The sequence below is a fragment of the Rhea americana genome, unplaced genomic scaffold (genome assembly GCF_003343005.1).
Source record: "Rhea americana isolate MKP2758 unplaced genomic scaffold, rheAme1 scaffold_2, whole genome shotgun sequence".
In the NCBI taxonomy this organism is placed as follows: Eukaryota; Metazoa; Chordata; class Aves; order Rheiformes; family Rheidae; genus Rhea; species Rhea americana.
In genome coordinates, this window is record NW_028186149.1 from 2602363 (window position 1) to 2746541 (window position 144179).

Sequence of the window (144179 nt, forward strand, 5' to 3'; positions counted from 1 at the left end):
ACTAAGCAGTAAAGAGCATTCCTGAGAAGCTGTTACGTGCTGTACACATCACTGCAGTGGTAAAGCAATTTCTGTCTTGCAGCATACCATCGAGTTTATCAAGTTATCTTTTAGAGACCTCATATCTAGGTTAATCTATGCCAGTAGTCAGCCARTGTTTTCCTTCAGAAACTTAACTTTCTGTTTCTCCATTTGCTAATAAATGTTTCTTTTGTTTAATCTGGATGGGATTGGACTCTGGCTGGGGTTCTTGTAGGAAAAACAATTATGACCTCAGTGGTGACACAGTGAAGTGATAATTACAATCTTGAATAGTCAAAGCTGGAAGAAGAAAAAGTTATTTCTTCAAGATAGTGCTACATACAGATCTGTCGGGGTCAGGGTGTGCAGTAGGGATGGTAAGTGGGTTCAGGATAGGCTGTTGTATTTACACTACCACTTCTTGATTCAGTGAAATATTTTATGATCTTCTCTACTTTCTTACAGGCCAATGATACTCCAGAGCTTCAAATCAGAAGTAAAATCAGCTGAGTAGTTGCCTGCTGCTTAAACAAATAGGTAAAAATATTAGAAGCAGGAACAGGGGCCTACCTACCTTATACTTGTGTACAGCTATAGACAGCCCCACCCCAAAATTGGCACCTGTCATTTAGTTGATTTAATGTGCTGAGCGTAAGTGCGTGGCTCACAAGGAAAACAAGAGTTAAGTGTATCCAACAAAAGAAACCAACTGAAATTATTAAGAAGCTAACAGTGTGCCCATTGCCTGTGGCAACATAGTGCTGGTGGCTGATGTAGTGTTACTTATTAAATGAATCTTTATTTGTCCTCCTTAAAGTTTGGATGCTAAATAGGTCCCTAAAACCATCTATATCATTGCCATGCTAAACTGCTGCAGTAGTTTATCTGTCCGTGGAGCAGCTCTATTTTGGGCTTAGTTCTTTGCTTTCATGTTTCCCAGCACTTCATTCTATAATAACAAATGGTCTGACACTCTGTGAGAGTATCATGGAAGATCCCCATAGTAGTAACCTTGGTAAGGACAGTGAACTAAACAACGTAAGTGTTATTTAGATGATTTTTTGGCTGCTGTATATTGTCATTTGCCTGCTGAATTCTTTGTACTTTCTTTAGGGAGAAAGCAGCATTACTGGTGTGGATGCCTGCTGTGTTTACTTCACCAGAATGAGATAGGGCATGCAGCAAGTAGAAGCTACCATGGTGAGTTGTATTCTATCCCTGCTTCTGCAGTTTCTCTATGATGCTAAAGGTATTGCTTAAACCCAACTTCATGAAAACATTTCTCCTTCTCCAGAAGTGTTTTATGCAAAGCATTTTCTTGGTAGCAGTACTGGCTTGAAGTTCTTCCCTACTACTTCTTCCTCCCCTGCCTTACTGGGTCAATAGAACTATTTGAGGAGTAACTTGAGGTGATGTTGAAAATTAAGCTTATGAGAACTATCGATGATTCATTTCTGAAGTGCTAAATATCTTAGAAAACGGTAATAATGCCCAGGAACTAGAACTTTGATGTTTTTAAACCTAATCCCTCTCTTTCAGCTCCACCTGTAAAATGGTATAGTAGTTGCATGCGTTRCAGAAATGTTCTCAGCTAAGCTCATAGATGTTTTGAGGCATGCATATACAGAACTGATGAGCACTGAAGCACATAATAAAGATACTCTTGTCTTCTAGGTGGTTCAAAAGATTACTATAAGTCAAATTCCTGACGCCACACTCACATGACCATATTCAAAAGAACCTTTCAATAACTGCTAATTAAGTGAGCCCTCTCCATTCTGTAAAATCTTTAAAAAGTCCCCTGCATTTAAACTTTCATCTTTACTGAGAATACCATGTTGAGGATGTAATTAAAGACTGTGTTGTAATGCATAAACACAAGAGCTTCTAGCTCGTACTATCTTCAAAGTTTAATTGTCTATATATTTTTTTTAATTAATGCTAACAAGACTCATATCAATAAAATATTTTTTCTGTGTATATTTGTGACTTTTGAGGCTCTAAATTTGGTCCACAGCACCATAACATGGAAAATAACTGCCTTGGTGTCTTCAATTAATAAATTTAATTTGTTTCTAATTTTTAAGATTAACATTAGGATTGAAATTCAATGTAAACAACTTGCTCCAAAGGAAATTGAACTTATGAACCCTATAGTTTGCTCTAAGTCATTGCCTTTTTCTGCAGTCATGACAATAATTCTGTCTCCCCCAGGGCTTCTGTTCTTCTTTATCTTCGTTTTTTAAGGTTTTCCTAGACTCTCACCTCTACGCTATCCCAGTTTTCTCTCTTGTCTTTTAACTATCTTCTAAGCATGATATTTTTGTGCACCAGTTGAGCTTCTGGACAGAGGTTTACTGCATATTACACACAGAGATAGATCTGAACACTTTTGCATATACAGATTTTAGAGACAGTCTGAGTTCATTCAGAATTCATCTAAGCAAAAGCAAATACTACTATAACATCTTTTATTATTGTCGTAGAATCTAGGAATGATCCCTGAAAATATAAGGGGAAGACTACTTGACCTTTGTTGGTGTGAAATTTATCGTTATCATGACAAACTTCCAGCTTTCTCTGTAGTAGACTGTAACACTTTGTAAGATGATTTTGTCTTGGAGACTTGCTAAGTGTATTGAAGGTATTCCAAAACTAAACCTCCCTATTTGCAAGCTATGTAAGCTTCACAAGAATTATTCCGATAAGCAATGGTTTGACTATATTTTGAACTAAGCATTCTGTGAGCTAGAGAAATGGGACAAGCTTGTGTAATGTTAAGCTTGTGTAGTGTTAAGGTAGACTCAAACATGCATACTGCAGTAGATAAGCACTAAAATCACAGGAAAGTTGCGAAATACGTGAAGTCATTTAGAACCAGTCGGAATTCGGCCTGGAGTGTAAGAAGGAAAAATCATTTTTAACCATATCTAAATGGTTTTTATTTGTAAACTAGTTATTCGATGAGCGTCTACAAGGATGCTGCTATAGGAATGTTAAGCTATTTTCCAAACAATGAAGCATATTGACTGCCTCTGACACGCCATTAAGGAGAAGAACAAAGCTGCCAAAGCTACTAAAAGATCTGTGATTCAATTTTTGTTGAAATCTGCAGCATATTAGGAAGCCAATATTACCAAACCACTCAGAGGAATAATATTTGTGACTGGTATCTTTAATGGTCAGCTGGTCATTAAGCAGTCTGCAGAGCCTCTTCCAGTAGTGATGTTGATTTATGATGGTCTGTCTGACTGTGATCAAGGTGTGGCTGGGAGTTAATGCCCTTCACAAGGACATCTTTGCCTGAATATTATATTTGCCTTGTTATTGTAAAGAGTACAAGTTAGACAAGTTAGGATTAATTTACATTGAAAAACACTATCAACTGTATTTTGATTGAACAGATGGAATTACTCAATGGAACAACCTATTTGGCTTAAGACATGAATAGCAACAGGCATAAAAAAACACTTACGCATTTGAACAAACTAAAAATGAGAAGGGACAGAGAAATGTGATTTAAATTCCTCTGAAAAGCTATAATTTTGTTAATGGAAAGTGCAAATAAAAAGAGGAATGTCTTAGCTGGTTTCATGCTGGGAGTAGAGTTCTGAAGATGAGCCAAAACTTCTAGCTCTTTTTGTTGTCTTTTTTATGAAGACTCTTTCTCAGCTTAATGTAGATAAACTTTAATTTCTTTTAGGTGTCTTAATTCAGTGTAGCATATCAAGAGTTTTAAAAAACTAATTAAAATGGTTATTATCCGCATAATAAAACATATTCAAAATAACTATTATTTCTGCATCAGTATTGAAACTTCAGCCCTGCAGATATCAAGGAATTTGGCAATTTCCCTGGTTAATTTCATAGCCTCTGTTTTCTCAATTTGCTTTACAGAAGGACCTGCTAATGGTGTGATTCAGGTGAGATTCATACCTATTCTATCTAGTAAATCTTTCTATTAGATTATTTGTGTGTTTATTTTTTATTATTCAAGATTATATGAATATATGATGAGATAAGTTCCCCATGAAGAATGAATGCAGGGAGAGGAGGCTAAGCTTAAAAATATCAAACAGTGCTTCCAGCAAAACTTAGAGGATATTAACAGTGTGTTTATGCTATTCCAAGTATAAGGGAATCAGAACAGAGATGTGGGAGTGAAGTGAAAAAACCTCCAAACTAAACATCTTGACTCTGATTTAATCTTCCGTTCTGTAAAAAACCTTTTTTTAAATAGTTTTGATGTTTCCCAGTCTGTTCTCACTGAAGGTAATTGGTGTAGAGAAGACAATGTGTAGTCTTTATCAGCCATAGAGTTTAAGGTGGACTATTGGTTGGCAAGTTTTGCTGTCTTTTAAGCTGTCTTTGAAATGGTGTGTTGTTCTAGTAAGCTGCTTCTCTGTTTAAGTTGGAGATTGTGGTTTTAAAGCCTGAGCTTAAGAACAAGCTTAACCTTGTTCTGATACTAGCTTTGTCATCTTCAGCATAAAGATTGTCAGGGATAGTGCTCTGAACTTTAGAATTCTAATGATGATATTGACCAATCTAAAACCAGATTTAAAAATAAATTGATTAGAAAAATGTTGGTATCCTTCCTCTAGTGAGAAATTACCAAAATTCAGGAAAAACAGTGGCAAAGATGGGTTTTGCTTTGATTCAAAAACAACAAAAAAAACAGACTATCAACTCCAGTCAGTAAAAAAACATGGAATGAGTCTGCATAATTCTGTGCTAATTTATTTATCAAATTATGCTATTTCAATTTTGAGAGAAATTCTCCTATAGAATTCAGTTAAGCATGTGTGAAGTCATTAAATGTAACACTATATTTCTTAATTTGCCTGTTTTGGTCATCTCAATTTTCAGCAGACTTGGGAATAACTTGACTTTGAATCAATCTTTTAATTGGATTAAATATCTTCTGCATTTTATTTTCATGGTTTACTTTCTCCAACACTGATTTCAGGTAATATCGGTTAGCACTGTGTAAGCCATTAGCTGTTGTGTCTAATCAAAATTTATTATACATGATGCATCTACTCTATGCATCTAAAGTATCTAATTCTGTAATATACATTTATTAGCTTTTGCTTTCATGAGGACTAGGAGATACGGAAATTAGAATAGACCAGGGAACTTGCAGATCTGAAAAACAAGGAAGAAATGACGAATTACTCCATTTTACATAGTCCAAAAATCTTTTGGCCTCTAAGCAGTTGGCCATTTGCTGCAAAAATGGATCCTTCTTGGGTAACTCTTTTACTGACGTATTACAGACCTCATTTTTCTCTGTGTTTCCTGATGCAAGGATGGGGAGGGAAGCCTCACTTACGTGGCTATAGCTTACGTTATAAGTGCTGTTGTGTTGCTTTCTTAAACTATCCTAACCACGTAGCTGTAGCCTGTGCTGTGTGAGCCCTTCACTGCCTACAAGGCAGAGACATGAATGTCTACTTTGACGGGGGGGGGGAAGCAGGGGGGTGTCTGCGTGGTAAATTAGCCTAAGTCTCTCGCACACATCCCCCTCCAACAAAATGCCTGCTCTGAGCTCAACCTCTGCAAAGTACTGAAAACTTTGATCAAACTTCTAGTTTGTTTTGCTGTTTTCAGGTGTCTACCGTTCCCAAGGGGCTGATGATGGTGTCACCAAAAGCTTGACAAAATATCACTTCTAAGTTTTTAGAAAATTGCAGTCATTGGGGATTAAGAAATGTTCCAGAACTTTATAGCAATATGAAAGTGGCTGTCAAAACCCCCCAAATCTAATTTTTAACTTTCTGCTCTGATACAGTTAGAATAAATTGTAGTCAGAGTGATAAGGCAGAAATGTTATTCTGCTGCATTTAAGTGTTGTCTTGCCTATTGAGGTAATAGTATTTTTAGAGAAGTATTTTGGATTATAACAGAGCAGTGACAGTTGATTTGGCAAATAATCAAGCACATCACCTATCATTACGTGCAACTGTCTTAATTTTATGATTTAGCACTTACTACTAATTTAAGACTAGGCACCATTTGATTGTAGTCTATTTGAGTTTCAACACTGAATTTATCTTAGGAGTCCTCATTAAGATACAATTAATAAAGTCTAAGTGGTATACAAGGATACTCAGGCAGCTCTGTGTAGTGTGGGTGGAAGTAGAGGAGTGCTTTAATTACAGGCTATGTACTGTCATTTTGAGATTTAATTGTTAGTTGGATTGGTTATTTTAACAAGGGATCTACTCTGGGGTGTTTTGTTAGAAAATAACAATGTTGTTATTGTGTATTTTGTATAGGGTACATACCATCAGTGAGCATAAACATGTAGCTTTGCTTTTCCAAATGTAGTAAACAAACGTTCTAGTTAATGCCCTTTGCCTCTGGCATGTGCCCTAACAAGCTGCATTCCTTATTTCATCATTGTGAACTAGACTCCTATTCTTATTTGTCATGAAATAAAAGACTTTTGGTAATTACTAAAAGTAGAGTAAAATACTTCAAAGCCTTATTCCATACTGAGAAATGTGATGCATCTTCTTTTGTACAAACTGCTGTATAGGGTCATGTTTTCCATCACTGAAAGAAGCCATCTCTAAGACAGTAACATCACGTGGCTCTTCAGGCCTCTGTGTCCAGTGAAAATTCAGAGAGATATTAGATTGTTTGAAGTTACCCATATTGGTGTTTAACTAGACCAGCTTGTAGGTCTAGTTACATACCTACCACTTGTAGGTATGTAAAAGATTCTATGAACTTACCTGTCATGGCTGTATCATTTGTAGGTCTTGATTAGTTGAATGCTTTGCTTAATGAGGAATATTTCTTTCAGAAACCTCATCATTGCTAAGGCATCCTTTAGAGATATGCAGTGTGGTTACCAGCTTCAAGTGCTTGCATACTTCCCTTTACAGTTAATTTGCTGGTTGTGTTTTTTGGTGGCTTAGCAGTAAAAATTTACAGTTTTATACTCTCACTGCTTGAAAACAATCAAGCAATTAAAACAGTTAACTAGCAGTCTTCAAAGATTTGCTTTGTGATATAATTTCTCTGTCTTCTTTCTGAGAATCTTTTGGTTTGGAAGCTCATTTCTGTAATATTTAGAGGCTTCAACCTGAACAGAAGAACTGAAGGCCTAATGGAAAGGAGAGCATTTTACTTACTTTGAGTTTAATGTTTCAAAATGGTGGAGAAAGTATGACAAATTAATAGCTTTCCCCCCCCCAAAGACTTTAATAGAAACTCTAATGCATTTGTGGGTCCACATGAACATCCCTCTCCCTTTAGGTTTCAGTGTGGTGAAACAGTAAGACCTAGTTTGCTGTTGAAATGTCTTGTCTAAGCACACTAAGATTGCAGTCATGATAGTCACTCATGGTTCATTGAAAGGAGATGAAAAATTGTTTTTCATGTTCTCCTGTCCTGTCATTGCTATAGAAATTGGGTTTCCACAAAAGTCAGAAGAGCATGGAGGAGGAGAAAGCACAAATAAGATCTGGATAGTGATACTATGAATATGTTAATTCTGACACTAAAGCTCATTATAGTAAGAGGAAGAAGTTTCAAATCTAATAAAATTTTCCTAGCTGCAAAATTATTATTTATATAAAAAATTATTTATAAGTTGTTCTTGTGATAAATAATAAGTTCATCTTTATTGTAGGATTTCTTTTTTTTTTTTTTTTTTTATTTAGAGTTCTGCTGGACTTCATTGTGGGCCTTCAGAACTTCTGCTTTTGACTCTTGTCATTGAAGGCTGGAACACAGATAGACTGTAAGAAATTGTAAAGCATTTAAGAAAGTGTATGTGCCCTTGTGGCCAAGAAAGCCAATGGTCTCCTGGGGTGCACTAGGAAGACTGTTGCCAGCAGGTCGAGCGAGGTGATCCTGCCCCTCTGTTCAGCCCTGGTGAGGCCTCATCTCGAGTCCTGTGTCCAGTTCTGGGCTCCCCAGTACAAGAGAGACATGGAGCTACTGGAGGGAGTCCAGCATAGGGCTGCAAGGATGATCAGAGGGCTGGAGCACCTGCCCYGTGAGGAACGGCTGCGAGAGCTGGGCCCCTTCAGCCTGGGGAAGGAAGAGAAGACTGAGGGGGGATCTTATCAATGTGTGTAAGTACCTGAAGGGAGGGTGCCAAGGAAACAGGGACAAACTCTTTTCAGTGGYGCCATGTGACAGGACAAGAGGCAATRGGCAGAAACTGAAGCACAGGAAGTTTTGTCTGAATGTGAGGGGGAATTTCTTCCCTGTGAGAGTGACGGAGCACTGGCACAGGTTGCCCAGAGAGGTTGTGGAGTCTCCTTCTCTGGAGATCTTCAAGGCCTGCCTGGATGCAACCCTGTCTACCATGCTGTAGGTGACCCTGCTGAGCAGGGAGGTTGGACTAGATGATCTGCAGAGGTCCCTTCCAACCTTACTGATGCTATGACTTTTGGAGGCAGTACTTTTCTGAGATTTGAATCAACCTGTCCCAGAAGACTAACAAAGAAATGGATTACAGATTAAACTTTGATAGCATTAGAGGTAGACTAATTTTGAATTAGCAGCACATAGGTCAGAGTTCTTATTCGTTTCTAGTTGATTCTGTCCAAGGTTGGTTCTCATGAAATTCCAGGAAATGAYAGTTTATCTTGAAAAGGCCTTCTTCTCGGGAAAGCTATGGCTTTTTTTTTTTAAGCTGGATAACTATAAACACACATGAAAAGAATGAGACATGTAGCTTTTTATTATTAATACATGGTGTTCGCCCTTTAAAGATCTGGACAGTCCAGGAACCAGGATATATTTTTAAGAAAATGTCATTGACTTTACATGTGTCAATTTAGAAAAGGGGCCATCATTCGAAATAAATTCATCTTTATCTATGAAAGCCTTAAAATATTGTAACGTGAATTTAATCGAGATATGACGGTAGAAGGGACATACTTTAAACATTTCTCACAGTTTAAAAACTTTTGTTATATTTAAACATTCTATATATAGTTATTTAGTTTGAGGATTTCAATTCTATTTTCTGTTGTTGCGGTTCCTAATAAGATGTGCATGTTAGCATAGGCTCTACAGACTAACCCATATAGTATACCACAGCTTGTGTCTAAATGGATGTGACCAATTAAGGGATAAGGGAAAGGAGGAAACATGCAAGCACTGATGAGTGTAAACATTACATTTATTATTTTTATTTGTTTTATAACATGTGGGATAAAATGAGCGAAACAAGGAAGGAGAGAAAGAAAGAGGTGTTCAGGAGAAAGGGTAAGGGGTACATGTTGCAGAGAAGGCATGTATGATGTTGAGTGAGTCCCATGATACAGCTAAGCTGATCTAACAGCAAGTTTGATCCCCTCAAGCCACTTCCTCTGTACTTGCACATCTCTCAGCTCTTAACAAGCTAGTGTTGCAGAATAAACCCACGGAAGGTTTTCTTCAAGTTTAGTATCCTGAATTGGCTTAACCTTGGATCAGATGATTACTAGTGGCAGTACAAGGGAGGATAGGAGAACAGGCTGTGGGGATGATAGGAACATGGCCTCTTCAGCAGGAATGGCCTTGGAGTCGGTGTGGAACTGCACTCCAGATGGGGAGAAGTGAAGGAAGCAGGAGAAGCAGCTGAAATAAAACTATCAGATAACAAATGTAATAGTGGTATAATGTGAGAAAATAGTCAGACTATGATCTTGGTCTCTCTTGAAGCACTAAAGTTTTAAATGAGGCAGCCAGAAACTTTCTAATTTATTAAAGCGTTAAAATGAAGATAGTTCAAAACACAAACGTGTTCTGTTCTAGGTATTGCAAAGTTTCTCTAACAAATACTTAACATTGCAAAGCCAAACTTTAACCCAAGCTATATCCCAGTTCATTGAGATTCACAAAGTTATGAGTAAATTAATGTAGTCTTGAATTGTCTTGGGTGGGGAAAAAAGAATTTCAGTGTAATCAGGTGAGAATTATCCATACTTGGTCTCTCAATTGTATTAAAGTATGTAGGGGCAAAAGAGCATATGGTCTGAGAAGCTAGTGTTGTTTATATAGCTTGAAGAAGAAGCAGCTAATATTGATAGAACACAGGAAGTAACTTCTTTCTCAAGTAAAACATCTTTCATGTTTCTTCCTGAATTACCTCTATAGATTTCAAGCATGAAAGGCTTGACACTGTTGGTTTCACATGAATGTTAGAAATTTTTGTAAACTATATCCAAAGAGAATAAAATCTTTTTGAGTAACTAAAAAAGGCTACAGTGCAAACTAGGCCAGTAAGATGCTTAAAAAAAAAAAAAAAAAAAAACACTTCTGGAGCAATTAGTTCTTTATGGACTAGAGAATCTTTAACATTCTTATAAGATGAAAAGGCATTTGGCAAGTAATAGATATCAAGACCAAAAGGGGTCAAACATACACTGTAGTTAAGTTCTCAACTTCTAATTCCTGGTCTTGTTCAGCTAAACTTGGAACTGAATCAACATTCTTTGCAAAATGTGTATTGCACATAGTAATGTTCCATATATTTCACTGGAAGCTAGGAGATGTGATTGTTTCCATTGTGTTCTCCTGTTATTTCATGTTGCTGCTTGATAAAAATGAATTGTGCACTGATGGTGTAATAAACTAACAAACAGGCTCTCAAATATCTGGGTTGTAAAACAATAAGTAATAATTGAATTAATTTTTATTGGTAAGGCTTTTTTGTTCTATTAAAGAATGATCATTTGCTTTATGCAGAAATTAGAAAAGTTTGTTTTCAGTGATTGTACTTAGCAGAATTTAATATATTATAAAGAAATATATACAATATATATAAAGAAAGTGTTGAGTTAGCTGACTTAGTGAATGAAGTCTTCCCTTTGTGTTTGCAGCTATGTCATTGTTATACAAATGTTTTTCTTCTTGTGACAAACCCCCTGCAGGCTTCTGGAGCGCAAGCTTGCTGCGCTGTTTGCAGCATTCCAGAAAGCCTTCCCTCTTGCTTCTGACAACCAGAAGAAACTTGTGTCTTTTCTGACATCTGTGGTGCAAGCTTTATACCAATACATATGTCCAAATATAGCATATAGCACAATCAGTAATTGTTTTTGAAGTCCAAGCAGAATCAGCTTCTACTCTTATTTTCAGCATATTTGACTTAAATAAGTCTTTAGATATTCAGAAAAAGAGTAGGCATATATGAAAGAGTTAAGATTTGAGCACTTCCTCTCATATGTTATAGACCTTCTTGTTTAAAAACTAATACAAAGTGGGAAGGAAATCATTGACTTCTTCACATGACAGCTCACTAGTGCATGAGAGATCACGGAACTTTTAAACTCTCCAGAGTAGGCAAACAATAATTTTATTCTTTAGCTGCAGGCCTTCAAAAGGGTTCTTAGTTTAGACAGCATAACTGGAATTGCAGTTTTAGTGCACTCCTRTTCAGAATACAACTCTGGTACTATTACCTCGATCATGAAGATCTTTCACAGCTCTGCTTTGTTGCTGTGGCTTGTTCTCCTTAAGCATTCATTTTTAAACGAGGCTGCATGTGAGTTCCCTGTAACCTGAAGCATAATTTACCATTGGCAGTGTGCCACTGGCTACCTAGCCTGGACACCAACCTGTGTCTAAAGTTTTCTGTCATATCTTAACGAAGGAGAATGGCTCATAAAGTTAAACACTTTGATTACAGACTCCAAATATATCATAAATAGGCAAACAGCTTGAGATACTTAATCAGACACAATAGAACAGACATTAAAGGATATACTTGATTTGCGGCTGTTTCTAGAACAGAAATATTACTGAAAAGAATGTTTGCACATTCCTCTTTGTCCTTTCTTTCTCAGCCAAAAAAAGGTGGAAGGAGATTTTGATCCTTACTTGAGATCACTGATGCTTGAGCATACTGGAAAAGCTATCTCCCAACAAGATTATTATCCTCTATGTTCTTGTCCAGAGGGATCATTCAATGACAAGATACTGGGAGCTGGAAAAGACACCCAGTCTTACGTGTTCCAGAACCACACAAAGCACCTAGAAACTGTAAGTGCTGTAAGTTCACTTTCCTTCTTGGGAGGCACTTGGCAGAAGGATCTTTTCAGCCACCTACCCACCTGACTTACCACAGTCAGTAAAGCCATGCTATCAGGCCGCAATCGCAGTTATTTCATTGATTCCCAAAGCATCTGCTGAATTGCTTGATGATTAGATGGAACATGATTATTTGTTTTTAAAAAAAAAGAAAAAAGAAAAAAACAAACAGAAAACCCCTCCTGATTCTAGGAGGATAAAAGTAACACCTAGGAAGGCTGTTTGAAGTTGCTTGAGAAGTGCTCTTACAGCTAAATCTTTTTAGGATAAAAACTATTTGTGATGGAGTTTTTCTTCTGTTCAGTTGAAGCCTCTTGTTTTTACAGATCGTAACCATAGTATACTATACATCGTAACCATAGTATACTATACATTAATGTTATACTCAAACTACACAGCAACTAATGTTTTCTTGAGTTAATTACATGATGTAACCAGATTCATCTCTATTTATTTAAAACACAATCAGTAGTGGTTCCAGGTTAGTTCTGATCCAATTTTAAGCATTTGACTAGTTGATGTCATTCTGATTTCCTTGATACCACCGCTTTTCCTCGGATGCTAACAAATCCAAATTACTATCAGCTAGATGTAGTTCAACTTGTACCTTTTTTCTTTCTGACATCTCATAAAATTCCTCAAAGATGGTTTACTTTTCTACCTGTAGTGAGCATAGTTCTGAAATTAACTTGTTCTGTCTGTCATAAAATCAGAGAGTACTGCTGATTGTTAGATTTGTTTAGCAGAGAGAAAAACAAGAGACTTTTCCAAAATTTTTGTAAATAAGAGAAGAGCTGATTCCAATGAGCAAATACTGCACAAGTTCACTATCTGTCAGATTGGCTGATATAGTGGCAAGATGAGTCTGATATAGACAGTAAAAACATGTTATTTCTTAAATTTCTGCAAAACTGAGCAGGGATATGAGAGTTATCCTGGACAGAATTTCCTTGCTTCTTGCACTTTGGTCTACCATGATTTTAATCAGTGCAATTAGTTGCCTTTTTTGCAGATGATGGAAGAACATGTTTTCAAGCAAAATCTGAAAAGACTTTCCTGCCCCACCCTTTATGTGATCTAAAGTCATCCATGTTTGCCAAGCACCTGTCTTAACAGGTCGCTGCTGCCCTGTTGTCTTAAGACCACTCCATACATCAAATAATAATGGGTTCTCTCTCTCTCTCTTTTTTTCTTCTCAGCTGTTTATATCTCATATAACACCTTATTAAAATCATAGCATTCCTATCCACCTTCACATCTTTCTATTTGAAAAAATGAGAAGTAACAGGATCCTTCTCTTTTTCTTTGCCTCTCTGGCTAATAATTAAAGTTGCTTGTCAGGAATAACAATTCTGTGCTATGCTGATTTGAAAAATTTCTAATAATTTAACAGTATGTAGAGTCCAGAGCAATGATAGATGATTTCCAGAAAATAATCAGGACCAACTTCCAAACAGCTAAGCAGATGTGTCTTTATTTAAAAAAAAAAAAAAAAAAAAAAAAAGGAAGGAATTTTTATTTTATGAACAATCTATTGCAAACTATATGCTTTCCAGGATTCTTTTATTTTTTAAAACAGACAAAAATACAGGTTAGAGACTTATGTTATTCAGAGCAATGTTGCCATCAGACTTGACCAAGGCTCAAGGAGAATACAAGTTCTTTCATATTTTTCTCTCCTTTTTCATCTGCAATAGTCAACAATGGGTAGTTTGTATTACGAAATAGATTGTTCTTCTTTCAAGTTTATGGGCTCTATTTTCATGGGTGAATTTAGTACATACCTTTAAACCTGCACTATTATTATTTTCTTTAACAGCTGCCTATAGACATTTATCTTCAGTGTGATGGAGGTTTTTGGTCTCCCTCATCCTCACTTGTCTTCTGTAATCAATAGCAATTTCCATTTTGTTTCCAGCTTTATGAATTTCCTATTTCACATACTGGTATTTAACTCCAACTGTGTCCTGCTTTTCATAGAATGTAATAATAGATTATTACAATAGTGGCAATTACAACTAATAGTCTACTTTTAGAGACTGACTATCCACTGTTCCTCCTGAAGTTGATAAGAAATGTTCCACATCTCTCAAAAATTAGGCTGCAGTATTTTAATATCAATTGTTGAATGTTAGTTGCTGATACTTTTTTTTCTAGCATACARTTCTTCTGCATATTCCCTTATAATAGCTTCCTTCAACCATCAACTTCCAGTTCTCCTTGTTGACCTTGAATCAGTATCTCCTGTTAATTATCTTGTTTTATTTTTTATGTTTTCTGAATTACAGCAAATATTGTAGCAGAAAAAGATTCTCAGGTTTTAGGATTTTATTGGTAGCTACAACTTATTTGTAGTGAGAGAAAATTTACAGAATGTTACCAAATTGGTTTGACTAAATGAAAGAGATTTTTATGGCTGCTTAGGGCATTTTATATTTACTTTAAGTTTTAATGAAGAGCCGTTCTCAAAACTAGATAACTTCACTTGCAATTGTCTATCACAAAGAAATCCCTCCTCCTCTTTAAGAAACATTTTATGCATATATATCAATCAGTAGAAATCTTTTATGTAGGCTAGACCTGAGACCTTCACCCTAATGTGTTTCTTTGACATTGCTCTTCACTTGGCCCAGATAACTGCTTTTTCTTTCCCTAGGAGTGAAAACAGATCTTTTCAACTGCAATAGGACCTCTCTTGGCAATTTCTTCAGGACTTAACTCAGAGTTGGTAGATATTTGCTTAAATGGTTGGACAAAGTTTGCTGCGATTTTTCCCTTTCCACCCTGTTCAGTTAGCAATGACAACTCYCTTGTGCCTTCCTATTTGCACCACTTTGGCAGAGAGCTTAAGAATTAACCCATTATTGAAACATATTGTGCAGCTAAATCACCAGATTAATCTGGTTTCGTTGAACATATATTGAATTAATCGTACTTAGGTCTTACTGTCATGTTTTTTTCCATAACCCTGACACTAACCTGCAAATTTTTAGCATAAGCAAAAGATTCCAATGATTGGACATATGTTTAAAGGAACTGTACTTTAATCCTGCTGCTGTGTCTGTGAGAATGACTATCTTGGAACACTTAAACAGATTAGCATCAGTTATCTTTGTTTATAGCTATATCTCAGTTCTTTCTCAGTATCAGATAGAATCCATGACTTTCACTGCACTGCTTTTCTGGTACCCTGAGCTGTGAAGTAGTAGAATATTCATGCTCTGACCTCCTACATGGCGGGCTGTGACTGCTCAGGCAGCAGCATAGCTACTGAGCTGTTCAATGACCTTTAATACTGCCTCTGTGATAGATTGTTGTGTACAGTTGAAACAGGGGGAAAGGTGCTTTCCCAGTGGATTTGTCTAACACATGGTTTTCAGTTTTCCTAATGGATTCTTCACAGGCTGTCAATTACTTATGTGATTTAAGTAAAACACAGAGAGGAGTTGCTATACTTAAGCATTTTCAAAATGTTGTGAAACTAATCACTCCAGATCCTTGTCTCATATCATTACTTTTTCTTCTGTATCTCTACCTGGTCTGAAAATGCTGCAGATGACATTAAAGCATAGTTTTAAGCAGGAAACATAATTAAGCCGTCTACTGTCCTTAACTTACCCTTTCAACCGAAATGCAATAACGGAAGAACGTAAGATTTCACAGAAACAAGGGTGAGAGTCCTGGGGTTGGGGGAAGTTACCACTTCCGTTTTGCTGCATAATGTGTCTGTGTGAGCCTTTTCCTGCTGTAGCTTGTTTAGCTCTTGTATACAGTAAGCTGATATGCTTACCATTGAATTCAAGCAATATTATGTGAATGCCTGATGCTTAGCATTCTTTCTACATTATACACATCTAAGGACTGCCAAGGTTACTCTTTGTATAAGGTGTGAATATCAGAAGTTCATTTCTCTCCTTTGACTTTGGGGGGAACTTAGAGGGATGTGCAATTTCCCTCTCTTATCTGTCACTGAACCTATGGGATGAACCAAATCAGTGGAATCAGTGTTTTTAAGGGAAACCTGCAAAAAATCACCATTATTTGTTTTTCCTTGATATAAGGAACAAAACAAAGTGCAGAGCAACGGATAATCAAACTCCTGTTGAAAATAGCAGCTGAATAGTATACTTCAAGGCCTGAATATGCTGAAGATTCTGCTTTGAAGGACTGTATTGAAAGTCTTCAAGGGTAGACTATGCACTTCACATAAATTAAGCATTTGAGCCTCCCTCAAGTCTGTGTACAAGAAGATAATGTATGCTTGGAAAATTGTACCAATAAGACTATTCATACAAAGCTCATAATGGTAACACTTTTTATGCAGTTTGAGCTTCTGCCTCTGTATCCCTGTCAGTTCAATCCATTGCACACATTTTCTGAGAATACCACCAGCAACATAAACCAAGGAAGGGAAAGATGTATTCCAGTTCTCACATGGAAAAATGCTAGTCAGAGTAATGAATAAACTCTGATCTTTTTGTTTTGGTTTGGTTTTGGTTTTTGCTACTGGGATTTAACACCATGTGTTTAACATGTAGCTTCAGGTTAGAGGAGGAATCTTATTCTGCATCAGTAGCTTGTGATCGACTATAGAGACTTAGGGAAATGGGTGAAGTTGAAGATGTTTCTCATGCATTGATTGCAAAGAAATTTCAAGAGATGAAGGTCCAGTACCTTTTGTTAGAAAAGAAAAACTGTTTGTACTACCACTGTAGACTCTTCAAGAACTGATCATTGAAAGATTAGATAGTCAAAGAACTACTTTGCTCTGGGGAATAACATAGCTGTCAAAAGTGTTTACATCAATATGAAACATTAACTGAAGTTGCAGATTTTTTGTAGGTAAACTGCAGACAGATGCTGTGTTTCCAATCTTCTACCCATTGCCCCTACCACAGTTTGCAACACAGTCCTCTGCAAAACATGGCTAAGACTCTTTCTGTAACAACTAGAATAATCAGTTTGGTGCTTGTAATTTCTCTTTAAGAGGACCTAAATACTGATGGTCAACTTCAGTACAAAAAGCTTTTCCTTCAGATGATCCTATCAGTTCACACTTCAGACATATTCCTACTTCCTCATTATTAGTCTCTTATTCAGATGCTGCTTAAATGATGGAAAGCTAAATTAAATCTTTGCAAAGAACCAGTAAGCAATGCAATGCTTGGTGAACCTTGTTCTGAATGTAGGACTTGCACTGATGAAGCCTAATCTTAACAGAAACTAAACACAAAGGTGTTACTGTTATATGTTATCATAAAAGATAATACTTTTATGTTGTCTTAATTACTGTGAATTGCATGCCTGAAACAAAAGTAATGAAAGTGACTGGTGGTTTGAGATTTGCAGAGAAATGTTCATCCAGGTTCAAAAAATGACTCGTAGAGAAGGGTTTCAACACTGTGCTAAGCTACTGAAGAGATTGTGGAAAGAGTGTTCAGTCCGGGGTTGGAAACAGAAAAGGGGGGTCCCTTCCTTTTGAGCTTAGGGCAAGAGTGAGGTGAGAGTCTCAGAATTAGGGCACTCCTAAAAACTGGGTCAAATCTTTAGCTCTTAGGCTGTGGTTACTGTGGTATCAGTCAAAAATAGGAAAAACGTGGTAAAGTATTGTGAATGTTCATTCCTACTGAAGAAATTTTCTGACCTCAGTTGATTGTGCTAAAGGCTTTCTTTTTCTCAAAAGGCCTGTTTAAGATGAAGTTCTGTATATTTCATTTCAAATACTTGTCTATTCTTGTTTTAAAAGCAATATTGGAAARAATATTTTCCATGGTGAAAAGTCTTGGCCAGGTATCTGCTAAATAATGATCTTGATAYGGCTGGACTCAGTTGCAAGTGTATGAATTTCATGAACGAATTAAAGAATAGAGACAGTAAAACTCATCTTAAATGCCTTGTAAAATAACAAGATAAAGCTCATAGTAATTGGATTATGTACTTGCAAGCAATGGTAATTATACTTGAGAAATAGCATTTACCTTTGTATATAATCTTATTTCTATTTCTTAAAAAAGTGTTGTCCTTGTAATAGTGTTTCTTTTGTTTCTTCAAGTAGTTGTCCCTTTTTTCCATGCAGAAAATAACTGTACTAGTTAAGATAAGTCTTCTCCTCAATAACTCTTTGCTGGTTTATTACTTTAGATCTTGATAGCTTATGAAAAGAGAAACCTATAAATTTGCATTTTATGAACCTTAAAGAAAGAAAACTGTTTGAGGAATTTTTAACTGTGAATTACTATTTTCACCTAGGATAGGAAGGTGTTTTTTTGCATTCAGAATTTTTTTCTTCTTAATTGTCTTAGATGTGTTCAAGTAATCCTTTTAATGAAAAATATTGTATGTATTTATCTGCATCAAAAGTATTGCATTCAGTAAGTTGCTGAGGACAAGGATGAAGTTGGTTTTTAGCAATTATCATTATTATTATTCAAATAATGCAGAATAAGTATGATTAATATCCTGTCTTCTTTTCCAGATTTCTCAGGGGACACAATTCTGCTTATTCATACCTTCTACTGTGGCAGAAATGGATTATTTTCCTCACCAAAAAACAGCAGTATAATGCCCATCTGACGCATGCCTCAAGGAATCGTCTGTTGAAAGTAAGCAAAATGAAAAACTTGCTTAAAGGTAGTTTTAATCAGCCATGCAGCTATTTATGGCTCAGAAGTAAGCAGTCTTAAGTGAACTAATCTTAGCAGTCTGTTTTTTTCAGTATCAACTATTTGTTCATAAATGAAAGTATTGAGGGAAATAATTTGCTGTAAAGCAGATGTTGAGGTTGAGCTGCTTCCTGACCACTGCATGCCAACGTGTTATACCTGTCTGTGTGCAGTTCCTCTCTCCTGTTAAAAATTTGCTTCAATCAATGGAAAATAAGATCAGAGGTTATGCATGAGAAGCATTATCTAAAAGATTATCTGCATTGTAAATGAAGACTTATATTCCTGTTGCTATGACAATTAATTTTAGAATTGGCAATGTGGAAGTAGGGTGCTAAATAACTCAAAATACAAGAAACAGCAAGTGACTAAACCATTTTTTGTTGTTTTGATTGCTGAGCTACATTTGTTTCTTAGTGCCCATCAGCCTAAATGTTACATTTTTAATACAATACAAACTTAAATTAATGAAACTGCATATTATATATCCAGTAATGTTTTTTCAGACCTCTTGTTTTTTGCATACTGAAGTAAATGGTATGCATGCATATTTGCAGAATACGCAGTATGTGTATGTGAGAGAAAACTGTGGAAGATTAGACTACCTTCTTTATCTGAAAGAAGGACGACATATTTGGAGGAATGTATTCAATATTTACAAGCAACTTTTTTTTTCTTGCAGCATCTGGAAAAACTTGTAAATGAGGGAAAAAATTAGGAAACACTTCTAAACGAGGGAAAAAGCATGTTCATATTACTTACTTTCTGTTCCATASGGATATTTTCAAACGTAAAAGATATGTGTAAGTGTTACTTAATGAAATTATGCATTTAATACTAAGCCTCAGATTAACATTTGAAAGCCTAATTATTGTATTTTCAGTACAGTACAATAATACACTATTTCCTTATCGTTCCCCCAAGTAAAAGTGTATTTGAATTAGATTTAAAATGGATGCTCTTCTGTTTTGGGGAAATTTCATTTTCATAAGTGGCTTTACATTTACTTCTTGCATTGCTGCTTTCTGCCAGAATACAATTAGCATAGTATGAGAGCTTTTGTGAATAAAATAAGGGAAAGGCTGTCTTATGGTCAGGCTCCTTATCTGTTGTCCAGGATGAAAGCAAAAGCATGATATCAATAATCTTTTTTTATCCTGAAAAAATACTGACTGAAGGATATAGAGGATCCCTACTTGGAAAGGCTGTCTCCTGTTTGTTGAGTTATTTCAGATCTGGCCTCCCATTCCCATGGACTTGTCATTTATCTATGACATTTTTTTTCCCCTCTGAGAACATAGTCATTCTTGAGTAAGAGTCTGTTTTAGAAAATCTCTCTGAAGCTCCATGAAAAGACAGTTGTGAAAGCATTCCCACAGAACAGTGGTGCAGAAGCGCCATCTGAATAGCTGAATTCACCCCCCTGCATGTGCATCCGGCACAGCACTGCTGCTGTGCTTTAGGCTGCAATTGGTGGTGGAGTACAGATAGAGAACCTTTCAGAGCCTTTGATATCAGTGTTTGCAGGTGGTTTCTGAACATCTTCAGAAGACTTCAGGTGTTCTAAGGTATTCAGTGCCTTCAGCTTTCCATGTTTCTTCATTAGGAGTGTGCTCTAGCTCTTAAATACAGCATGATCTTTTCAGTCTTTTTTTCTACTTTATCTTAGTCATTAGCAGCTGATTTGGGATTATAACCTGTAATTCTCAAATTTACTCTCAAAAGATGATTCAGCGGAGTCCTTTATCAATAGTTTTAGCTTCAAGGAATTCAAGTAAGTGAGAAAATAGTAAGAGCATTAAATAAACAGTGTTTCAGGAAACAGGAGTGTAGCTGTGTACTCCCCAACTGATCTCTGAACTTAGATGATATTATTTCTAAAACTGAATTTAAAATAATTGAACATAGCCATTCTCTTCTTTTGGATAATAGTACTTCTTTGCTGGTTCCAGGGAGGTTTTAATGTGTTGACTAAAGATTCTTCAGCATAGCTTTCCTCATTCTCTAATTTTTCCACTTCTATGTCTAATGTATCAGTTCAAGGCTTGTCTATACAGGATACTGGAGAAAATTAATGCAACTTAACTAAAGGTAGGAATTTAAAGAGGGCAGCTTAAATCCCAGCAGGTCCCTGTGTGCACTCTCCCATTCATAATTGAAGTGGCCTCCAGTGAATTCAGTTTAATTCACTTTGAAAGCAAAATGAGCTGAACCAAATTAGGTTTAGCTAATAAGGCTGCATTTTATTCCCAAATGAAGGTGTCTGCAAAGGAACTTGAAGACTTGGACAGATCCGATTAAATTAATTTCAATTAATTTTATTGAGCATGTAGCCATTCTGTAGACAATTGTTACCTTTGTAGCAGTACCTGACTGGAATCGTTCTTTTTTCTTGTTCTTCTCATTTTGTTCCTATGACATTGATATTTTACATTGGGGGACTCTTCAGAGGAAAGATGGCCCATAAATGTCCCAATCACTAAATACTATCTTGTGGTTTTCTCATGTTTTGATAGTCAAAATTTTGAGATTCATATATAAATAGCTCACTTTAACATGCACTAGATGGATGGCACTTTTTGTTCAGAGACCCCATACTCTTTTGGAACAGTAGCTGGAGGCCCAGAAGATACTGTGTGACATCTAAAGTAGCACTACCTATCTTCATGTGCCTGAATTGATTTTTACATGTTTTATTAGACTGCACTGCTATGTTCTTCTGCCACCTGCACCCGTTTGACATAGCTTTTGTCCAGATTTCCATGTTTGTTTTCCTCCTTCCAATTACTGAATGTTCATAACTACAAAAATAACTGAGTTACAAATCTGTACACTTTTCTTCTTATGGCTAGAGATGCTGTTGAGTTATTTTTCAGATAATTTCCTCATTTAAATTTTGGGAGTTGCACTATGTTGTATACAGTTGTCATCAGTCAGGCTGAATTTTATAAGGCTTCACATTATGTGACTTCTGCTTTAGAATTTCTGTAAAGACAGGTTCTTCCAGTAAAGTTGGTTATTGCTGAAATTTTCCCATTAAAAAATCAGAATTGCATTTTTCAGTTTTGACTTAATGTAATCGCTATAGAAGATCTCTCCAAAGATATGTTTTATCAAAGTAATACATAAATAACAATTATTGATTTAGTGTAATTATTCTAGCAAGGTATTGGTTGGGTAATCTACTCATCTGCTAATGACACAGGGCTAGTGACAGCCTGAATGCTGAATGCTTGTTGATGAACAAAAAAACCTTTTGAAATCCCAGATAACAGCAAATCTCTGTTAAGTTTAGTTATCCATTGTTGGCCCAAATAAACTCAAGTGGCCAAGAAAAGTAAGGTATTCTTTCTGCAAGCATTAGAAGTAATTAATTATAAGCGTATAAATATATAAATACATTGAGAAGAGAAGAGGTAAGGAATACAGATTGAGAGTTAAGAAGGGTCATCATACAGAGTTTTTCATCCATTGCTTTTTAAACAACCAGAGCTCTTAAATAGCCTTCAAGATTAAAGAAACAGGCAAAGAACAACGAAGCAATTATCAAATGTGAGACTAATTCAGAATAATTAGCACTTTTATAAACATTTGGAGGGTTTCATGTAAATTAGAATTAATATTTCAGTAAAGAGATGTTTCAAGTAGCTTTTGTTTAACTCATGAAAAAAGTGTCATGACCAGAATTACTTCCTTTTTGTAAGTAAAGTACTTTAAAGTACTTCTGTTGCAAGCAGAGCTTCATTCTGAGATGCCAAGAACTAAATATATATTCAGGGACAGATACCAACATTAACATCTAGGTAGCTATGTAAAATCACACCTGTATTGTCAGTGATAGAAGGCCATCTTGATGCTGTAGCAGGAGAAATAGTCAGTCATACTGAAACATGACAGATGGTTTATGAAGTTTAAAGATATCCACAACAGATAACTTCAGAGTGTTAAGACTGTGTTGACTTCAATAATTCTGGGTCTCATATGGCCAGTGCATGATACCAAATGGCATTTTCTGGCTGATGGGAATGAGCAGTTACAAGTGAAATGTGGAAGGCCAGGAGCATGTACATCATTTTGAAAGTTTTTCAAGCCAAAATCTGTTCTAATGTTCTGAAAGACAAGAACAGCTCTGGTTATCTATAACAATATGAACAGAAATATGCTAGATGTTACCAGCAGAATATGATCCTAATGCAAAATAAAGATAAATAAGAAGACAGACAGTAGTGTGCTGGAACAAGTCTGTTCAGTTTCTTGAAGTGCTAATTTAACCCTATGGATTGATTAATTATTTTTGCTAATATAAAGTCCAACTCACTGTTTAATCACAGCTCAGAAGAACAAGAGCTTTGATATTACTAATAGGCTTGCTTTCTGCCACCTTAACTAATAGAAATAAAATATCCTTCTTAGCTTCAAATCTCATTCTCCGAGCAGAGCATAAGAGAAAAAGGACTTGATTTAGGCTATTCCTTGTGGGTCTGAGAGACCTGAATTTTTTCAGACCAGCGAGTAAATCTTACAGTTCGTGGGAAAAAAATGCTTTGCCTCCAGTTTCTCAAAAGACCATTCTGTAGTCTGTCAGCAGAATACTTTGGCTGACTCCAGGTGCCACCCTATCAGGTAAGAGAAATTCTGGTATCTTTAGGAATCAGAATCATGGAAAAAGATCCAAGGCAAAAGAGGATGCTAGATATCAAAAGCCAAAGGAAACAGATGACAATGTCACAAGCAGTATTGCACCTCCAGTTCAAAGGATACAACTCTCTTTAAAAAGATGGTGTTAAAGCTTGACCATTGCAAGCAAACCAACTGCAAAGAGCAGTTAAGTTGGACACTGGTTGTAGATTCCAAACAGAGGTTTGGACTGACAGGCCGTTGTGCAGGCTGAGGCAGAATGAGTAGAATTTCTTTATTAGAGGGGAATAAAAACAAAACGTAAAACCTTCAACTCTCTGATTGAAAACTTAGGAGTTGTAAAACTATTGATTTAATATTAATGCAGCTGATTTGAATCAATAGCAATTGATCCATCAACACTGCCTGGCAATATGAAGGCAGCACAGAGTTTGTTTACCTCTGATTTTGGTAGGATTTCAGCATGTGCTTAAAGCTTGCATTCCTGTTTAACTAGCCTTGTCAGTATTTCCAGCTTTCCTTCTGTTAACATTTTTTCTGCACTAACCTTTAGAAATGTTTCTCTTGCCTAGTGGTATTCCAGATGTGGTGGTTCTACCTCTCTAAAATTCATTTGAATGCTACATGAATAATCAAGCATACTCCATAACACCTCAATCTGTAAGTGTGACTGTCTGCTCAGCAGTACTAGATCACCACCTCCAGGCTTATGCCAATTTAGTTACTAGATGGTGTGCGCTGCAACACATACCACTAAAATGATCCAGGATAAACATAACTCTCCAAAATGGAAATAGATTGTTTGTTTTGTTTTATAATCCTTTGTATGTGGCTTCTCGTATGCAAAAGGTCACTGAAGAACTGAGCAGTTGAGATTGAAAAGGATCTCTAATGATTCTSTAGTCTAAACACCCTGTTGAGAGCAAAGTCAGCTAGAGCAGGTTGCTCAGGACCATGTTCAGGCAGGTTTTGAACATCTGTGCAGATGGAGACTTCAGAACCTCTCTGGGGAATCTGTTCCAATATTTGATCACTGTTTTTCACCAAAGGCTGGGGGGGGGGGGGGGGGAGTCCTATGTTTAAATGGAATTTCCTGTATTTCAATTTGTGTCTGTTTTTTCTTTTCCTGTCTGGCTGTCGTCTTTGTTTCCTCTCATTGACAACTTAAACACATTGATCAGATCTCCCTGCTCTGAGCCATTTCTTCTCCAGGCTGAACAGTCCCAGCCTATAAGGATAGGCTGATGCTCTAATAAGGCTATGTCAGATGCTCTAATCCCTTCATCATTTCTGTAGTCCTTTTCTGGACTCACTGCAGCAGGTCCATGTCTGTCTTGTACTCGGCTGCTCAGAAATGGATGCAGCATTTAAGATGTGGCCTCCCCAGTGCTGAATAGAGGGGAACAATCACCTCCCTTTACCTATTGGCAATGTTATTCCTAATACAGCCCGCATATAATGGTATAGTGGTATAAATGTTGTAGAAATGTAAGTGAAATAAATGTGTAAGTGGTGTAAAAGGTAGTATGATGATAACAGCGTAAGTGCCAGCAAACTGTGAAGTAGATACCAGAATGAAAGACTAGGGTTAGCAAGTTTAATCTGCTTTGCTACTGAATAACATGGGTCTGTGTAACCATATCCTAGATGCTTTAGATTTGGATAATAAATATAGATTGGAATAGATTTGGAATAAATTGGATTTTGCAGCTCTCATCTTTGAGGAGAGGAAGGACAAGCTTTAACCTTCTGCAACAGGAAATGATCTTTGTACGCTACATGGATACATACTTGCAGAAATAAGCAATTTCTAAGAAAGTAAAGACATTCAATTTTTAAGGTTAAATGCAATCAGCTAATTGCCAGTGGTTTGAGTTAACTCATGTGAAATCTTTCTCATGTGAATGAATTAACAACCATCAGCTGGGACAGTGGCTAATGTGCTGGCTATCAGCCTGATCGAAGTGAGGAACAAAATGGCCTAAACTAAGTCACGTTTTACCCTTCAGTTTTTAAGGTTATTTGGGTTAAGATCCTAATGGCAATGGCAACTATATTCGCCCCATCGCAAGAAGCCTATTTTACCAGCGTGATTTACTTTAAACAAATCCTTATACTTGCTGTTTCAGTGCAATATCATTGAGAACAAACATTAGAAGAGGTTGCTCTTTACATATGTGCGTATTAGGGCGCATATAAATGTGCTTTTGTACAACAGAGTCCATTTCTGCCTGTAAGTGATGAAAGCATAGGTCAGCAAGTGGGAAGTCATTCAGGGATGGCTCATGCTGTTTCATGTTACGGCACTGGATGGGGCAACAGCGTGGGAAGAGAAATGCAGAGTTTGTGTATTTTCTCTTGTATGTATGAAGAGTAAGAAACAGAGTCAGAAAAGACTGAATTTCTTTTGAGGGATAGTGTTTCCAGCTTCTTCCACAGTTCATTTCTCTGTAGCTGTGGTACAAGCGATAGCCAACCGATATCATCTGCTTCTAGTGTAGGAAATTTCCGTGTTATCTCATGTTATTCCATTGCCTTTGGCATGTGGTAAAGTCACAACTATTCCTCAAGGAGGAAATAACAGGAATGATGAAATTCATGTTTAAAGGCAAACTTCGACCAATAATGAAAAACAGACATGAAAGCAAAGGTAGAGGTCTTATTTACACTGTATATCATTTATCTTGACTCTGTTTTCTTTACTTTCTGCTACTTTCACAGCAGTACAGACAGTGTAGAAGAATGGAGATACTTTTAACCTAACTGTGTTTTGAATGCCTTAATATCTTAAAACACCTGCTTTAATATATTATTTATTATTTGGAGAGAAGATTATCCAGAAAGATGGATTTCACTTATTCAGAGAGGGGAAAAAAAGGTACAAAATAGAGTAGGATATATGGTTGTCAGCCATGGATTTTGCAAGAGAAACTCCCCTAACAGCAGCGTGTTATGTATCGCTTGAGGCTAGACTTTCTTTACTTGCTAATGGATCCCAAGATGGTTGTGCCATAAGCAAGTTCACTGGTAAGATTGCTTCTTCAGACTGTTGAAAAAACATAGGAGAAAATTGTATTGTAATGGTCATCGATAAATACAAAACACTTGTACATTACAATAGTAATCAGCTCTCTGTTCCTCCTCTTCCTCCTAAAAGCAACTTTGTAATCTCATGTAAAGTAGGACTGTGATTCACAGGGGCTGCCATAGTTGTGATATATGATTCACTTTATTTCCAAATTATTTTATTCGACAAAATAAAAGAGAAATTTTCAGTGATAGAAAATTGAAAAGCCTTCTCTTTTTGTCCCCTGAGTTTGTTTTTAGTACATGCACAAATGTGCTTTCTGGAATATTTTTGAAACTACAATTAAAATATTCTAATGCAGACTTAATTGCACACTTGCTTATGTTAAAAAAAACCCCAACATTATCGATACAAAAACAAGAACACATTTGTGTTTCCTCAGCTATGACTGTGATTCTATTAGCTGCTACATGCTGATTCTTAAGCCGTGAGTCATTGTCACATATTGGTGTGATTGTTGCTTTTCTCAGCTACTGGATGGTACAAACAGCCTACAGGAAGCTGCTGAAGACACAGACGCATCATTGCCTTGGATCTAGCAAACCATTCTCTAAAGGAAACCTGACATCTTCCACTTACGGAAAAAAAGTTTGCGTTTGTCTCTTGTAATTAATCTGATATTAAATAATAACTAGTTTAGAAAGTCAGGATAGATGGCTGAATCCTTTTTCTTCGGAGTGGGAGGAGGGATTAGATAAAGGTCTTTATTGTTTTTACTAAGCACTTACTGGTACCTTTACTGTATTAACATGAGCTCTAATTCCATCTCTTAGAAAGAGAATACAAGTGAAGTCCTACCAAGCCCTTCCTTTCTGCCTCTTCCAGCTGACGAAGTGTTTATATTGGGTATCTGTTGCAAGTGTTTCTTAGCTTGTGGCAGTGATTTCACCAGTGAAAATTCAACAGCAGAAATACTGCAATAGAGAAAGCTAGGAATATACCAGATACACAGCTGTAGTAATCATTATACTCTGTGGAGTTGTTGTTTGCCTGAAAATTATTTAATTGTTTTTCTTATTATGCAAGTTGGGACTTCCTTTACTAGATAAAATCCATTTAATTGTGGCTGGCTCTGTGTATGAAAGTCAGGTACTTCATACTGTGTGCCTTTGTATTGTGCGTTCTATTTAAACTTTTCTTTCTGATATGTGTAGCGTATTTCAAGACAATATATATCAGTCTTGTTGAAATTGAGCAATGGGGAGATTAAGGATTATACTGACAAGGTAGTGAAGGCTGCTGGTTTGCATGGGGTCTGTGTTAGCATGGTACGTATTTGATTGTGATGCTTCAGAAGTTTTGCAACAATGAGATACGCTGTCATTGCGGATCACATAGCTACAGCCCATCTTTGGCTCAAAGGCCTCTGCTGAGATGCCCTGAGACTGGAGTCCTACCAATTTCGGGCAAAATGATGAGCAGGAGTGTAGCCTTTGGGCTGGGAGTGGCTCTTGGTGCCATGCCTCTTGGTGTGATTGTTATCATTATTATTATAAGGAAAATGGATGTGCTGATGCAGTTTCTCAGGGAGATTTTTGATCACTTCTGTGAAGCAAAAGTTGATACTGAAGCTGAAGAACATTTGCTGCCCTCATGTGAGGAATGTACTGTCCTTTCAGAAGGGAGGGGAGAAAATGTGGATTCCCCATCCAAAAATCCCTTAAGGTAGGGAAGGTAGTGTTGACAAGGGAAACAGAAAAACAACTGCATTGTGCTGTATACGCATGTGGTAGTGTTAGCAAGCAAGGGCAGAAGAGCTGTGGTCTAGCTAAACGCTTACCTGCTTAACTTAAGTTCGTGAGCAGCCCTACCCATGCAGACAATGATAGATTTTTATGCTTTGAATGAGCAGGAACCTTTCAGCTGCAGAAGTATAGACAAGTTACTTGGAAGATAAATCAATAAAAATGTGAAATGTTAAGTAAAACAAAGCTCTCCTGAAAGCCCGAGTGATCAACAGCTTCCAGGCTAAGGCAGAGGTGGATCACAAATGGTGTTTATTTAAACATTTTAACTCAGATGTTTTAGGATTTTAATTAGTCTCATTTAGGGGAAGAACAGAAACATTTGGTTTCTATCGCTTTGGAGCATTTTCTAAAATCCTATTTTTTGTTTTTTATTTTTTCTCCTTGGCAGATGGATGCCTTCTAGCCAACCAGCAAGTCCTGCTGCTGCTGCATGCCTGGCAGCAGACCTGCATGATCACATGACTCTTGATATGGATGCAGTCCTGTCAGACTTTGTTCGGTCCACAGGGGCAGAACCAGGTCTGGCAAGAGACTTACTGGAAGGTAAGCCTTCAAGACACAAATATTTCCCATGTTCAGTGCTTTCTTAAAGCAAGAACCAGTAATAAAAAGAAAACTGTGTTTTCTGTTTAGTCTGTGGAAAGAAGCATTTCTTAGTATTTCTGCTAGTAAGCCAACTCTTCTAATAAGCTGATCTCGGATTATACCAAGTAGGTGTTTTCAGCAAAAGCCTTAGAAATAATTTCTGAGAGCTAAATACATGCATACCTTTTTTTTTTCCTGATTTAAAAAAAAAATCCTAATATGCTTTAAGAGGTAGTCGTAGAAGTATACTTGGATGTATATATTTCCCCCTTTCTGCAGCAGCAGTTTGACTTTACAGTATATATGCGGAACATTTTTTATTTTACTGTAAATTCTCTTTTATTCCTGGTTTTTAAGTAATAAGAGATGATATACTATTAAGTCAGAGAAGCACACAGTTCTGCACTGTTTCCTGAGACATCTATGTTACATAATGCAAAACCTTAGAGTAGCTATGAATGTTGTTATTAGCTTGCTATATTTAACAAAAACCTCTGTTTTGTCTGACTGATTTGATATACCTGTCATTCTAGACTGGAGTCTGTCTTGGACTGTTGATCTTTTTTGAAAAAAGAATATAATAATTTTTTTTTCAAAGCAGTATCAGAATAGATTGTCAGTTAGTGTGCAGGTAGAGCATTGCTAAAGTTTGAAAAAAGGGTTCCTGCATGTCAGAAGTGTTTCAGAAGTGTCATTTATCTTGTTTTACTTGCTAGAAAGGATAATACTTCCAAATAAGTGTGGAACAGTAATTTTGTGTTCGTACCGTATGTATTAACAAAGATATGGGCAATAAATAATTTTATTATTCTGTATGTATGCAGGGAGGGGGGTTAGAATTCTTGAATCTTGCAAATCTGCAGGCAATGAAGGAAAATACTTTGTTTCCTCATACAATTATTTTAATGTTAATTGTTTTGCTTTGGTTATCCTGTGGTTGTCAAAACAGTATTGTGTGCAGTATGTAGCATGTTCCCTGGCAACAAGTGAGCAAGTTAAATACATGTTACGAGTTTGTTGTACAAATAGCTCAAAAATCTGTATTTTAATCTATAATTTAAATTGCATATAGATTTTTGTAAACTACCAGAAGCGGTCCTTCTAAATATTGGTTCTATTGATGTTTCTATACTGCACACCACCAGCTCTGCCTGTCCTGCTAATAAAAACCCTGCAGGCTTTTCTTCTGCTGAGCAAAATTACTTGCCTGACCAAAACATTCCTTTTGTTGTGCTTGAGGCACATATCTTCCAGAAAGTGTCCAGTCTGGATTTTAAATGATTATATGAAAAGATGAAGAATACATCGTTTCATATGATGGTTTAGTTGTTTGTTTTTTAAAAAAAATCATGATTTAGTTCTAATTTACATATGTCTGGCTTTTTTGCCAGGTATTGGTATCATGAAAAAAATAATACTATAATTCAGTTGCCTTTCTATCTAATGTTGATAAGATAAACGTATGGAGCTCCAAACCTCATTTCTACTGCTGCTTATATATCCTCAAAATTTTCTGTATTCCTCAAATGAATGTATATAGAAATGTGTTGGTTATTTTGGTATACATCCTTCTAGTGTTATGGAGTGCAGATTGCCTTTTTTGCTATTGCTCATGTATGTTGCTGTTTTTCCAGCCAGACACTTTTGTCTAATTTTATTTCAGTATTGCACARGGAGCTTAATGGTCAATTCTGTGCCCACTTCCCCTTAGTGTTACCAGTTCTAGCCTTCTGTGCAGATGCTTAACTGTTTTGGAGATCAGACTTCACAGACTTTTCAAATCTTAAAAGAGATTAGGTCAATCATATGTGAAGTTTGCCATGTGCATTTGAAATTTGCTATGAATGCTAATTTTTGAAACAGCATCAAAATTAAAAATGGATTTGTTTTGCTTAGTTTTGTCTAAGAAAATTTATTTTCATGCCATCACTGTGCCTTTTAAGTATATTTATAAAAGCCTTCTAACTGTCTAATGAGCTATTCATTAGCGGAAAAAATACATTAAAATTGCTTAGTTTCATTAAAATTGCCTTTATCCAAAGCATGATTTGTATTTTGTTCCTACTTTTCATATACTACTTACTGAATCTGAAAGGTCAGTTGYAGGCTACTTACTGTTTGGTACTCTTGTGATAGAGCTACAAGTGCAGACTTGGAGAAAGCACAAGGGAAGATGTGTGGAGGCAGAAGGGGCCTAGTGCTTACAGCACATGGAGGTACACTAATAGGTCAGCTGTCTTACTGGTTGAGTTTTTCCTTTCTCTTGAGTATTGTGAAGAGTTTTTCTTCTGCTAGTGTTTATTCTGATAAATTGGTATTTGTAAACAGCCCACCTTTKCTATTAAAAAAAGCTTTTCAGATTAGAAAATACAATCTGATAGGTAATAAAGCTGTGTTGTTATGATTGATTTGGTGACTTTCATTAAACTGTATATAACTATTGAAGAAATAAGGCTTTTCTCCAACTGTTCAGTGTAACAGTGGTAAGCTCTATGGCTGGTTAGGATTTGTGAATACTGCARCCTAAATTCTCCTGTAAAATACAGAACTTGGAATGCATTTGACTACTCCAAAAGGCTTTGCCACACAGGAGAGCTAAGAAGGCACTGATGTAAAAATCACAGCTGTGATAGGTTTCCTATTTCTACCTCCTGTAAGTAGTTCTATGGGAACTTGTGGAAACCATTCAGTGGTAAAAACACTATACCTTATTCTTTCATATCTTCACAAAGTAATCTGTGCTTTTTGGCTTTCGTGGTGTCAGGTTTGCATCTCTACATTCATTTCAAAATGCAACAAGCAGGAATTTTGTCGGCTGAAATCTATGAATGAATAGATGGATCTTCCTTATTCTGATTGCCATCCAGGACCCAAAGGCATATTTGAAAATGCAGCTTGTTTTGTGTAGTCCAATGTCTGTGTTYCTATACATTTCATCAGGCTTGCAGCTTTTTCGCATACATTTATTCAATTTCTAAGAGTAAGCTTCATTATGAGTGATAATAATTTTGTGTTAGTGCCATCATACCATTATTTGGATGTCCCTATCAGATTTCATCACACTATTGAAGGTATACTGTAAAACTTCACTTAAATGTGCCCTCCAAGAAACAGCAATATATAGGCAAAGTTTCTGATCCTGTAGGAGAATTTCCTCCCAAGGGCAGCAACTTAAATGATTTTACACCTGCAAGAAGAACCTAATTATTTTCTATCTTGTCTTTAGATGGAAGATAAGATCATTCCATCCTTGCTATATATCTTTACTAAAAAGGCTATCTACCAGTTTGCACCTTATCTGTCCTCCTATTTTTATATGTGTATCACTGAACTTCAATAATATGATAATTTAGAACACTAATTAAATCAGTAGTTATCATTAGCAATTATGTCATTGAAATGCTAGTGAAAAGAGCTAGTGAAATTTTATTTTGAATTTGTTTTCAGCAACTTTGCAGTCAAATGCATATTTACAGTTTGCTTTTACAATTACCACCCTGACTGACTCTGTGAAATTAAATAAGTATGTAATTTTAAGACCAGGTTCTAACTTGAGCCATTTGTGTTTAATAATTAAGCATAGCAAAGAATGTTAGATTTATATTCATGCAAAATTATATAACTGGAATGCTGTAAAGGACAGTGTTTTCAAGCAGAGGTTTTGACAGCACAGAATCCTTTAACATTTTTACTCATATGCATCTCTTAAAGATACACAGGCATTTGAGAAATCAAAGTTTATCCCGCTCTCTGGTGTGCTATGGATACTTAGTAATTCAGTTTTATAACAGCATAGAGTGACTTTAAAGATATAAACTGAAAAATCTTCTCTCTCTTCCCACCCATCTTTCTTGCTTTTGAACATCCCAATAATTTGCTTACTACATGCTTACTTCTAAGATGAGAGCCTAGAAGCAGGTGGTATCATGAGAAAAACTGGGTTATGGGCTTTTTGTGCAAATAGCCCAAACAGCACCTTCTCTCTGTTGATTAAAGAGGCCCCATCCTCCCTGCTCTGTAACAGCATATTTTTTTTTCCCCATGTCCTCAGTGTGCCTGCATGCCTGAGCAATAGCTGAGTGAGCTATTTCTGGGTTGAACTCTCCAGATGATCTGCCTTCACGTTGGAATCTGTCTTCCATCAGAAACCRCACTTCTCTGTCTGTTCTATTAGCTGCTGGCAGTGCTTTGTGCATAAAACACTTCATGCTTGTTTTTATTTTGATTGCTTGTTCCGCTTGCTACCTTTCTATATTTTTACACTGAGGTTTTTATACTGCTTGCATTCTTTGCCTGACTACTGCCCTGGACCACCTTGATTCCTTTCATTATTCTTTTCAGTTGAAAGAACTGCTTTCTACTAGTCCTGCCAAAATGCCTTGCTAGAGTTATGGCTATATTATTAAAAGCAGAAGCATATTTTTGTCAGCCTGGTTATGATTACAAGACTTTGCACAGCATTCCTTCATATTGTTTAGGACTCCAAGGAGAACACTTGATCAATAGCTATTTACACCTTTACCTATAATCTTGCCAAGACTTTGAAGTAAACACCCAACAGGAGTTCACTTCAAGACTACGAACGTCTGCAGATTAAGTATCCTCAAATTTATGGCCTCTCTGAGAAATTCCTGATGCTTTTATGTTAGTAAATAAGAGGCAAAATGGCCAAAGGATAACAAACATGTCCCTATGGAAATATGAGGACACCAAAGGCTATTTGCGGACTGTGCCAGATAAAACCACACTGGGGAGAATGTATGAACACCATATACGCCAGCAAATTATAGGGTGGGCAAAGCGAATGTGACAGTTGCTTGGCTCCCCCAAGTAGCATTTGACTCCAGGGACATGGAAACTGGATCTGGCGTTACTCATTATGATGGTCTGGGAATCAGATATGCTGGAAGCAGACCACTTCATAGCAACAGAAAGATTTCTAACATCTGCTACAGAAGTGCAGACCTGAGACCTTGTGAATACTGTGCACTTCCATTCAGGGGGAAATGAGACTGGAGGAGTTTGACTGTCTTTTTGAAAAGACCAATTTATTCAACCAACCTGCTTCAACACAAGAGCTTTCCCATCACTGTGAATCTTGTGTGTGACCTTTCAGGTAATCCCATGAGACAAAGGCTTCCTTGGACTAGCAGCATCCAAGAGCACAGTATGAACCTCTACACCTTTTCTAAGTTTACAAGTACTTTTTAAAAATCACATTCAAATCTCTCAATGAATATTGTACTCCAAGGCCTCATTACCATTTTCTTCTATAAATATTCTTCCAAAATATGTCCCTCTTCTCAGTGCTATTTTTATACATATTGGTATTAGTATTCTGTCTTGCATGAGGAACTTAGTAACCATAGGAAACTTGAAGACATTCAAATACTACTACTTTTTTTTTTTTTTGAAAAAAGTAAAGCATAATTTATTCTGTATTTTTGTACCGGAGCTTTTTTCATTAAATGGAAATATTAAATACTTCTATGTTGTCTTTGAGGTAAGCTTCATGTTTGAAAATCAGAACTCCAGAAGAGCAGTCCACTATGAAGTCCACTTGTATCTTTAAGGTCATAGCAAACTCCACATCAGAATGAAGATGTTTATTTCACTCAATAATCTTTTACTTCTTGGGTGAGCCTCTTACGCTGTTTTGACTGTGTAAGTCTTCAATACATTTGTTTCAGGTCTGTCTACTTTTGGTACTCATTTTCCTTTCTCTTTATTTTATTTTTCAGCAATTAATTGTTTAACATTTCATTGCTGAAAGTATACACGGAGCCTTCAATCACATTCCAAGATATGTTCCTCATAGGCTGAAATACATCAATTTAAATGTTTCTGCTCTTAAGGAAAAGCACTGGTGGTTACATTCTTTGAAAATAATTATGTTCCATATTGATTTTAATAGCCAACATCTTTTCTTAATGCATCTAGTGCAACATAGGGATAGTCCATGGGGCAATTTACCATGGATTTTTTTTTTAAAAAAGGAAAAATAAAACATGAAATAAAGATTTAGTCAAGCCACAGAGATGTGAAGAAAACATTGAGGGAATACCTGTAATGAGTATATAGGAATGTGAAAAATGTTATCATACTTTCCATTTTTTCTCTAATTGCAGTTTAGAACTGTAGAAGTCAGTGATACGAAATAGCCTTTTAGTTCCAGATAAGGCAAAGCATATGCTCTTGCCTTGTGCTACTTATGACAAAACAAAACAAGCAAAAAAAGTTTTCTTAGCTTTCATTTAGTATTGACCTTCTGTATTTATTCAGATGTTTACAACTATTTTAAATTAATGATAGATAAMTATTCATGAATCTCAAGAAATGTCAGCTAGTGTGTATCATTATCTCTACCAGTGATAAATCAGTGGATTGTACACATTTCCTGAACTATTTGTTTCTTAGAAATGTTATTTTCCAATTCCAGTTTCTTTGTTGGATGATTAACTCTGCATCATTTCCTGCCTCTTTCATCTCTGTTTCATTTCAAATCTCTGTTCAAAAAATAGTTCACAACTTGGAGGTTTTTATATTCTTCGTAAGCTCCCAAGAACTGAAAGCATACTCAGTATGTGGGATTATGCATAGTAGTTCCATTTTGTGATATTTCAGTGTCTTTCCATTTTCAGATTTTGCATTGTTCTTATGCTTTATGTATTTGCCGACTGACTTTTCAGATTCTGGTTGATCTTTTAAATGTTGACTAATACAAGTTCTTTTAACTTTTTATTTTTACTTATTTATTTATTTATTTTTACTGTTACTGATAAGCTGATTATGGATGGAAAAGATYGGTGTCCATGTGTCTCCACTCCTGTTAGTTTATTGGTGTTTTTCTTTAAATAGGTTGTGATTTGATCTATTATAAACTATCAGAACCCAAAAGAAGCTCAAAAAAAACAGTAATATATTATTCCACCAATAATATTTTATTCTACCTTTCCATCCATATAGTTTAGTGCAAGGGAGGTAGGTAACTATTGGTTTGGCCATATTTGCAACTTTCTGAGAGCTCATTTGCTAGGAGAGTTGTTCTTACAGTACTCTTGTGGAAATAAATATAATGTGAATCCCTGTGCTTCTGCTGAAATTGTTATTTCATTTGCTCTTCATGAGCTCTTGAGTGCTACATGTGCTACTTAAGTGGTTTTTGTAAGTTCTGTTTTATGCTTTACATTCTGTAAATGTTTTTTAGATGCATCTGGAATTTTTCCTGAGATTGGGTCTGATTTTTCTGGGAATCATTTGTCATTATTCTTTCCTTTGGTGATAGCGCTTCAATTTTCAGAAAGATGAGCAGGGCATACACTTCCAAATTTAAAGCAATGAAGGGAAGTGAATCTAAAATGACCCTGTTTCCAATCATTTTTAGAGAATGTAATTACACTTTTTAAAGGCTATCCTTTCAACTACTGTGCAAAAAACCTAGAACATTATAATATGATCAATATTATCATAAACTATGTATAACCCAACTTTATTATGTATAACCCAACAACCTCTTTAATAGAAACAGTGGAAATGCTTCAATCTTGAGAACTAGGCCTTTACTAAGCATAGCAGATAGGAAGAGCTGAAGGAAGAGCTGCTTTTTGCCTGCCTTCCTTAGCACATAAATATGTGTTAAGTTAAGGTCAGCTAGGTCCAGCAGTATTTCAAGAATAGCTTAAGACATGATACCACTCTTGGGAGTCATTAATTACCAAGAGATTTGGATTTCAGACCTCAGTTTCGGGGATAAAAGGGGGAAAAAAAACAAAGCAAACCAAAAATCCCCACTACTTTTGCTTAAAGTCAGACTAAAATGAAAATCCACACTGCTAGATCTGCTAGACTGTTTATACATGAAGTATTTCACCATTATATAAAAAATAATTGCTATTTCTAGCTTTGTATAGAGCTTAATTATGGTGTATGTAGTTGAACATTAATAGAAACCAGGAGACTGACTTTTCAGTCATGAAATGTGTGCAGTAGAGGAGACTGGCCCTATGGAAGAAGACAGAGTTGAAGTAGGTGGATGTTTCCCCCAAAGAATAGTGTACATTTTTGTTCAAAGAGAAGCATGTAATTAATAGAAAGGGGGAAAGAAACTAACAATATTATTATGCGACTGAGTGTACAAAACTACCCCCCACCCAATACTCTCTTATTCTCTCCCCCCTCATACAGTTCCTTTTATACTTCTCTGATGTAAAGCTTAGCAAAGAGAATAAACACCAGTTACTAATGTCTTGTTGGACAGAGATCAAAATTGCCAGTTCAGCTTTACATTCTAGTCAAAAATGAAGTTAAATGTTAAAATTTCCTTCTATGTTGTTTTGCATTGGGAAAATGTGCAAAAACAAAATCTTATTTTAAAACCTATTCTCTAATTTTAATGGTTTTGCACAGAAGTGTCTCAGAAGGCATAAAGCTGGCCTAGAAATTCCTAAAGCTGATCTAGAATTCCTCTTGTTGTTTTATGCCTGTTAATATGCATGTAAATCTACATATGTCAGATAGAAAGTGACTGCATTTAATTTGAAATTGTGGATTGCCTTATCACCAGTTGGTTTCTAAGAACAGATCTCTTTGCATGTGAAAGAAGCTGGTGGTAGATTTTATCTTTTAAGAGATTGTAAATTTAGGGGCCTTTTTTTTTTTAAATTGGTGTACTGGCCCAGTGGAAAAAAATAAAAACCACTTTATGTTGATGAAAACTAAAAACATATCAACAGACTTGAAATGCGGAAGTTGCTTATCATTTGTCTGAATGCCTTTCCAGCATAGTAACCTTTTCCCCCCCTTTTTACACATGGTTTGAATAAACAGCTCTTATCCATTAAAATAATTTCTGGAATTAACCAATGGTAGCAATAACTGAAGAGGTAAAAAGAGCTTTTGCTGTTGAAAGGGGTATTCCTTAGGATTATTTCTCTTTCTCCTGGAATTACTTGGGTGTTTGTTTTGTTTTGTTTTGTGTTTTGTTTTTTTTAATCTCTCTGCCATGTACCTGTAACCATAATTTTAAATATTTGGAGATAATATTACATTTACAAAGCCCAGCAAAATTGTGACGGTAAAATACCACAACTCTTCTACTTGTTACTTGTAACTTCCTTGACACATAAATCTATAAACATAAGACACATTTAAAAAATAGAAGTGTAAGAGTTAATCATCATTCAGCCAAGATATTTAAATAAGGCCTAGATTTATTTCCTGAGAAGATTTGGACAAGATACTGGACTGATTATTACCTTTACATAACAAGACACATTATCCAATGTTCTCTTCTGTTACTAGGTAAGAATTGAGATCTCATATAAGTTATTGGCAATTATGAATCCTCTCAACCAACAGCATCTCACAGGACACAATCCTCATAGACATATAAGAGAGAGTTCCTATATGAGAAATATAGGGCATCAGGACCATAGAAGTTAACACTAAACCCAGGCAGAACAAAGTCGAGGTGAATAGGAGAGGGAAGAGCTTCAAAAGATTTCCTCTCCTTAAGGAGAATTAAATCAGTTTGCAATCTTCTGGCCTTTTCAAGTTCTCCCTTGCTGTTAGATACCCAAGTAAGCCCAGAAGCAAAAATTATCCTCTTGCTGCTGTTTGCCCTAAATTGGCCTGTCCTGCGCAACATCTTTGTGTAGGAAGAGCTCTTAATTCACAGCTTTCAGGGACCTGATTATTTCAAATGATTTTATCAAATGTAAAATCACATACAAGCATAAATTCAAGTAAATTAGGAAGAGATCATCATAAATGCTTCAGCCTGGACTGCCACTTTCTGTGTTGACTTCAAATTGAATTTTACAGATGCATTTCATAGATTTTGTCTTTAATATCCAGGGCCCTTCTCAGGCTGATTATTCTTTTCTGCCTTAGCTGGAAGGTTAGGAAAAATTCTTTCCTGTGAGACTGACAGAGCACTGGAACAGGTTGCCCAGATGGGCTGTAGAGTCTCCTCTGGAGATATTCAAAACCTACCTGGATGCAATCCTATCTAACACGCTCTAGGTGACTCTGCTTGAGCAGAGGGCTTGAGGATCTCCAGAGGTCCCTTCCAACACCAACCATTCTGTGATTCTGTGGTTAGCTTATTGCCCTGTTTAGTTTTGTTGTACTGTAAAGGCTTATATTCCACTGGGGTTGAATTGCTGGTTTGCGAGTGCAAATGACAACACTTCATTACTAAATTTGTGTTATGAAGCATTCTGAGGACTTGCCTTATTTCAGCCTTACTGTAAAACTGTGGGTCTTTGTCATTTCTTCTCTCAGCCTATAGTCAGCAACTTCAACTAAGAACTCTCTCCTGTTTTCCTGGAAAGAAAAAGTAATGGGGTAGAGATTCATATTGTTTTGCTACTTAACATGGATAACTGTTCAAAATCTAAGCTGAGAGGTAGCACAGAAGAATGTAGATGGAATAAGAGCTCTGGATTTTGTTTTTAGAAGTGTGCTATATCGCCTGCCAAATACTGGATGATTTGTAAACATCCTTAAGGATTGTATCTCCTTACAGGTTGCTTTTCACCCGTATATGAATCAAACATTTCTGCTGAAAGTTGCTGTGCCTATTTAATTGATTTGTTGCAGAGTCATAGCAGAAACTCTGGTAAAATGCTGATTCAGTGYGATGGGCCGTAAGAGGAGATAATGTGCCTGCCACCAAACAGCAGGCGTGTTGTATTTGCTTGTGGGATAGCTGCTGTTCCAACGCCTTTGTACACAGTGGCACACAGTAGTTGAGTCACAGAGGCAGGTTCTCTACAGTAGTCTTGGAAGGAGTTAAAATAATTGGGATGATACTGGAAACATACTAAGTTTTGTCTTACACCAATACTTTCTCTGTTTCGTAGGCAGGAAGGCTCTGTTAGGTGTGTTTTGGTTTGTTTGTTTTTAACAGTGACGTTTTTTGTGTGGCAGCTTTGAATTAGGATAAAAACACTGGAATTGTAACATATTCCAATTCACAAGCAAAAATATGGATAATGATAGTAAAATATTTAAAAATAATGCCAAAAGCCACRAAATTGATGTTAGTCTCTTTTTTATTTTTTTCTCTAATATTTTTTCAAATGGTATTGTATTAAGTATGTGTTTCATTAACAAAGAAAGATGACATTAAATATAAAATGTCCTTCTGTAGAGCTCACTTTTATTTTCTTAAACATTTCATTCTGAAATCTTTTCCAAGTTGTTTTCTCTGAGCTGCATAACATTTTGACTTCTTTTTCTCATTGTTTTATGAAAGCTTCACATTCATTCTTTCTGGATATTTTTATGTCTGCTGGTTTTTATATTTTTAGGTATTTACACTAGCAGTTCATGAACTGTCAACACAGGCTGCATCATRATTTATTTAATTCTCTCTAACCTCTCCCTTGTCTTCCCTCACCCTTTTGTTATGTGTTTTTGGTCCTGTTTAGCTTTATGCAGCATTAATGTTAGTTTAGCTTTTTCTTGCCCTTTTAAAAATTTCCTTTGCTGAGGTTCTGCACCTGTAGTGGTGTTACAAATTGACCCTCACTATCGTCTCTACTGCTTAAATCTTTCTTACTTCCCCTCTCAGATTACATCCTCTCTAGCACATTGTTTGTCACCAAATCAAGAATTGTTGGTGACCTTTCAAATGTTCTTTTTAACATATTGGAGTAGGTGGATTTTTGAAACCTGTGGGTGGGACTTTGTAGTTGCACGCTTGCTGTTCCCGCTAATTAACAGTAAGTGTCCTCTAGTTTTATGATATCCGTTTTAAGAATTAAAAGAAAATGGATTTATTAACTGTTGCAACCCTACTAAGCTATGCTGCTTAAGCAAAATTGGAAAAAAGCAAAAAGCCTAAATAATAGCATGTAACTTATGCCTTACTACTTGAATGTTATCTGCTTATTAACCGAAAAACATAAAATCTAGTATCAGTAGAGCATTGGCTGCTAAACATGTACCTCATTTTTGTTATTAAAGAATACGTGTTATGACCTGATAAAGCATGTGATTAACTTTGAACAAGCAAGGATTACTCATGCACTGCATGGTATTAAGAGCATTCTCTCTCCTCACGACATAACCAAATTGAATACTCAACTAGGGAAAGACTAGGTTAAAAGAAAAGAAAAAGATGGACTCCTACTCTCTAATCCTGATTTGGGGGGTAAGTTTTTGTTGCAGAAAAATGGGTGAATGCAGATGTCTAAGCACTGTGAAGATGGTTGTAGAACATGAGTGGTGTTAGCCCTACTACCCTTATGAAGGAAGATGCTTCTACCCTCTAAAAATTAGGACACGTGATAGACTTAAAGCAAACTTTTTAATATGAAAGTAAAAGGTTTCTAATGCTTTTCTGCTTTCAGATTTCAGCTTTCAAGCTAATCAGCTCGTTAAAATGCAGAGTGAGTTGGAAATGCTTTTTTAAGAGAAAGAAATCAAAACTTTGTCATAAGGTCACTCTGGAACTTATCTTGGAGAGCTTCCAAATTTATCAACTAAAAATAAAAGCATTATTTAGTTGGATTATTTTTTCAATAATCTGCACAAAAGAATATTTTAATTAAAATCCAAAAAAGTGGTTATATTTGAAAATAATACTTGAGCAAACCATTGGCTGATAGTGTAGGATTTCTGGTTCAGYTTAGGAATAAATTACATAAATCTATTTTGCTATGTATCATGTACATAGTGCACAGATCCATTGTGATAGATACTGTAGTCCACATGCGCCTTGGCCAGGATGCGATCTGTGAAGACATGGCTGCAGGTGCTTTTCTTGTTCTGATAAATTTCCTTTTGTTTGGCTTGACCTTTTCATTATCATGTACCCATTTTAACTCCATTCTCCTTGCTGCAGAATATGGGAGAAATCACAGTGTTTTATTCCAAATTTCTGACTAACCTACTGGCTTGATAGTTTGTCCATCTGATTCCAATCTCATCCCTGGTTTGGTTTTCTTGTTAGTGTACCTCAAGAAGAAGACAGAAGTAGTGAAGGCTGATATCAAAATTTTGGTCTTGGACTTCATTTATTGAATGTTTTATAGGGAAAAGTGTCCAGAGGGAGAGGAGTCTTCTAGGAAGGTGTCCACGGGTAGACATGGAGAAGAAGGGGAGTTGAGAGGGCTGGAAAAGGTGAGGGAATGAGGTGATTTCTGTAATTGCAGTGTAGTCTGTCCTAATGAGGTCACCTTAACCTTTACCTTCCGCCTCCCCCAAAGCTAGATTTGATAAATGAGCAGCTTTCACTAGTTTTCACTAAAGATGTGATGCCAGAAGAGTAGTGTGCCAGGGCAACAATGATCTCTCTGGGGAACCTGCAGGAGTACAGACTTTGTTCACTGCCTCCTTTTCTACTTCCCTTCTGGCCTGGATTTGCACCCTCTGCAGACAGCCCTGGTACTGGAGTGCAGGGTAAGAGACTCACCACTCGCTGCTTTCTTACCCCTTGATATTGCTGGTTCTTCTGTAACGTTGCTCGTTGTAACGTCCCTCCCTAGGGGGAGGTAGGCTTTTTGGATCCCCTTAGAGAAGAGGCCTCGGAAAATTCTAAGCCTCTCAGCTTGGTCCCAGAGGATCAGATCACCAGGAAACACATTTCTAAACACCTCTGACTCCTCATAGTGCCTGAATGGGACAGAGTGAGAGAGAGAGGAAAAAACAACAACAACAACAAAAAAACCCAAAAGCAAAATGAAAGAAAAACCCCAAGCAAGCAAGTCAGTCCTCTTCAGTGGCCAGGAAAATCTGAACCTTATGTAAAGCTTCTGAGGTGAGTTCGTACCTTGCTGTTTATCATCTTATCCGTAGCAATTAAAGCGCACTGTGCACTTGTAACCTTTACCAGTCCAGTTTGAAGGAGTAAGGGAAAAGTGGATAAGGGGCTTTTTAAAACTATACTGCTCTGTGTATGTCTTTGTTTTTCCTTCAGGCTGACATAGCCTCATGTTGTTATTAAAGCAATTATTATGTAGAACAGAAACTTCATACCGTAACTGAGTTTATTTTTGAATTTCCCTTTCATCTAGATGCCTGCTATCTCTGACACTAAAAAATCAGTACTAGCTCTCAGAATGCAGCTTTTGCTCCTTATTCAGTTGCACTCCCCCCCTACACACACACACATTTTTTTTGTTTCTTTCCTCTATACCAGGAACATTTTGGTTTTAAACCAGAGATATTTCAGTCCTGTTGAGTTTTACACTTGCTGACCCACATAGCACATGCAGCTATTCTGGAAATAGTTGTTCAATAAGAGAATTCTTTCTACTGAGTTAGTGAATTAATTTTGTGCCTAAAATTCTATTAAAATTTTATATCATGCAGCAGTATGTGAAATGATTCATAGCATTTGATTTTTAATGTAAATATTAGAATGCTTATTTCTTAAGTCAAAGGCATGCATGAATAAAATATCTTCAATAAACTTTGATAAGATTTGTTCTTATGTGGTAAATTTCAAGTATTTTAGTGCGAGCTGAGATATCCTGTAGTGGAAGAAAAAAACTGTTAAGAAGGAGATTCTAACAGTAAAGCAATACCATGAAGATGTGCTTCTGTGGTTCAGTGTAATATATAACTAACTACTGTGCTACCAAGTATAGCCTTGACAAAGTAGTGTCATCTCACCCATTCATCTTCCCAAGCACTCGTCAAGATTGATGGGGAATTCCAGAAAATCTCAGTGCTGATACCAATCTCAAGAGGCATGGTTACTGGAGAGAGATGATGAGCAACATGGTCATTTCCATACCTCCAAAATCCAAAAATGTCTGATGGTGCCTCTGCTGCTGACTTGCGCAGTAGCAATAGTAAGGCTTGCGCTCATCCTTTTAATATTCTCCTCATTTTCATCTCTTTCCCCTGCAATTCCCTTTTTCACATTACTCCTCAAGGTGCAGCAGGCTGTTACTGCCACAACACCGTCACTGAAGCTGCTTGGGTCTCCTAGACCATCCATCAAATCTAAGGCAATTCTGAAGTGATAGCTAGTGAATCCCAGTTTTCCATCCTACCACATGCTCAGGGAGCTGACAATGATTTCCCCTTGAAAGAATTAAGTCTTTTTAGAGTAGATCAACAGAAAACAAAATTGCTGCCTTTGAAGAAACAACAAAAACAAAAAAGTTATTTCATGCAGGTACTTCAGCCTGTTGAATAGTGAGTATTAGCTGTTAGCTGCTTTGATTTATCATCTGTTCTGGAATGAGGCCACGTATGCTTTACAGCTGCATGCAAGATCCTCTGGTGGGCAAACTAAACTTGAACCTGACCTAAAAACCTACTGGATCATCTGTGTATATGTGGGCAGTTATGTATGCATGATTGCACATGTGACTACCTTATACATTACAGAAATCTTTCTAAATCTAAATTTTCCTAAGGCTTAAATTCTGGCCTTGCAGGGTCAGCAGATAAACTATTCTATGCATCCATTGCTAGAGGTCTTGGGATAGCTGGGACTTTTATTCTGTGTTTTTTGGGGGAAATCTGAGTAAGTCAGGACAGGTAATAAAGGCAGGTTTAATTGGAAGCAATGGCTTCATTTATGGCATACGGTTAAAGAACTGCTTGTACAGCTTGATTGCACCATTAGAACATGGTATGAGGGAATGCTGTGTGTGCCACTGACTAAGGTGAAGAATTCTTTGAGGATCCTAGTGTTAAAATTCTGGAGACTTAAAGCATCACCTCAAATATGCAACTTTTTATTTATTTATTTATTTATTAAGATGGAGACAAACAGGTTTTCTTCTCTGTAGACCTCTGATCACTTTGGGGCATTTGTGGTTCCTGGTAATGCACTTATTTTTAGTTCTGTCAGTTAAAGCTAAAATTAGATGATTTTCAGCTTAGATAAAATGCCTATCTCTGGTGTTAATGACTACAGACAGCTCACCTGTGATTGTCAGAAGCTCGATACATGCTTCTGCATAGAGCATTGCTTGAGCTGACAGTCTTACATCCTGTGCAGCAAAGAATTCCTAAACCTGATGAACCACTATTAAAAGAATTGTGTTAGAATTTTGTTAGGTTTACTGTGAGATAACAAAACAACTTTCACTTTACAGTGGTGGTGTTTTGTCCAGTACAATTGTATTCTTTCAAAATGTCCTTCATTAGTTCCCATAAAAGCTAGTTTTTGATGACTATGCATAATGCAATGTCAGATCACTTTCTTTACATGTGCTACATGAACATAAATATCCTACTACTCCTAGGATACTGGTCCATTTCCAAAGCCATATTAACAGGTCATAGAGCAGGTACCATAAACAATTTTGTAAACTTTCCAAAAACATTGTCTTGAAATATTTTTTTTTCTGTTTTTCAGTAATAGCAGTAATCTTTCTCTCCCAGTTTTGACCAAGTGGTTAGTCAGATTTTACTAATGTGCTCATAAGTCTTCCCATGCAGGCAACAAATTTATCTTGAATTATCTTATTGAGCTATAGTGGACAGTGCATATGATGTGTATTACTAGAGAAGATATGATGCTCTTGTTCCCTGAGCCACCTTTTCTACGTTTTGATTCCAATGTGTTCTACTACCTTTTATTCTAACTGGCTGTCTTTGTTCTCATTCCCACGTTGACTAATTTTTTCTTTCTTATCAAAATAAGAGTGAGGTAAGAGTAAAAAAATGACTGTTGTCTTTTGCATTTGTTGAAATGAGGAGAAAGATATTCAGTCATCAGCTGGTTCTCTCATTCTTCACTTTCCATTATTAGCCTCATCTGATGCTTTCAGACTTCTGATCTGTTACTCTTGCAGCTCCAGCTGTTGCAGGCACATTGATAACTTCTAAAGCTAACTCTTGGCCCTCAAACCCATTCTGCTGTTTCAGTGTCTTGTCCTCTCCTGAGTGTCTCATCAACATTTCTGCAGTGCAGATTCCTACTGTCCAAAAAGGAATTTTCCTCTGTTTAGTCATTTTTATTCTCTGACTATGAGAAACTCAAAGCTTTCATGTAAAACCACTGTATCAGTGCTACTTTGGCAAGATTCAGTTGGTGTAGCTGACATGATGCTGTCAGTGACTTGTCAGCTGATGTGACTGTGTACTGAGATAATATTTTTATGCTCAACTGTGAAATATCTTTTTAAACACAATAGTTTGTCATGAAAAGAAAAAATTTAGCAGTTGGTATACAGTAGGATACATCAAATGAATAGCAGTAAAAAAATTTTTTWAAAGTGGATAGTATAAAAAAGTCTTACGTTCTTTTTTCCTTTGAATTGCAATAAAAGGTCTTTCTTAATTTAGTTGAAACTTTGTAAAATAGAATTACCTGTTGCTTCTCCTTCAGCCTTGTGATGGAGGATATATCAGTATTCCTTCAAAATATTTCTTCAAAAGTTTGTGACTAAGAAGGAGGGAAGGAAGCTGCCTGAATGCTGTGTTCTGGGTCAGGTAGAGCCCTTTGTGGGATGGGAAGAGTCCAGTGCAAGACATGACAAAAAAAGAAAAGATATGATGGAGAAGGGACTTGTAGGAGGAGCAAGGTGTGTGAGATTCCAGAGAAGGACAGGGAACAGGCATGCAAAGTAATCTTAGCAAAAGTCTTATTCTTTCTATTATCTAGGGACCCAGAGGGACTCTGTGCACTTTGCTCCAAACCAGAAGGGTGCTGAAACTTGTTGGACAGGTATCAAGACTGGAAGAAAGGACCTACCCTGTAAGGCGTTGGGGGATAAGTTTGTTTTCATTTATTTATTTATTTATTTTTGTCCTATATGACCCAGCATACTTTGAGATTTTTACTTTTAAAATTTAACCTTGCTTTAGTTTGGAATGTAATAAAATACAACTTCATAAATTCAGAATCTTTTTGGTATGCTAAGTTTAAAGGAAGAGAGATTGGCAGAGTCAGCTGTGTACTCCAGAGTCATAAGCCCCACTGGTTCCTTGAATAACTTACAGCTTTTTCCAGTTTAGCTCGTGAAGTGTTCCCTCTCTCCATGCCACACTGCTAAAAAATCTTGATTGGGTCATTTTTATAACCTTTCTGACTTGTTCTCAGCTTGCCTATTGCTTCTGCAGTCCATTTCTGTGGTCCTAGTCACATCACTTTCTTTGTGTGTGCTTCCTTCCTTGTTTCACAGTGCGTTATATTTTTATATCAGTTCTCATCTCTAACACATAATCTCTGTAGTAAATGCCTCTGATATTTTTGTTTCCTCTCTTCCTTTCTCCTCTCTTTGCGGTCTCCAGTTTCCTCTACTTTCAACTCTGAATTCACTCCCACCATCCTCCCAAGTTGAAGAATTCTCTTCCTCTTTATGAGAAACAGGAAAAACAAAAGACCTGTTGTTGTATTTGCTTGACAAAATAAGAACCAAAAGGAGCGGAAATCCTGGCAAAGGGGACAGGCTTATATATTTCCAGTACAGACTGTGAAGTGGTGGCTGAACATGCTTTTGCTATCCAGTTAGGCTGACTAATATTCTAAAACACTCATGGAGCTGGAAAGGTGCTTGCTATGTTGTCTTACTTGGTTGAATTCTTTTCTTGCATTCTGATGCCAGGAGGCTCCAGGAAATTTGGGGAAAATGAGTCCAATAATCATTTCCTATGTGGGTTCTTTGCAATTACACGCTTTGGTGCTTTTGCTCAGAAGATGAGGCAACTCCAGTGAGATGGAGACTTGAAAAGAAAATCTTTTCTTCTCTGTAAGATATGTTTAGATRTAGCAATTTTACTTTATGTATAGTTTTAAGTTTCTGTTAAAGTTCAGTTGCTGCACTGTGCCATGGAGCGTAACTCAGAGTTGCTGTGCAATTTAGATTTTAAATGTAGCACCCTGTGAGCCTAGTTTCTGAAGGCTGACTGTATTTATTATGATAGAGCTTGTATACAAGATCATTGCCTTTAGCCTAAAACAAAGGACAGGAGGATTTCTGTTACTCTACTGATTTTCTGCTTTCTGTTRCATACATCAAAGCTGTCACACAGCAGTCTCTTAAGGCTCCTGAACTGTGATTTTGTTAGATTTCAAAACTTAAACATGAAAGTATCTTGAACAAGAGACTGTAAGGAATGCCATGGTACGAGAGGAATGCTGTCCGTGTTTCCATTCCCTGCTGTCTGTTACCCTACGGTTGCTGTTGGGAGGGGCATCGTGCTGGATTTGTAGTGTTATACTACAAATATACAAGCTATACATTACTCAGATTATAGTGTTTTCTTTAAACTTTTATCTTCTAGAATTATATTTGTCATGAATGTTACTTTGTTTTAAAGTTTCAATTTACTGCCTTAGTGRTTGAGAAGGAGATTTAAAGAGCATATCATAAGTATATCCTAAAAACAGATGAAAAACAGTCCAATATATGAAAAAATAGTGGTAATAAAAAAGACAAAAACTAGCCCTACTCTAAACACTTGTGATCTTATCAGTTTTAGGAACTTAATTCTTCAATGTGAAGTATAGAAGTAGAACCAGAGCACTGACTGGTTTATAACCATTGAATCTACATGGAATTTTTAGAAAACAAATAACRTTCCTGCTAGTTGCTATTAATTCTCATTTTGCATTTTTTTCAGTACTTCAGAACTTGATGTAGTTCAGTGCAACCCTGTAGATAACAGCTATTTTTGAAAGCATATGTTGAATTTATGCAGTTTCCTCCCTTTTCAGTTAAGATTTTGTTCTTTAAAGAAGTGATTGTAACAATAAAAAGACTTCATCTATATAAAAATACTTTGTATTATTATTAGTTTATTCTTTGTATGAGCAAATGAGTTGTAGTGAACTCAGGTAATGCAGCTTTCCGAAGTACATAAATGATACAACCTTTTATGGTATAATAAATCCTGTATTAATCAATAAAAATTAGATTACTTTTGAATTTCTGGAAAAATGATCAAGGAATGCTGTGAGTGACACATGTAATTAGCGTGTGGCGTTCTTACTATTAAATATTTGTAGTTTGCCTGTTAAAAGCAAATACTTAGAAGATGCTAAGAAATCTGTGCGTTTTAACTTAGCAGGATTGTTTTGAAAATAACATACAAACATCTCAATATTTTGTTATTTTTGAGCTTGATAAGTGCCATTTGTCTAGCTATACTAAGAAGATTTCTTTATCTTCAGATATTAGCCTGTGCTCTGTCATTGCTAGTTATAAGCAGTATGAAGAAGTGGTAGCTTGGAGGTAAATCTTGTTTTGGAGGATTCTGTGTTGGTAGATCTCACAAGCAACTCAGACATGGAACCGCATTGACTGAATCCTCTCAGTGCGTGTTTCGTTACAAAATGCTGTTCTATATTATCTGCCTTCTGAAAGACTTGGAGAATCTCTGTGAGAGTAAGCTCTCTCAGATGAATAAGATAAAGGGACATAAAGTATTTTGCATTTGTATTCTAGCTGCTTTGGGAAAAGAAAGATGAGAAAGTTAAGAAAGTTTCTGAGTCTCTAGTGCTATAACACTAAGGGTCTCTAGCGCTGTAACACTAACATACCTTTCCATTATTGCTGGCATTATTTATTTCTTACACAATTGTACAGATGTGAACTATTACTGCCTCTTSTTATTTTGTGGGATTTAGTGTTTATCTTAAAGTCCCAGTTCTTGGAGTGATTTGTTTGGGATCAAAGCAAGACCAGAGCAARGGAAGTCCTGACTCTGGCTTCTGTCATAAGGTATCTGGATCTGTGGATGAGGCGAGAGCTGTGRATGCTCTTTCCTTCAGCTTTATCGTGATGTTTGATGCTATCTCCCACAATATTCTTATATTCAGGTTAGGACTTTAGGGTCTGAATAGATGGACAACCAGGTGGATAAATAACTATTTGGATGGTTGAGCTCAGAGGGTAATGGTTAATGGATTGCACTCTACCTGGAAGCTGATAACAAGCGGTGTACTTCAGGGGTCTACCCCTCTTTAAAATCCTCATCAGTGAGGCAACAGAGAGCGCCCTCAAGTTTGCAGGTGACACCAAACTGGTGTCAGTAGCCAGTGTGTTCAGRGGCAGGGCTGCCGTTTGAGGGGACCTAGACAGAGCAAGGAGYGGACCAACAAGAACTTGATGAAATTCATAAGGACAAATGCCGAGTCTTGCACCTAGGAAGGAAGAACCCCCTGCAATGATACAGGCTGAGGCTTGAATGCCTAGGGAGCAGCTCTACAGGGAAAGGCTCTGGGAGTCTTGGTAGCCAGGAAGCCGCACAAGAGCCAGCCATATGCCCTGCCAGCAAAGAAATCTAAAAGTACGCTGAGTTGTATCAGTAGGAGCATAGTCCATAGATAGATGGAATTGATTATCACWCTCTACTCAGCACTCTTTAGACCACATCCAGAATACCATGTTGAGTTTTGGTCCCGTCTGTACAAGAAGGACATTGACAAACTAGATTAAGTTCAGCAGAGAGCCACTAAAATAGTTGGAGGCTGGAGTACAGGCCCTGTGAGGAGAGGCTGAGAGAGTGGGACTTGCTCAGCCTGGAGAAGAGAAGGCCTTAGCAGGACCTGACAGCAGCCGCCCAATGCCTGTGAGGAGGTTATCAAGAAGATGGAGTCAGGCTGTTCACAGTGGTGYATGACAGAAGGACAAGGGGCAATGGGCATTAGTTGAAACAAGAAAGATTCAGACTGGATACAAGTCCCATGAGGACACTGGGAACTGCCTGCACAGAGGGGTTATAACATAGGGGTTATTTGGAGTTTTAAAGACTAAACTGAATAAAGCTCTGGGCAACATGGTCTGATCTCGTAGCTGACCCTGCTTCGCGCAGAAGGTTGTACAAGAGCTCTCCTGAGGTCTCTTCCAACCTGTTATCCGATGATTCTAGGATTCTAGTGTCATAGGGTAGACATTAAATACAGCAAATATTCAAGGAGATAGGCTGTCATTGCTGCTGCAGCCACTCTGAATCCATGTGAAGTTGCAGAAGTGTGCAGAAAGGCTGCATGGAGATGTGAGCAGAGCGAGACTTCGGACAAACAAAGGAAGAGAAATAAGAGGGTGATACTTCATGCTCCAAAGTTACTTATTTGGGTTTTTTGGCCTCTATCTATAGAAGGATCTATATTTTCCATTTGTATTTCTAAAGAATTATTTTAGTTGTACTAACTGGATTTCAGACCAGCTCTGTTGTGTCTGCCTGTTCTGTGTCCATACTTCCTGTTGTAGCATATTATACATCTGTTGTGTTTTGGGATGTAAGGTCAGAGGAGTGTTTGTATRGTTAAATTCCGGAAGTACCGTAGAGCTAAGGAGCTATTAACCTTCTTCATCAGATAGCATTTTGGCCCTGATAGAATATCTTAGGAAAGTACACATCTCTGTTAGGGTTTTGTGTAACTGTGTTTACTCATAAAACATAAAACGTGCACAGCATCACTGGTTAGTGTTAATACCCTAATAGCAAATGTCATCAGGTTTGTATGCTGGCTTTTATGTGGGTTAACAGAAATGGCCCAACCCTTTGGCTGCATACARTGAGTTTGTTGTGAGCTGTGTGAAAAGATTAATTTTAGAAGTTTGTATTTTACATGCATATAAAGATGGCTTCTGGATTCCCAGCCTGGTCACGTACAGCCATCAGCAAAACGCCACTCTTGCTGTTTGGCAGGCAAAAACTGGGACCTGACGGCAGCGCTGAGCGACTATGAGCAGCTCCGGCAGGTGCACACCGCCAGCCTGCCGCAGGTGTTCAGCGAGGGCAAGCGCTGCCAGCAGCAGGAAGCCGAGCAGCCCGCCCAGGTGACGAAGGCCGAGCGGCCCTGCCTGCAGAGGCAGGATGACGTTGCTCAAGGTAAGAGCTCTTCCCCGTGGCTTTTGTGGGCAAACCGCTTCCTAGCTAGATTGCCTGTGCTCCCTGGGGAGCTGCAACTTGGTCTCCAGCACCCTGTGGACTGTGCTATTGGGGTGGGCCTCMCAGAGCTGTTGCTAGCCAGGGCCCTACATTTCACATGTTTCACTTGGCATGAGCTTTGCCTCAACTCTGCTTTTTAATGTGTGATAGAAGTGTGAAAATACGTTATCCTGGGGCAGTCCTGTGGTACTCAGAGAAGCAGTTATTTAGAGGGTGTCACAGACCATGTATGTTYGGAGTTTTTTATCCTTTGTAAGACCAAACAACAACACACCCGTATACTAAGTGTTAAGGGTGCATGAAATGTCCAAATGACTCTCATCTTTAAAATTTGATTTTTTTTATGGTTCTGCAGAAGAGCCCCCTCCCCGCCTCATCCCAGTCAAATTTATTTTCCAAGAATTGAAATCTGAAGAGGAAAAATGAATCGGCTACCTCTAGCAGTTGATTTCCAGTAGGTGATGATAAGCATTAGGATTTACTTTTTTCTATTCAGACCAGTGTCTCCCTCAGACTACTGGAATACATTTCTTTTTTATTTTATTTTAGCAAGGAAGTGTAGCTGGCACTAGAACAAATCCACAGGCTTGACAACCTCTCACCTCGAGAGGTAATAGCACTGGCTTGGTGATTTCAGCAGTGTGTTCTGTGCAGTCTTTAGAAGGAGAGGAAAGACTTCCTTCTTCCTGCTGGCTCTCCTCTCCTGCTAAACTGGAAGTGGCATCTTAGATCTTAAGAGTGTCAGTGAAGCTTTTCTTTTAAATTGGTGACTTATATCAGTAGGAAAAGAACTGTGGTGCTTCTCATGACTTGACCTAAAAGCACTCAATTAATAGGGATAAAAGGAGGAAGAGTAGCACAATATAGTTAATAAAACTGTATTCCTTCATCCTCATTATAATATGGCCTAAAAATCCATGTTATTAAACTATGAATAGTAATATTCGATGAATATAAATTTTAAGCAGCTATAATATATTTATTTGGGGTTTAAAAATATAAACAGTAGTACAGGCCAGAAATTAAACCTCCTGTGGGCATCTGAGGAAATGCTGTAGCGGTGGTTTCTGCATCAATGTGAAATGATATCCCCTAATAGCAGTGTGGACCTTGAACAAGTGATGAAGGAAATGTGCTGGCAGAAGGACAGCACACAGGCTCAACGAGCAGACTCTTTTAAGTCACCCGTGAGGACTTCAGAGTAATATAAGAGTCCTTTAATTACACAACTTGATGTTGTACAAAGCACGCAGAAGAGAGAAAAGGCTTGCGTCACACAGTTTATAAACCACTTCTGTTGTTACTTTTACATTACGCTTCATCCGAAAATTAGACTGGTAAAAGCCTGTCTTACAGAAACTTAACAAATTTAATGCAAGCAAAACAACTTTTTTTTCCCCTCTGTGAATTGTCATGAGTTTATGCATATCAGCTAACAAAGCAGACATTCACCGAAGGCATAACTAATAACTCCATGCATAACTAATAGAAGATGTGTTCTTAAAAAGAGTTACTGCTCACTGTTGCTGATTTATGTGATTACAAAATCTTACGCTTTTACTTGATAGGTATGTTGGAAAATATTCTGCATATTCTATGAAGACTAATCTACAGGTTACAGTTAATCATAGAATGTCATAAAATAAGAACTGAATATGAGAATTAGCAATTCAAATCAAAATATGATCTCATCAAGACCAACTTTTCTTTCAGCTATTGCAGATAAACATGTGGGAAATGTTACAATTGGTTTGTGTTAAAGAGAAGTTCTTCCTAAAGTCAAGTGATCAGTATTTGACCAGCTTTCTGAAATGTAATTAATTCGGTGTCCTTAAAAATGGTGTTACATTGTCTGTACATTTTTATTGATATAAACAGAGCTTATCCATTTGACGTAACCAAACCCCTGGTGTCTATGGTATTTTATGAGTTTCATAGTTTACTTATGTTCCAAGTTTAAAAATACCTCTGTCAATTTTAACTGAATAATTTGTGATTAAAGTACTTGGAGAGTACTAATCTACTACGTGAGTTTGTTTTCTGTCATCCATTTGCTGATTCATTTTATTCTGATATTTATTTCATTTCTTTACCCAAGAATTCCAGACTGTTCAGTATCTTTCCTACAGAGGTACACTTCCTGCTAATTTTTCTGTTTATCTATTATTTCTGGACTTATTCTTTTGGAAACCAGAACTGAGGACCTGAAGTAAAAAAGAATGACACGATATTATTAGTAATATTTTCTCCTATTTTTTAACTTTCTAATGCTTATTTTGCTTTAATGACCTACTTGACCATTCAACAGACATCTTTTTTTTTTTTTTTTTTTTWCTGTGGTGTGTAAATCAATGTCCAGATCTGTTCTAACACTTAAAGTATTCATAAATAATTCATATTATAGCCTTTAGTATGATTTTCATGAGAGTTTCAATACAGACATCTTGGAGTATAATACATTAGCTCCACAGTTTATTTTTTGCAAAATAGTAGATTCCCTTAAAGCAGACTTGTTAATGTCACTATTCTTCTTGAACTGGGTATTGTTCTTTGGATTAGGATTTTTAAAATGCATGTGCACAAAAAATGAGTCTGTCTGAAATTAAATTAACATTAAGGTTGCTTTTAGGGAAAATTGTTCTGAGGTTAAAGTAGTGTGGCATGTTTGGTGTGAAGGAATTGTAAAATGCTGAATTTTTGAATAATAATTTTGAATAATAAGTCAATGAAATTTTAGTGTTTGAAGCAGTTGTTATCATCTCTCTGCCAGTAAGAGTTTCTTCCAATGCATTTTTGGAAACATAAGATAGCTTTATAAATACAATTTTATAGAAATACTTTTCTTTCACATGTCTTTAATTGTTTATCTGTTTTGCTAGAAGCAGAGTGAAGTTCCTCTAAATTGCCATAGGAATCCATGGTAAAAACTAAACAATCATTTACCTTAGGAAAGTACCCACAAAAAAGGTAATAAACAAAGAGAGGAATAAATTCTTAAGTGACAGGAATGGGGATTCACCAGGCTGGAGGTATGGGGTGGTGGAATAACACTAAATAATAATATAATACAATAGCAAGTAATATATGTAATTAATAATATATCCATGGTATGTAAATATATTTTACATATAATGTGTATTATATTGTATATAATATACAAGTTATATAATGTATAGTATGTAATATATGATGCGTAATATCTATAACTGCCTATAATATATTGTATAAAAAAAATATAAAAAAAAAAAAAAAAAAAAAAAAAAAAAAAAAAAAAGGAAAGAAAAGAAAAAGGAGTGACAAAGTTTGGTGTCAGGTATGAGCAATACTCTTCTCAGGTTCTTTTCAGATGCACCACTTGTCTCCATTTCCCTGTTACTAAGTGGAAGAACTCTTTGACTTCAAGTGTTGACTGGCCTTTGACTGGCCTTTGATGTAGTCTATTATAGTCTGTGTCTCTGATTTTTCTACAGAAAAACGACTTTCCAGAGGTATCTCTCATGCCAGCTCTGCCATAGTTTCTCTTGCTCGATCACATGTAGCAAATGAATGCAGCAATGAACAGTTTCCTTTGGAGATGCCAGTCTACACATTCCAGCTACCTGATCTTAGTGTGTACAGTGAAGATTTCAGAAGCTTCATTGAACGTGACTTAATTGAGCAGGCAACAATGGTTGCTTTGGAGCAAGCAGGTGAGTAAATACTTCAGATGTCAGCAGCTGGGCAGTGTGACATTTGATTTGACATTTTTAATCACGCTTCACTTCTGGAGTTTGTGCACTGTGCATGGGAAAATAAATGCCAGAGGGTAAAAGCGAATACACTCTTTGCAGAATGACATATAGCCTGATGCTCTATTTCTTTTAAAACTTTATAGCAAAAACTGACACATTTACTTAGTAAAACAAAGAAAATGATGGGGGAAAGAAAGTGGTACAGATGGGGAAGGCATGCAGTAGAAAAAAGACTTGAGTCTATATGGACAGGGTGTTGATCTGAAAAGAGAAAAGCATGTACTATTTAGCGTTATTAATAGATTAGGATTTTCTCCATATTTGATTTTCTSCATTTATGAAATGCTCACTTCTGCTACAAAGTGCTTTGAGACCTATCAACTATGTAACATCTAAAAATTTTACTTYTATTGGTTAGGGGCCAGGAATATTTACCATAAAATTTCATATTCAACACAATACATATTTTTAAAGAAAAGATTAAGCAGAATACAGTGCAAACTTGTGGGGGGTTTTTTATAAATGACAGTCCAAGAGGTTGCAGGCCTTATACATACTTGCTCATGAGGCAATTCAGATTTTTCCTGTTCTTTCTTTATCTCAGGTATTCCTTACTAGGTTACAACCACAGACGTCTCATATGTTTAGATCTTCTTGTTAATTAGGTGTACTAACTGTATTTGAAGGAAGCAAAGAGCAATTTTCTAAGGATGTTTGTTGTTTTGGTGCTTATCTTGAATGTTCGGGAGAATCTTGGTTCAACACCCATCTCGTGCATGTACATGGAGTTTTTGGCTGCTGCGCTTTTCAGGGAAAGGCTTAAGTACTGTTAGGCATTGTCCAGGCACTGGCACTGTGAGAGTTAAAGGATCCTGATAAGTATCACAAACAGGTCTTTTCTGACAGGTTTAATGGCACCTCCTATATAGTCACAGGAGCTGCTAGTGCATCGTGCTCTGGGTACAAATTGGCAGATGAAGAGGGCAGGCTTGCTCTGGGAGAAAACATGAATAGGGCATTTTTGTACTATGAGTTCTCCTGTCGTGATTGCTGAAGCTAGTGCAACAGCGAATGCACCTTAGTGCAGTTTCAGATTATCCTAATTTGGTACTGGAGGTTGCAGCTCTAGGATAGACAAGGCAGACAAGCTTGCAGACCTTTTCAGATGCTGCATGGGCACACGAGTTTATCTGTAATATATATGCAAGAGCATTTTGCTCTGCATTTCCTAACTGTGTTGTAGAAAGAACCTAAGAGTATTTGTGTTTTATAGTTGTCCTTACTTTCTAGCAGCAAAGATCTGTATTTTTTGGAAGAGGGACTGTGTTTATGTCCTGACTTTACAGTTGTATGTTTAAAAACCTACTAAAGACAAAAAATACAAGCTATATTTGTACATATCTGTACACACACAGATATTTGTTATGCTTATTTAAATTTGTTATAAAATATGAGCAGCACTTTTCAATGAAATAAGTCTCTTGTGCACAAATGTTTGTTGCAGTATTTGCACTGTAATCATACTTATTACTATAAATGGCAGAACATGTCATAGCACCTATCCGTCTGCTCCCTCAGCCGCCAGCAGGCATGACAAAGCCTGTGTTCAGGTAGTTTTTCATGGATGTTGTCCACGGTAGAAGAATGTATTAGCCAAGTGAGAATCATCCATGTCTATGTAGACTTCCATCAAATTAAAGCTTTATTTGTTTAAGATTGGACTTATCCCCCAAAATGCTTTAAGGGAAAATAATTGACAATTACACACACACACACACAAAAATCACATCTCATAATATGTGCATCTTTTTTGTTTTTCTATAATTCCTGCAAAACTTTGTCAGCTGAGCTGTTTACCACCAGAAGTTTAAAGGACATTTTCTCATGTACAGTTAGTTCATGTGATACTTTCTCCTTTCTTCCCTCTGAATATCGTATCACCTTTGATCTGCTTGTAACTTACTTTAAAAGTGCGATAGCAATTGTGACACATCCTGAAAAAATTTCTTGGGAAGTCATTTGTTAACAAAATCATGTAACACTGTATTATAACATGCATATCGAGCAAAATCTCTTAGACGAATCACTAAGCCTTTTTGAACTTGCACTAGGAGCATTCTCACTTCCTGACACATCATATAGTATATGTATTCTTTCTGTGCAATGTCCTGAAGGGACTTCGGGTTCTTGATCCATTGCTTTCCACTGGGTGGGCTAGTGCCCTTAGATTTCTGTCTTATTCTTACTGCTTCAATGGCTGAGCTCCTTGTGAAGCAATTCATACACAGCACACTTAAGAAAAAGCTCATCTTCTGTTTCTGAAGCCTTTTATACTTCCATGTCCCAAGCATGAAAGAYACAAAGTAATGCAAGTTGGGACACTTCTTTCTGTAGGATCAGGTCTATGTCTAATTCCTTTCAATCATTTGTGTAGCTGTGTAGTGCTATTTAATTATATAATTGAATTGTTCTTATGAGGAAATTAGATTGCAATGACTAAGAAAGGAAACTTCTTCAAATTTTGTTGCAGCCTGAGAAAATAATTTTTGTAGATTTTTTGTGTATTGATTATTACTTTTCTGATAAGAAACTGAAAACTTTTAAAGTAATACTTCATTATTGCCACGAAAAGAGGAAAAATAATTTTAATTCATATTTATTAATAATTTAGATTAAACCATTAAATTAAACTAAAAAATAGTCATCCTTGAAAGATACGGAGAAATGTATTTAATATCATCTGTGCTTTATGAAACAAGTTTCTTAGTGAACCATTAAATGAACACACCTGTATTTTGAAATTTTAGTGTGTGCATTGACATATTGATTCGTATTTTAAGCTGATGTAATCAATACTTAATAAATTAATCTAAACTTGAAAAAATGAAGCTTACAGAGAAGAAAACACAGATCTAGAGGCTGGAGGCAGTGATGGAGGTGTACAAGATGCTCTTGGGATGGAAGGGCAGATGCATTTGCCCCCAAAATAAACCTCATTTGCAAAGGTGTGGTAAGACTAGAATCCCAGTGTGGGTGCATCTTGCATGCTAGGAAATAGAAGAATAGCTTACAAGTATGGAATATGGAACAAAAGGAGATAGAAAGGATGGGGTTCGTGCTCTGTCTCGAGCCAGCATTAAGTGCTAGCTTGCCTCAAAACATTAGACTCTAAACTGCAGCTGTTTATGATTTGCTTCATAAGCAACTCAGTCATTTAATTCAGAAAAGATGTGGGAGGAAATGGGGATCAGCAGTCTCATCTCCCATTCATGACTCCACAGTCACTGCAAGATGCAGAAGAGTGTTTACTACATTACACTGCAACAAAAAGTCATTTCACTGCAAACCTACAGCTTGCAAGTATTTTCAGTTTCCTCATTATATAGATCTTATAGAACCCTTGTGTCCAACTCTGGTAATAAAAAGGAGCTGTAAAGCCAGATTTCTTGACTACCTTTACATAATCCAGCAGTGACCTTTGCTGTTTTCTGTTATTGACTACATTGGCTTGTGTAATGCTGTAGTTTCATCCAAAGTTTCATTCTCAGAATTCCGTGCAGAGTTATACTGTGTCTTTTCTAACTGCTGAAGTGTTGCTTGTTGTTGATTAGGATGTGCAGTTCCAGGGTCTAGGTAGGACCTGAGCTAATCTGGTGTCACACTGTGTAGCTGTCATGTATTGTCACATGCTCTTTTTTTTTTTTTTTTTTTTTTTTTTTTTTTTTTGACTTTAAGTAATGTATTTGAAAAGCAGGAGATACTTGGAAAATAGCATCACACAGTAAATACTTAAAAAATCAAGCATGATTCGGATGGCTTTTTTCTGAAAAAAGCTAATGGCAAAAAGTAAAGCAGAGAATGCTACCAAGCACCTATGAAGAGTGAAAACTCTCACTCTCCTTTCAAGAAATTGCATCTAATTTTTCTAGGAACCAGCTAACACAAGCAGGGCAGGGAAAAAGCAGGAGATGACTATTTCCCCTGAGAGCTCAACCAAATACACCTAATTCCATAAGACCCTGTTAAAATATCATTGTTTCCCTAGGTGCTGTAGTGAACTTGCAGCCCTTACAGCCAGTTACATAGAAGTACAGACTAGAGGATCACAGTGGTTTTCTAACCTTAAAATTGGGAAATACAAGAATTTAGAGCTTACATCATCTTCTAAATCATCCAGAGCTGACTGGCTTTGAACTTGAAATAGAGTTGCTGAAACTACTGAAATTTTTCTGCTTCTGAGTATTCCTCTCTGAGGTCTCTCTGCAAATTAGAATAAATCATTTATTATTTTCTTCACRTTAATTAAGGCAATAACTTGACTCATGCTGCAAAAGTCCCCCTGTTGTATCTCTTATTATGAAAATATTATGAAAGTGGAAAAATCAGTAACTGCTTCAGTCCTGACACTGGTTAGCACACTTGGTGAAGACTCTCAGTCCTCCCATTATTTGCCTTGAGAAGGTAGCAAGAATGTTTCATCTCCAGATTCTCCTGAATCCTGAAAAGGGGTTTGAGAATTTGAAGATCTAGTGCTTTTGATGACAGATATTTTTTTAGCCTATGCAGACTTAGTTTACTTATGTAAACTTTCCATTCAAATAAACTGGAACTTCTTGGGAAACAAGTTTTCATTTCAATTAAGTTAAACAGATCAGACAGTGAATTTTAAGAAAATCATTTAAGATTTCATGTAAGCTGACCTTTTGACTGTCTCTGTGTAAGACATACAAATATTCAATTTCTTTTATTCCCTGCGTATCATAGGCATATTGTCTGAAATGAGGAATTAATATGAAGTCATTTAGCTATGTGCATCTTACTGTCGCTTACCAACAGAGGGTCCCATTTGACTGTGCTTTTATTGCTGACATCAAAATTAATAGATACGGTGCATTCTCTGCCCCAAAAGACCTAAAAATCTATTTAAAAAAAAGAACAACAAAAGAAACAAAAAWCCCAGGATTGTAGCTTCTGTAGCTGAGGTTGGGCATGTTTAGAGGAAAAGAGAGAAGTGTGTGTTTGAATTTTGGTTTAGAGGCATGAATTCAAGAGAAAGAAAAAGAACTGGTTAGGTAAGAGAAGGAGGAACTTCTTTAGGAAAAGAGCAACTTACTACTAGACTGGGAAAGCAAAATTATCATTAATAGGCTGCAGCACATGTTCTCTAAAGTGCCCATGTGAGCTGGATGTCTATAAAACCTGTTAAGATTTTTATACGCTCTTAACTTTCTTAGCCACTTGTTCTTATTACATCTCTGTGTGAAAGGATGTTTGGGTAATATCTTACCTGTGCATAAATTCAGAGCAAAGTTCTTGCCACACATAGTAATGCTACATCAGCTATTAAAGGAAAGACCTGAATAAGGCAGCGCTCTTTACTCGCTCTGCGTGACTGGAATGCCTCCTTCACTATACGTATCATTACTTTTTGAATATTGCACTTAAGTAGAAGCTGTTTGTTAGGCATTAGGATTCATCATGCCCTTATAAAATGATTTTGAATTTTTGTGCATCTCAGCTGTTCATTATTGCCTGAATCGGAACAAGGTGGGCTTACAAGTATTGTGCAGATGGATCTTTGAATCCTCTTACAGTCCTTAGTGTTGGTTCTTCGGTGGAAGATGGCTCAGAGAGTGATAATATTAATCGAGAGCTGTGTGAAGGGAATGCTGTAACTCTAAATATTATGTTGCAGCAAGTGGATTTTTATGTTCCCCTACATGCACTCAATGTGTAGTCTGACGGAGAGGGAGAGATTATGAAAACAAGGAAGATCTTTTTTGCTTTCTACAGGATCACCACTTGGCTGGATTTGAGTCACTAATGAAGCAAAAAACTGCTGCAACAAAGAACTCAACATAGATGGCAACGTGGCTACAATCAGTGGTCTCGCGTAGTGTTTTAACATATGTCTTAGGTTATGAAAGAAAAAATGAACAAAATTGGTAAGACTCAAAACTCAGTATCGGTTGTCTGCAGTCAGTTCGGCCAAGTCATATGTATCTGTGCCATCTTATTTTATAACCTTTCTCCTTTGATTTTCATTCTGGTCAGTAGCTTCTGTGACAGCGCTGATGTTGCTTATGCAGCAGGCCAGAAGGGAAGCATTAATTCGATTTTTCATTTTTACTTATTTCTTCGTGCGTGACTCAATATTGCATTTCAAGGACATAAGTAAATGATGAATAGCCTTGAAGATGTTACTGGGAAGCTGATTTCATCCACCCAGACCAAAGCAGAGAGAACCCTTTTGGAAAGTCTTTTATTTGAAGGACAGAAAGTGTATTGGTAGATGCTTTATTTATTTTGAAAAGTTACCTGTCCCTGAATGATTAATATATAAGCATGTAAAAAAGCAGTTCTTGTATTTTTCTTCATGTCAATACCTGTAAGCAAACATTTATGGTATGAAGGGACTAAATCCAAAAATAAACCTTTTTAGCTAGTCATGTAAGAAACAAAGAGAAAATCTCCATATCTTATAAACTGGTCAAGTAGCTCTGCTGAAACCTGGATTCAAGGCTCCTGCATGCATTACAAATTATCTGACTTAATCTGAATGGGCTGAGTAATCCTCTGTTGGTTTAACTGGGCAGTACTGTACAGACATCTAGACTGCACAGTAGTTAGCTGAGCAGTTACTGCTTTTGTATTACAATGAAAAGTTGTTGGATGTTTAGGGTAAACCATGGCTTTTGAGAATAAATGAGGTACTTAGCATTAGACTTGCTTTGGAAGTTGAAAACGTTATTTTATAACTTGCTTATTTGGGGAAGGTGAGAGAGATGGATTTGTGGATTTTCTGCTTGAGAAATGAAAGAAAGCGTTTTTAGCCTAGTATCTTAAGGAAACTGTTTATGTCACCAAGTTGCTCTTAGGATGTCATTGTACCGCTGCACAGGGAACTACTTGTTTTTCTTAGTAAGATGTCTGCTCCAGCAGTGCTTTTGAAGAGTAGGCCTAAGACRGGTTTACCTTGCTGCATGAGATGGATTACTTTGAATAGAGGAGTGAGGAGGAGCATCAGAAAACAATCACGGTCAATTTGAGGTAAAGTTGTAAAAGCTGTGACAAGACACTTCACACATTTTCCCTTGATTTGTGTTTGATTTTTTCCTGAAAGTGGATTCTGGGTTTGTTTGTTTGTTTTGTTTAGGATTCTGCCTTATTTTTCTTACTGGCAGCTTTGCCCATCAGAAGTTGACCATTTGTCTTTGACACAATGATATGCAATCTAGCTTTGCAGTGAAACCTTAGCGACATTGAGTTGCCCAGAGCTTGAGAGGGCTCATCTTTTGCAGGACCTGTTTTTCCCCTGTCAAGAAAGAGAATTATTAAGTCACTGTTCATTAAGTCCTTGCAAGCTTTTGGTTGTTAATTCTGCAAAGAAACGAGGCTGCCTTGTTTATTATTAGATTAAATTAGGGAAAAATAGTAATGTGTGCTGGAGAAAAGGAGGAARAGGTGAAAGATTTATGCAGAGGTTCTATAGAAGTTCTTCAGCATTATATAAGATAATGTTTGCTTTTAATTAGTTTGGCCTTTATATGTACGAACAAGCTTGCAAACATTTGGGAAATGAATACTCTATAATGGACATTAGGCTGGAAGGCAGCACTGTATGAGCATTTTTATGAGATAGTCGTAAACCATGATAAATTCTGTTGCCTATTTTTATCTTTTTGCTTGTGCTGTAAAGGGAGTTTTGCATAGAGGACATCATGTTGAATGCATTCTCATCTTATACAGCGTATCTGTGTGGAAAGCATCAAGGGCTGACACTGAAAGCCAAACCTGGCCTTTATTAGTATTTGAAATTCATTTTCTGCTCTCTGCTGCCTTCATTTTGAGTTATTCAGGTCATGTAACTATCTGCAATCCTCTTTGGCATTTCTCCTGGTAAGTCATGAAGCAAGAAGTGATATACCTGTGGCTTGAAATAAAGTATGCGGGCTTATGAAAATATCATTTAAACCTTTCTAGTGTCTATTCCCAATACACCAACATGATTAATATTATCGGGCAAAGGTCATGTTTTTAATTACACAGCAAAGAAATGTTTCTTATTTCCTTTTCATCAAATACTGATTTTTTTTCAACCTAACAGTTATTCAGGACCAACTTACATTCATGCTTATGGTTGCAGAGGGTTTATAAAAGGGCAGCTTTTGATGTTTGCATCATCTTCTGGGGGTTGACAGATACTGTATTGTAAAATGGTGATAAGCAGAAGTGTAAGAAAGCACATTTCTCTGTTTTTCCAAGCTTGAAATACTTTTCCTGAGATTCACTCTGCTTTCTTTGTATATTTTCTCCTCCCTTTCCTTCCTTTACCCTTTCTCCATATGCACACACACATATATCATTCTATATCAGAATGATTCTTGTTCTCTACACATAAGAAGTGGGGAGTCAATATATGCTTTAGGTTATGATATAGTGATATACACTATGTAATTCAGGACTAGTACAACATGGGAATACAAAAGTAATTGATAATGTAGCTGATCAATTCTCATAGTGATTTTACTGTAAAAGAACAGATTCATTTCTTGAAATATTGAGATAATGTTTTTTAAGATTAAATGTAGTTAGTGAGAAAGTAAGGAACAAAATTAAGTATGGAGACTAATGGGGAGAGRAAGAGGGAGAAGTGGGTCTGGTTTGTCCAAAAATTTCTGTCTGTCTGGTCTTCTCAGACAGACAGAAATGGGCCTGAAATGCAACTGTTTTCATGCTGCACCTCATTTAAGCTGCACTTTCCTCTTGATTCCCAAAGGAATTTCCAAAACTGCTACATTGGAAGAATGAAAATGCAGTACTACTATGTTATAATCTAGTGCATTTCTGCTAATTATGAGTAAGCCATAAGCTTCTTGAAGTTAACCAAGCTCATAGACATGTTTGGCATAATCTACTTGAAATCAGATCACTTTCATAGGAACCTTCTCAGCTATTCAAAATGTTCATAAACATCAGACTTTGAGATTTATTTTCAACAGTTGCTATTTAATCTGCAAAGCATGTCACTCAGTATACTCTAATTGCTAAGATTTTTCTGTTTTGGGTTTTGTAATATTACTTTATGTGTCACCTTGGTTTAACTTGTTACTGAATATGATATCACCAAAATACTCTGCAGAAGACAGATGGTAAGTTGCTATTTCACAGCCCACAGACACACGAGTTGCTAAAAGTGGTAACTTGTTATTTCAAATTTATCTTTCCCAAAGGCTGTCTAATAACACTTTAAATTAAGCTTCTTTAATGCATATGAAATTTAGAATTTAATAAGACTAGTCTGAGATTTTAGACATTTACAAACTAGCTGCTGAAATCATATGAGGATTACCTAGTGTGCTTAGTAATTGATCTGCAATGCATTTTTTACTTTTATAATGCAGTAACTCTCAGCCCATACTGACTAAATGAAATTTAATGACATAGTTTTTGTTCAGTACTGTATCCTGAAGCAAGTAAAAAAGGGGCACATGTTAAAGTATCTTCAGACTATTTTTTTGCACAGTGTATATTACCTACTGTTACAAACAAACCAGTATGTTTTTTAATGAAAAAATATTAATGGAGAAAAGTTTTCTTGTTGCATTAAATTTAATGTTTCTATTTTGGGGGTTTAATCATAAGCCATATATCAATATTATTTCTTCTCAGCTTGCAAATAAAGGAATCGGGAACAAAAAATTCTGAAAAAGTGTGCAAACACAAAGAAATTGTTTGAATCACTGCAATCTTTCTATTGCTTTATTCACTGTATCAATTGCACATTACTTAAAGCCTTTCAGAAACTCTTGGTAAATACAYGAGCTGTACTGATCATTGTTAATCATCTGCTTCTGCTTATCCACAAAGGTGTTATATTAGTCACTTTCTCTTTCTTTGTATTAAGAATTTTCACATAATCATTGAACCAAAACTTAACATTCCACCAAGCTACCACACAGCAATCGATGAGCCAGRAATGATGTACTTCTAGTTTTGTTTTTGACGTTGATACTCCTCATGGCTTCATTTGCTTCGCTCAGATGCCTCTGAACATTTGCACTCTTGTCAGTCTGTTTCGTAATCCATCTCTGTTGTATAATCTGTGAAATGTACTTCATAGAGCAAGGACGAATAAGCGGATCTCTTAAGTGGTGTACTCAACAGGATAGCTATGTGCTCTCCTAAACCTTGGGGTCATGGGGTCTCATCTTCAGTTCTTCTCTGGTGGTGTAGCTGTAGAKTTCAGTAGCCCTGATCATGGCTTACCCTATGGTAAGTGGGAAAAGAGTCAGTGCTAGAAGTGATCCACCCAGTAGATGCAAATTGATTAAAGGTGCTCTTATCCAAAACATATTTAAAGAACAGTTATGGTTTACCTACCTCTTATTTCTAGTCCTTTTCAGTTTCTACTTCTGGCATTACATTTAAGCTTATTTGACAGAAAGGATTTTTAGTTAACCTTCAACATTATTCATCATCACTATATATATGCCTATACTCTGTCTTCATCCTGTTTTAGCATCCACTCAGCCGTTTTAATGGATGCTTTCCTTTCAGGACGACTGAATTGGTGGTCCACAGTGTGTACAAGTTGCAAACGTCTTCTTCCCTTGGCTACGACAGGTGATGGAAACTGCCTGTTGCATGCTGCCTCTTTAGGTAAGGGAAAATCTGCACAAGAAATCTTTTACAAAAAATATTTATTCTTTGCTATCTCTATAAAAAGCTCAAAAACATGAAGTACAAAGATTTTCATTAAAAGACTGATTCTAGAGCAGCGTATTGTTCAGCTTTCACTTGCAGAAGTATTTGCTGTAGGCATGTTTGAGGAATGAAGCTGCAAGTTTTATCAAGTTGATATCAGAAGTATAACTGGAACACTATCATAAAGCTTTTCTATACTGAGCCCAATCTAACAGTTCTGGTACAGGTGAAACCCTAGGTGCTTCTGCAAGAATGTCTATATTGTGGATGAGAAATTACATTCATTCTCCTCTGGCTTTTATTAAACAGTTTTCCTACGATCTTCAAGAATACAATATGTGTTTGTTATCTCTGTTGATTCCTTGGAAAGGTTAATTTTGTGGGAGAGAATTTGAGGTGATTAAAAATAAATTTGAATTCATTAATTATAATACAAAACCTTTGAAAGCTTTCTTCAAATGCTATGAAATAAATAAAAATCTGTAATAACTATTGCACGTCATAATTATTTTGAGGAAATTCTTTTTTGTTGTTATTGATGCTAAAATCTTGCACCAGTAAAACTCCCAAAGGTGAATTTTTAAAAACATCGCGATTTTTAATCATTAGAAGAGGCTGTTTTATTTTTTGGAAGAAGTAACAGCAAGAACAGATTTTATTGTTTCCAAGGGCCGTTTTATCTATGCCCACTCTATTTTCAGCTTCAAGGAAGTGTATGTTATTTACAGCAGATGCTTGAAGTATTTTGACTTGAAAAGTTTGAAATAAACATTAAATGCCAGCAGCTGACAATATAGTAATTGAAACATGACTGCCTATAGGCACATATCTTGGTGAGAGCTCTGCTCTCTTTTATCATGAGGTACTGCTTTCAAGTACATGAAGACATTTTATTATCTTAAAAAGATCTTGAAAGCCTGTGGCTGCTTGTATTTTTAGACTTCTAATCATCATGAATGCTCATCTCTTTACTAGGATATAGAAGCCAAAAACAATTTAACATCATACTGTGTAAGAGTAGAGTCTTATGGGTGTCTGTATCATCATTTGCGATACACAAAAATGCCTATAGTTGTCATTTGCGTTATAGTATCCACAAGCTCTGTTGGTAACTCAAGCTAAAATCAAAACCTGTGCATTGAATATTCCATTACTTCGAGTAAGGTTGAAGTTCCATGGAAAACAACTGCTGAAACAACGCAAATCCTTAGTCAGTCCTTAATCATTCTTTAAAAGTTTTTAGAATTCCTTGTTATTGTTCGTTAGCTTATCTATGTTGACTGTTTCATTAGGAAACCTTAAAAATGAGTGATTTTTTTTGCTACTAAGGAGAATCTTAAATAATGAATAAGCCATACTCTTTTACTTTAAAGCAATATTAATTGTATTAATGCTTACTGTTTCTATTTCACAGTAGCTTCTTTAAAACTGAGTGCCTTCTTGTGCTACTTTAGGAATGTGGGGATTTCATGACCGGGACCTTGTCTTGCGTAAAGCACTCTACACTATGATGAGAACTGGAGCTGAAAGAGAAGCACTGAAAAGAAGATGGAGATGGCAACAGACACAGCAGAATAAGGAGGTATGTATAGTCTAAAAACAGTCATGTTAACATCATGTAGGGTCAAAGCATTCTTCTGAAGTTTGGTGTAAAAATTTTAATTGCTACCAAATTCACTATGTTTCAATTTTGCATGTGAAAAGAGATATTTGTATTTAGAATTTAAGCATCAAAATGCAAATGGGTTTTTGGCTTTGTGGGCAGAAATACCTTCAGAGGTCTAAGATGGATTTGGAATCAGTAGAAAATTTTGGCCTCCAAAATTAAACGTAGACTAGATGATCTTCAGAGGTCCCTTCCAGCCTCAACCATTTTTTATAATTTAGCTCTCACGAGCATTTTAAAATGAGCGGATGAAATAAACTAAGGAAAAGAGAATTTAATTTAAGAAAGAGCTCCCCAGAATGTCAAGTTAGTTATTCTAGAGCTATGACCAAATATTGAGTCAACTTCTTTTTAACTAAAATCATCTATAGATTTAACTGTTGATATAAAACTGGATTCTATCACATATTTTTTCCTGAGGATATAAGTGTCTAAACAGTGGTTAGAAAAGACAGTTTCAGGGTTAATCATCATCCCAAAGATAGAGATTTCTGTCAGTTTCCATTTTGTACTGGAGTCAGATTCCTGAGATTTAAGTTAGAGTTGTTTTTCCAGGAAAGACTTAGAAGCTACAGGATGTGTATTTCGATGTAATAACTTCCAAAGAAGTATTCCTCCATCAGATRTTTATTCTCAGTGCAAATCTTTTCCCTCTCTGTAAGTATCTTCTGAGGAATCACTTCCCTGGATGGCTTCGTTTTGTTTGCCTAATTGTGTGGGTCAGTTTTCCTCCTTGCAGTAAGATGTATGAGCAGTTTCTTCAGTATTTCTTTTAAATGTAATCTTAGAGATATTTGCCTTTCAGGAAACTAAAAAACCTTTCAAAAACAAAATGAAACTGCTGTTTGGTTAAGTGATGTTTTTTTTGTCACATCCAAACGATAGGCAAAATGCCCTTTCATTTAAGCAAAGTTGTTATGTGTGTGATTCATTTATATGAATGTTAATGGAGAACTGCTGGAGAATTAATAGATTCAGTAGAAATATGAGCTATCCACAACCCCAGTGTGCTTGTCTCTGTTCACTCCTCTATTCTCTTGATGTAGGAATTTATACTTCCATCAGTTTTTAGATACCATGAAAAATCAGATAACTGCTTTTTTAAATACTCCAGTATGAACGCTGACCAACCCTCAGTGAAGCGAACATGGTCAGATGTTTGTGGCATGTTTGTAATCTGCTTGAAGTTGGTGGCAGTCAGTGCGAAGAAGCTGAGCTGTCATTGGCTCAGCATTCTTCAGGCTACTTGAAAACACCGGGGCACTGAAGCATTTATTTGCTTCTTCTGCTCTTGAACATCTTCCCCCTCCTCTACCCAGTGAAAGAGGGAGAAAGCATCACCTTGGTAGCAAGGAGGGCGTTCATGTAGTTCCCTATTTTGCAGAGGAAAGCCAAATTCCAGAAATGGGCGGTAAAACAAGCTAACTGTGTTTGCAAGGAATTCACATGGGTGCGAGTAACTGGACCTCAAAAAGTGAAGTGGTGTGTTTATAGGAGCAGACCCGTAACTGGAAACATAATCCAGTGTATAGTTAGTGTCTTAGGTCTGTTTTGATCAGTTGATATTCTTTGCACTTGAATAGGAACATAGAACCACAAATAGTCCAATATATTAAACCCTATCATGTATGGAACTCAAGATACATTAGTTTGTTGTAAATACTACTGCAGAACTCTGGTTATATTTTATACCAGCATTATCTTAAAGGTATTTCATTCTTTCCCTCAGTCGGGCTTAGTATATACAGAGGAAGAGTGGGAACGGGAATGGAATGAACTGCTTAAGCTGGCATCAAGCGAGCCTCGCACACATTTCAGCAAAAATGGAGGCACTGGTGGTGGGTAAGTTTGGAATATATTAAAATCTTCTAGCTTTTACTCTCAGTAGGAAAGCTATACAGTACAAATGAATGAAGACATTTATGGCACTGGCAAACTGTCTTTTCAACCATTTTTTTTGTCATGGAAGAATATAATTGTCTAATCATTCCATAATAATATTTAGCATTTTGACTAAGTATCCTTGTACACTTACCACATGAACTTGAGGTAAGTTTGGATCCAGAAGAGCCTGATTTTCATAAAACCTAGTTTTCTAGTTTCTGAGACAAGCACAGAGTTGGTAAGTTGGTAGCATTTAGCTTCAAGGAGATGAAGTTTCTGCTTCTCGCTGAACATGYAGCTTCTTGTTTTAGTAAGACTTAGCAGAAAGATGACCATTATTCAGATATTGTCGCTGCAGCGTGGAGTGAAAGAATAACGTCACATCTTCTAATAATGTTCTTGAAGATAGTAGTTTATGCCCTACAATCTTGTTTTGTACACTTCTAATGCTAGATTCTCATTCTTGTATGTTTATTTCACTCCTTTTTTGCTTTATAGTTCAAATATAGCAAATATTCATGGAGATCTTTTGTCGGGGCAGATCACCAAGTAACTCTTCGTATTTTCTATTTTTAAATTGTTGTTAATACTATGCATACAGAAAGAAAAATCATATTTCTGACATTAAAGCTAAACATTAAATATTTGGATGCACTGTATTTTTAAGCGTAGAGTATTGACTTATAGTAGATAGCTGCAGGAAATGATTCTGACAGAACATTTATATTATGCGAGTGGGAACAGTTGCCCCTTGACTATTCAATTTTTTTTCACTCCTATGTAATATAAATAGTACTCTCAAAAGCAAGTATTATTTAGATACTGAGGTTTTTTGAAATTGAAGTTGCTTCACTGTTCATCCTGATAAAGTTTACAGTGTTGTGTGTTCCAGTTAGAGATATCCTGGCACAGAGATTTTGTATTTGCCAGTCAATCGTTTTTAATTTTAGTTCTCAGATACCTAAAAAGAAAGTATCACACTGTTAAATAAAGGATTAGATTAACTTTTTTTTCTATGTTTTCATCTTGGTTTGCATTTCTTTTTTTGCAAATGGGAATGAAGTCATGTTAAACAGACAACAGTTAATTTTTCCAGTTAATTAATTTTTAAGTAAATAGTGAAAGCAAGAAAGAATTTCCAAGAAACTTAAGCTATTAAAAATGTGAATATGTAATTTTCATTGCAGTCATTCCAAAGAATAGCAATATAATGAATTGTTTTCTCAGTGTAATGTACCCAGAGTTCAAAGTAATAGAACCCCTGAGAAGGAAAAGGATTGTCAAAATAGTATTTTTCAGCTGTGATTATGGCATTTGCTATTTAGGTGCTATAGTAAGAAAGTTTGCAAATTAGCCTTTGAATTATAGGTGAGGTGTTCTCCTTTGGTATCAGAACTAACTAAAGCATCAAAAGTTGTATCTACTTCAGAAGGATTTGGTGACAACATGGGTTTGGAATTATGCTGCCTCCTTCACCTGCAAGTCTGTCTGGTTTGGTTTTGAGAGTGAAGTGCTTATAAAGGAGATCAGTAATTGTCACTGAAACTCTAGGTTTTCTTTTTTGAGAGCTGGAAGTTGGAGAAAAAGACAAAGGGAACAAAGGAAAAAATCTTGGTTTTAGTTTCTAGTTTCCAACACACGGAATCCTTCAAGCATTTTAAACGGACTAATTAACTACAAAGCAGAGTCTTGTTTTGAAACTGATTTGCACGTCCTTCCATAAATGCAAAAACAAATTTCCGTTTATTGTAATTGTTTCATTTATCTCTGTTTACAAGCAAGGGCAGGGCTGAATTGAAGCAAGTGCTTTGAAAACAGAAAGTATCTTGCATCTTTACTTTTTGTAAAAAATCTGATATTGTAATCCCACTAAAGAGACAAAATTCCAAGCCCATAATTCATATTGCAGTCTTCAGTCAAGGATTTCAAAACCTGTTCTAGTGGTAGGTTGAATATCACTGTTGTTATTTCACTTCTTGGAAAGCAGCTGGGGCTGAAAGCTACAGGTCATGTGATGTCCTGGTAATAAGTTAAGACCGATTTTGAATGTGGATGGCATTTTTACTTAGTATTAACTGGGAACTTCTAGATAGCTGTCTCATATTCTTGATAAAATTTACACTGTCTTAGTGGTTTGAGAATGGGAAGAAGGGAGAGAAGGCTGTTGTGATCTTTCCATATGTCATTAGAGTTATATTTAAGGCAGCAAAAACTGAACAATTAAACAGGAAGCAGCTTTCAAATGTATAGAATTTCTGAATTTTCAAACTTGATTATGTATTCAGAATATTTCAACATACAATCCAAACTATTGCAAAAAAAACTGAATTGTGGTTACTGGCAGTCCTGTAAATCTAGGAACTGCAGGAAAAATATTCTTGCACATTCTCACATAAAAGAATCTAATTTGCTTAGTCACTTAAGGAAGACTTTACTAAAAAATGATGTTGTGCTCGCTGTCTGTTACAGGAGTGCTGTTCCTCTTTAACTATTTTAGTGTAATTATAAGGGCACTGATAGAAAAAGGTTCAGTAAAGCAAAGTAGATCTTTTCTACATTTGCTGAAGTGTATGATAAATATAGTATCTTTTTATCTGGCTTATTTTTCAATTATTAACAGTGCTGAAGCCTAATCTAACTTGGAAGTACTCATATTATTGTGATGGTTTAAATATGCTTGTTCCAGGAGCCCTTTTGATATGAAAACCTTAAATATCTTACAGGCTGAAGAAAAGGCATCAAGTTCAAGATACAGATGGGATCAGAATTATGTTAGCATTAAAATTAAATAATAGGACAGATATGGTGAATGTACTTTGCCTTACTTAACATGTTTCTCTTGAATTCTAGATATTTCATAATTGACAGATGTTTGCATCTCACATGCTACAAACAATGTTTTAAACAAAAGTATGCATTCCCACACAATTAAATACAGTATAACATTCAAATCAAAGTAGTAAAAACTGATTTAGGTCTTAAACCTTCTCTTTATGCCTTGAAAATTTCTTTTGATCATAGAGAAACAGGTATAAGAAGCTAGTGATTTTTTTAAAGAAAAATAAAATACAAGTAGGAACTTGAAACATTCGTATTCTGAATCTGCTGTAGTCAAYGCAGTGTACCATTTTTTTCTTGGAAGAAAAAGAGGAGATTGTACCGCCGCTGTGTGGTTTCTGTGCTTGAGTGAAAGGTCATTGCTGAAGTACTGAGCAAGGGAAACACAGATAAGTTCCTAAATCTATCTACAGCAGCAGTTTGTGCTTGCTGGTAAGCTGCAGCTTTGGCATATGGTGTTTGTATTTGACGATCCCTAAGCAGGGAACAAAGAGGATTCAGAGGTGGAACGGTAACAGGTCCAGAGGTATGAATTCAGATGTCCTTCTGGTCTCGTGCTTTTACCAAGTTACCTGGTTGGAGAACCTGGTACAACTCSTGGTGTTTCAGTGCAGCTCCGCTGTCTGCAGACACTGATCTGCTTTGCTGGGAATACTGCCTGTGGCTCTCCCAGGCTCTGCATGAGTCTTGCTGTGGAAAAGCAGAATAGCTGTTATGAATCTGTTGGACAAACTGCGGGAGTCTGGAGTGTGTGCTTGGGAAAGAAAAACAAGGTTACCATAGAGAGCCACATAGAAGGAAATCCAAGGATGTGAAAACAGAGCATTTGCTCAGAGATTACAGGCAAAAGAGGAATAGACAGCAGATTCCCAGGTGGAACAGCAGGATATGTCACTTGCTTTTTCAGACTTTTGAATTTTTTTTCTGTTATTACTAGCAGTAGTGTAAATTGAGTTTTCCTTAAGAGAGAGAAGATCTATGGAGTGCTAAGTAAGTGTCCATCCTGTTCAGAACTGAGACAACGGCATTCCTGTAAGCTAGATTGAGATTTTTTTTTAACTTCTTGCTTTTTGTTAGTTTTTTCTTAAAATTAATATAAAATATTTAGTCAGTGTCCTGACTCAGCAGGATACTGTAGTATAGAATTACATACTGTTATATTTGTGGATTTTATTATTTAAAACTTAACTTTACATGAACAGAGAGATTAATTTCCATTTTTTAAATTTTCTATCTTCAGAGTTATATTGACAAAATGAACTTGGCCACATACTTGTGCTTAAATAAGGGACCTTGAAAAAAGTGGAATATGTGGGTAAAAGGATATGACAGGTTGATATGGATATTTGTTAATGATTATATTTTTCATTCTTATTAACCTTTACAAAAATTCATAGTGAAAGCTTAGCAATGATACTGCAATACTGTAATATAGTCCAGATAAATTATGGGCAATGATGAAACAAAACTGAACACTGAAAATGAGAAATGAAAAGCAGATGTTTAATAGAAGGGAGGCATTTGAAATGTGTAAATGCAACAATTAATGTTGAATCAAGCGACTTGGTGATGTGATATTGAAGAATAGAGACGCTCAGTTGAATTTCGGACTTCGTGTGCAGTCAGGCATGACATCAATTAACCAAAGGAATAAAGGTCCTTCTGATACAGCTGTATCTAGAATATGACTTTCATATCTAGAAACAACATTAATTAGGAATTAGAATAGTTAGAGGATTTAAGAAGAAAACTTCTAGAAAGAATAGAGTCTGGAAATACTTTATCAGAAAATAAAATCTTTGTATCATATTGCCTTACTAACAGCGTGATTCTTCTAACTTCCTTTTGGCTAAGAAATTGTTATTAGGGTGATGTAATTGACTGCAAATGTTAGAAAGTTGTCACAGCCAARGATGGAGAAGAATTCAGTAAGGAATGTGAGAGGAAATTGTAAAAGGGAGAATTAAGTTTGAATATCAGGAAAAATATCCAGACAAGTTTAGGGAAGGGAAAAGGGGACCAGAGAAGCACAGGTGTCTCATTGTTTCAGCAGAGAATTTGTATCCTGCATCATCCTGTTGTTAATAACGTATATTCTGCTGTGCTATTTCCTTGAGTACAAATGAAGAATTGAACTTTAGTTCTAGGGCAAGGCTGGATGCCATCCACGCTGTGGGACGATTACTGAATTTGGCCCACRTGTTTTAGAACAGTGCCCATACGGTTATATTCGGTTATTATTTTTCACAAATCTCATATGATGAAAATTAATACTTAAATTACATGCAGCCATTTCTAGTTTGAATCGGGTGTTTGTCACTGTCTAGAGATTGTTGGGTTTGACTTCCTTCTGGAAGGAAGTCACTGAGTGGGTCAAATATGAGCTGGTAGTGACTGAGGAATAAACTCCGTTGTTCTGGACACTGTCGACATAGCAAATGTGTTTTGACATAGCTGTGGATGGAACATTTCATAATTTTTTTTGTTAGTGTCATTTTTTTGTGTTTTATTTTTATAGCTTGTTCTCTTTTCAATCTGTTGTAAAATTCTTTCAAACGTTTATTTAAAATGTGGTTGAATCCAAAAGAAATATGGTCTGAAATAGTGACTCAAGTTTAGTTCAATTCTCCTTAAGTTTTAAGATGAAGTCATTTACTAACAATGRGTTTTGTGGTACTGTACTTGGCAGAGATATATTATTCTTTTAATGTCGASATCACGTTGTTACATGAACTTGAACTGTGTCTGTTGGTCTCTCCTGTGGCATGTCCACATCAAAGTCTTTATTTTGTAGCCTGTGACTTCCCAATCTCCTGTAACAAGTTAAAATAGCACTTATTTGCCTTGGAATAAAATAATCAAAATGCATAACCACAAAGTTGGATAGAAGAATCTAACCACAGTAAATAATGATCTCCTCTCTGATAGAAAGAAGTCCTTGTTTTTGAGACATGCTATTTAATGGTAATTCATTCTAAGTCTATTTTAATAAAATATGTAATCCATAACCCTTGTTTGAAAAAAGAAATAAATGTTTAAAATACCTGTATCTGGTTTAACTAACCTAATCATGCACAAATAAAGGGATTTCTGACCTAGAAATCCATTTGACTTATATTTGGCGTATGTGTTGCTGAAAACTTTCAGATATCATTTGGCTTTTGTATGGTTTTTGTTTGGCATGTGACTAGAGTGTAGCTGTGCACCCAGAACACCAATAGTAGTAAATTAAGGATTCAAAAGCAGATTCTCATGATCCTAAGTCATTTCAGTTAACTAAAAGCACCTGTTACGGGTTCAGATAACTTTCTGTAGATTTCTAAACAATTACATTTTGTATTTTGCATTTCTTCAAAATGGAAAATGTTCTATAGAAACTTTTTTCATAGTTACAGTATTTATGAGCTACAAGACAAATATGTAAACTGTGGCARATTTCCTATACTGAGTCACATATCCTGCACATGACAAGCTTACAACTTTTTTATTTTTGAACTCTTTTAACCATGTCCCACACTGGTAAATGGGGAAGTTCACTTTTTAAAATGGTTTAGCTTTTTAGATCAGCTGTGTACATGAGTCTTATTATTGCCTGATTATGCTRTCTCTGTGTGCTAAGATCAGTGCATTAATCTATCTTTATTTGATTAGTACTACTAGTATTAAATCATTTTCATGACTTTTATGATAGAGAGAGCCTTTGTAGTTGATTCAGAATAATAATTAATACTGATCTCAGGAGAAATGTACGTGAATACGTGAGAAGATGAATATATGAGGATAGAAAAGGCCCTTGAAATATTGTCATGGAGGAGTAAACCTATCCATTTTGCACACAGATTTGTGAACGCAGGTCCTAGAAGATACGTCAGAAGTGGATGTCAGAAGTTCCTGCGTGCACAGCAGTGGGAGGACAATCTCGGCCTTCCTTGGAGAGTGCACCTCGGTTGTGTTGCTCAACTTGATTTGTCACATCTTACAGAAACTGTGCGCTGTGCAGCTTACGTTTCTAAGTGGCATTCAGCTGTGAATGATCTTTACTTTTGTCTCCTTGCCACAACCCTGCCATTTTTCAGTCTTCTTCCCTGCAGCATATTTTTTCTGTCTTCTCTTGTGACAGCGATATTACAGGCAAAGCTTTAAAATGTTCTAGTGACGTTAATGGACTGGAAAAATAGGAAAGGAATCAACAGAAACTTCAGAATTCTGTAAAATGCTTTTGAAGTTATAGAATGGCTCAGAAATGTTCAGCTAGAGAAGCAGAGAATTTAACAGAATTATTCTTGCAGTCTGGATGAATGAATTATCTGTTTCATAAATGATTGACTTCATAGGTTAGCTTTTCAAACATTTTGGGCATTCTCATTTCCTGGAATAGTGTGGCTCTGATCCAAAGCACACTGATGCTGATTGGAAGGCTTTTTTTTCCTTCTTAATTGAATTTTAAATCAGGTTTTCAGTGCTATTTTTTTTGATGGAAAAATACACCGTAGCATTTAGTGATCAGTAGTGTACCACTAGAAATTATAAGCATATATTCTTTAAGATAAATTTTCCATGTTCTTGCTTTCAGAAATGTTGAGTCACAAAACACATGTAACTTCATGTGCTTTGTAAGCTTTTCAGTAAAATAGAATTTAAAACAAACTTAGCAATTATGTGTGTCTAATCAGGTATGAATACATTGTTTTTGAAGTTTGATACATTGGGGAAAATAAGACTAATCGATTTTTTCAGGTGAATAAGATAGCACAGGTATCTCTTTTTAAAGACTCTGAGGACTTTAGTCCCTAAATTATATTTTAAGGAATTATCTGTCTTTATAAACGTGGTGGTTTAGTATTATTAATTTGTGCTGTTAAATTTGTATTCCTGACACTTGATGTTGTTGAGTACGRGTGTATATGGCATAGATGAATCTGGCAGGTACTGCTATCCTGGGTGCTTTATAGCTCTGTAGTACTGACACGAAGAAATTACGAATCTCGCTCTATGTGCAGTACACGATTTTGACTTTCCTAGATATCTTATTTCTCTGTTCTTCTTGATAATGGTAGTTATGTARTTTAACATGAGTTTTCACAGATACTCCTGTCACATTCAGATATATTCTTCTGTTTTAATAGMCGTCCTGTCGTTCTGTTTTTCTCTCTTCTGTCATTCCTTGTGCCTTCCAGACATCAGATTATGAATAGAATAGAAACTGTCTGAAGATCATTCCAGATAGAACTGGGATGTCTCAGTCTCATGTTCTTATAACATATTCTATGTACTTGTCTCTGTCAAAATCTTTTAGTAGGAAGTTTATTCATTTTGGCCAGCTCTGTAGCTTAGGATTTAGAACTAATTGTGGATGATTTTACAGAAAATACCATATTGTCAKCTGGGAAATATTATCAGTTAAATCCACTTTCTTGGATAGCTAGGTGTTGAAAGGTATTTCCACATTTTTTTCCATATAAGTATTATGAATTTAATGTATTTTTTTCCAAGATGTCTGATAAATGTAAATGTGTCTAAAACAAGAAAGGGAGAAGATACTGACACAAGGAAGAATCTTCAAATGCTCAGCTCAGCATCCTTATTATATTTTATATTAGTTCTTAAATTCCTTCCAACAACAGCACTTTTCTTCCTTTGTCTTAAATTACTATTCATTATGAGGCTGGTTGAGCATTAACTCTATTTAGACTCGTGGAATATTTCTGAATAAAACCTGGAAAAAACTATTTAATTACAGATGAAATATTATCTTTATGTTTTTTGAGGTGCTCAGTATCTGCTCCAGCTTGATTGAAAAGAATGGAAAGACTCAAAATGCGCTGGATGAGGCGCATTAGAAGATCAATGTGAAGAAAAGACTTGTATTCCTCTGTAGTGCTGTCCTACTCTTCGACTTTCATGTTCGCTTGTTCAGATACTTATATCAATTCTTTTTGTCTTCTGAAACATAAAACTGTACTGGCAAAACTCCTTGGCCTTATCTCACCTCACTACATCAGCATTTAATTTCCTTTTCTATTCTGTAGAGAGAAAGGAGAACTTTCATCTCATCTTGGGGCAAATGCTTGAGATGAGAGGGATGATCCTATCTCCAGATATGCTGATTTTTTTTTCATTATCTATAAAGGTAGTCAAGGAGAAAGGCTCAGACTCCTGACTTTAGGTGTGTAAAACTAGGTGAAACTCGTGTCATTGTAAAAGCTCTTAAGAAAACGAGTCTCCAGCTCCTTACACATGTCCACCCCTACACCTTTAAAAATATAAAAATGATCAAAGAGAAGAAATTTTGCGTTCAACTTCACGGGTTAAACTCTTCCTCACAGTTCAGATTGACATGAAAGTTTTTGTACGTTGCCAAAGTAACTCGTATGTATTTTATTTAGAGAAACTGGAAAAATATGTACCTTTTTGTTGTACGATCTCTGTGCTGCATGAAATGATGATTTTAGTGACAGAAGCAGCTATATGCTAAGAGCTTGCCTTTTTATTCCCATTAAGCTACCAGACAATATCAGAAGGTAATGATTTAGAATGCCTACTAAACAAGCTTGGAGTCTACAAGTGAAAACATTATCTCTGTTACCATAATTTTCTTTATTTCCAAAAATATATTACCCTTTCCTCCTTYTGGAACCTTGTTTAGGGAAGTAGCTGGCTGCGGTATATTGATTCACTAAAGCTTCAGTGCTCTGTCTTTCAGAGTTGATAATTCAGAAGATCCAGTGTATGAGAGCTTGGAAGAGTTCCATGTTTTTGTCTTAGCCCATATTTTGAGAAGACCGATTGTTGTAGTAGCAGATACAATGTTACGGGACTCAGGGGGAGAAGGTAAGAGCTTTTCATTGGAAATTTAATTTTAATAAATCTATTTTTATTGAATAAACAGTAACCTATCATAATTAAAAGTCACTGATGGAACATACTTAAGCATTTCTGAAGTTACTGCTGCCTTTTTCTGAAAAAGGGAGCAGAATGATATTAGGCCCATATTTGTTAGGTCAAAGTGAAAAATACAGGATAGTTCTGTGAATCTTACTGAAAGACACTGACAACCTGTTTACCTCAGATATTTACTATTAACATATTATTGAATGAACTACAGAACACAACACATTTCTTATAGATTCCATAATATTCGTTAAACAAATACCAGTACAGGTCTGAAATATTTTAGTATGTGAAGCACATTAGATCTCAGTTGCGTAGAGTTGTGTAACTAAAATTATATGAAATACTGTGAATATTCGGATTCATTTTTTAAAAATACTAAAATTCAGAGAATATGTAACTGTTTTCTTCAGATTACTGATTTCTGTTTACAAAGTTCTGATTTTGCTGTGTCCATTTCATTCCATCTCTGCTGATCATCTATCAGTGTTTGTGCTTCTTTTGTCATTAAACATATTTTCCCTTTAAAGTTTGTTGGAACAATGGATTTCAGAGGGTTTTGGGTCAAATTTYTCCATTAGATAACTCAGTCAACAGTAGAGAATTTTCCAAAATCTACTTGTTATGATAACAGGAAAGATAAAGCACATTTTTCAATTTATATTGTAGAAATTCAATTTGGACCTCTGCAAAATAGCGAATTGCAAAAGATGCCATCAAATAAAATAGCTTATGGAGCAAATCATGTACTATAATGTGTTTCTAGAAAGCATTTCAATTATTTCGCATTTAAACCACTTCCTAAAAGCTTTTTGTATTCAGTCAGTTTATAAAAATTCAATGCAGGAAAGACAACAATTCATTTAAAAAGATAGTAAGTATGAATAATTTCTTGAGTTCTCATTGTTGTCTTTTTCTTTATATTTTTCATGTGTTCCCCGCCTATGATGTAGTTTTAAAAACAGTCTAGTCTTATTGATATTATGGGAGGGTCCAGTAATAATAGAATAATAATTAATAGTAGTATGTTTCCTGACTAAAGAAAAAAACCTCTTTTACTTAATTTCCTCAAACTATTCCTATCTCAATTTCGTGCTCCTCCCCACAGCCATTTCTTTTTCTCCTAGACCCAATCTGATTTTGTTACAATAATCCCAGTGTTTTTTCCTCATGAGCAGAGTGTGCTGCCAAAAGAGCTGATGGAACTGATAATGTATTTACTGCTGATTTTTGGAAAATATTCTTGTAACTAAAAGTATTCCAGGCAGGTACAGATCTACACACAGATCTTTTAAAAAGACTAATATCTTTATTAGTAAACAGTTAGAACAAGGGTAAATATCAGTGTAAGGCCAAAATGTTTTCATTCGTAGTTCATAATGTATTTACTGACCCTTTTATAATGAATTTTTACTTGCTCTTATGATTGTTTTCAACGTTGCATTCTCCTTTTCTACATTGCCTACTGATACCTCTAGGAGCACAATTCTTGCATATTTTAGATCCAACATTAATGTTCATTCTTTCACATAGCTAAAAAATCCCATTTTTCTTTGTAGCATTTGCACCTATACCGTTTGGAGGAATTTATTTGCCACTTGAAGTTCTACCAAACAGATGTCATTGCTCACCTCTCGTCCTCGCCTACGATCAGGCACATTTCTCTGCTCTTGTTTCCATGGAACAAAAAGATCAACAGAGAGAACAAGGTATGCTATGAACATAGCATTTCAATGTTATGTATATATACATACTATTTTCATCAGCCTGTAAGTGTATTTACATCAGAAGGGAAACAATATCCACTAGGTTTTATGCTACGTTCTTAGGAGTGTAAATCTTACTGGTCTAATCACAACACTGGAAACCAAGAATGCTTCAGTTCTACGCCTTGTGCTACCACAGACTGTCTTTTTCATTTAAACCATTTGTGGCAGCTCTACCTGTGAAAATAGGGGCAATCTTAGTTTCCTACTTTTAATTTTGGGTTGCTGAAGGTGTTTGTTAATTAGGGTTAGTAAAGCATTTAGAAGATCAAGTCTGAGTAGATTATTACTGAAAACCCGTGTAATGGAAAATAACTCTTCTAATGTGTGTTAAATGCACTTCTTTCATTTAAAAATATTCACTTGAAATGTTTTGTCTCATCATCTTGATATTTTAGAATATATTAACACTTGAGCATTCCCCTGCTAGACTAAACTTACAATCATATGTATCCAAGTTATTGCTAGTCCTCTAGTCCACAAGGAAGTGGCCCTAAATGAGATTTTGGCCATATAAATAGCTTTCTTATGAGAAGTGTTTGGTCACAGAATAGTGCTGGCAGGTTTTCACTGAAGACCTGATTTAGGAACAAAATAAGAAGAAATATCTCAGTTTGGGGGAAAAAAAAGCAGGGGGGGGGGAACTCTAGCAATTTGTGGAATATCATGGTCATTCAACAGTTATTACAGTTATTGTGTATTTATGTATTTATGCTTTTAAAGATTGCTTCRGTACTCTCATGGCTTTTTTGTTATTAATGTACAAGTTAGCTAGGCTAAGGATAACTTAGGCATGCCTACCTGAAATGTAGTCACATCTTTATCACATATTGTAAATATATCCAAAGAAATTGTTCCACCACCTCAAATTTCCATAATCAGCATTATGCCCAGGGTTGTTTGATTCCAGTGATGCTGTAGCGCAAACTCAAAATAATATTGCACTGACTGAGAATCAGGAGTCTGCAATGCATAATATCAGGGCTGTAAATTTTATGTGCAAGAAATTTATGTAAAATTTATGTGCAAAACCTTCATTTGGTCCTTTTTCTTTTTTTTCTTTCTTCCTTTTTTTTTTTTTTTTTTACTCAGTGCTCCAAATATACTCATCTTCCAGTGGTGCCATGTAACATTTTTCTCTTCAAGATTGCAGGCCAGATCCTGGCCCCAAATCCACATGCTTTGTGACCACCCATCTGTCACACAGAAACTGATCGTCTTCCGTTTTTCCCTTTTTCCAGTGCTAGGTTTTTCTATGTACAGTATTTCCAGCGGTCTACAGAGCTGCCAAAGTTCTGAGGTAGAAATGCACTTTAGCTCCTCCCCCCCCCCTTTTTTTTGAAGTGAGTATGCTCAATGTGATAAAGAATTTCTCTCTCTAAATTAATACTTTCTTAGAGCACAAAAAATAAGAAAAATGTAGAACAATGTAACTTTTTATGAAGAGAATACCCAGGTCTGCTGGGTATGATGAGAGTAAAACGTTTGAAAGCAAATATTCTCTAAACATAGTGTGAAAGAACAGACACCTTTTGTTTTACTACTCTCCTTTTAGCCCACAAACCTTCTGGGATTCTTGGTGTGAATACATTTTCCATGGCTCGTGCAAGGTCCTTGGGAAAGTCCCTCCACTTCCATTACCTCCAGAGTCTGACAAGGGTTCTGCATCCTTATACTGGCACCTTTTTTTCTCTCAGGGACTTTCTTGTGTTTGTGTGTTTTTCAAAAAATGTGTTGAATTATTTCTCTCAAGCTTCTATTCCATAATTATCAGCAGGAAGAACATTTCTTTTAACTGGACATGGTCTGATATACAACTTCTGAGTTTGTGTATTCCAAATAAATACTGATTTTTTAATAACAACAGTAGGTTGCAAAGCATTAACAATGTTAAACGTTTTTTGTTTATCAGAGGGTCTACTCTTAAGTGTCAAGCAAACAGGCAGTTTAGAGCAGTGACAGCCTTTGACAAATGAGTGAAGTGCCTCTTACCTTACAGATGGATTATGTATTTCACTTTCWTCATTTGGAGAGGTTTTGGAACAACTTAAAAATTTTCAGACTCTGGYAACTGACTTTTTTAGCTTCCTTTATGGATGTGATTGTAACTGCACAGAACTGTCTTCTCCCATTCTTTTGTCTTTTGATAATATCTTGTATGAAAGTCAGAAATAACCCAGTATAATTTCCAAACCACAAATGTGGCAAGTAGTTAAACCTTTTTTTATTTTTCCTATTACTTGAATGTGAAAGCTCCTGTATGTTGTTGCACAAAGATGACAAAATTCCAGTCAGAGTCCTTTCCTTCACCCAATAAATTTGAAATTTTTTGAAGATGGTTTTCTTTCAGTCATGGCATAGACATAAAGGGCAACCAAAGAGTTTTTCCTTACTTTCTAAGTGTTAATGTGAAATATGCAACATAAATTTTACTTGCAGGAATTTAGATGATTACTCCTAACACTTCATTGATGAATTTGCCGGTTCAAAGTAAAGTAATGTTTCTTACAAAGACCAGTTTCCAATAATTTGATGAAAGTWCTGCCTGTATTTCATATATCTATAATCTCATATCTCAAAGCACCKATTGATCTAAATAGTGCAACAAGAAAATAGGAAGCAAATGGTTACTATACCTGCGTGTTGTTTACTCCCCACAAAGTTCTCAGATCGCTTTAGAAATATTAGTGGTTCGTTACTTGATAGCGTCTACTGAATGTTAAGGGAATGGGGGGTGGTTAGTTTATATTAATGATTTGTGATTTGTTAACACTACTTACTGCTGTAATTATTTGATTTTCATTTTTTTGAAAGCTTTATGGTTGTATTTATTTGTTGATAATAATTTAGCAAACCAGATAGCCACACCAAATCACACTTCTAAACTAGTATTTGGGCCTGGGCCTGGCAAGAACATGTATACATAAATATACCTACATATTTTTATACATATATAGTTTATATATAAGCATATATATAATCATATATACGAAAGTGTCAAAAGTTTTAATGTAAAACTTTAAACTTTAGTCATAATGCTTTTAAAAAAATTTCTAGATTAAACTGTCAGGTTGTTATCACTGCTACTTTGCTAGAAAAGTGTATCCTTTCTAAATTTCTCTTCTGTCTTACTTAGCTCTGCTGCATTGATTCTATATATATTTGCCACTACTCTCACTTTTGCTAATTCTCCAAATAAGCACTCCAGTAGACAGCTGCATCTCATTGATTAGTGTAATCAGCTCTGTGTTAGCTCTACTGAATATGTATTAGCTTAAAGGGAGACCTGCTGTGGCCCATGTCATTTCATTCCTTCTCTCTTTGTTCCTCCCTTTCCAAGTACCTCATGCACATACAGAGCAGTGACAAAAACTGACAGAATTTAGAGGTATCTGTGACCTTTTCAATTTAACCTCCCCTCCCCCCCCAAAAAAAAAACATTAACCAACCCTCCCCTCCAACATCATTAACACGTGCAATTAAAAAGTATCATGGAAAAAGCCTAGAAAATCCAAAATCAGAGGAACTATTTATAGTTTTAGACAATTAAAAACAGATTATTTAGTTGTTCCTAAATACTACACTTTAAACTTTATACCATCCAACCTACYATGAGATTCTGGCATTATGATGCTGTCACAGAATCACAGAATGGTTGAGGTTGGAAGGGACCTCTGGAGATCATCTAGTCCAGCCCCCCGCTCAAGTTGCATAGAATCACAGTGCTCAGGAGCACACTGCATAGAATCACATCCAGGCGGTTTTGAATATTCCCAGAGAAGGAAACGGGGCAACCTGTTCCAGTGCTCTGTCACTCTCACAGTAAAGAAATTTTAACTGATGTTCAGGTGGAACTTCCTGTGTTTCAGTTTGTGCCCATTGCCTCTTGTCTTGTCACTGGGCACCACTGAAAAGAGTCTGGCCCCCGTCCACCTTACACCCTCCCTTCAGATACTTTTACAGGTTGATAAGATGCCCTCTCAGTCTTCTCTTCCCCAGGCTGAACAGGCCCAGCTCTCKCAGCCKTTCCTCATGGGAAAGATGCTCCAGTCTCTTAATTACCTTTGTAGCCCTTTGCTGGACTCTCTCCAGTAGCTCCATGTCTCTCTTGTACTGGGGAGCTCGGAACTGGATGCAGTACTCGAGATGTGGCCTCAGCAGGGCTGAGCAGAGGGGGAGCAATGTTAAACAAGCCTATACTGGTGCATGGGGGTTATTCCTCTCTGGGTGCAGGACCTTGCACTTGCCTTTGTTGAACTTCATGAGRTTCCTCTCTAGCCTGTCCAGGCCTCTCTGAATGGCAGCACAGCCCTCAGGTGTATCAGCCCTGCTTTCATGAAGTTCAAAGCTAGAAAACATGTCATGAGAGGTAGAACTCAAATGAATGTAAGYCTGTCTTTTCTCCTGTTGCAGTAAAGGRAAAACTGTTTTGCCAAAAACGTGGTGATACTTCAAGAAAAATTGAGTCAAGAAAAGTTTTGCAAATAGGCATAAGTCCTCCCTATTTTTCCACTATTGAAATCACAGAGGTGGTTTAGACCCCTAATGAATTCATATACTTGTGAGGTAAACACTGAAATGAGTACTGGTTATTGAGATCTCCCAAGTGAAGTTCATTTAGTCCTCCTCCATAGAGAATGGTTTAGAGGCAACTAAATATTCTCTATTTAATTTCATAACCCTATGTCTATTTTGTCTGATTTTGAATGAATTAGGCTTTTTCCATGCTTTCAAAACAGTAAGCATGCTGCAGCTATGCAAAGCTGTCACTAGAGAAAGATGTTCATTAAAATGATGATAAAGAGGAAAGAAATTATTGAACAATAGAAGTTTTGTAGATGTCTTTGAGCAAGAATTTGACATCTAGTAAGTCATCCTTCTTGATAGGAATTGAGATTTTTTGGATGAGGTTGTGTAAGATGGGCTCTACAGGGGATTGCATGTGGCATTGCCAAGCTTGGTGAAGATGGGAMTGAATTGGAACACAGAAATGCAAAAAGGTTAATCTAAATGTCAGACATCCAATGGGAARATCAATCCTATCAAACTATTTAGCCTTCAGCGGAACATAGCTGTTTCAGGGATTTGCWGGTAGATGGTTGGCAGTCAGTTTGGTCTTTGCATTATGTATAATGAGACATTGCAGATGCTTTCTAGCCCTCAAAAATGCCTGGAAAACACTTTTCACATAGGAACCATTTCCTAAACAGTACACTCAAATATGATTGGAGCACCCTGTAAGAAATGAAAGCCTGCAAAATAAATTCATACCATTTTCATGAAATAATGTATTGAATGARGACAGGAGTTTTGAATAGCACCTTAAGGATACTGTTTCACAGTTGATGATCGTAGCAGGTATCTTGCATCCAGGGCTGTAGTGTCAACATGCTGCATTAGTAACTCCTGCTATACATATATGTTGTACAAATTGTGGAGCTGCTGTCTGGTTGTTGGACATACCTCCATCTGTTTAGTCTTCATCTTTYGTGGTTCCAAATTCTGTTGGTGGTGAAGCAAAATGATATCTGAAGTAGGCAGAGTCTGTTTCTTCCTTGCTAACCACGGGGACCACGGTAATACCAATAGGGTGAGAGCGGTATCTTTTTTTTCTAAGCCAGGCCTTTCTGTCTTTTTGCAATACTTGATTATCACAGGTCTTACAAGAACTGATGTGTCCAAATAATACATAAAACTTAACTCTCTGATTGTGATATTGTAATAACTGTTGCAGACAGGGTAACTCTGCCCCTTATCAAATATTTTGCTGTTATAGCATCCCCTAAGTGATATGTTTGCCAAAAAATAGCAAATGCTACTGTTCAGCTACTCATCCTGTCTCTCAGCATGTGTTACAGCATTCAGTGATACATGTAGATGCCACCTACTGAAATATCTCTAATGCTGCAACCCATATGTTCCTGTTGCTTTCATGCTGACAGGAAATTTTGATCTTGATAACAAGGTCACATATTTGATTTCTCCAACAAGTGCTAGCAGTAATGTTAGATATTCTTCGTGTGGCTAGACAGTCTAGGCTATTCCTAGAATTGTAGTCACTCAGGAAGGGTACTAGGAGAGAGAAAGCTAACAAAGATTCAGCAAATCATCAATAACATTAAATACTGGCTTTGTTTATATATGAATTCAGCCAAGTTAATTACAAGGGGCATTTGAATCAAAATAGTGTTTATTTTGTATGATCTGATTTTAAGTGTTACTGCTATTCCAAATGGGACTTGAATACACAGCCTCCATTTGCTCCTCTGTGGAGCAGCAAAGAGCACTTGTCATAAATCTGGGATGTAGGGAATGCTTTACCTGTCAACTGCCAAACTGATTGCTGTTAGAGACTGCAGCAGTCTAACAGCTGCATTGTGCACAGTGCAGCATTACTGTTGTCCTTCAAATGATAAGAAATAGCTTGGCACAGGGATGCCTTGTTTGTTTGTTTATTTTACCTTGTTTCCTATGTTGGCAGCTGGGTCATAGGGGAAGGGAGAGCCACAAATTTCCAAGGGTCAGAAAACAATGACACAGGTGCCACAGGCTGTGTGTGGCCAGATTTTGAATTGTCAGAATGAAGCTGTGAGCTTGGGGCCACCACTTCTTAAAAGAGCATTTCTGACAGCCAGGTTATTCGTTACTTAGCCATACTGTTTATGAGGGAGACTTTATGTTACCAGATGTTGGGAGCAGCATCTGAAGCTGTCGGCACTACTCACACACACATATGTGATGTTGAGAAGCCGTYTTGGGGAGGAGGTGGTATATCTTCTATTTGTAAACTATGGGTGGTCAGGTAAGTGCTGATGAGAATGTTTGAAGTTGCACTTTGGCATGAAGTCATATAGCAGATCGTTTTGAGCACTGTTAGTAATGTAACATCCTGTTATCTAAAGAGGATTTCAAGCGCAGTTTGACATGTCTTCTGGTTACTCACTTTGCCTAGCTCATAGCTGGCTTTAGTGATGCTCTAAGTGTCACTGAATGCTCTCTTGTTTTGAAATCTACAGCATTGAATTAGAAACTTGTCAATGCTATTGTCTTCATTCATGATATTTATGCAGGTGTTTTTTAATCTTTGTTCACGTACTAAGGAAAATAAAGAGTAGTTCTTAACCATCCCTGAGACTGTTTCATGGAAGTTAGAGCTTCCCACRCTCCTGTGCTTGTCAACCAGTCAGCAGTGAAATGGCTCCCTGTAGACAGTCTGCAGTAACAAGTGAGAGAGGTGTGACAGTGGTTTTTAATAGCAGTATGTCAGCAGCTGTGTCATCATTTTATTTGATTAGTGTCTGGAGAAATAGCTAAACTGTTGTGCTTTATATAAGATTAATAAGGATGCTTGTGGCATGAGGATAAATACTAGGAAAAGCTKTGACTTCACAGCATGGAGGGCAAAATACCCAACTGAGGAATGGAGCAAAAGTCCCAACTGTGTGTTTTAAAACTGACGTGGACAAAATAGCTACTGTTTTGATGTATGCCCACTGTTAGTGTTAGGACTTCAAGACTGTTTGAATCAGTGTGGTTTTGGCTAGAAAGCATCCAAAATCAAGTTTAACTACAATAATGCAGCAAATTTACAAAATCTTTGATTTAGCTGGGCACAGGAAGATTTTATAATCTGTCAGATTTGCTTTAAAAATGAATGTGATGGATCTTGCTTGAAGTCCTGACCATCAAAATACTTTGCCTGTTAGGAATGTGGGGAAATCCCATTTAAAAAAAACCACCATTATTGAATGGAATTCCCTGAGAGAGAAGAAATCTCTTGCAGCAAAGGTAAAAATTTTAAAATTCAATGAGTTTTAGCAGCTGTCTATTTCATGAAGAAGATAATAGTGCTCATACCAACCTCAAACTATCCATAACAGTGAGCCTAGTGTTTTACATTCAACTCAGAGCCTAAAAAAATAAGTTAACAGACATTGTGCAAAAATGGAGGCAGTACAGTCATAAGGTGATAAGTAAGGCTACAAAGATGATCAGAGGGTTGGAGCATCTACCCTACRAGGAACGGCTGTGAGAGCTGGGCCTCTTCAGCCTGGGGAAGAGAAGACTGACGGGGGACCTCCCCTGAAGGGAGGGTGTCAAGAGGAYGGGGACAAGCTCTTTTCAGTTGCCCCGTGTGACAGGACAAGAGGCAATGGGCAGAAAYTGAAGCACAGGAAGTTCTGCCTGAACGTGAGGGGGAATTTCTTCCCTGTGAGAGTGACAGAGCACTGGAGCAGGTTGCCCAGAGAGGTTGTGGAGTCTCCTTCTCTGGAGATCTTCAAGGCCTGCCTGGATGCAACCCTGTCTACCATGCTCTAGATGATCCTGCTAAAATTGTTTATGAAAAGCAATTGCTTATTGAATTAAATGAAAACTAGTTAGTCTCAAGTCATTCTTAAAAACACAAAGAAATGCAAATTTAYGTTCTGAGTTTTATATCCCAAAGAATGAGATATGCCTCTGTGGTAGTTTTTAGGTCCAGGCTTCCCAGCATCGCCTGCTTCAGGGATCACATCCCCAGTTCTCTGCCAGTCTGTAGCTGTAAGAGAGGGCAGCGTGCTACCAGAAGTGTGACTGCTCWGTTGTAAACTTTTAATGCAGTTCWTGTCTAAGATGCTTTCTTCTTTTAAACAGTTGATATATTGCATTGTGAGGCCTTTTGTAAATCCAGTCAGTACCTGCTATCTGCTTAATTAAGTTAATTGGCAGAATATGGATGTTAGTGAGTTTTCCTTTGAAAATAGGATCAGTTAATTGTGTTCTTAGTTATTCTATCACAGCCTGAATTCAGCAAGGTGAACCCTCAGATTATGTCAATGAGTGTGATAAGAAGTATATTCAGTTGCCACTTCTGCTGTACCTTTCTTAAGTTCTTGCACTTTGTCAACTTGTTTTACAGTATATTTTGAATTGTAGAGTTGGACAACTCTGTGCTGATTATTCCCACTGAGTTTCTTCAAGGAGCTAAATTCTCTTAAAATATTCATTTCCATACTTTCGTCTTAAAGCAGTATCTGGAGCTAAAGTTGATTAATCTCCAGCTGTTCTATACTTTATTTGCAGTTAACATGGCAAAAATATTTGAGGAATTACTCGTTGTAAGCAGTAGGGGGCAACATTTCCATGAAATTTGTAGTGTTTTGACTTTATTTCTAACCTGCAGAGCAGAAAATGAAAAATGATTTTTTTTGCAGTTGTTGTCAAGCGGTCTGAACCAAATACTGACTTTACCACATTAAAAATGCGGATTTTATTTCTTCTGTTCTGCTCAGTGAGACAGAATGTTTAACTATAAATGCTGTAACTTTGTGCTGACAGCATGTTCTCTGCTGTGCCTTTTTGTTGACAACGTATGTTTTCTGAACTGCAGAAAATATTTTAAACAATATATATCCAATAAATGCAATAAACTTTCAATAATCCACTGCTGTACTGTTAGGTGGTTTATCCAGGTTTCTTTGTCCTTTGGCTTTGTTGAAATGAATACTTAAGCTAARTCATTAAGGTTTCTTATACAGAAAATTTAATTCCTTGATTGGCTGTCAGAGGTTCAGCAATGACCTGCACAATTCTGAGAATCCCACCAGTCACTCAGCAACTTTAACTTTTGTTTTCTAATGAAATAGAAGCAAATTGCTGACTTTAATTAAGTTTACTGTGCTTTTCTCACTAGCTTATTGATGGTGATGAATGATGGCTGCTTTTTTTAAAAAATGTGGCACAGTGCAGGGTGTGCATATAAAGCAGAGGCATTAAGATATGTGTCAGAAAGCAAAGCCCCAGCAGAGAGGAGAGAGGACAGAAGAGCAAGAAGCAGCTACACAGTAATGCTGGAATGTGACAACAGTAATGGTCTTTCCTTCAGACTCAAGACAGTCTTTAAACTGACCTCTTAACCCATATATATGATGATCTTGGCTTCTCAGTTATGTTAATTCACAGTTTGAGTCTAAAATCACCATAATTGCTTCATTTCTTAATACTGTTATCAATATATTTTTATTTATTTGACTGCAGAAAACGAAAAGGAGTGAAAAGGAATTACACTAACCCAAAAAGGCAAAAAAGAAAAAAATATATTGCGCATATCTGTGTCAAAGACAGGAAGGAATATTTCAACATTCTAATGCTTTCTGCTGTTCTAATATTCTGTCTCCTGGAAATTTTTTTTGTGTGTTACAAAATGGTAGTGTTCTCTTAGAGGTCTCCCTTCCTCCACTGTGACTGTCTCACACTAGAAGCCATCAGTGCATTCCCCTCTCCCTCTCTTCTCTCACACATCAAAATAGGGAAGTGGTGTAAATCATTTGTGGTGCTCTGATTAAAGGGTAAGACATTCTGCAGCACAGTTTGCTTCCGGCATTTTTTCTTTAGCCAGCTATTTTTTAACTGTTTTTCACAGCTAAATCTTTTTGTTGTTGTTTTTTGTTTCTTGTCTCCTTGTTTCTTCTCTGCTTCAGCGGTGATCCCCTTGACTGACTCTGAACACAAGCTGCTGCCTTTGCACTTTGCAGTCGATCCTGGGAAAGACTGGGAGTGGGGAAAAGATGACAACGATAACACCAGACTGGCCAAGTAAGACCTTTCTGTAACTTCAGTATTAAGCAGTAAAGTGTCTTGAGCCATACTTGATCTAAGTCTTGGGACATCTGCTAACAGTGAGAGCTTTGTTCATGTTTCCTTGTCACATAGGAAGCGCAAAGATCTTGCCTTTTTCTGGCAATCTTTGCCTTCAAAGATTGAGTACATCTTTGAAGAGACGGGTAGGTCTCCAGCCCACAATTGTAACTCAGGCTGCTGTTAAGCTCAGTGGTATAGCCTCTCCCTGTTAAGAAGTATTGTTTTTTCTTTCAAGGTGTTTTTAATTGTTTGTTCCTCCTTTTTTTTATTTCATCCTCAGTTTGATTCTGTCTCTTGAGGCAAAGCTTAACCTTCTGCACAGCTATATGAATGTAACGTGGATACGCATACCATCTGAAACACGGGTAAGGTAAACTTCCCCCTTGGACTAAACAAGATGAGCAACACAAGCCGCACCAAGGTGTTGTACAGGGTAGGCTGCATGGTCTGGCTACCTGCCTGGAGCCACACAAGTGCGCTGCCAGCAGAGAGACAAGTCCCTCATGGCTCATTGCCATTGCAGTCAGGCTTATAAATTTTCTAGTTATGAGCTTTAAAAACACAATTGCTGTATATTTTTTTGCAATTCATACGCTATTCTGAAATGTATTTTCTAGTCTAATCTTTCTGTTACTTATTTCAGTGCTCCCTGTAGTTTAGAAAAACCTTAAAATAGACCTTTACTCACCACTGTTTTCTCAGAACTTTGGCTTGCTCTCCTAATAAATTGGTTAGGTCACCAATTCCAAGTCCTTTCTTTTTTTATGAGAATATATTTGGACCCCTGGATGACTCTTAGTTCAGAGAGCAGCTGACAAAAGGCCACAGACTGCCACTGAACTGGATCCTGCTTCTTTGGGAAAGCTATTTCAGAACCATGCCCAGCTGGCATCTCATCAGCTAGAAGTTTCTTTGCTAATTACACTGAAGAGATTGAGGGGTTAGTCTGGAGGCAAAAGGTTGCTAGGAGAGGATGGAGGTGATTTAGGCAGCTTTCATAGATGGGATTTGAAAGGAGGAATGAAACACAACGGGAAAAGGAGTTTAAGAAGCAGAAAGAGGAAGAAAAAAATCTATTTTCTTTAGTTTCACCCTAAAGGGTTAGCTACCACAGCAGAAGAGGCAGAATGATCCTGTATTTTTAAGCTGTGAGCCTGAAAACTAGTGTGACCTGAGCTGCCTTTCCCTGCTCAGACTTCCCGCACAAGTACGGTCAGGTCACTTCAGCACTCCTTCCCTTCTCTGCCAAGTGGGTGCCAGCTCTGCTCACAACAGGGTGACAGGGTGCACAGGACTCCAGAGACAGAGGCTGTTTAAGTACCCAGGGGAGGTAGACATGCAAACACATTTCTGCAGCAGAAATATATACACCTGCRGAGTTCTTTGAGTCTGAATCATTACAGTTAGTTAAATATTTCATATTTATCTTTACCAAATTGTGGCTTCATAGTGCCTGAATACATTCATATTAGCCATTGCAGCATATGRGTAGACTCAGACTTTTCATCATTGCACTGAATTGGCCTCCTTTATTAGAAAGAAGTAAAGTTCTGGACTATGTTTTAAACATTGCTTTAAAAAGCCAAAAAACCCAGCAATAATAAATAAGTTTTATTGATTGCTACTGTTCATAGATGAAATGAGTTTCCAGGTTTGATTTTGTTCTAGTCCTGCAGCAGAGATATTTTACAGTTCAGTGTGATTTGCAACATCCAGAATAACTAACTGTTTCCAATCATTGACAAGATGCATTAGGATTCTCTCCATCACTTAACTCTTTTGTCACAATCCTCTCTAGTGCTTTTATTGTCTCAGTACCACTACCCATTCAAATAAATTAAAGATGCCGATACTGCTGCCTCCTGAGAAGGAAGGATTGATGTAATATAATGTAATATTAAACACTAGATATGATTGGGATTAGATACAGTTTACTTGTTTGCTCCCTCTGCTAAGTTCTAAACAGGTGAGTTAGATACAGAATTATCAAGATATTCAAAAGCAGAAAACAACTAACAAATATTTTTTAAGGTCAAAGATCGCATACCATTTTTACAAAGCAAAATTTTCTTGGAGATTGCTATTCTTACACACTCACAACTTCTTTGTTCAGGTAAAATATGTATAGTTGATAGCTGTTAAAGGTATCATCTTCATATGTATGTATGTATTTCACAAAACTTTCAGGGTGCCTAATGGACTGATGAAATAGAAATTCTTCTACATTTGCACCTGTATTTCTAATACCATTATGGTTGTAATGAACTTGCAGATCAAAATCAGAGGTCAAATACCAGCTTCTCTGAGAAAGAAACATCTTTTTTACTTCTTTTAGGTCAGGCTACCAAGTTTAAATTCTTCCCTGGCCTTGCAGGATCCTAACTCCACTCCTACAGTTRCAGAAAACTTTCTTGCATTCAACTTTATCTGTGAAATTTCACGGATTTGGTAAACAGGCAATGTCTGAGAGAAATTGCCAAGTTTTGCTAAGCATCAGTAGAGCATTTCAAATTAGAACTGACTGTAAACTGATGCAGTCATGCAAAACTGCTACTGAGAAACAGCTTTGGTGTGAAGTCTGTTTTGCAAGACTACTCAATGAACAGAGCCAAATCTTACAGTGTGGTAGGATTCTTTTGCTTACATTTTCAAGGAAGATGCTTTGTGACCTTACATAAAATAAAAGTTGGAGCTCAGAATTTTGATGTCAGTTTTATCTACCCTTTATTTCTGATAACAATAAATTTGCATCATTATATTCCTCAACTCACTCTGTGATAGATATTCAATATTTCAGGCAAGATGTTTAGCTCTGATGTGTTATAACTTTGATTTTTATGCATTAGAGAACGCAGATAATGAAGAGATTAAATAAGCTGTTTTGTGAACATCATAACTTTTGAAAGATTACTACGTACAGATTTGTGTTCTGCATCCTCCTAGCACCTTCCAGTAGAACATCATTTCCCTTCCATCACAATAACAACACTTTCTTTCCATGCTCTCTGTCCACCCCCTGGCTTGTTTTGTGGCCGTTTCCAAGTGAACGGCCAGTCGGCTAGTCAGTACAACCATCGAGCTCATGCTGCGGCCTCCCCCTCAACAGGAGTACAAACATGGGACTCTACRTTTTTCAGACACTGATTTTTTGAGTGCCCATATGACCTCTGCTCTGCAAGTGGGCTTGAGATGAGCCAAAAGCTACTGTAGGAAGAAAAAAGGAAGTACATATCCCAGCCAATTAAGCTTTATCTTGTGAAGAAACCAGTCTAAAATGTCAGCATAAAAATTAAAAAGTATGCATAAAATCAATGTCAAAATCTACATTAGATTTATTTACTTGCACAAAGTCCTTGTGTGAAACTGGCTTTGCTGTATCTAATTATAACTAATTTTCCATAACAGGCCCCTTTGGCTCAACCAGAGTCCCCTACAGCTTCAACAGGGGAAGATGTTCAGTCTCTGGCTGACTCTATGGACTCAGACCGAGAATCCATCTGTAGTAATTCCAATGGCAATAATGGCAAAAACAGCAAAGAAAAAGAGAAGGACAAACAGAGGAAAGATAAAGACAAAAACAGGACGGATTCAGTTGCCAATAAAATTGGAAGCCTCAGTAAAACCCTGGGAATTAAGCTGAAAAAGAATATGGGTGGTCTTGGAGGCCTGGTGCATGGCAAAATGAGCAGAGCTAATTCAGGGAATGGAAAAAATGGTGATGCTGTAGAGAAAGTCAAAGAGAAGAAGTCTAAGTCTCGAAAAGGGAGCAAAGAGGAGACTGGACAGTCTGCAAGCAGTCCTCCATCTGAAAAGACCACACCATCTCCTACTGAAAAAGCTGACAACTCACCCATTGAAAAGATGAACATTAAATCCTTCTCTGACAAGCAGCCTGACCCATGGAAGTACAGCACTGATGTGAAACTCAGCCTGAATATTTTGAGAGCTGCCATGCAAGGTGAACGCAAGTTTATTTTTGCTGGCCTTCTTTTGACCAGCCATAGGCATCARTTCCATGAGGAGATGATAGGCTATTACCTGACCAGCGCACAAGAGCGTTTCAATGCAGAGCAGGAACAGAAGAGAAAGGATGCTGAGAAAAAGGCTGCACTGAATGGGTCATCTGGTAGGAAACYGGAGCAAGAAGCATATTCAAAAGAGAAGTTAGAAACATCTCCTCAGGATAGGGCATCACCAGTCTTGCCTCAAAGCCATACAACTCAGCTGGTTTTAAAATTTAAAGATCGCACTAGTCCCACTCCAGGGTCATTTTCTTCACCTAGTAATGGTGCTAAGAAAAGTGGACCCATTCCGGTATCTGCCCACTATAGCCATACACCACCTGTTCAAAGGCAAAGTGTCATCCATTTGCATGATGTCAACTCCAAGCCATCGAGCTTCCAAGATGATACCTATAAGCCAGTGGTTGGCACCTTAAAAACCTGTGCCACCTATCCCCAACAAAACAGATCACTGTCTTCACAGAGCTRTAGCCCAGCCCGGATATCTGGTATCCGTACAGTGAACACGGTAGAATCACTGAGCTATGCTATGCCTACTGAACACAAGTCTCAGACATATACAAATGGGTTCAATACTGGCGATATTAGAGACAGCTTAGAATATGTTGATGACGATGCTCCTCAAACCTGGTTGAACAATGATAAAAATCAAGGCAGAAGCACAGTTTGCCCAATATATTCCATCCAGCAGAACCGCTGTAAGAAGGAGAACTGTTCCTTTTACGGTCGTCCTGAGACTGAAAATTACTGTTCATACTGCTACAAAGAAGAGTTAAAGCGCCGGGAGAGAGAAAGCAAGGGACACAGGCATTGAGGATTCTTCTGTGACTACTTAGTTTCATCATTTTCTTACTTACAAAGTAAACAGTGTTGAATTGCAGTAGAAGGAACCCTTAAAAGAAAAAAAAAGCATTAATGAGTGAAGAGTGTCCAGCTTTTCACTTTTCTGGGGTGATGAGGAGATAATAGGATTAATTTATCATAAAAATTTGTTGTTTTCCATTTTGTCAGTGTCTTTTTTACATATACTGGTAAGCTGAAGGGTTATCTACTCCTTTGTCAGTGCTGTGTATATGTTTGGTCAAAAATTTACTAATGGTGCCTGAATTTACACTGACATCACTCAGGTAGTAAAATGATAGGGGAAAGTATAATACTGGAGATGTGGTGTTGCAGTGGGGTAGTGTCTGCCTTGTAGACATCTGAAATTATATAGCTATTATAAGAGTATTTTTTCTTCAGTAAAAAATAAATTTTTCATAGCCCCCCTTCCTTTTTTTAGAAGAGTAGTGATTTTGCATATTGCACATTCTTAACATAGCAGCATACTGCATTACTRTTGTTTGTACTTACTTTAATCTGAAATGCAATGACTTCAGGAAAATGGGAGTGAAGGTCTGAATTCATGAGGTCTGTAGCTCTTCTTAATTGTGAGTTCTTATCAGTTATTTCTACGTTTCAATAAAAAGGTAGAGATGAGCCGTTCTTCTTTGTTCTGAATTTTAAAACAGGTTTTATGAAAAATATATTATGGCTTGCAAGACTTCATGTCTGAAAACCCCTATGTAACACAGTTTTGGGCACCTGAATTTCAGGTGGCATTTTCATTGCTGTTAAAATGGAGAAAAACATTAAAATCAGCTAATTTTTTTTTTTTTTTTTTTTTTTTTTAGATTTGCAACATTTGATTGATTTGATTTGATTGAGCTGAATGAACTGTTCATCAAAACAAATGTATTACATCAATTAATCCTCTTAGTCATTGCCTGGATTTAATCATTATTTATTACTGGGCAATAGCTATTGCAAAGGTAATTACTTCTAAGCTTTGCTTGAGGACTGTTGGCTCCACCTATTTCTGTGTCTTCTCCTAGAGTGACTTGCGTGCCCACCAAGAGGTTGCAAGGTGGCTATAAAATACCTCTAGTATGAGTGCTACTGCTAGCAGAGATTTCTATGAGTTTTGTTATCCATGTAGTTGCATGAAAGTATATGCAATACTTTCAAAAGTAACTTTGCTCATAGAAACATTTCTGTAAAGCAAATACCAGAAATGCTGTTAAAGCAGATGTATGAGATTAGCAGATTTCTTAAATATAGAATTTGTATTTTTTACACCTCTTAGCCATCAACCAGCATAATGTAATAAGAATAGATTTTTAGTGTTGTTACATTTGTAGTTAATGGTCATTTACTTTCTATGTACATTTTTGAAAAAGGGTTCATTCTCCACAAATAGATAAAGTACTGCCTTCAAGACTTCTTACTGTCCGGAACACAACATAAATGATTTCTGTTCCATCATGTTCTCTATGGAATAGTGAACTTTTCTGGCCTGCACAAAATAAGAGTCTGATTCTCCTCTGYCATTTCTTAACATGTGTGGCATCATTTGACTTGAGTACAGTTAATCCTAGTTAACCTTAAAGCCAAGTACAAAATAGTCGGTGAAACAAGATACRCTCATGCAGATGTGTGCTAACTTTCAGGAAAATCACATAAGCATTTGCTAATGTCCCACTGAAATTTGTGGAACTGAACACATGCTTAAAGTTGCCCATGTGTTTAGGTTTTCTGCTGAATGGAATATTAAAAGAATAGTTTCAAAATAAGTCCCACTATCTAGCCCAAGAAAGTCATGGTCTTTGCCATGTTAGCTGTTTCATGAATCCAGACCTGTACTTCGTATTTCTTGCAGTATATTGAGCATACAGTGAATTTTGCATTCATTCATAAAAGGGAAATACTGGCAAGCTTAATGAGAAGTTAAAACTCCATATAACTTCTGTCTTTAAGGTAAGCAGACTCTGAAAACCATGTCTCCAGTTGTGTACACTGGTATGCAGTTTCCTTTTTTGGTTACCAGTTGTGATTACGTAGATGTTCTTATTGCCAGAGAAACCTGTGATTTCAGATCATGTTGAAACAAACTAAATCACGTGAAAACAAATCAAACATTATACTTGATCATATTTGTTACTGAGATGAAGAAAACTGACAGGATTAAACTTCATCAAATAAGGAAACATTAAAGAATTTTTAGAGCATTAGAGTAACAGTAGCCTCTGATACTTTGAGAAATGCTTCTGTATAAAGTTGCACTTACGAAATAGTTCATTAGCAGCAAGCTACACCAGCCCATGTATTTGAGTCAGTTGTATCCTTTCCAAATTAGGAAAAAATAACAGCACATATGAAAAAACAAGTAATTATCAAGAGATTTTACCGGTTCTCCTTCTAAAAAGTTGTTCCTGTAGTATGTTTTTAAGAGGTAGTACTCAAAAAAGAAAGTTTACAGAGGGTTGGTATGTAGATACGTAATGACTCTGTTCTAAATTACCAAATAGATTGTGACTGTTTACTAGATTATTTTGAAAAATTAATTCATCTTTTGAATATTAACAGGTTTGTCTGAATAGGACAGCAAATTTCATACTGTTCAATGCCCTCCTGAATGCACTCAAATATTTCCATAATTATTTACTATTGCTAGTTTGCTCATTTTATTATGTGAAATAATGATAGAATGCTTTTTAGTTGTATCTGTTTCCTCAGAATCCTTTTCATAGTAACTCTTTAAATRACTTGCTTAATATTATTACTTTCTTTTAGAACTCTTTTTTATTCCATTGTTGTTTAACATTTGATATTGGAAAGAAGTTTCAGGCCCACAAAGCAATATGACAACTATAATCTTACCCGTGTTTTCCTAGTAGTTGTCCTCTTTTTCCTCAGACATACTACTATAACATTTTCTTTCTTATTTCTGAGCAGATGTGTCACTATTTGTGGCAGTTGTTTAATGATGAAACCATATTTGGTATTAAACAGTCCAAACGTGCAGAAATGGTGCCTACCCCTGAAGAAATTTATTACAAACTGTGTAATGAATGTCCCATTTAATGAAGAGTCTAACTGTAAGAGGAAATTTTCTATCTATTTTTATCAGAGATAATTAGYAACTGTTCATGACTTGCATTCACCAGCAAATGAAAGAAATCATGTCATTCCTTAGCTAGGTGTGAGAAGGAATAACCTTCCAATCTCTTTTTGCTATTGCACTAAATGACTAACATTTGACTGCTCCTTTGGTTTATTTTTCATTACATTGAAAACATACGTAGCACACAGGTTAATATGTCCTTTTTTGTGCCTGATACGCAAGAGTCCTGTATACCTATTAGAGCCTGATGGAATTACCACTTAGCCCCAGCTGTACAGAGAGTTTTGGTTTGGAGACCCCTATTTTTTTTTGTCTGTTGGGTCAAGTGGTTGCAATATACATGCATGTTTTCATATTTGTATGTGCTTTTTTTTCTCCTTGATAGTGATTCAGCACTGTTGTCCACTTTTGAAAGGTACAGCCTTTTTCCTAGGTAGACTGCGTCTATCCAAAGTAGATCCAAAACCATCAGAAGATACTTAGTTTGGAGGAAGTTGTGGTTCCTTAAATACATGAATGTGCAATTTTTCTAGTTAAAAAAAAATCTTAAACCTATTATGCAATTTTTTCACTTTGTTCATAAACTCTGATACAAAGGTCTGTTCATAACAGAGGAGGCCTGTAATACATAATGGGTTTCAGTCACACTTTATATTAAAGTTCCATTTGAAATGCTGTATGAAGAGTTAATAAATGATCACTAGACTTTAGAAGTATTTTTTCAGACAAGGGTATCGGTTGTAACAGATGGCTAACAAGGAGCTCATTCAGAAGAAGGTGGTATAGATTATCACAAGCCGCTTTTGATATTATGGATCTTAAAACTATTAAGCACTTATTGATGTAGTTCATTAAGCTTTATAAATGCAGTGGTAATATAGCATGTTACCAAGCTTTCTTTAACATTTAGTTCCTTCTTCCTAAGTCAAAGATAACATCAAAAGAATCAGCGAAAGAAAGATGCTGTATTTAGAAATGTTTTGTTGCTTGTGTCTGAAGAAGTTTAAATAGGCCAAGTGAAGCCTTCAATGTTTTCTTCTCTAAAATTGCAAAACTCATCATGTGAGCAGTATTTCATGATACAGGAAGCATTGAGGAGAGATGCTTAAAATAGATTTGCACACTATTTGACTGCAGATCAAACCAGTCTGCTGACGCAATATCAGTCTTTGTAAATACGGGCATATTCAGGGTAATCTACTTCTAGTGTGATGAATGTTTAGATATCAAAAAGTGCACAGCACATATCTGGCAAAATACTGCCCTCCAACTCTCTGATTCTGCAAACAGTTGCACTGGTGCTCAACTTCACCAACGTATTTGGCCTCCCTAGCAGCAAGGAGACTGCTTATTTGCAGGAACTTAACATAAAGGTTTGCAAGATCAAGGTCTGAGCTTTTGGCCTGAGTTTGTTCTCCTCAGGCTGCCTGTTGTTCCTCTTCTGTGGACCGACCGCCAAAGGATTTAATGAGGATTTTGCCTGAGGAGCAGAGGAAAGCAGTAGATCTCTTTGCACTAAATCTGCTGCCTCCTGAACTCTGTGGGCATAATGCCATCAGTAGTTGGGGGCTTTAAATCAGGTGCTTCGTGGGCACGCAAAATAATTGCAAGGTTAATACGAAAGCAGAGAGCAGAGTAAGGGAGTAATGTCTTCGTAACACTGGGAATGTTTCACACGGTTAGAAACCCTTATATTGATAGAAACTACAATAACTTCAAATCAGCTAACGCCCAGAGAAGCAAAATAACTGATGCTGATTGTAGAGGGCTTTCAGCTTAGTGTATTTTAAGTCTCTGTCTGTGTATTTGAGTGTGTTTGTTTTAAGGTATGGCAACGTAACACAGAGGATCACCAAACAGTATACAGCATAGAATTTAAATTATTTCAATAGTAGACACTAGTATATATTTCAATTTACTCATTAATTTCCAGTGTATATGACTAAAAAAAAAAACACTATTGTTAAAAAAAAAAAAAAAAAAAGGACAGAAAACATAAAGGTGTTTGTAAGTATGTTCTGTTTGTAGACTTAAGGCTGTATTATGTTGGAATTTTACAAGCCAAGTTTAAATTGTAATATAGAAATTATTTTTATAATTTTCAAAATATGCTACAGAGCAATATTTTGCGCCTTTATTATAAACAGGGTCATCATTTTAGTAGGTTACATTCAGAAGTGCTGGTAGAAATTAACCATGAAAAGAAAGCTTTGTACATGTACTTGTTATTTCTAACTGCTCTCTGTTGTGCACATCTATGTCTAATAGAGTTGAATATACAAAATTTTTTAATTGAAAAGCTTTAAATTTTTCTTTATATATTTTGGTATAAACCTTAATCCTCCCTATCTCCTTCCACTCTTCCTTCCAGTCCCCATTAATAGCCAATTTTATAAGCTGCTTCTGAATAAATGTTCATCATACCCAAATGAAACATTTCTGCACAGGTATTGACTTGGGACATTCACAGAATACCCTGAATCCACTGAAGTAAGACTGCATTGTTTTTTTTAAAAAAAGAGTTATAGATTTATTATTCCTTCAAAAAGAAAATCAAAAAAGAGTATCAGTGCAATGACTGCAGCAAGAAAATCACTCCAGATTATAGAAATGTCAGTCTCTAATTGGTAGATACATTGTGTCTTAATATATATCAAATATGCATTCTTTTCTTGCAGATCAAAGTGTTCAAATTTTATTTCTTCCTAGTTCTTTGTACTGTTCATATCAATATAGGACAAACTGTGCAAAAAAGACAGAGAACTAATGCGTATGTTGTCAGCAGTCAGTCYAGCTTTTGAATTCTATAGCTGGTGTGATTTGTGTGGGGAGGAGAAAGTTGGGTTGATTTTGCTTTTGCTTTTAAGAATTTCTTATTAAGGCATATATTGCAACCAGAATTTTCAAATCTGGGTGTCTAACATTAGGATCTAGGTTTCACGTAATAAATAGATTGGTTTTAAGAGGTACAGAATATGAATTTCTGTGGGGCCAAGAGCTCTTTCTTGGTTTCAGAAAATCAGGTGAACATTCCTCCAACATATATTCAAGGCTTTTCTTTGTTATTCTACACCTCTTTTAGTCAATGGAAATTACAGTTTATCTTCAGTAATTTTCCGTGTATAAACAAATAATTGTCCTTATTCGTAAAGTGATGGCTTGAATGTGGAGAGACTTGCCTGGTACCAAAATACCATATAATTGTCCATTTAACTGTTGCATTCACAGGGCTAGTGTTCCTCCTGACTTTGGGGGTTGTAAGTCTTTTAATCATGATCACCCTGTTTTGTTTCTTTCCTCTGAAGTCAATACGCTGTTTGATTGGTGTTTTATCTCCCATTACCTAAATGCATGTACTGTACCAAGAGGATTGAAATGGCTGATGCACATTTGCACTGTGGAACACGCGATATGGGTAAAAGCCACCACGTTGCAAACAGCCTTAAAATTACGACTCTCTGGGGACTGAGAGTCACTTAACTGGATGCAGCCTCTGTCCCCACTTCCTCATTTAGCCATGACTGTAAAACACTAGCATGCTGCTGTCTATACAATAATGTGTTTCTATAAAACTGCATATTCTTATGAATAACCTGTAGTTTTTAAAGACATTTTTCTTAAAGCAAACAATTCTTTGATAAGTGGCAACATGTCGGGAAATCTTGATCAAAAAGGAGAGAGAACAGAAAAAACAGGTAGATAAAATGGTGGGTAACATTGTAACAATGGCACCAAAATAATAAAAAAGTGGAAATAGTTAAGATGTGCCAAAAACTATTTTCTGACTACACTGGAAGTTTTGTAGATCTTTCTGTCTTCTAGGAAAGCAGAGAAGTGTTGCTTTGCCATTCATCTCTACATCTAATGTAGTTTTTTACTTTGTTGCAGAGGTTCATTGTTAGGGGAGGAGAAAAATGCAGAGTTTTCTTCCCTRCTTAAACAAAGTGAATTCCACTGTAATGGTAGCTTCATCTGAAATTACGGAGGTATGATACCGTGCTAGAACTGAACAGTGCCTAAGACATTCCTCTGTGTGAGTTGTATTTTTTCCGCCTTTCAAATGCTGCTTAAAAAAAAAAAAAAAAAAGTTAACAAAAAAAACCTTTGTGTGATAGTGAGCCAGTTCTTCCTTTGTTCACATCAATGTAAACGTGAAAATGGAGTATCACTGGAGTTACACTTTACCTCTCAGGCAGCTGAGAGGTAAAAGCTGCCTTTTAGGCATATCATGCAAGTGCTTTGACACAGAATAAAATTAGACTCCTTTGGCATACAAACTTTTCCTGATGAAGCCTGATGTAGTATGTCAGTAGCCCAAGACCAACCTAGCTAAGCTAGGCCAACCTAGCTAAACCAACAGAGCAAGTCAAGTCATTTTTGCCTTTAATACAGATACAGTTCATTCTGGCTCATGGTATCTGAACAGTATCCGTAGTAAAGATGAAGTAGAGCACTGCCTTGTTTGCCTCCAGGTGTAAGTAATGCAAAGCCTCTTTCCCATGCTTTTTGTTAAATATGCAGGAGATGTAGCAGCAAAACATGGCATCTCGGGCTCAGAGTGCCCTATGTCTCCTTTTAATGGGCTTGCAATCAGGTATGAACTGAAACAGCCATGTGGGCGTAATACAAGCGCTCTTGTCTCTAAACTTTGCAAAATGTATGCACTTAWGTTTTAATACTAATAGAAATTAAGCAATGATTTCATTTTAGTTGCTCAAGATTGAGTACTGTAAATACAGTCCTTGTATAATGCACATACAATGTGTGTACAGTACAGAAAATGCTTTAATGCTTTTTCTKTGGAGCCTCTCAAGGAGCTTTGCATGAACATGATATAAATCTCAGTTTAGTCAGCATAAGCCAAGGAGAACAAATAGTATTTAAGCCTAGATTAAATAATGAATGGAATTAGCCACAGTGACCTTAATAGTTCCAAAGCATAGCTGTATTCCAGGCCAACTTGGACAGTTCTGTATAAAACTTTCCAAATGATCTAGATTAGCTCCATACCCTTCCCTGCAGAGGAGCAATTCCTTCCATGTCATTCCCAAGCCTGTTGCTTTTGCCCTGGTAACTCTGCTTTGCATTCRTAATGTACCATTCTTAGCATAATGTTGTTCTAAAATAGTTTTCAAAACTGCACAATACAGGTCCTGTGTTATTACTGGAGTCAGTCTAGAGCTTTATTTTATGTTCAAGTCTTGAGAAAGAAAACGCTGTTACAAACATTTCAGAATCTCTTGAAGTTGACTGTTGCGTGGCTGAAAGCCTTTGTTCTCCTTGGAAGGCCTCCTCCCCCCTCGTTTATGCTTGTGACCGTAACTTTTGTGTACGGAAAAAGTTTGATGAAACGTTGGAAATATCAATGCAGCTTACATTTATTTCTGACATTCAGTATACTTTGTTGTTGTTGTTGCACACTTCTGTATTGTTAAAACCTGATGCCTCTCAGAGAAGTGCAAATCTTGTAGGACAGTCTGAATTGTTATACACAAAAGGTATATACAACTAATTGACCTGACTTTACTGTTGTATAATGTGGCCTCACCAAATTGTCTGTACGTCTTTTTTGCTTCTGCTAATAGCTTTCCTTTCTTGTTCTAATTTCTTGGAAAAGTCCTAAAGCTCTTTGCTCTCATTTCTGCACAATTTTTTTTAAGCTGGTGGTAGACTTTTCATTAAAGATTTGGCCTTCTCTGTTGAGTTTGCTTGTAGAATGGCTTGTCTCCACATACAAGTGTTGAAATAACATGGATGTCATACCCTTAGTTTACAGAAGTTAATTTACTCATTAACTGATGGTCTCTGTTCAAATGTAACCAAAGCTAACTATATAAAGTTTAAAAAATCAGGACAAATAATGTGATAATGTGACTCTTTCTAATAACCTAGAAAACTCAGCATTTTTAAAACTGTATAAATGTACGATAAATATATTTGTACTTGAAGTCCATATTTCAAAGAAAAGATTGTAGTTGACTCTCGCCAGTATTTGAGTAAATGTTAGTAAGCAAGCAAATTTCACTGATTTTTGTTGGGTAAGAGTTCAATTTCTTGGTAGTCAGACCATCCTCCTCATTTTTCAGAGCCTGAGCTTGAGTTTATTGTTGTCTTCTATAAATTTATAGAATTATTTTAGCAGAGATTGATTTAGGATTTTAAAAGAATAATATAATAGATATATCAAAGATTTATTTAAAGCTGAAGTGACTTTTCAGGTTTCTCTTTATTTGATCGCTTTCATGTAAATTTTTATCCCTTGTGAAAAAAGTTAGTTTATCTTCTCCCATTCCCTTCCCTATTTGTAATTTAAAGATGTGATTGGATGTGGTCACTTTGGTCTGCAGACAAAACATTTGATCATTTCTAAGCTGACTGCCGTACCATGTTCAAAAGAAACAAGAGCATTAAATAATGTTAAAGGATAATGAATATTTTTTGTTGTGGAAAGTATGAGTTCTTGAGGACCTTTTCTACATACAGTCTTCATTCTAATTCAATTTAAATGTTATTTTTAATCTGATCCATTCTTTGACAAAGATGATGTGTAAGAGCTGTTTTTAGCAGTTGGATTGTTACTTTGTAAAGTATTAAAGCACTAAACCAATTTTTGCAATAGATAGTAAAGTTTGCTTTTGTTTCGAAAAACTTCCAGTTATAACTGTCGCACTTTTTATAGCAGAACTGTATTTAATTTCTTTCTTTTATGAAAGATTACTCCAAGTAACTGATAGCTCTGTAACCTGTGTGAATTGGCTTCTCCATTATTTGAAACAGAGAGAAGCTGTAATGCCTATTCAATAAAATTAACTTATTTCTAAAGTATCTGTTTGCTTGAATTCTTACTTGTGTTTTTTTGCRTACTCTCCTCAGTGTTGTACTGGGGAAGCACTGCTGCCTAGAAGAGAACCAAGCAAGGGGCGTACTGTAGATCAGTCGGGCTTTAACTGGCTCCTCTTAAGACCTCATTCTGCTGCCATAAGAATTGCTAAGTTTCGTTTCGAGATTAGTTTGCATAAATTGGATAGCTCTGATGATCTGATACAAAAGCTAGAAATCAAGCATTGCCAGGCTTGTTTAACTTTGGTTTTTACACAGTATTCATAGTACCTACCTTCTAAAGGCAGAAGACTGGAGGTCTTAGTATACAGGCCCTATACACCAGTGGGCTGTGGTAGCACCTGCTAGGCTGCGATAGCTATTGTCCTGGGGAAATCTATGCCAAGAAATTACCTATGTAAGCTGATGAGAGATAGGATGTGTGTGAAACAAGTATTTTTGAACTAGAACATTCCTTTTAGAGAAATGCCATGCACTGAAGAAGCCATATTAATCTCTGGTGAGTTGACAACAGTTAATTAGTCATTTGTTAAATATATATATATATATATGTTTTTGATCTGAATTTGCCTAATTGCACCTTCTGCCTTTGGATCTCATTTCAATTCTATCTGATTGACGAGATATCTCTTGCCCCTCGGGTGCTGGTCTACTGTCACGGAGCCGTCATTTGCCTTCTCTGTGGCAAGATTGAGTAGACTAAACTTTCCAAATCTGTCACAAAGGCCTGTTCCCAGTTCTGTAATCTCTCTCATGTCTGTGCTTTGATGGTCCTTCAGCTTTTTACCGTGTCTCTTGATTTGTACATACCTGAGTTACATTGGAAGTTTTTGTGAAATAYACTTCAGTTTCAACAAGAATTAATTCAGGCAAAACCTGCTGCAGCCAGTATTAGTCTGGAGATGTGTGTGTCATCACTGCCTCTCCTTCAGAATTAGTCTCTGATTCTCTGTAAGAATTGATAGCGTCTTAGTTACTCTACTAAGTTTCTCTCCTAACTGAGATTATTGTATTTTTATATACAAAGGTATCTTTAGCCTTTCCRGCCACGAGATGTGCAAGGAACTTGCATTCAGCTGCTTTTTGCTAGTGTTTTTCAGAGGCCTTGTTTCCTGAGCTAGAGTCCTCCTTTTGGTGAGTACAGCCAAGTTTTGTGGGTTTTTTTCCCTCCTAAATGTTTGACCTAATTTTGATTGTATCAAACTAACAGGTTTGCCTGCACCCAGTGTATCAGGAAATCCAGATTGCTCAATATTTGTAACCCATCATGTAATCCCTTCATGTTGCTAGTAATTATTTTATGTATTTTCCCCTGGTGATTGATAAGACCATTTGGCAAGTAGAACTGGCAAGTAGGATTTGCAACAATGGATTGGTGATCAAATGTTTATCCTTTAAGCATTTAGTCTTGTCAAGTAATCTAAAAAGACTTGAAAAAGATRTTTTAAATAAAATGATACTTTTTAAATTTTACCCTTCTTTCTTTCTTGAGTGATGTTCCGTATTAGCCATTTGATTATTTTGCCTGTGTTCACAGAGGAAGCTCTACCTTCAATAGTTGCTTTTTGACAACCTCTTGAATTTGAATTGAGGATAAGTCAGATAATAAAATAGTCTGGAACAAGGAAAAAAAAAAGTCTGAACATATCTACCTGTTCTGCACATCTCACAGGTTTACATCTGTTTTGATCTACTAATGAGCCAATCTGCTGTTAGCATTTCCCATATTCCTAGTGGAAATATACTGGAATATAGAAGAAAAAAGAGGAGAACCTAAAGGGTCAGAATAGCAAAGTCAGTGGGGGTTATGGCCTRCTTAAATCTGTGCATTTGCTGAAGAATTTTCTTCGTGGATGTGACAGAGCTAACTGCTTGCTGAGTGTTGTAGAGGGAAAGGCATAGGAAATCACTATACAGTTCAAAGTCTATTGCTCTTACCGGAGTCGGTGACAGTGAAGTTTTCTGATGTATAGCAGCCTTACATCCAGCTTCTGACTGGCAAAGTTAAGGAAACCCTGCTATCAAACAGGGGAGTAATGTGGATGTGGAAGAGTGATGCCAGTTTTAGGTCTGTCCAAAGAAAATATCCAGGGGCAACCTGAAGAAATACAGACTGTGAGAACTAAAACAGGAAGAGAGATTCTCATATGTCAAATAGTGTATTTCCTCCTAACCAGTATTTTTTGTAAGGTTAGACTTCTGTGAATTTGACCTCTTAAACTAGCTCATCATCAGATAATGTGAACACCAGTGGTGGCCCCGAGGAAGCATCTGCAGCCCCCAAGTAGGAGAGGAGAGCTGCAGCACTGCCCCTCTGTTAGCAAGCCACAGTTAGATCGTATGGTTCAACCATGTTGTAAAACCATATCCTTCAGACGGGGAGAAGGCTGAATGGTTGCCAGAGAAGGAAGAGGGCAGGGCAGAAGCTTTTGCTTCTACCTGCAAGGCCTAATGCAAGAGGAAAATAAGTACCTAACCTCCCTTACAAAAACAGATTAAGCCCCCAAARGTTGTTACCAAAATCTCAGTCTGAGTGTAACATTTCTAAAGCACTCCATAAATTTGTTTCTTRAGCACAATATGTTATCATCTCAACCTGAAATATTTTGAAATACAATGCCTGTACATCTATTTGTAGATGTCTCTTTAAATGCTAGCTTCTTGGAAAATGCTTCTTGCAAACAAGGAGGTTGTAATTTTGAACTCATCTCCCTGGCTGACTGATCCTGGAATTGTGTTACCTTTGTTGCAGTGGTGCTTGAAATAATTCTTGTTTACTCTTTTTGTCTTGATTTAAAGGCCACAATTATTCCACTTGTTCAGCATGATCACATTTCCACATCCTTCTTAAGCTATATAAACTCCAGCAGGGCTCCAGAAACACCCAGTGTACACTCATTTGCAGAACTGGAATTCACACTGAAGAAACACTTTGGGATTTCCCTTAGTGAAGGACATGAGAGCAACACAAGTCCTTACCTGTTGAAATCTAGTATTGAATTGCCTCCCTGATCGGCATCCTAGCCAAAATCCAAACCATCAGGTGACCTCAGCTTGTTTTGGAGGTTTGTTTCTGTGTGCTCAGAACAGTCATGGATGATCAGTTAATCCAGAAGTTTTGAAAATAGCATTTAATTAATGCTGCTTGTCTCTTACCTCTTTTATAAGAAGTTTTACAGAGGAAAAGCAATGTTGGTAAATAGAGGTTTCTTCTGGGTCATCCTGCCAAATGGCTGTGTTTTAGGTGAAGATTTTCTGCCAGCTTGCTCTCTGCCTTGCCTAGCTGCACTGGAAACCACAGAGTCCCAGCTGAGTAACTGTCCCCAACTACCCGCTCCTGATCTGCTCAGGGAAAGGAGGAAGCAGTGCTCATATCACATACCACCGCTTTTAAAATTGGTGGTAGAAGCTCATTTTTAATAGCATATGTTGAGAGTTCGATTTCTTATGAAAGGAGAGGAAATAGGCAACATGTGCAAGGTGCTGATAAAATAGAATTCTCCCTTTGTGATCAAGTGATTCCAATTTACTTCTGCAGCATTTTTTTCTTGCCAGGATAACAGCATTCATAATTGATTTGTACTAACATCAAATCCTATCAAAAAGTGACATAATGTAGTGTTGCTTAAATTTAGAAGTCCTCTTTACTCCAGAATAACTTTTTCTGTTTTTTTAATATTTCTATTTGTTTGATTTGTACACAGATTAACCAGTAAAACTCCATGTTTTGAATATCAGTTAAACTCCGTGTGTAACCAGAAAACATTTCTAAAAAGTAGCTTTTTTGGAGTGCCCAGGTGATTCATGTTTCTAAATCTTGCTTTTTATGAGATCTATAAATTGCAAGGAGAATTACTGATTGGATAAACTATATCCCTAGAACCCCAGGGTAACTCTTTAGCCAGAACTGTTAAATAGCATATATTATATGGCTTATCTGAGTGGATTTTAATGACACATATAGTTCAGCAAATAATTAACTTGGAAACAAAAGGGGTTTATGTAAGTGCATTTAAATGTAAGTGCAAACCTGATTTTGTTCACTATAGAGCTGTGTTCAAAAAYACAGTTTTCTTCACAGCATCAGGCTGAACTCTTCTCCAGTGATACAGTAATTGGCTATTCCACCTTGCAATGAACTTTTTCACCATTTGGTATTCACTTTTAGTGTTTTGCYAGTCATTTCTGAGTTCATAGTTCACATTCATTGTTCATAGTTCTGGTCTTCAGTGTTTACATCCATCCTGGTAAGATTTCTACAGGTTCATTTCCTCAYGCATTCTGCTCCTGTGGTCACATCTACTCTATCATTCTGAATTGTCACCACATTTGAAAGACTCCATGTACTTATTACACAATTGCAATGTTTTTCTTTGTGTAACTTGATTTCCAAGAAAAGGCAGTGATTCAGAGCACAGTTCAAAAGAAGAATTTGAGTACTTTTTCCCAAAACTCAACCTGTCTTGAATGGCTGGCCCAAGTAAAGCTGTTAATATTGTTAACTCAGCGGAAGTAAAATGAAARTAGTTCAAGCAACCCAACATAGCTGTAAAACATAGCTATAAAACACAGCTCCGCAGTGAGTACCAGTCATGGTAAAAAATCAGTTTCTCCTCCCTGTTGTATGGATTTATTCTCCCTCMTCTTATTTCAGCATAAATGGGAACGGTGATGATGCAGTTGCACCACTGGAAAGCACTGGTTTGTATCACAGGGAGCAGCCCAGGAGAGGAAGTCACAGCTCAGGGGCATGGGGTGATGGGCGAGCTCACCCCAGCTGACACCCTGGGCGTCTGTAGCCTCAGTGCAAGGCATGAGGCCAGAGGCAGCTGCGCATCTCCCAGGAGGCGCCTTGAAGGCTTCAGGTAGAATTAGGAGACTTTATGGGGCCACACTTGAAGATGATAATGATGGTCTACAAGACTCAGTAAAGGGTTAATCAAAACTAGTAAAATGCTCTGAATCAAAGACAAGAAATGAACAAAAATATGATTGTTACTGCTTTGAGCACAGCATTTTCCCAAATATCTAGCTACATGCAGCAAAAGGATTCACAAAAATGGTGGCTGATGAACCAAAGGCCAAGACACTTACCTTCATTTCTGGAGTTGAGACAATCTTAAATGATTCCTGACCTCCTCTGCTGTGGCCCATTTTCCCTTGTAGGATGAAAATAATGTTTCCCGGTGTTAAGTCGAGAAGTGTTAAGTCACTCTGTTCACTCAGGTATCTCTCAGAACCATCTGAACAGAAAGCCCATGTSTCTCAGTGCTGTGCAGAGTAATAGTAGATTTAATTCCTTCCTTCCACAGCAAATCATCTTCAGGACACCAGAGAGATACCAAAGGTTGAAAATTGTTGGAGTGACTGGAATGAAAATGAAGCAAATGCAAGAAACTGTACCTTTCATACAAGATCCAAGAGCATGTAAGTCACATCTTCAAGTTGTTTTCAAATGTGAAATCCTATACACATGGATTCATCTACTAATTCTAAAAAAAAAAAAAGGGGTCATTTAATTAGAATGAGTAGGAAGGAAGAGTGGCAAATGGCAGTGGCTAATACAGGACTTAGTTACTAATACGTATTAATTAGTAACTATGTGAATGGAATTAGTATAGCAAGACCACTCCTCCCTAGGCAAAAGATGCTGTTGGCTGTGTATCTGTCATCTGCTCTGGCCCCACCGGCTTTTCAGTTGTGCCAGCTGGTCCAGCAAGTCATCCGAGACTCCTGCYCCCATAGCGAATGTGCGCTCAGTGTGGCAGCTTGCGAAGACGTGATGCCTTCACAATTTGCATTTTAGATGTGCTTTCTATTGTCTGTACTTGTGAYCAGAAGAGTAGATTTGGTGCCTAGATAAAAATAATACTGAAAAGTCCAGTTAGGTTGAATAAAGTCCCGCGTCTGGTTTCCAGCCTGGGGAGTCAGGAAGAATTTCAGTTCCTCAGCTCTAAAACTGAATTTGATTTGAAGGCAAGTACAAAGCATCGGAATTAAAAGCTGTGGGGACGTAATTGCAGGGGAAAACTTTGTATCTCTCTTTACAGTGCTTATAAGTAACACTCTCTGTTTAACATGATTGTTTATGTGAACAGAAGAACCACAAGTTTTATCTGGTATCAGAGAGAAGTTATTGACTTCTTGCCTTATGCATAGTATTCCAGGAAAACCAAAGACTTTGGCAAGTATRCCATCTGGGAGGTTTTAGGTGTGGGTAAGGGATTCACCTCAAAAATGTTTCTTTTCTTCTTCAAAGAAAGTTTTTAACTGAAGTAATTACAAAGGGAAAAAAGTTATTTCCAGACATGAACTCAGAGTATGGATGTGTTGCGATATAAAATAACCAGCTACTCCCTCAATTTTTCACCAAAGTTTAAACAGTTCTGTAGCCCCTTCTTTTTGAAAAGCTGGCACTTCACCTGGGTTGATAATTTAACGCTCTCTCTACAATTTCCAGGTGCCAGCTGGGATTTAATGGAGTAACCATCACTTTGCAGAAGGCTGGTCAATATGTTACTGAACACRTTACAAACGGCCTATCAGGACCAGAGAATTTCCAGGGTTTAGGGCAGGCAGGAAGCGAGCTGTGGAGCAAGGCAACGTTTGTAGGGCAGGCTGTGAAGAGCAGCAGCTCCAGCTCTCCTTGCTGCAGCATCCAGGTCTTTTAGCSTGACACAGAGGAAACTGCCTACTCTGCGTTCGTGTCAGTGCAACGCGAGTGTCTCTGCGAGGTACCCAAGGACATTGAGGATGGTGGTGTTTGCTAGGTACTTGTCACCTGAGAGCTGGACGAACCCTCTGAGCTCATTTCCCAGGTAGCAATGTAATCTTCTGCTGTCTAATGGCCATTTAGATACTTGCTGCGTAAAGGGCTTAGATTTGGACAGTAAAGAGGGGACCGTGTGTCTTACTGCTTATAAAACCAGTACCGCAGCCAGTCCCCTTTGCCTTTGGCTACCGTGGTTTATACAATGACTTGTTTTTTGAGGAAATTGTCACAGCAGCCAGGAGCTCATTAACTGCAGCAAAAATGTCTCGTGAATCTGGGCTTCTAGGATTTGTAGAGAGTAGTGCTCTGACTAATAAATTATTAGCATCAGTAATTGAAGGCAAATACAAAATACAAATGGTTCAGCTTCAACTGTCTGATGGTTCGAACCATTTAACTGTGGTCAGCACTAAGAAGTTCAAAAGCTCATTACAGCCTCTGTCATATCTGTATGCCTTTTGAAAATCAGAAACACTTTTCAGGAGAAAAGTCAATCTTCAGCACGTTATTATTCTTCAAACTGTTTTGTAATTCCCCACAGCTGATACTTGTCTCCTTGAGCTTAGAAATGAACAGAACCTCACCCAATGGGTTTGCAAAGAGGTCTGTCTAATTAGGGACTCGGGGGCAAGCGTTTACCAGGCAGGAAATGTATGATTAGGAAACTGAACTGAATAATTAATTCCCAGAGATTTTTCCTAGCTATGGCCCTTCCCAGATCTCAGCCATACTTAGAGAAAACAGCAGTTCTAATTGAAAAAGCAAATGTTGGAGTGATGCTCCCCGGAGCAACCACACAACTCTTTTGGGAGGCACCTAAAAGGGAGGCACTGTTTCAGATGTGCCTCCCCTGACACCTTCCCTCTCTTTGATGTTTCAGGCCAGCGTCCGCCACGGCGTCAGGAGTTTACAGGCTGGGTCCTGGCTGAGCTGAGGGGACCCTTGCGTCAGGAAACCTTTCCACTGTGTCTCTGCTGAGTGTGTAACAGCAATATGAGTTGTGGCTAGATAACGTGGTTTTCCTCGGGGGAGGAAGAAAACACCATTCATGCCTGTGTCTCCTGCAAGGTGCAGTACAGGCAGATGCAAAGTCCTGGCCTTGGAGAAGCGTCTGTTCAGAGCAAGGTAGGATGTGAAGGCATCCGTCGAAGAGGTGAGGCTCCGTCGTTTTCTTTCTTCCGCGGGCAATGGTGACATTAGCGCTGATTTGTGGCTGTGAGGAAGGGCTGGGGGTGTGTGAATCTAAACCATTGTTAGCAGCAAAATAATAGCTGYATTTTAAAAGCGCTGCACCTACGTGTCCCCTCATGTTTGAGCTTCACATGCCAAAGAGGGTTCTCTTYAGTTTTCTTGAAGAACCTCCTATCTTAGTTTATAAACTGATTTTCTATCCTTAAGAATAGGCTTGAACTTCAGGCAGATTATTTTAAAGATCTACTTTTCAGTGTTTAGAAGAATATTGCTATGTTTTGTATAATAATCYAGCCACAGTGAAATGGATGACTCTCAGTTTTCTAGCAGATGGTTAAGGATGTCATGTAGTTTGATTGCAGGGTTTTTTCCTTACTGAATAACTTATTGCACAGAAGTGGATAGAGCTTGTGCCAGTTGTTGTGGAGGTCGCAGCAGCCCCTTGCGAGGAAGAGCCAAAACACGCAGAYGCCAGGGTCTGCGCACAGCTGGGATCACACGGAGACAAGGCGAGGGTACAGCTGTGTGCAAAAGATGGGTATTCAGCCATATTTCACTCCTGTTTAGTAACAGGTAAGTAGTGAAGTGTTGTCTTACTGAAATTCTTCTTCTATCTGAGCAAGCACCATGTAACATACAATTTTTACAGTGATTTGTAGAGTATTTTTACTCTTGAAATACAGACCTTCCTTTTTAGCCTTCCTTAATCATAGTGATTTTGTGGAGAACACCAAACTTTCCATTACTGGATTTGAAGCTTGACTTTTTCTTTCCTTATTTCCCTTTGCATTAATTATCTCTCCTGAAAATAGACAGACAGAGTCCCAGAATACCCCATGGAGCCTTAACGGAAACCCAGGGCACCGGCATCCCCGCGGCCCCACGTGCCCAGGGCGCCGGCGTCCCCTTGATGCGGCACCGCGCAGCCGCCAGCCGTGGGCAGGGCTCCCCGCGGCCGATCCGGAGCGAAACTCCCTCCTGCCCTCTTCCTGCCGAATCCTCCTGTCGCTCCCAGCGGCTGCAAGTTGCACTTTGTGCAGCAGCCGCACAGTGGGAAAACGTGTGATCTTTTTACTACTTCCAGGGTCAACAACGTGGTTGTGTTTGAAAACCAAACCTGTGAGGCCTTGTGACTTCATGGGACCTTACTGTCTGTAGGTCTGAGGTAGCTCTCCGGACGGTAATAGAGGTTAAAAAACAAAAATCTAAAGAAAAAAATGAGCAAATCCGCTCCGCCGGGCAGCGGGTCGTGCTGAGCCTGYGCTTTGGGGCGGCCGCCCGGCTGCGTTTGGGGCGGCCGCCGGCGCGAGGGCCCATCTCCTCGCTCCCCTCCGCGGCGACGGCAGCTGTGAGGCTGATTTTTATGCGTGTAACATTAATGCGAGGCGGCGGGCGGTGCGCGTCGGCATGTGGCGCTTTGAGAGAGTCCCAGGCTGACATCTGATTTGCAGAGGGTGGGAATGAAGCTTGGGAGAAAAATGCAGGGTCTTTGAAGTGAAAAACTTTGAAGTCTCTAACAGCTAGGAAATTCCTGTTGCAGTTTACTGTCTGTGGAAAATCTGGAAGGTAAGATACTTAACAGAAGAAACAGGGTAAAATATTGAAAAGTAACGCATTGGGGAAGGGTGGTTTYTGTGTTCAAAGTGCTTGTGTGACCGTGGGGAGGGCGACCTCGACTGCAGAAACGGGTGCCCAAGGGCCGCCGGCCTCTTCCTCCCTTCCCTTCCCCTCCGGCTGGCGGGAGCGCGGCGGCAGGCGGAGGGAGGGAGGAATTTCTCTCTTCCCGTTGCTATTGTGTTCTGTTATGTTTTGCGTCCGTCCCGTTTGTTTCCAGGATCAGAGAAGTGACTCAGTGAGTTGTCTCCACGGTGGGAGAGCCTGGGAAAATGCAAACATGGGCCTCTCAGAGAGGCGCTCTGGTTGCGGGGCGCTGGYGTGCTCTTGCTCCGGGGCTGCTGCACGCCCACCGCCTCTCTTCCTCCGCACCGCCTCTTGCGTTCGCACCTGGGCTGCTTTTCAGCCTCCCTCTTTTTCTCCAGAACAGGATTTAAAATTGCCCTCCCCTATACTTCTTTCTCATTTTTCCAGACTCATCTTCCCTCAGCTTAGCTTTTCTCCACCATTTCTTTTCATCTCTTTTCCCACYGTTTCTCATCCCGTTGCTCGCGTGCTGCTGTACACCAGAAACCCTCTCTCTAGCCGTCACTGTCGCTCCTGTCTTTCGGCTGTGTCGCCTTCCTCGGCAGTGCCCAGGACGCCGGTGTGTCGCCCCTTCCCTGCGGGACGCGTGGTGGCGGTCGGGGCTCCCCCCGGAGCCGCAGGCCAGCTGGGCCGGGGGAAGTGCCGCTGCACCGACACGGCGCTCGGCCCGGCCGACTGGGCGGCGGAGGGCTGCGCGGCAGTCTGAGCAGAGCAGCACGTCGGTGCAGCTAACCCACCTCTGGAGCTAGCCTGGAAGGGAGCATATGCCCTTGTTTGTGTCTGCAAAGCTGCTACCTGTGTTGGGGGTGGCAAGTTTTAAGGAGAAATTTGGGAGTGCAGCCCAGCAGGACACACGTGTAACTCTTCGGGGGCCTCTTCCTCCTGCGGTCTGGGGAACGTGGGCCGAGTTCAGCTTTCATCTCCGCCTCGCTCCCGTGGGCTTCGCGCCTCCGCGGGACAGCCGGCGCCTCGTGCCTGCTGAGGGTTCCCCAGCCGGCGGGAGCCCCCTCCGGCACCAGTGGGGTCGGGCAGGCTCATCCTTCCTTCACAGCCCCGAGGAAGCGGCCGTCGCACGGCGGAGCTGCTCTTTCCCGGTGAGGCAGAGCTATTACCAAGCTGCTGCTGTTCCGGCTTTGTTAGCAGCGTCCGTGCAGCGTCCGCAGACCTTTGGGGCCTGTTCCTGTCCAACCCCCCTCGCTTCTTCCCCGATCTGCTTTATTTGCCCTTTTTCTCCTCCRGACTTGTTTAATCTAACCTTGTTCTCTGACTAGCCCAAAGCACGAATCAGGCTCCAACCAACCGCGTTCATTCTCGCTTCCACCTCTGCTCTCGCTCCTCGGACACCTGGGCCCCCGGCTGCCCCCTCGCCTGGCACAGGGCTTGAGGAATGTATTAAAACATCCCTCCGCTCCCTCTCTGCGCGTAGCTGCGCCCAGCCGCCCTGTACCTAGCTRGACACGCGGGCTCGCCTGCTCGGGCTGCGGTGGGAACGGCGCGGTGCCGGTACGCGGGGACGCTGCCTGGCCGGCACACTGCCACCCCCGGGCAGCCCAGGTGTCTGCTGGGGCCACATGGCCCTTTCTGCTCAGCTGCTGGAAGCCCTCAGCCCACCCGAAACACTTGTTTTTCATGTTTTCCTCATCTGTTTTCTATTTCAACTTCTGTCTTCTCTCTGTTTCTATCGACTCTATATTTATCTCACTGTAATTAATTTCTTGTGATCAACTGGCAAAGCACATCATGGGTGTGTTTCCTTGAAAACCCGGGGCAATGAACCTTAAGGTGGACTATTTTGAAGCTGGAAGTGGCAGCACAGGTAAATGCAAACAGGAAAATCTCATCATAACTCTAGCGGCATGATCTGTCTTCTGAACCGATGGGCACGTGCCAAGACTGTGAGCGGTTGCTGGCGAGTGCTGAGTCACAGGCAGGGCAGAAACCCGGACGTGTGGCAACCCGAGAGCAGCAGTGGCTTTTGCAGACGCGAACGCATTAACACAGGCGTTTCGCTGTGTGGGTGTCTGGGTGGGGAGGCACGTAACATCATCGTACCATGGCAACAACTCCGTGCTTACCTGAGAAGGCGTAGTTTATATCTGCACTTCGGGCGGCTAGGACCGTCCCAAGTAATTCCTTTTCGCATCATTTGTTTCTCTTCTCATTCCTCTATGAAGTTTAAAAAACTTTGTCTGCCCCTCTGTGACTAGGCATGAGGTGGGCCCTTTACTTAGGAAGGCTTCAGAAATGCTTCGGGGATGATCTTCACAAATAAGCAGTACCTTGAAGTGCTGTGTAACCTGTCTTTTCAGGAAACTTCCAACTCCTTCCTCCATACAGAAGAGGAGCAGAAATCCATCTCTCTACTTCCTCCAGCATTAGTGAGAAGGGGACCTTTGCCTCTAGTGCGAACAGTGAATTCGAGCAGAGGGAGCAGCCGGAAAACTTGGAAGAGGCAGAAGTTAGACATAGGCCGATACACAAGGTCTGCTGGGGATCCACAACTCCCCTTGATATTAGATGGATTACCTGGATTTTTGCTTAAGGATTCTCACAGCTATAATGAGTCAAGAGTTCTCTGCTGGGAATTTCCTGGTTATAACACAGACTGGAAATATACAGAGAGGAGCCACATCATACTAATGCTTGTAGAGAAGGATGAAACAAGCCGATGTGGTTTCCTGGGTCTGCCAGACTTTGGCATTTTATCTTCAGCTCCATGAGGTTCACTAATGAGGAGTCAAGGCTATCCGCTGCATGCCCAAAGAGAATGTTACTCCCAGATAAAGAGCCCTTAAATAGTGCATTAACGTTTTTAAGCGTTTATGTGATTTAGCTGGTTCCTTTGTGTAAGCCATAAACCAGCAGTTGATCATAGACACATACAGATGTCCAGGCTCAGTGGTGTGTGGTCAGAGATAACGAACAGCACTGGCAGCTCAGCACTGTAATAAACACGCAGGGAAACCTGCTATTAAAGATAATGGCTCTCCAGGTTACTTGCTGTGAACAATTTTCATGACCTCTGCACAAGAAAAAGGAATTAATTTTAAAGTTATTCCCACAATTGCCCCTACTTTAGTAAGGATGTTTTAGTATGTATCTTTAAATAGTAGCCCACTCCTTTTTAAATCATTTTTGCAATTAGATATAATGTTCCCTAGATAGTTATTCACTATAGAACATAATATTGTTTTCCTGAGGGGGTGGTGATATTTTCAAAGGACAACAGCAAGTCCCTCAACTTTCTTGTGCTTCTATCTCCTCACCTTCAACAATGAGGATAGAACATCTCAAGGGGCTGAGATTAAATTTACTCTTTCTATAGGACATTGACACTTGCAGAGATGATATTGGAAATGTGCACAGAATTGGGCGTGGCCCAATTGGAGAGTGGTTGACTCTCTGACCTTTAACTCGTCCACATTAATCTCATGAGCATCAAGAAAAGGAGAGGAGAGGAAAGCAGAGTCTACGCCAGCCTTAACAAAGGAATTTCACTGTGCAGCTACACGAAAAGGAGAGTACGAAACATCACGTAAGCTTTGTCTCAATGGTGAAAAAAAAAACTTTCTAAACAATAATACTAGGTAAAATTTAAACAGATAGAAGATATTAAGTGGTATCAAACTTCAAACTAACAGAATAAATATTTACTAACTTCAGCTTTTTAACTGATACAGAGACAGAGGAATTAAGAGGAAAACCAATATTTCATAATTGTAAGTTTTATTCTGGAAAATGTAAACGTCACTAACCATGCATACAAGTTAAGATGCTATTTTACAGTTAATATTCTTTCTTTTTCCTTTTTTTTTCCTTTTTTACTGTTGTTGCATAGGACATTGTCACAATATATGATCTATGCGATATAAAATACATAAAAAGTTACAGCAGAGCAAGAATAGATTAGCATATAACTGTACAACTGTAATACTTCAATGTAGTGATTTATAGAGTTGCAAAGTGACCCACGGAAGCACGGACATGCTGCTGACAAAATCGTCCAGATGAAGATGACACCAGTAACCTCGCCGTTCAGCACAACTGGGAGCACGGGGTAAGCCCCACGCGCGCGCGCCTGCGGCACCGCCGAGGCGGGGGCAGCCGAGCGGCACCTGCACGCGCGTCCCCAGGAGGCAAACGTACGCGCGGAGCTGCGGCCCTAACTAGAGGTGAGGCTCGACCGCAGATCTCGAAAGGGGATTTAAACTTCCCAAAGGCAATGGCGTTTGAATCTAGGATTTTGGTTCAGACCCATCGCTAGTTATAATGAAACGGATACCTGCTTTTGCTCTGTAGACATCCCTTCATTATTCTGTGTGTATATGTACACTGATGTGTGTTTATGATACACACACACTAAGAAAAACATACACAAATATATGTATTTATATACACGYGTAATGCACATGTTTATATAAACCCATATATATACACACATACATATATTTATATAAAAAAAAACTATACCAGTGAATGGGCTCTTGTCTTCCATATTCTTGTTTAGGGGTAAACAGGTATAATTCAGTTATCTTCTAGACTGCCTCAGGCTATAGCTTTATCCCCAAAAGGTAAAAAATACAGAATTTCATCATACACTGACCAACTATACGTTAGCACCAAATGTACAAACAGATGGTGTAAGGGACTAAAAGAGCACCTGAAATTCAGTTTGTAGGCATCATATGGTGAAATTAGTAAATCAAATGGCTACAAAAAGGCAGGCTCATTTTCCTTCCTCGTTGTTCACGAAGCATGTCTCCCAAAACAACGCTGCGGTTTGCGCCGTTCGAATCGCAGACCCGAGGCCAGGRCCGAGCAGAGCCCGCCGTGGACCTCGGTAGCCGGGGGCGGGTAAGCCCCTCGCGCAGCCCTTTTCAGCCCGCCTGCCCGAAGCGCAAAAAGCCCCCAACTGCTGGAGAGCAGCTAAGAGGCTTTAAAGCTTTACRGGGGCTCTCGGAGATAAGTTAATGCGGCAAGGAGAGCAGGAGACGCACAGGAATCAGCTGTTACCATCGGGCAGATGCTTCTGATGTCCTGTTACAAATATATACCCTTACGCTTACGTATTGTAAACAGACACTATGCATATGTTAAGGAAGCAAAGAACCGCTAATTTGCAGACGTATAAAGGGTACGAGGGCGTTCACACAGTAAAATGTAGCTGCCTAGACCTTACCAGGACTGCTTTCTAAGAAGCAGGAGGAAAACTGAATTCCTGTGGCCATAAATGCGCTGTAGGCCTTTGCACAGGATGAGGTTAATGGAAGGGGTGAACGAGTTTCTGAGAGCTGGCCTAAATTACATCAATAAAATTTAATTAGAAATCTGGAGGACACTGATCTCTGTCATTTCTGTCTGTTTCCACAGAGTACAATTAGCATCCTGACCCTAAAATATGAGCTGGTAGTTTGGAGAGATGATGAGTAGCTTTAGTTTCAACTGAATGCTGGTATTGAGGTGATGATTTTAATTTGTACCCTTTTCCTATATCAAGGCAGTGCAGCTCAACTCTTAGGGAGGAAGCTAGGATCACAGCTGGAGAAAAGTAAACAAACTTCKGGGGCTTTCTCAATGTCAATAGCCTATTATTAGGTTCTGAAATTAAAAAAAATACAAGGCAATTCTGTGGTTTGTGATGATCTACCTCAACAGATTACTGGGGAGAGCAGGAGGCAGGAGAGGGAGATGCACTCCCGATGGAGGACTGAGAAGAAATCTGCTGGTCAGAGCGGTGTTTCCTGAGTGTGCAGTGCTTGCTGCTGTGCCAGGGACTGGCCTAGGTCAGGCCACTGGGTGAAACAACAGAAGGGTAAAAGTTTGGATAAGCACCCAGATTTGAAAACATAATTTGAGCTWTTCAGCCTTCTCATGTCTGTAAATCTCAGGAGAAGCAATCATGAGAACTGAGTCTTATGATCTTGCTGGCACTTCTGCTTCCAAGAGGATGGTGCAAAACCCAAAGTCTCTCTTTACACATGAGAATATTCACAGAAGTTTTGTTCACATTCGATTTTGAAAACTACTAGTGGTTTGAAATTCTTCACTGTATCCTGTAACTAGCATTTATTAACATTTCATGGAGATTTTTAAGCTCCAGTTAGTTTACAAAAACATGCTAATTTGACTGTCCACATAACTCTCTCTAAGGTGTTTACAGCTAGCACGYAAAAATTTTAAAGTTGTAAAGGCAAATTTCAGAGAATTTCCTGAAAGTATAGCTATGTTGACTATATATAGTCTCACAGCCTTCTCATTAGACAAACTGGCTGAACTGGAAATTCAGCTTTGAATCAATATTTTTTTTCCATTTAATTTTGGATAATTGTTAATAATCTATATGAGGAAAATATATAAAAAATATTTAGTTTGCTATTTGAGTTAAAGATCACTTTGTTCTTGTATCATTCAGAATAGATTGTCCCATAATCTCAGTACTGATRTAACATGGTGAGAATACTCTTTCTCTAAAACATTTGTTTGTAAAATACCTACGTTTCATTGATTCATGCTGAATATTATGCCTTAAATGAATAGACAGGATTGAATCTCTCTTTGCTAAATATATATATATATATATATATATATATATATATATGTATGTATGTATGTATGTATGTATATATACTTTTGCTGGAGAGGGTAATTTTATAACAAAATGAAATTAGAATGCAAAACCTGTAATGTTTAGTGATATTTAGTTTTCTTTTCTGTTTTTCCTCGTATCCTTCTATTATAATCACAAGGAGAAATGTGTATTTTATTGTTTTAAAGTATGTGCACAAGGCACAGCTGACCTGTAGAATTCCTTTAGCTAAGTGTCTTAATTGCCCCTTTACCAACTGCAGCACAGAAGCACTTTTATCAGTCACAGAAATGATTGGAATGTGAATTCYTATTACCTGAAATGTATCAAACTGTTAATATTGTGTATCTCAGCAGACGAGTTTTTTTAAAAAAGAAAAAAGTAAATCTATGGAGGTAAACATGTCTGGCTTTCCCCTAATCCACAGTGGTCAGGCAATTCATTACACAAATTTAACAATTGTCATCTTACAAAAAATCTTGCTAYGTTTCATTTTCTTTAAAACAAACAGTAAATTTTTGCCTAGCTTGACTTAGAATTCAAAAGGAGAAAATCATGATTTTATAAAGGTGAAATCTGAAGGAAATAAATGTGAAAAAAATACTGAAATATCTGCAGTTTGAACTGTTTTTAAGTATTTACCCATACAACTAACAGAATGCTTAGTATTAGGAATAATGTAAGTGTTATGGAAGTACCTATGAAACTACTTAAAAATCTATGTTAGCCTCTCACAGTTAATACACAGTACAAAAAAACTTGCAAAAGTGGATCAATGCAAAGTAGCAAGAAAGATAGAGATTCATCTGGAATGTGGAGGCATTCAGTCAATATCAAACAGCAGGTTTGGCATACAGACTTTCCTTTCACTTTGCTACACTTGACTGCATTTATATCCCACAGTAATGTTAAAAAACAACTCAAAAATCAAAAGGACCTAAAYTGCTAATATGCACCATCTGAGTGAGCCAAATCAATGAAAGCAAATTTGCTGCCAATGAGGTCTCTACTACAACACAATGCTGTGATCTTTTGCTGTATTCTCTACCACATAAAAAATAGAAATCTCTCTCCTAGTGCTCTATCTAGAGCCCAATATTTGAAAATCACTAAAAATAGCCAAAATTCCCTTTTTGTTTTTAAGCAGTTAGTCAGAAATGTGAGAGCCCTTCTTTATGCTGGTATGTGTATATATGAGGAACCTGAAGTACTGCTAAGCTAAAACGTCATTTTTTTTTAACACTTAGAAATCCATATTTTATTTTTCCAGTCAGAAGATACCTTATGATGACTTTTGTTTCCTCTTTCATCAGTGACCAYGATTTTGAAGCAACAAGATACAGGAACTTTGTCTTAGGCATTTTGTCTTCCTAAGATAGAGCTGTACACTAGGTAAGTACCTTGATAAAAGTTTYGATGGGCATTGGTTCAGCTATGCTATTTCCATAGTTTATAAAACAAACAAAAAAAAAAAAAACCCAGAAGAATAAAATTGTTCAAGTCAATGTGGTTTGATTTGAATATTTAGTTGGTCCCATGCTGAAAAGGCAGTGCAGAGAGCTTAACAACTTGGAGAAAGAGAAGACTGAATGCCTCGAGAATGCCATGCCACCTTGCAGGAAAATGTTACCCAGTGTAATGTGTTTCYTCATGTTTTTGTTACTTATTTAAGGCATCTTGTTTAGAACTTTTTCTCAGCATTTTATCTAGCATTAAACAAAAAAAAAAGTTTCAACTTCACAGAGATTTTTGCAATAGGAAGTTGGTTCTGGAGCATCTTCAGCAGTGAAGTGAAAAGATGGCTTGCTACCAAAAGCAGAGGGCAGCTTGAAGGAAGGAAAGACGACTCCTGTTTGGATGCTTCCCAGTGTAGCTGTGTAACCAGGAAATCAAGCAATGGAAGAGTCTGGTAGTACATTCCAGTACTGGTTTGGTTTTTGTTTTTTCTGTTTTGTTTTGTTTTGTTTATTATTTCCCCAGTGTGTGAAAGAACCTAACAAAAAGCTTTCTGAGTGCAAATACATTTACAGAGTAAGGCTGCGGTTAGGGTGTGTCTTCACTGTAATAATTGTGTAACATAAATATCCATCCCTGAGAAAGGAGAAGGGGGACATGATCCGCTAGTTGATTTGTAAGTGTATGTATGCGCATGTTGTGCAATCTGGTCTTACAAAACTACTTTGACACCTGAGGTGAATTGAAGAGGTTTCTTTTCTTTTTTAGATTTTCTCATTTTCTTATAAAGAATAATCAAGAGGATTTGTTTATGTTATAAAATGTATGAAATAATGAGACAGCAGGAGTCAAAAAGTGGAATATGTAAGTCTGTCCATGAGGTTAGAATGGCCGCTTGTGCGGCCAAGTAAAGAAAATATGTCTGGAAATTGCAGTGGGAGGCAGCTGTTTACTGATTTTACCAAAAAAAAAAAAAANGGGGGGGGGAACAAACTAGGGGGAAGCAACAGTTTTTAAAATGTGTGCAACACAAATGAAACTCCACGACAGATAACAGAGGCAAAGTGCTGGCATCCAGTGCAGGTAGGTCTATGGGGAACTGGCGGGGCTAATCGTGGGGCTCGAGGCATCCGAGCGGCTGTAGTCACTGACAGACCCTGTCCTAGAGCTGCTCCCGCTTCGCCTCTTGAGCATGCTGGGGTGGAAGTTGGCGTGCCGACGGGCATGCTTCGTCAGGTGGTCGCTGCGCATGAAGCGCTTCTCGCAGAGAGGGCAGCCGAACTTCTTTTCTCCAGTGTGAGTGCGGTAATGGCGGGCCAGCTCATCGGAGCGAGCAAACTTCTTGTTGCACCCTTGCCAGTTGCATTCAAAAGGCCGCTCACCTGTGGAAGGAGAAGACGGCATGATTAGAAGTGTTGAGCAACTTTCACATATTTTTATTTGCAAAAGGTAGAACAAAAAAGGTTGGGAGCCAGACAGATGCCACTTGTCACTAAATGGAAAGAGATGGTGTCATTCTCCCGAAACAGGAGCAAAAACGGACACCAGCCAGCCTTCAATCTGAACAGCCAATAATCTGTTTTGAGTTCAGAAATTTGGCCATAACATTTATCTCTAGGATCTATGTGAGAGGCTCCTACTCAGAAAAAGAGACCTGGGGTTTCTTTTTTTCCTGTTCATGAAGCCTCCAAGAAATTTCCATAGCCGAATCTCAGATAGATAGTACGTCAGTGAGCAGGCAAAGACATTAATTTTTCAAAGTGGATTTGGTTCAAGAATAGGGACACACAAGTGTTCCTAATGTAACCTTCCTTGACTATTAGGAGAAAGAACAAGGAACATAAAAGCAATTGCTCTAAAAGCTGTTTTGTGGATTTTGGGGGCTACACTAACAACCATAATACATAACACAGTGGTTGTATCTCTACAGTACCCAAAGGGAAAGAGATTTTCATATGGATGTCCATGAACAACAACAACTAGGAGATCTGCAGCAGGTGAGACAAGGCTGTTTTCAGTTGCCTTCCACTGGACTGCAGCCTAAAAACTTAGGGACCCACAAACTTTAAAAAACAAAAACAAAAAAATCCATAACTGGCTTAATGGATAAACTTCTGTTGTATATATATAAAGAAATGCAAATCTATTCAATATCAGGTATTTTCCAAAGAATAAAGCTCTTATTTCATAGATGCAAAGAGATTGCTATGACCTTGACCATATGCAGCAGCCTGGGGCAGAACAGGAACAGTTTCTGCATCCCAGCTATCTCCCCCTTGCTGAGCTTCAGGCTAGTGAGGAACCCTGGGCTAGAGTAGGCCCTGGGTGTGGAGCGCTGGGAGAGCATCYGCCTGGGCCCTCTCCTGGAAAATCTCAGGGACTTGTCTTGTTCTTCTGATAGAAGCATTGGGGAAGGAGCAAATACATTTTGACTGTGATTTGGCAGTGTTAGCCACCTGTTGGGTACACTCCTGCCTTTTGGCAGGTCATCCCCATTGGGTGACCAGATTCATGAGTCTTTTCCCTATGTTTTGGCCATGCAWCAGATGTACTTCTGTGACAACTGGGACCCTTGGGAGGAAGGGCAACAGGAAGTGGGCTGACAGCTGGATCTGGCCTGCCGGTTTGACGCTTCTCATTCCTGGGCTATGGCATCTTTTTTGGTAAGTCCATCATCTTTGGGTCGTATCTTTTGCCTAAGTTAATTTTCTCTGTGTTCACTCTCATTACAAAYGGGATCAGCAAGCACTCTTCACTAGCAGGACTGCCCCTTGTGATGCCTGCTTTTTGGAGAGGAAGGCAGGTGTTAACTTGCGTGTTTTGCTTCTGCTGTTGTCAATGCCATGCAGTACAAACCTTTTCTGCTGATCAGCTAGCACAGCATCAGCTGCTTTTTCTATGTCTCACATGGGGTAACCAGCAGTGGGCACAACAGTTCAGCTCCTAATGAGGGAAGAGGTGCTGAAGCCAGATTGTGCAAGATCTATGTTACCCAGTACTAGCACGAGGTGATGAAGGTATTGCACCACCCACCTCCTCCTCTCCCCACTGCGTATCACCCACAGCTGGGAAGGCTCAGGTTCACACTCACCAGCCTGAGTTGATGTTAATGATGGTGGTGGTGATACCGGGTCAGTGAGCCAAAGAGAAGTGTGGCAGTATGCCTTTCTGCCACTCTTTCTCTACTCTTGCCTGTTTACCTTTTTCCTAGGAACTTGTGTTTTCTCAGTCCTCTCTAGTCTAGATTCATGTCTTCTTGGTAGTTCCCTTTAAGATTTTTGGCCAAGTGATTTTCCCTTCCCAGGACTGACTGACAGCTGGCATCACTCTAGTASTGGTATTGAATTTTCTGGAGTGCTTCCCAGCTTTGTTGAGGTCTAGCAATACCTCCTCAAAGAAAAGCTGTATTGTGAGGAAATGCCGGATGCCWCGTGTAAAGATACTAAAGTCATTATTGTTTATGAAAAAAGCCTAGCACGCAGTCAGGAACAAAGTTGCCTTGGGGTGTAAATTAAGAAGAGAACTAGCTGCTGCTCCAAAACCACACATGGAGATTCACAGGCTGTCATCAGTCTCATCCGTCAAGCAGAAGGGATGTGTTTTTTTTGTCCAGGTAAGCTATATAAAGGTCCTTTTACTGGCAGTAAAGTAATCAACAGAATGAGAGATTATATGAATTGATTGCCTAACCTCATCAGGGAAGCTGTAGCCACAGTACAGCTCTCTTGCATAAGCACTAACCCGTGGACACGGTGTACTCAGCACAGAGCTTTCACCACTGAAGCGGCTGCATCTGCACACCACAGCTCGGGTTCCAACACTGCAGCTTAAGCAGTGYCGAAGTTAGAAAAATAAACTGCTGTGCTTGAAATAAAGCAAACAAAGAAATTCAGGCTTCTCTGTTCTTCAGAGAGGCAGGCAAGAGGTGCCTTTCAAGGGCATATGATATAAATATCATATTTCATCGCAATTTCAAATCGGTTGGAATTCCACGTTCCAAATCCAACTTAAGGGTAACCTTTCTTGCTCCTCTGCCAGAGCTCATGATATCACATAACTTCTGTTTAGAGTTACACAAGCTGGTGGAAAAACATCACATTTGAGAGAGAAATTCAACTGACATTAATTCAAAATTACACAAGCAGGATCATTTTTGGCTTCTCCCTGAACTCCGCCCAGTCCTGGGTGCAGGGCTGTGTTCGAGAAACCCAGAGTGGTGCCCGAGCTGCAGTGAGCGAGATCTGCAGGTACACCAGCTTCTGCGTTCACTTCAGCAGCACAGACCTAGCCACTCACGCTCCCTACACTGTCTGCTAGTGCACGCTGCCAAAGGAGCAGCAGAGTTACCTCGGCTATAAAAACAGCATAAAAATGTATCTCACTTGCTGGAAGGGGTTTAGAAGCAAGTGGGGCCRGCCTGTTCTGGAACTTTATATGAAAGTCATGTGTATTACTGCACATTTGTCAACCATTATTTATATTGATGCAACAGTGGTGGTCGTGGGAAAYAACTGCAGAGATGGTAGAACCAGATCTGATATCCACGTGACAAACTAAGCTTGATTTCCTCTGTACTTTCAGCACATTGTTCACTTTACCCTTGAGCCACTTATATCTTCGAGTGACACTCCTATGCAGTCCCTGGAGAAATCTGCCTTCTGCTTCACTAGCTCATCTGGATGATATCCAGGATTTGAATGGCAGTTAAAAGAGACTATGAGACTATGTACTGTGTAGGTTTCAGTGCACTGAAAAATAACCTATAAATGACTGAGAGGACAGAACAGGCTGTGAGACAGCATCCTTTCTCAGAACTACAACGCAGGATTAGGCAATCACATCTGAACAGTCTGAAATGGGATATCCACTGTCTTACGGACTACAGCAACAGTACATCAAACCAGTTATTGAAGCCTGTTCTTTCAATTTAWCTCATGTATTGGTTCTGCATGTTCCGTTTCCACCTTCTAGCATATGTCAAGGTCATRCAGGAGCAAAGAAATGCTATGTATCCTGGGGCTTCCAGGAGTGACTGCAAAGCTAGAAGCAGTTTTCTGTGTGATCTTTTGTGTGTTCTGCTGCTTCACAGGACAGAATTGCATGTTGTCATGAAAAGAAAGTAGAAGCCTGAGAATGCCACTGTGTGCTATTCTTGATTTTCTGCCTTTTGATATACATAATTAAAGGTATATTTGGAAGGACAGATGAGCAGGCTGGGTGGGGAGGATGAGGGACAGACAGTTAAATGGAGATGTGACTGAAGCACCCTTCCTCCAAGAGAGGAAATGCTGTCCTGGGATAAAAACATTTGGACAATTGGTTTCTTGAAACTGGCTGATATTAAAAAGGAAGAAAATAATTTTTCAATAGCACAGATAGGTATTTAGGAATATTTTCATTTCTGTTATTCTCTTGTTTACACACAGGCRCTTTTGAATAGCTGAAAAACAAGCCCTTAACCTTCTGAGTGCAAGAGAGAGAATAACATATAGCTTTGATGTTATGCAAATGGCAGTTTCCTTATCRAGTATTTAAAGAACCCCAAAGCCTCAGATTTTCAAATTCCTATAAAGTGAAACCAGACAGTTCTAAATTCATGATTCGGGGTGGGGTGGGGGGGAGCTTACTAGTTAACCAAACAAGCCAGTGCCACCCTGTCAGCTGCTGTTGCGCTTGTCTGTCCAGCAGAATGTCTTGGCTAACTTAACCAAATCTGACAGAGAGGTGGAGAACTCAAAAATGTTTAGTTCTTCTARTTCCATGAGAGCAGGATAGAGGAGATCCTCGCCATGTTTAGCTGCCTCCAGGCTGGCTTGACTGTCGTTAGATAGCAGAAACCCGGGATGGCAGAGAGTCAGAAACGCCCCAGATCTGCGACAGGCTGCAGGGTTCAGGCGCTCTCGGCGCCGGGTCGTGACGCTCCCCCCGGCCCCGGGCCGYGGAGGCGCTGGGCTGCGCCAGGTCTGCTGCCAGACGTGCGCCCGACCCTGCTATTTTCACTGCCAGTGATGTGGGGGTTTCAGGAACTTAAGCTCCCTTCTCAGATGCAGCAGGCAGGTGCCCRGGCATCGTGTACAACCTCCCTTTAAAGTGTGGGCATCTTTATTTTAATCTAAGCAAATCCAGTCACGAAACTGGGAGGTTRCTGGCTCTTCTGAGCGCACAGGCAAATGAAACTGGGCGGGAGCTGTGACAGCTATCATGTAAATCCATGTCATAGTTCCTGTACTTTTGTGGGGACACCTGAGACATGCATGAATCCTTCTTCAAATGGGAATTTCCAGGCTGCAAGTTTACGTTGTAAATGAACGTGTGTTACTATTTGGTCGAGAACAGCTTGCAATATTCCATCTGGGAGCGAGAATCACACCATGTGAGTCATCTGTAAAACCACCACTAACCAGAGCAACTCAAATAGCAAATGATAAACACACAATTCAGATACTAGGATGATAATGTGTATAATGCCAGAGAAACGTAAGAAGTGCAAATTTCCTCCCCTAGCCTTAACCACAGCCAGCTCCTCYCAAGAACCAAAATAACTGATTTGGTATGTTCCACACAGTTATCTGATCCTGCTTTAAAATATTACCACTCACTTTCATCATAATGGAAACTATTGTATTTTTTTCAGAGATTAGATTTTATCAGTTACATTCTAGGCCTTTATTTCAAGCCTGCTCAATAATGTCAGCCAGATCTTAAATCTTATTTTTCAGTAATTTTAGCTACTTTACTGTACTGTATTTTCATTAGCCACATTTTCATCACCTTTTCTCAAGGCACAATAATTCTAGCTTTTTTAGGCTTTCCTCTTCCAGGATACTCAACCTGTCACAAAACCTTTTTTGTTTACAGAATCCCTCTTCAAGCAAGGATGCCCAAGCTGGACTGCTCTGCATGCTTGATTTTCTAGAAGTCAGCAGTTTTAAAATACCCGTACGTTTTAGCTTGCATTTTTGCACAGTGAATTAAGACTTTGGAATGTGTACTTGTTGCCTTTACCAAGTCATCTTCTGCCTACCGTGTTAACTCCTGCTTGAGTGCCATTATTTCTGCCCCTGGGATGCACACCACTCCGTAGGCAGCACCTCACGCTCCGGGCTGCCCCCCCAGCCGGAGCCCCGGTCCAGACCCCGTCACACGCAGCCAGTAAGCGGCCGAAAGTTAAGGCCAGCAGCTGGAAAATGAACCTTAAAGCACACTGGCTTTAAAATCAAAGGGCTGTAAATATGTTAAAAAGAAAGATTGCTGCTGCTTTTGCTAAGGTTTAGAATAAGAGAGTGAGATAAAGGCTAATAAGGATAATTTATTTCTCGATTCATTTTTTCCAATTGAAAAACTAAAAAAACCCTTCGAAATACAGATGAGTTTTTACTTCTCAGCATATCATGAATCCCACAGTCATTTTATTTTTGTTTGATCTAAATGTTTTATTTCTTTTTGGCATGTTTTTTTAACACCTTTTAAATTCTTTTAAGCATTGGGGACAATTTTCAACATAATGGTAATGTTAATCTGAAATGAATCAATGAAACAAGTTATCACAACTTTTCTGAAATAAAAAATGACCTAAACTATTTGCAGAGCTTAACTTGCATATAATTCTGTTCTTCTAAAAAGAACAAACTGTTTGCAAACAGATAGTTTGTCTAGCATTATTAAAAATCTTTTCTTTTTGTTCTTGGAGCTGTCATGTTGAACAGGTAAAATGGAAAGCTCTTTTTCACAAGTTATGTTAGATAACCTGTATGTTAGATTTTTGGTTTCTAACTTACAAAGAAATGCAACRTTACTAATATTTTTTATTAAATTTATTGGCAGCTTTCCCTCTGTGAAGACTGAAATGCCTGACATTTCTTATTAGGAGGACTGCTGGAGGTCTGGCTATCCATCTTGTAAGAGAACAATCTTACTTGTGATTTYCACAATTAATTAGCTCAAAATTTTCCTCTGCTTATTCCCATTTCAATATAAGTTTTGAAAACTGATCATCATCACATTTTTCCACTCGGCTTCCTGGTGTTTATAACCACAAGGGATTCCCAGGGACGACCTGCAAGCGTAGGCCAACAAGCAGAACGCAATGACCGTGCAAGTCTATCCTCCCCTCCGCAGAGAAATCTTGGAATAGTTGTTAGGTCTATGTCGAGGCTGTGAATGAGAGATGCCCTCTAGCACTGTAGCGGGGCCCAAAGTGTTTAGGTGATTCCCTACAAGGTACAAGAAACTCATTTCCCACTGCCATGATGAGCTACTTCGGTTTCCATGTGCACTTGTCTTCCTGAGCCATTTTGTACACTGTTGGTAGTAGTGATGCAGCACTTTAAAATGCTGTATCTGTTTTGAGTTCTCCTTTCAAAAGTAAAAAGATGCATAACTTTCGACTGTGCTGCCTCCTAGTCACCTTGCTGAACTGAGTTCTAGAGGCAGACAAGAAATATGATTTAGATACCATATCCTACAGACTCTACCCAAGCAGAACTGCAGACTTGCACTGAAAGTGCAAACTGAGTACTTGTACGTTGAGTTGTCTGATGGCAGGTGATGACTAAGGATAGCAATTACTGAAGCCTCCAGGTTAATTCTAAAGTTGTAAAAATCAAATACATATTTGCAGGTACAAGGTTCATTTGCAAAATGGTAATATAAGATATGAGCTGCCCAATTCTGTCCACACTTGTGGACTGACGTTTGGAGACAAAGAGCGTATGTGTTGCCTCACTCTAAAACAATGTCTTTTTGCCTCTACAGCAGGGTTTTTCTCCAGGCTCTGTATATTTGGAAAAAAAGCAATGAGCACCTGCAAAACTTCTGTGAGCGCRAGACCCAGGAACCTGTGATCTCCCCTTACCTTGTCACATGAGCCCTACGGAGTGCCACTGCGCAGCCGCGAATGGACACGTCTTTCCCACAGAGTGAGTGAGTGGTGAGGACGCTGCGAGCGCCTCTAAAAACAGGTGAGTGACTTTTCAAAGGATTCAGAATAAGCCGTTTTATAGCTAGACCTAGTATACTCTTTTCCCACCTCTAACATGCTTTCCTTTTTTTTCTGAAACATATGCAGACACTGATTTCATGAAGTCTGCCCAGCCCATCACACAGGAGTGATGGGTGTGATTCTTCTTGTCATATGTTTAGTGATTATATTGTTACTGTTTGACCTTTGATTCTTGTCTATTTATACCCTTATCTGGAGAGCAGATGACAGATTAAACAGTGGCTTGCAGAAAGTCTGCGTTATCTACCTGTCATCCCAATAACCTACCTTCCTGTTGCAGGAAAAATCACATACAGCTCTGAAGCACTAAATGCTTCAAATGAGTTTTTACATTTCTGAGAGCTCTGCACTGCTCAAAAAAGAAAACTCATAGAAAGTTATGAAATTAAATGGGATCTCATTTTCTGAAAGCAGCTAGGAAAGTGTCAGTTTGACTTTCATTTACTGCTTATGGGCAAATATTGCCAGCTGCATTTTTACACTTAGTTAAGTCATAACTTTATATAATAAAAAGAAATTTTGCAGAAATTTAGTCCAAACTACTACTGTCACCAGCATAAAGTATTTTGCCCAGTGTGGAACTCTGCCCATCTGTAGAAACTATTTTTAACCAAAAACATCAGAAAGATTAAGCTAAGTTGTAGCTTAAAAACTTTACCAGAATATAAATACTAGTATATTCTTAGGCCAAGAGGCTGCAAAAGAGCCAAAAAATCTTGAGCTTCAGGGCACCTATTAATTTCCATAAATGGCAGTAAGGAAAGTTGTCACCACTTCCTCCAATTTACAATTAGTCCCTTGCTGTATTGAGGGTTCAACCTTGTTTCACATCAAACATGTGTCATTTGACATACTGCTAAACACAGGACCAGAAACGGCATCTCACTCGCTCCTACCAGTACGACAAAGAAGCAACCAACCCAAGGTCCATGCCAAAAAGACCAAGTGTCTTCCCAAACTTACACACTTTAATGATTGTTTTCTGGATTGAAATAGATTGTTACAGTTCCATGGATACTTACAGAGTAAATTGTATTTGGTTTTCTTCTCTCTAGCTACATTTACCTTGTAGTATCTCTCTCTTTCTTTCTCTCTCTCTGGCTACTAGACTCTGCTAGAAACTGGGGTAGCCTCCTGGGCAATTGAGAAATTCAGTTCTTTCATATAGATTGAAGACCATAGGAAAAGGTCATTAGAAGTCCTTTGGGAATTCCATGGTTTGCAATTCACATCAATATCCGCAGATCTGAGCGTTGAGAGTCTGGCAGTGCAGGTTCACTGTACTTCTGTACTAAGATGCATCACACCTGTCATCTCTAATATTAGGCTTTCTCCTCTGCAGTTTCTCAGTTCCTGGATTCTGACGAGTTCACACTTTGTCTCTTCTTCCTGCCTCGCACAACCCCTCCTTAGCTTGTATCTTCCTTCCCCCTTTGAACTACAAATATCAGTTGAGCTGGGCCAGAGGCTTGTGAAGCTCTTAGGTCAGCTGTACAGACTATGTCAAAACTGGCTTTGTGTAAGCGTAATTATGCTTGTTGTGCATGTTAAATATGTTAAAGAGTTTTCCCCTTGAAACACATTCAGATACAAAATCACTAGACTGGATACAGCCAACATTTTAGGCTTCAGGAAAAGTCATTTTATGGGGTCCAGCAGATGATGGGAATGACAGATGTTTTTGTAGACAGTTGAAGTCGGTAGCAGCATCATAAATATATAGGCACAAATTGCTGAAACATCCTCTCTAGAAGTAGCAGAAGCATCTGAAGCTGCTTTMGCTAACAGACTGAATTCAGTGGAATAAAGCATTGAACCAAAGGTGCTTTTATAACTTTCTGAATAATTAATGTGGCCTGCCATATGCTTCCCACTTCAGTGAGAAATGTGTGCATCTGACAACTCCATTTGATGCATCAGTAGAGCCTAGTGGGGTAGAAAAGCCATCAAAAAGACAACTCTGAAAGTAAGGGCTGAGAAAGTGAAACTGAGGGAACAGAGACATGCAGAATTTCCAAAACACTCCCACGGCTTAGAGATTCTCCAGCGTTYGTCTAGCCAAGTGTCACGGGCTGTCTTCACTTACTGGCAATATTCACTCTAATGCCATGGAAAGCCACGAAGGGAGACAAGCACAGTGCTCATCTTTGCTGTCTTCCCCAGCTTCCCATCACAGAACTGCTGGTGGCCACGTAAAGAAACGATATTTCTGTGGTATCTAAAGCAGTGAGATTTAGCAAAACAGCTCTGAATAATCTCTTCCTATGCATACTGCTATGAAAATGCCCAATGCCTTGTGCATGATCCTCTGCTCTCCTTTCTTGTCTTTGTAAATTATTACCAAGAGTAAAATGCAGGTGTGATGCCTTTGAATAYGCTAACCAGCTGGCAAACAGCAAGATTACATGTCAGCAGCCTTTCCCTATTGAAATGATATACCTTACGTGAACTACTCAGCACAGTCAGGGCAGCCCTGCGCGACCGCGTGCCCCAGCGAGGCTGCCTCTGCTCTCCCCGGGTCAGCCCGCCTTGCCTGCGCTGCCAGGCTGTTTCTCGCTCAGGCAGTGAGGCTATATTCCTGCCTCTCCGAGGAGCCAGTGGCTGCRTAACTCACGTCTTCACCTGCTTTGTGCCTAGGCTTGCTAGTGAAAGTTCTCATTTAAAAGACAGGTATTTCTTTAGCTAGCTTTTCTCTAGCCACAGCTGTYCTGTGTCTGAGGTCGTAAATAAGGTCAGTTACTGAGCAGAAGAGAGGGAACAGATGGTGGTAAAGGACAGTGTCAGACAGATGTCACCATTGCGCTCTTCCTCGTCCTCACTAGGATGAAGTGGGGCATGGTTAAAAGGGATGGGAGAGGAGCAGAGCGAGAAAGAGCATAGAAAGGGGGTTGCTGCAGGCGAGCCTGCGGCCTCGCAGGGAAGCCAGCCTCAGTGCCTGCCCCGTGCGCTCCTGGCYGCTTCCAGAACAACCATAAACCGTATCAGTCTCACTGGAAGCTCTTCCTGAGCAAAGACGGTAAGTTTAAACTCAGATCTTAGTACTACTTCTACCATTTATACTACATCCTTAGTGCACTCCGATTAGCTGCTGTAAATGCTACTTGGCTTTGCAAGCCTTGCTGGGCGGCAGGAGGAAGGATGCCTTTCCAGGGTGCTGCTCTCCGCTAGTTTCCCTCTGCTCCGTTCCCTGGTCCGAAGCAGTGCCGCGCTTTGCACGCCTCAAGGCCAGGATGCCTCACAAAGCTGGGCTTTAGGTGTGGCATCTTCCCTGCCACCTTTACTTCCCTTTTCTGAAGTTCTTAGGAAAGCATTTCCGAGGGAGTTGCTGATCATTTCCAAACTCAGTAAGAGGAATTCTTTCTGGGGTCTCGATGGCTAGCAAAACCAATGGACATCTCAATGATAACAACTGCATTATTATTATATCTTCTAYCTGGCCTTGTCCAAATCTACATACATAATATTTTTCCCCAACTCTTCTCCGTCATGCTTGCTGTAGTCTGTTTTGTGACTGCATTGGGAGTATGTACATTTTAAGTGCACTATCTGTATTGCAGTACCACTCAGTCTGTACAATTGTGAAGAAGCAAAACTTCAGCTACCTCTTATAAAGCTGGGAATCCAACAGCCAGAAGAAACTCCTTGCTAGTAACAGTGTTATATGATTATAAGAGGTGGCGTTTACAATGCATACAATTTCAAACTTAAGATATACATCTTACAGTTCCACATAGATGCATTGTTCCCATTTTATGTGTCTCTTCTGATGATTTTATCTTGATTGTGTTGCGTAACACTGACCATTGCCCTCTCCTCCTCTAGTGTTCTGAGACATGAGCAAAGCAGAGACCTCTAATCGAAGACATGAGGGACAGCTGAGGTGCGAGACCCATGAGGTCAGAAACTGCCTACCCTCACAGAGGAAACCTCCGTGTGCAGGTGAGTGTTCAGACCAGTCCGGACCCTGTCTCCCCATAGCAATAACTGCTCTCAGTCATGCTCCATTAAGTGTCGTGCCTCTGTTTATATAGACTTTTGCAGCATCCTAGTATAAATGCAGCATCTGAAAAATGTAAAAAGACACCCTCAGCGCCAAAGAGCTTATATTCTAAAACAATGCAACCTAGCTGTTGGGTTTTCCCTCAGAGTTAAGGCCCTGCAATTGCTGTATGTAATTTCTGTTCGGTAAACATAGAACTCTTACTGGATCTCCGTATCTTTGAGGCACAAAATCCTAGACCATTTCAGAGTTTAATAAAACAGCTGAAATGCCGCTACCTTAAATGGCCAGCATCTTCRGTTTGATTTGTCCCTCTTGTGCCTTGTTCTAAGGATGGAGATCGATAACTAACCCTTTGACTTTTGCACTTAAATGAAAGATAATTAAATTTCATTATGCTGAAATGATGAAGTGATGAATTCTGAGGAGAGGAGGGTGTGCCTTAGCTATGTATCATTTCCAAACCACATTGAAATATCATACTCTSAGCAAAGAAAGGACCTCTGGGGCCTAGTATAGTACTCTTTAATCATTGTACTTCTCTGACTTGTTGTTCTACTCAGTTCTGTGAATGCAAGGAAGGGGACTGACTATTACAGTTGCTAGTGTGAATAGAAAATAACAGAAAGAAGCACCACAAGTAGAGCCTCTAAACACATCTGGGTATTACTGCATGATAAAACTAAAAGAGGGGGATTTTTATGTTTTTCTATGGATCAATTATACTTTTAATAAAAATACTTCATAAGAATTGGGGTTACAAAGCCAAAAACTGTAAGTGCTGATCAGCAAATCTGACATGTGGCATCATCACAGCAAAGGAATTTCAGCCTAGAATTCTTGCCTTGTGCCAAAACCCTGTTGAGCAAGAGGCTCTCTTCATTCCTTGTATCCAAAGCTTACATCTTCAAAATAGGTCAGGGAAGCCTGAGCTGTTATGGTGTTAGCCCCTGCTACATTAATGAAGGTATGTGGGGTTTTGTTCTTCTTTTTCAAAAATGTTAATAAGCCAATTTAAGCCTCTTGAAGTGATAAGGGACTAGAGAAGGGCTTTCCAAACGTGAGTGGTTAAAAAAACAGTGCTTCTACAAGTGAATCCGTGTAAAATTTGAAAAGTCAAGTATTACTATRGACCCTAATGAACATATGTGCTGGATTTAGATACTGTTTAGTCATTTATAGTCTCATGTTTCTTTTGTCCCAAGTACATAATACACGCCAGCACACTGACTGGTTGTGTGCTACAAGCTGATGATTTGGGCTGCACCRCTCGCTGTTAGAGTAAATAAGGTGATTAATTAAAATGTTATGCAGACAGCAACTGAAGCCAAGGAAGGAAACTCCCCAGCTTTGATTCTTCATCCTCCAGGAGGGGGAAAAAAAAATCCTCCCCACAGCTGGCACAACTACACCAAATGTATCTACAGGGAACATGTAGTCAAGGTACCAACAGAAACACAGGGTCTCCATTACAAGCTGCTGCCTGGATCTTTGCCCTGCTGCCCTAAAACTGTTCCGCCTGTCACCTAGCCCGCTCTGAAAGCGCCAAACAGCCCGGAATCAGGCATCTGCCTGTTAGCAGCTCCACAGGAGCACCACAGTGTTATGCTCTTTGGCACCATCTCTTCCTCCAGCCCATCATTACACTGGAAAAAAAGACTGTATGCTCACCATAGAAGGACAATTCCCTCTCTTCTTCCAGTATGTGCTATCACCTCTTGAAGCCTAGGATTATGTACCAGCAGAGCTGACAGAGTAACCATCAAGGTGTTCATTCTTAGTTGCGTAGACTTTACACAGTAAAAATTACATGGGTAGCAGAACTAACCAGTAGGTACTCCTGGAGGGTACCAAAAATGCAATGCAGTCATTTTTCAGCGTCTCAGCTGCATCTTTGGAGGTTCTCTTGCCAACGTATCTCCAGGGAGAACTGTGGTCCCTTACTGATCAGTATGATGACCTGTCTTCCTTCAGTGACCTGAGTGGGACACAGGTTTCTCCTTGCTGTTTATAACAGCCCAAGGTTCTTCTCTCTCTACCTGAACATGCTGTTATCTACTGTTGGACTGAAGTTGGAAAATTCTAGTTAGCTTAGATGGCCTTAGGTTGTAATGTATCTACGTTCTGATCACTGTGGGAGGTAGGAGCTTAGAAGTTAGACCAAACCTAAAGCCTCCAACCTGAAGATACTTGTACTGCAAGAATGCTTGAAAGCAAATTGAAACCCCATAGGCCATCCCTGTCTATGCAATGAAACAGAAACTACCTTCGTAGCAGTTTAAACAATGCTGTCATTGAATTGAATCCACCGCACAAATAATTTTGATAGTGATTTCATCAAAAGTTTGTGTAGTAATGTTTCTACTCTCTSATATGGCAACTGAAATGTTTTAAGTTGGAGAGTAGCTGAATAGCTAATGACAAGTTATATGCATCTGGTGTGAATTGTGAGTGAATCCATGCTGAAATTGTGAAAATTTGGCTCCGGGAGCTGTTAACCAGCAACAGTCTGAATAATTGCAAAGGAAGAATCACATGGCCCCACGGATCTGTCTTTTCTCTGATCATTGTGATGACGTATCTGTAACATTTTTATTATTCTATTCTATTAAAAATAGAAAAGGGCTTGTAAGAACAATTGTTATGAAATTTCAATGAAAAGCTGTTCTGCTATGCAAAACAACAGACCAGAGGATTCTTTGCTTACAGTTGAGACCTTTGCTTCATTTATCTGAATTCTGGAAGATGTTCAGTATGATCTGCCTCCTACTGAAGTCCATGTACTTTGCCACAAATAGACATTCAGGGTAAGTTATGACATTTTATGTGCATGGCACCTCCCAGAATCTGGGGACAGGAAGAGATGTCACTTTGCCAGAAGCCAAGCAAGCAGAGGTTAGTTAAGTTAGCTGCAACTGTAAAATGTCTCTTTGTGTACTTTACAGTTGTTTAATCAATAACTTCATGGCAACACAGCACACAAAAAATGTGGGATGTCAGGGTTTATAAGCACAGCAGATGCTTTACAGCAGTGACACAGTCTGGTACTGCGAGTTTATTACTACTGTATGGAGGAGAGAGGGAGTGGGAATTTCCCTTTATTTTTATTCTGATTCTGGATGGATTATCGTGCTGGAGAGCGAGGTTGTACTGAAGCAGTTTATGAGCAGCATCAGCCAATGACCATATGGAGCATCCAGCTACAGGGAAGGGGCAGCCTTGGGAAGTAGTTTTATGGGCTGATAATCAAACTGTAGGTCTGTGTTCTGACTGCCTGACACCAAGCAGCTGCCATTCAAGGCATGTCATAAATCCATCACATTCACTTTAGAAAATGTTCTGTCCAGATTATAAAGCCACACTTGCCATTTAAACCAGGATTCAGGTTTTTGTTTTTATACAGGAATCAGATTCTATGAAAACAGTTTGTCATATTCTGATRTGCTCACTTTTAGAGTAGGTCAGCTTTTTAGAAAAAACAATGTTTCTGGTTCAACATTCAGTTCAAGAGCTGCATTTATATAGCCAGTTCTGACAATATTTTCTGTATTTTCCATCTCCTCATCTAGCAGTCTCCTTTAACGAGTTTCTTCTCAAGACCACCCAGCTTTCTCTCACAGCCACATGAAATGGAAAAAAAAAAAAAAAGTTACCTGCTCCTTTCTCATTCCAATTTGCTTTTCATTCTTTTATATGCCTTAGTTCTTTAAAACTACAAACGTGTTTAGGCATACACACATCTAGATGTCTTTCTCGCATATAAGAGAATAAAAAGAAAAAAATATAAGAAAATAAAAGAGAGGTTTTCAGCAATCATCACTGCTCTGATTGTCCTTTAATTTTGGCTGTCTTAAATTTTTAATCACTGGAGAAAACTTAAAATGTACACCCAGTTCTCTGAAAACTAGGCTCCCATCCAATGTCTCGAGCTGTTTCTAAAATCATGCATGACCACCTTGGTCATACTCTATACAAAATAGAAATAAATGCTTATTCATGAGATGTTGCTATGAGATTCCCTTAGACTTCCTCCTTAGATAGACTTGCCAAGCAACTTCTCCCTAAGCCTGCAAGACCTTGGGCATCAACAAGCCATGTGGAGGGGGCCACGTCTTGCRAAAGAAGACCAGCTGCTTTGTTGGACTGCAGCAGTGGAGTGGCGCTGCTCAAGYACCGTTACTCTAAGTGTAACACCCAGGTGCAGCATGTTTCCATAACCTCTGCATGTGTTACGATCATTTTGCAGAAGAGCTTGTTGCAGGATCACAGACTGGCCTCACCAGCTGTGTCTGACAGGCGGGGTCACAGCGTAGGAGAGAGGCCATGGTGAACGCTGGAAATTAATGAATGAAACATGTAGTTGTGGAGGAGGACAAGCCGGGAGCCAATTATCTGAGTATGACTCTGGATGTGAGACATAACTGACATGCTAAGACATGAAGTGGAAGATGGACATGTTTCAAAGACAGCCTTGTCAATGGTGTGTTGTTATGCATAACTTTGAAAACACTTCTCTTTACTTTTGAAGTAACTAATTGTATACTCACATTTAGAATCCATTCAACTGGATTCTATTTCTCAAAGCAGTATTGGAAGGAACATCTTTCCTATTTCAAAATTTATCAAATTAATATACAAGCATGGCTTCTTTATCAAACATAACTGTTCTCCCTTGTAAGCCTTGTTTATGTCTTCATTGTTTGCCTTTACAGAACAGTCTATCATTAAAACCAGTTATGTCTCAATACAAAATGTGGCTTACACATAGGGAATCATGCTAGAAGGGCTGCTGGGGTACCATCATTTTCTCTAAAAGCACTATAAAAGCTTCTCGATGGGTAAACCACTTCAGTGTGTGAGTGACTTCTTAGCAGTTTGGTGTTCTACAGACCACACATACCATATAAAGATGCAGCCACTGTAACAGGCAGACAAATTAGAGAGATCCCTATTACTTGCCAAAACATAAATTATTAGTGCCCCAGGCATGTTTATTCATGCTCAGGTACACTTTCTCATTTAAGAAGCAAACTGGCCTATGCTCTACTACGCCTGTTGACCTGAGTGAGGAGAGGAAACTTGCTGGCCTTTCTACCTTTCTGAGATATGGTACCTGTTCCCTGTGTATGCAACAAGTTGATCACACTTTGCGTGCCTAAAGCCAAAGGGGCTAATGAAATATTCTGCAAAACACAGGATTTTGTTGTTACTGGAGATATTCAAGAGAAAATTTCTGTGATGGAAAAATCCTGTGAAGTGCAACAGAAAATGCAGATTATTTTAAACTATTACTAGGAAATTCTAACATGCTATTTATCCCCGCTATGTAAGTCGCTGCCTCAAAAAGCCTGTGCGAAGGACACAGTAACTCTTCCTTTGGAAAAGGTCACACAAGTCCCCAGCTGTTCTTACTTCCACTTGGACTCTTGGCRAATGTAGTTCTGATGTCTGGGAACTACAAAATGTTTTGAAGCTGCCTTCCTGTCTGTACGCCTACCTCCGATGGAGCACAACTCGGCCAGCCATGCGTGGGCGCAAGATGGGATTCGAGAATTGCAGTACGCAGAGCTGCAAGGTTCATCAGCTTTGTTAATCAGGAGGTTCTATTACAACAAACTGTAAGTAAAACCAAAGAAAGCAAGAATTGCAGCTTCATGAGCTGTGTTGTATCCTGAGTTAGCTTTGGGGAACGGAGCTATTCTGACAACTGCAGTTGCAGCTTGACGGTGCCAAATAGCAGTTTACTTTTCCTACGAAAGACACGATGCAGAGAGTACTTTGATCTTGAACTTCAGCCAATTCTTTGAAATTTGTTTCTACTTTCTTCTGAAAGAATACTCTCTACAGTTCAAATTTAGTACTGTTACTCTTTGTAAATAATAGAMAAATAAAAAAATCTCAGGAAAAATGATATACAATACCCTACGCACAGAGAGATACATGTTTACCATTTTGTGCAGAAGACACACAAACTCTGTACTGTGAAGTGCTGTCTGCTTGCACATTTGGGTGCAAGTCACCTTTTTAACTTCTCTGCACAGTCACTAMAGGCTCTAAGTGCTGTAGGAAAATAAATTCACCATTCTGAGTAAGGCAGCTAAGTCCTGTTTTCATGCCTTGGTATATGGGAGAAGGGACTGGACGCTAGGAAAGTGCATGTAACCCACAAGCAGGAGGGGTCAGAGCTGTTCCTTCACTGACTGTTGCTGTGTCTGCGGAGTTCTGTCCAGGCAGTATCGAGCTGTAACTGTGCTTTATAACGAGAAGAGTCAAGCACAAGCTTAACTTGGAAATGAGACCACCTTTGATTTTCTCTATTGTATAAATGTTTCGAAGTGAAAACTCAACTGTGCATTGGAGGTTACAGATGTTCTTACCAATTTGTCCTTGAAACTGCAACAAACTAGGACTCAACTGAAAACCATGGTAGCCCAACTGCTGCTTCGCAAAGGCAGCACCGCAGAACCTCCAGCTCGTGCAACACCTGTGCGACTGCTGTAGCCTCTCTCTGACTACTTCACTGAGAAGACAGTAAGTGATAATTTGCTTCAATTTCTTTGCAAATGAAGATTTGCAAATCAGTCCCTCCAAAGCATTCCAAGAAAAAAAAATGTCAAATATATCACGTCAGTTCCCCGCCTTTCTAACAGCAATTCATCTAAAATCGTAAGCCAACAATTTTCTTACTAACACTAGACAAACATAGCTTGTACCAAATGAGTTAAGAGTATTTTGTTGACCTACAGGACCTACTACAAACAGCAGCRATCATATCCAGTTTATAACGTAGACATATAATACAGAAATATATAGTGTTCTCTAGATTTKAAGTCCAAGAAACATTCTCAAGAAACAGCAAAATCRATTGCCATCAATTACCACAAGTGACCACATCCAACTCTGAAAAACTCACACGGGAGAAAGTGTGCATAAGAGACCCAAAACAACTGCTGAGATCCTGGA

At 38.1% G+C, this 144179-nt stretch overlaps 2 protein-coding genes and 1 long non-coding RNA gene across 4 annotated transcripts in view; 2 read left to right on the forward strand and 1 right to left on the reverse strand.

Moving 5' to 3' along the window:
- Positions 1-11928: 11928 nt before the first annotated feature.
- On the forward strand, positions 11929-97282 carry OTUD7A (OTU deubiquitinase 7A). 2 transcript variants are annotated; one of them, XM_085303299.1, is made up of 13 exons: positions 11929-12015; positions 18539-18665; positions 28588-28742; positions 51360-51542; positions 55073-55291; positions 65894-65995; positions 67495-67622; positions 69436-69548; positions 79132-79259; positions 80879-81028; positions 91546-91660; positions 91986-92070; positions 95111-97282. In XM_085303299.1, the coding sequence occupies exons 3-13, from the start codon at positions 28592-28594 to the stop codon at positions 96539-96541; spliced, it is 2805 nt and encodes a 934-aa protein (XP_085159425.1). In that variant the 5' UTR covers positions 11929-12015; positions 18539-18665; positions 28588-28591; the 3' UTR covers positions 96542-97282. The 2 variants fall into 2 exon arrangements, with proteins under 2 accessions (XP_085159425.1, XP_085159426.1); XM_085303300.1 differs by lacking the exons at positions 11929-12015; positions 18539-18665 and adding an exon at positions 26954-27039.
- Positions 97283-125194: 27912 nt separating this feature from the next.
- The window catches only part of KLF13 (KLF transcription factor 13), a 32909-nt gene continuing 13924 nt past the window's right edge, over positions 125195-144179 (reverse strand). The window contains exon 2 of the mRNA XM_085303303.1: positions 125195-125597. Coding sequence (XP_085159429.1) covers positions 125305-125597 — 293 coding nt within the window. The 3' untranslated portion in view covers positions 125195-125304. The remainder of the gene's footprint in view (positions 125598-144179) is intronic.
- LOC146596592 (uncharacterized) lies at positions 135976-140031 on the forward strand. Its single transcript, XR_014895622.1, has 3 exons — positions 135976-136232; positions 137039-137155; positions 139926-140031. It is a non-coding gene; the product is annotated as an uncharacterized LOC146596592 (long non-coding RNA).